At 36.9% G+C, this 144,179-nt stretch overlaps 3 protein-coding genes and 1 pseudogene across 3 annotated transcripts; 3 read left to right on the top strand and 1 right to left on the bottom strand.

The window, feature by feature from the left end:
- Positions 1-34,461: 34,461 nt before the first annotated feature.
- LOC101426956 (olfactory receptor 7A17-like) lies at positions 34,462-35,430 on the top strand. The gene has a single exon (XM_004472100.2). The coding sequence runs from the start codon at positions 34,462-34,464 to the stop codon at positions 35,428-35,430; it is 969 nt and encodes a 322-aa protein (XP_004472157.2).
- A 37,347-nt stretch (positions 35,431-72,777) lies between these two features.
- On the top strand, positions 72,778-76,060 carry LOC131276633 (phosphatidylinositol transfer protein alpha isoform pseudogene; annotated as a pseudogene).
- A 201-nt stretch (positions 76,061-76,261) lies between these two features.
- Positions 76,262-95,119, top strand: LOC101432249 (olfactory receptor 7A10-like). The gene is made up of 4 exons (XM_071212726.1): positions 76,262-76,292; positions 76,938-77,065; positions 80,284-80,392; positions 94,176-95,119. The coding sequence occupies exons 1-4, from the start codon at positions 76,262-76,264 to the stop codon at positions 95,117-95,119; spliced, it is 1,212 nt and encodes a 403-aa protein (XP_071068827.1).
- A 30,213-nt stretch (positions 95,120-125,332) lies between these two features.
- LOC139437858 (olfactory receptor 7A17-like) lies at positions 125,333-126,274 on the bottom strand. Its single transcript, XM_071212725.1, has one exon. It carries the CDS (start codon positions 126,272-126,274, stop codon positions 125,333-125,335), a length of 942 nt encoding a protein of 313 aa, XP_071068826.1.
- Positions 126,275-144,179: the final 17,905 nt, after the last annotated feature.

The following is a 144,179-nucleotide window of genomic DNA, read 5'->3' as shown; positions in this document are numbered from 1 at the left end:
TATCCTAATTGCATTATTGGAAAGTGTATTAATTATTTTATTGACATTTTTAAAAGATACATAGATCACACAAGATGTTACATTACCCATATACCTCACTCCCCAACCCCCAATCCTTCCACTTCAGTAACCTCTTTCATCAGAAAGGCACATTCATTTTATTTGAAGAATACATTTTCGAGTAATGCTGCACCTCATGGATTATTGCTTACATTGTAATTTACACTCACCCCAGTCCATGTAATGGCTTATGATGAGATATATAATATCCTTCATCTCTCTCTGCAATATCATTAAGGACAATGCAAAGTTCTGAAAATACCCCCAATAGCCCAACTCTTCTTCATTCTCTCTGCCCGTAGTGATTACCGTGGCCTGTAGGGTGGCACCGTGTGGGAGTGCGGCGACAGCAAGGGTCGGCTTGTCTCCAGGCACCGGTGCGAGTCGGACCCGGGTGGCGGGAACGAGTGTTAAGGCCCTCCGCTTGGGGTTCGGGCGTACTTCCCGCCCCTCTGCCCAGCTGCGCCTGCTTCCCCCTCGGTGGCCTAACCCCGCCTCTCCCACGAGGGCCACCACCATGCCATGACAGCCCTGCCTCGCTGCTGCCGAGAACCCTGGCTACCCCGTCTTCTGCTGGCAACCAGTGATGCACCCCTGCACGAACCTATCAGCCATCTGCCGCCCCCCGGCCACGCCCCCTGTCCCTCCCCCGTCTTCGCTCTATATTAACCGCTGTACTTCCTGAATAAATCAAACTTGCGCACAGATCCTGGTCTCCTCGGTAGTCTTCTTCCTAGTGCGCGTCCTCTGCACCTTGCCGGCCCCGGGGCGCCTTCTTGGAAGGCCCCTTCGTGTGTTGCAGCCCTCCACCCGAGCCCACACTGCCCCTGCAGCGGCCCTCCGGGCGAGCCCACACTGCGACAGTGGCCAATATTTTCACATTAATGATACAATTTCTTCCATTGCTAGAGTCACAATATTTCTTTAGTAGAATACCAGGAAGTTCCTTTAACTCATATTTTAATCCTCCATCCTGTGTACCCTCGGATGGTGATGACCCTCCCACCTCTAAATTAAGAAGATGCTTAGAAACCACATGGGTGATGGATGGAATTCTCCTGCTTGCAGTTGTAGGCATGGAACCCTGTTGTGTTGCTTGACCATATTCACCTTCCTGGGACTGCTCTGGGTAAGCACAATGAACAAGAGAGTAGGTGTTGCAAGTCTGCTGAGGCTCAGATCCCAGATGGCACAAGGAGAGCCCAGAGATTGAAGTCTCCTAAGCATACAACAACCCCAGTACAAACCACAGTTTCAGTAAAAGTGACAGAAGAGACATGTGTAGTAGAGAAGTCACATCTAAGTCCAAAATCCATCATACTCAGGAGCACAAAATCCTAAGTAAGGTGCACTGGCAAGGCATCAAACTCCAGAGCCATTTGCCATGACTGACTGTAGGAATGGATGTCTCCATAGCCCTCAGTTGTACCACCACTTCTGTCTCCCACTCTTTCCCATAGTAACAACATCTTTCCTTATATGATACATTTGCTACAATTGATGAAAACATATTGAAGCAGTGCTACTAACTATGGACTATATTTTATATTATAGATTACAGTATGTCCTGCACAATTTTAGGTTATGATAAACCATATAATGGCCTGCACCCATCATTTCAATGTCATGGAGAACAATCCCAATGTCGTGACAATACCCCAATGTTACACCTATTCTTCCCTCTCCCTCCTCTTAGAATCTCTGGTGACCATGGCCTTTATATCAATGATAAACTTTCTTCCATTGCTAGAATAATCATGTCTATAACAGAAAAATAATAAGTCTGCTTTTAGTACACTGTTCATTCTCCTTTCTTGAGATTTTGTGATGGTAATGCCCACTCTGTTTCTAATTGAAAGGGGGCTTAGACCCTATGGAGGTAGATGGATGGAAGTATCTTACTTGCAGTTGCAGACACTCTGTTCCTTGGGGTGGGTATTGTCCATTATCATCTCCTTGTTAGTTGTCCTGGGTACGTCCAATGAAATGCAGAGTAGGAGCTGAAACTCTCCTTAGGTTCAGGGCTCAAGTGGAACATGAACAGACCAAAGATTAAAGGCTCTGGGACATTTATTTAAGAAGTATCGTGCTAACAGATGGCTCTTGTGTAAATAAAATATACAGAAGTGCCACATGTTTGGGATCTACAAATTAGTCTAACTCTTTTACACTGGAGAGCATAAATTACAAAGTAAAGTCCACTGACAGGGTGCCAGATTCCTGAGATTCTCTGCACCGCTTAGGGCTTAAATGTCTCCAGAGTCATCAGGAGCTCTGCTGTTTGGTGTACTGTTTACTGTAGTAGTCAGATCTGCTGGTATGTGCATTAGCAAAACCTTTGGAATGACATCCAAACTCACTTGTAAATCTCCTAGTCATAAAAACTCATTCGTGTTTAATATTCCCCCTTTTGATCAAGATCTTTGTCCAGATGCATAGCTAGTTGACACTTGTTAATAATACCTAGGTGCCAGGGATGTTGAGTTTCTTTTTTATGCCTATTTGGGAAAAGTATATCTTCTTACATTAGGATTCTGATCAGTTCTGTTTGCCCAGGTTTTATTTCAGCATTTGCTTTCTTATTTTGTGGTATTAACTGTAATATATATTTGTATACAAATCATTTATTCTTTTATGTTTTGTAAATAAATTTTCCAAATCTGTAATTTTTATTCACAACTCCTTATCATTGTCTTTTGCACAGTGGAAATTTTTCATTTGAATAAAAACTAATTTATAAATGTTAATCTCTCATAGATCATATTTTCATTGCTATATCAAAAAACTCATTACCATAATATGAGACCGTAGATTTTATTTAGGTTTTAGTGTTGCACTTTTGAAATGCATTTTACTTTAAAGTGGTATGATTCTATTTCATTTAATTTTTGTGAAATGAATGCAATCAGTGCCTAAGTTTCCCTTTTGTTTGACATGAGTGTATCCTATTCCAGCAACACTTCTTGAGAAAACCATACTTTCTGCAAAGAATTTCACTTGTTCTCTGTAAACCAAGTATGGGCCCATTTGTGTGGGTACATTTGTCCATTTGATCAATAGGACTTTAATTAGTGTGTCTTGATAGTAAGTGTTGTGACCAGGTAATATGGTTCCTGCAACTTTGTTCTTCTTTACTATTTTGTTACATGGTACAAAAAGACTTGCCATAAAGTTTGTTGTTTAAAATAAAATCTGAGAGAATTTATAATGGAAAATACTGCCTTGGCAAAGTGTTTTCTTTATGGACAAGAATTTCTACTTAGCAAAAGTATCAAGGAGAAACAGGAATATATGTTTTCCTGATATTTTCAGATAATGATACTAGATTTCCATAAAAATATTACCTTAATGCGTTTATAATAAGGCCATATCATTTATCATATTTTTTCTGATGATTGCTTGTGGATAAATTTGCATTTCTCTGGTATCTCTTCTAGGAAAATCATCACCTACTTGGAAATCAGAAGGCAAACTTATGTTTTAGAATTTATCTTCGTGGGGCTCTCAGAAGATACAGAGGTGAACTCCCTCCTCTTTGGGCTGCTCCTGTCCATGTAATTGGTCACCTTCATTGGAAACCTCCTCATCATCCGGGCCCTCATCACTGACTCCCACCTCCACACACCCATGTACTTCTTCCTCTCCAGCCTTCTTTTACAGATATCTGTTTTACTTCCATCACAGTACCCAAGATGATGCTGAACATCCAGACAGATAGCAGAACCATAACTTATGAAAACTGTCTCAGCCAGATGTATTTTTTCATGCTTTTTGGACTAGTAGATAATTCCTTCTTGACTGAGATGGCCTATGACTGCTTTATAGCCATTCATCACCCTCTGCACTATACGGTCATCATGAACACCCAGGTCTGTGATCCCCTGCTACTGGCATGCTAGTTGTTGAGTGTTTTGGTCTCCCTTTTGCATGACAATGGTTTGCGATTGTCTTTTTGTATAGGATTGGAAATGCCCCACTTTTCTATGAACTTAATCAGTTAGTCAGACATGCTTGTTCTGGCACCTTCCTCAATGACCTAGTGATATATTTTACAGCTGGACTTCTGGGTGTTATAACACTCACTGGGATCTTTTTCTCTTACTATAAGATTATGTTCTCTCTTTTGAGAATTTCAACAGCTGGAGGTAAATATAAAGCATTCTCTACTTGTGAGTCTCACCTCTCAGCTGTGATCTTGTTTTATGGTACAGGCCTTAGAGTATATCTTACATGAGCTGCTTCCAAAAACTCAAGGGCACTTGTAATAGACTAAGTGATGTACACAATGATCTCTTCTATGTTAAATCCCTTTATCTACAGTCTTAGAAAAAAGGACATAAAGTAGGCCTTTAAAAAGTTCAGAAACGTTTACTCTATGAAAGGATACATTGTCTCCAGTTTACATAAGTGCTCATGTTTAACAGAGGTCAAACTCTAGGAGACCTTAATCTAGATACTTTATAAGTTTATAATAGACATAATCTGTTATTTGCCTAATAAAATAATTCTATTTATTTAATTTTTGTATATCAAGGATACCTGTTTTTTGGTATTATTTACATAATTTGTCCTCTCAATGTATTCCCTGGAATCAGGATTGAAGGCAGTAACCGTTGCCAGGATTTTGAGCAGTATAATCTTTCATACTGGGTACTCTGTATATATAAAATTATAGCAGATGCTGGAAGGATGAAGATATGCTGCAGTCTCTGTCAGATCAAAGAAACTGCTTGTGTTTTATGGTTTTAGTGAAAAGTAAGCTCTGATACGAAAGGATGTGTAACAGCTACCAAGATTTTTGTTCATTGGTTCCTGAAGGGGGGCACATCCTTAACTGGAGGCATCATCTGACTGGTTTACAACAGTCCCTTCCATCTCCAATATGTGCCTTTCTCCAGCTATTTCCAAATCGTAAGTAAAGTGAGGTTGTAATCAACAATACAATCTTTGATTCTTCAAACATTGATGGTGTCAATAATTTCTTTCATTATTCTAGTGACATAAGGTTGTCCTTTAAGAATTATTTTCATAGTTAACAATATTTTCTGGGTAATTATCTCAGCACTTTCTGCAATAATAGTCCACATTTACAGATCATAAAAGCAATGTGAGTGTCTTCTGCATTTCCTACTATATTTATTCTACTACTAAACCCAGATGTTACGTCCTAATTTCATATTTCTATGTACATGTACAGTTTTATTTCTGATGTAGACTAAGGTGAATGCTTCACTCATCAACTGATTTCTGTGCCATCACTACAAATGGCAAACCAGAGTGGCATTTTGGAATTAATGATTACTCTGAGTTAATGGACATTTTTGAAAATATTAATAATGGGCTATGTATTTGTATTCACTTTGTAATCTTTGAGAAATCTGTGAATTCATTTTCAATTGTAATTTTTTCATGCATAGTTTCAGACTGGTGTGAGTCATACACACATCAGAGCTGCAATTTTCAGAGAAAGATATTTTATTTATGAGGTCTTTTAAAATGTCTGTCTTTTGATTGCAGTATAATCTGAGAATTAAAATATCCTTAGCTTGTCATTTCTTTCTGAAATTCTCTCCAGTGCAGTGTACTTCCCACCTTATTCAATATTACTTGAATTAGGATTCTCAGTAAAATCATTTCCCACATAAATCAGTTTGTTAAAATCTTTCCTAGGCACTGTCTTTAGATGTTATTGCAAACAATATATTTTTAAAAGATTTATTTATTTATTTATTTCTCTCCCCTTCCTCCCCACCCCTCCCCTCCCTGGTTGTCTGTTCTCTGTGTCTTCTTGCTACGTCTTCTTCTTTGTCCGCTTCTGTTGTTGTCAGCAGCTCGGGAATCTATGTTTATTTTGTTGCATCATCTTGTTGTGTCAGCTTTCTGTGTGGGCGGCACCATTCTTAGGCAGGCTGCACTTTCTTTTGGGTTGGGTGGCTCTCCTTATGGGGTGCACTTCTTGCGCGTGGGGCTCCCCTACCTGGGGGACACCCCTGCATGGCACAGCACTCCTTGTGTGCATTAGCACTGCACATGGGCCAGCTCCACATGGGTCAAGGAGGCCTGGGGTTTGAACCACAGACCTCCCATGTGGTAGACGGACGCCCTAACCACAGGACCAGTTTGCCTCCCCAAACAATATATGGTGAATCATTTTTTCCAAGGTATAATACAGAGTTGTGTATATTTCTCCAGTGGAAATAGTGTCATTGGTTTTCTCACTCCCAGCAATTTGATGTATCAATTCCCAGATTGCTACCCTGCAAAGCTATTCTTTTGCAGTCAGTTCTTGTACAAAATAGTTTATATCGAAGGATTACTTTCAGGCAGAAATCTCTTTCCAAATAAAAGCTTTTCAAGAATCTTGAACTTAGTCCATATTTCATTATAAATAAAGTAAGGTTAGTATTATTCTATTTTAGACTACTACTCCAGCAATGGAAGAAATTTAGCATTGATATAAATATGTGGCCACCTAGCATTCTGAATGGAAGGAGATGGGAGAATAGGATTAATATGAGGATATTTTATAGATATGGGAATTCTGAATTACATTGCAGTAATGGAAACAGGCCATTATACATTTTGTCATAGCATATAAAATTGTGTGAGACAGAGTGTAAACTATAAACTATATTCCATGGTTAGTAGAAATGATTCAATATGTGTTCAATTGTAACAAATATAACACACTAATGCAACATGTTGTTAATGTGGTAAAGTGCGGGAGGGTGAAGGGGTGGATCATGTGGGAAGCCCCTATATATTTTATTCCCTCCCTTTATTTTTTAAATATTATACCCAATAAATATAAGAGATCCCCATATAACCCCCACCTCCATCTCCCTACTCCTCCCACATCAACAACCTATTTCATCATCATGGGACATTCATTACATTTGGTGAATACATTTTGGAGCACTGCTGCACCCCATGGATAATGGTTTACATGTTAGTTTACACTCTCTCCCAGCGCACCCAGTGGGCCATGGCAGGACATACAATGTCAAGCATCTGTCCCTGCAGTAACACCCAGGACAACTCCAAGTCCTGAAAATGCCCCCACATCATATTACTTCTTCCCTCTCCCTATCCTCAGCAGCTACCTTGGCCACTTTCTCCAAATCAATATTACAATTTCTTCCATTACTAATCACAATAGTCCTATAGTAGAATATCAGTAAGTCCACTCTAATCTATACTCTATTCCTTGATCCTATGGACCCTGGAATGGTTATGTCAACTCCACCTCTATATCAAGAGGCAGCTTAGATTCCACTTGGGTGATGGATGCCATTTTCCAGCTTGCAGTTGTAGGCACTCTTGGCTTCCTGCTTGCTGGCAGGGTTAAGTGTAAAAAACCCGAGGGAAGGAGTTGCAAGTTTCCTGAGCCTAAAGGTCTCACTCTCACATGGAAAGTCCAGCGATTCACATCTCCTGAATATATACCAACATAACTACATGCCATCTGTGAGTGATGGAGACCTTTTCAACTCTGTTGAATTCTCTTAGAAGAGCCAACTCTGTTATATTCTCTTATGTTCTTACTTAGATCTTTTCTTACTTCCTCAATCCTGCATCTTCTATTTTTCTCTCAAAAAAAAAATTCCTAGTTTTGTCAGAAGACTTTACTTCTTCTCCAGGACCCTAAAAAAGGTGGAAATGATTCACCCTAAAGTGAGGTTTTATATTTGTTCTCATGGAAACCTAAATTAATTCTTTAAGAATCTATAAATTGTGACAAGAAAAAAAGAAAATACATTGTCTGTTATTGGTGAAATTTAAGTGCAGTTTAAGATTTTTTTTAAGGGAAATCTTGTAGGGAAGCTGTAATAGATTTCAGCAAAAGACCCTTCCATAAACTCAGTGAAGGATAAACACCAGGTTACAGAAGGAAATAATAGTTTGTTTTTTATCCTGGAGAAATGGGAGATTTAATTACTGCCTGTAAACCATGAAATGTATGTTATATGGAAGGAGTACATGACTTATTTTAAGTGAGCTCTCTTATGTTCACTTATATTATGTTGTGTGAGTAGAATAATTTTTTAGGACCATCTCATGAGAAATTCAGAAAAGATGAAACTGTCAACTGATGATTAACTGTCTGGAGTGGGGAAAGTGAGAATAAACACCCTCAGTTCCAAGGAACAACATTTAAACTAAGACTCAGTAGAAAATAATAACAGAGACCTTACCTGTTTTAAGACATCATAATAAAATAGCCACTGTCTACATATATTTCAAACATAGGAGCAATGATTACTTTCTCCACTTGGAAGAGCTGAGTTTCCAAAGAAAGCAAATTCTAGAGTAATAGTATTGAATAAGGAGGTCTTGGATTTCACCTCCTAGTGTCTTTCTCCAATATTACTCTTCCCATTTTTCCCCACTTCCAGATCACCCTTCTCAGAAGAATTAGAAGTACCCACATATAAATAGCTCTGAGATACATTATCCTAAGTGTGGCTCATACGTTTTTCATCTCCTGGAGTTTCCTGAATGAAAGTAGTTTGTTTGTTTGTTTTTTTAATTTAACCTCCAATGAGGAAACCACCAGTAGAACGATAAATCACTGATTTATTTTCTATTTTCTGTTTCAGGGTGTGTAGGCATTTTTTTCCTCATTGTACCTACATTTCTCCCAGTCTCACTACATGAGAACTTTTAAATTTTTCATCATTGTATATTTCAGCTTTAGAGGTTTAATTCATTTCATTATTGAAATGTTTGTGCATTTTATATAATTGAAATTTCCATTTAAATTTTCTAAAACTCATTAAAAAGTATTATCTGAATAATTTTGAAATCTGAAACACGTAAAGGCTTTTTTCCCACTGTCTAATTTTTTCTGGCTCTTAATCATGGTAACTTGTTACCTTAGTGTCTACAACGATTTTTTAAAATTTAAAAAGATACTTAGATTACACAAATGTCACATAAAAAAGGTAGGGGATTCCCTTATGCCCTACTCCCCACACCTCCCACATTTTCCCACATTAACAATAACTTTTATTAGTGAAGTAGATTCAAATGTTCCAACTGATTAACACATTTTGGAACATTGCTACTAAACATGGATTAAAGGTTTCATTGTATTTTACACTGTCTCCCATACAATTCTGTAGGCTATGGCAAGATATATAAACGCCTGCACCTGTCATTGCAATGTATTTCAGGACAATTCCCAATTCCTTAAAATGCCCACATATTACACCTGTTTCTGCCTCTTCCTGCCCTCCGAACTTCCAGTGACCACTACCTCCACATTCCCTACACATGACTTTTCTGTCCTTCTATTTGAACCTATAGTTGGTGTTGGAATTGGTAGGTTTATGTCCATGAGATTTAAATCTTTGGTTTGTCCATGTCCTACCTGTGCCTTGAGCCTCAATGGAGTTGCAACACCTACTCTACAGTTCATTGTTCTCACCTAGGAAAACTGTAAAGAGGTGATGTTGGATAACTATGATACCAAGGAACTGAGAGAGTCTACACTGCAAGTAAGAGAGTCCCATTCATCAACCCCATGGGATCACAGGCCCTTTTCAATTAAAAGTGGACTAGACATCACCATTCTAAAATCCCCGTTATTGGTGAATGAACTATTGACTAAAGCACACATACTGGTATTCTATTATAGAATGATTGTGATTGTAGCAATGGAAGAAGTTATAGCATTATTATTTGATTTTTAAAATTGTGCTCTGTTTAATTTGTTGAGTCCATATTTGTGTGAATTCATGGAGGTCTTGGTAAAAAACAGAGGATTCACATTTGACATTATTTTGTAATTAGCAAGCTAAAAAAAATTAAGTTTAAGTTGTGTGCTTGGAGCCTTTCAGGCAACACAGTGGCTGTGATTTCAGACTGCAAACTTGATCCTTATTCAGAGGACTTTCCTTCCTGCAGGACGGTTAACAAGAGAAGTGTGTCTTTAATATCCATAATTGATTAATGTATTTATACATTGTTAACCTTTACAATGCAACTATAATTCCAATGATCCATCTTTTATAAAGGAACCTCTTACCACTTTCCACTTAGGAGAATTGTTGACTACATTTTCATATGAAACCTACGCAGAAATATAGAATCTCAAGTTCTTCAGTGAGGACAGTCTCTCAAAACTACAGCTGACATTTGAACTCTACTACAAATCACAGTTCATTTTATTATTTATTTTGTGGCTTAATTAATTCATCCTGTTAGTCCAGATTAGGGATAAATTTTAAAGATTCAGGGAAATTTATAGGTATGAATCCACATATTTTGAAAAATAACATCAACAGCCTATCTACAGATTTGTGGGAAATAGTAAAAGAAGGGCAGACTGGACCTAAATCTAGTAGAAGGAAAGAAATAATATAGATTTAATGAAGGGAAATGGGATAGAGTGTAAAAAACAAAAAACAATTTAGTGAACCAATGAAATTGTTTCTTGGGAAAGATCAATAAAAGAGCAAAGGTTCAATTAAATTAAAAAAGAAAGATAAAAGAGAATGCAAATTATCAAAATCAAAAATGAAATGGGTGATGTTGCTAGATATTGCTGACATTTTTAAGGGATAATGAATGAAAAATATTCAAAATTGCCTGCCAACAATCTAGAAAATGTAGAAGAAATTGACCAATTCCTAAAAAAAAGCAATTTATCTAAATTGGCTGAAAAGAAATAGATCTCAACAAATATATAACAAGTAAAGTGATTCAATTAGTCATGAAAAACTTCCCAAAACTATAAGTCTAGTATCAGACAGCTTCCATAATGAAACATAATAAATATTCAAAGATGAATTAATTACAATATTTCTCAAAATCTTCCAACTTGAAGTCAAGTTATATATACCTTCCAGTCTCATTCTATGAGACTAAAATTATTGTGATGCCAAAACTACATAAAGACATAACAAATAAAGTAAAGTAAGGACCAATTTCTCTCATAAATATAAGTGCAAACACCCTCAACAAAAGCTACCATGTCAAATCCAAGAGAATATTAAAAGAATTACCCACCAAGACAAAATGGAAACAAGGGAATTGAACCTAAGAAAATCAGTGGGAATACACCCCATTAAACCAATGAAGAAGGAAACCAAATGAAAATCTCAATTGATGCAGAAAATGTGAGTGATAATTTCCAGCACATTTTCATGATAAAAATGCTTAGAAAATTAAGAATAAAAATCACTTCCTAAACAGGATAAGCAAAATAAATGTAAAAACCTTATCCTCAAGGCTTAAAGAGAGAAAGTCATCCCATTGAGGTCTGGAACAAGACAAGGATCACTTCTTTCAATATTGGTCCTCAGTATTGTACTGGAAGTTAAGAAATTAGGTCATTAAACTAAATAAAATGCACCCAAATTTGAAAGGAAGTAATAAAATAATCTGTTTTAAGAGATGCAATGATCCTTTATGTAGGACATGACAAAACTTCCCCAAGAAAACTCTGGAGTTCATAAATGAATCAGGCTAAATGAAAACCATGAGATTAACATGCAAAAATTAGTCATGTTTTATAAAGCAGAAAGGATCTTCTTAATTGGGCAATTAAAAAATCCATTCACCATATCATCTCAAAGAACAAAATAAATAGGAATAATTTTAACTAAATAGGTTGCACAATGAAAACTTCAAAAAATGCTGCAGGAAATTAGAAAAAAAGTAAAAGATTTATTTGATCTGAAGAAAAATGCCTTGCCAGTGGGTCCTGCTTTGGAATTTGTGCTCCTGAGTGTGATCGAGTTGGACTCAAATGTGACCTCTCTATGCATGTCTCTTCTGTTTTGTACTAAACTGTGGTTGGTGCTTGGATTTGTGTATGCCCAGTCTCTGAATCTCTGGATTGTCTATATTCCAGCTGGTCCATGATTCTCAGCAGAGTTGCAAAACCTACCCTGCGGTTGGTTGGATTTACCCAGCTAGAGTAACAGAGACTTGAGCATGGTCAATCACCACACCAGGGAACTGAGAAAGTCTAGAGCTGCAAGTAGGAGAATCCCATCCTTTAGCCATGTGGGATCTAAGCCCTTCTCAACTTAGAGGAGGAATGGATATCACCATCCCAGGTTCCACAGAATAGAGGAATAAAATATAGATTAGAGTCAACTTACTGGTATTCTGCTATAGAATTATTGTGACTCTAGCAATGGAAGAAATTATATTATTGATGTGGAGACAGTGGTCATGGGATTTGATGAAGGAAGGGAGAGGGAAGAAGAGGTGTGGTGTGGGGGCATTTTCAGGACTTGGATTTGTCCTGAATGATTTTGAAGAGACAGATACAGGACATTATATATCCAGCCATAACCCACTGAAATCACTGGGAGAAAGTGTTAACTACAACAGAAACTATAATCCTTGCTGTGCAGCAATGCTCCAAAATGTAGTCATCAAATTCTATGAATGTACTACAATAATGAAAGAAGGTATTGATGTGGGAAGAGTGGGGGATGTTGGTAGTGGGGTATATGTGAGCCCCTTATATTTTTTAATGTACTATTTTGCATGATAAAAAAAGAAATTAGAAAAGAGCTAAGTAAATAGCAAGGAATTTTGCATTAATGAATAGGAAGAATTAATATTATTAAGATGTCAGTACTACCCAACGTTACCTGTAGCTTCAATGTATTTCCCATTGAAGTGCTAAGAGCCTTTTTAGCATAAATGTTAAAGCTGGTCTAGATTTATATGGAAATACATTACAGGAGGACTCCAGTACCATCTTATGTTGTTGCATTTATTTATTTGCTTGTCGCTTGCCTTATAAAGACTGTGAGATGTTTGAGCAGAAGCTCAATATCTTATTCTTCTAGTCATTCCCAGAATATAGTTTAATATTTTCCTTACAGTATTGCTAAATAAATATTTGTTGAATGGCTCAGAAATAAATGATTTAGTGAGTTGAACATATATTGCTAAGTTTTTGGGAGAATGGAGAAACAGAGAGAGAAAAGGAAATCCTGTTAAGAGAGTGAAGTTCCAAGTAGTAGAGTCAACTCCAGAGAAGAGAGATTAGGAAGAGAAGATATTTCAGTGCACCCAGAATCTCTTTCCAGAATCAGTGATAGAAACACCATTTTGGGAAACCTTGCAATATTAGAGTTCACATCTAGAGAGAGGTAACTTCCTCCTGGAAGAAAGGAGCTCACTGGCTGTCTCCCAAGGCCCAAAACTGACACAAGTGTGCATTGTGTTTTTCTTTCTTACCCAAGAAAAGTAAATATCTTATGGAGAGGAGAGAAAAAAGAATACTTCCCTAATGAGGCTCATGGGAATGAAATCCCTAAAGGCCTGTGTAGCAGTTTGATACTATTTATGAATTCCAAAAAGAGTTAGATTATTTTTGTAAACTGGTCTGCTCCTATGCATATGATATCCTTTGATTGATTCAAATCTAAAGTTTTTACTTTACTTGATTAAATCAAAATTAGGGCTTTGATTTGAGCACATCATCAGGGTGACCCAGGGTTAAGTCCTGCCCCCTTGGTGTCCTATTTAAAAGACACTCACTCAAGAAGATACACAGGAGAAGATGAACAGAGGAATCCAGAGAACTTCATAGATATAGAGGAGGAGAAAACCTCATCATTTCAGTTCAGCCATGTGCTAGAAAGGGGAAGAGTCAGAGAGCTAAAGCCCAGGGAAGAGAAGTGAGCCCTGTGCCTGTCTACAACTAAGATCAAAAGATGCTAGAACTATGTAGCCTTAAGATGAAGCAGGAAGGCTGTACCCTCGCAGAGATCAACAATCATATTTGGTGAGAAAGAACCTCTTATAGCACAGTGAGTTAGACTCTTTAAGTCCATGTAGCTGTAAGCTCTTACTCCAAAAACTCTCCTTGATAGATGCCAACAGACTTCTGGTACTTTGCATCAGCACCCCTTTGACTGACTAATACAGCATGAAAACTCTAAATGCTTCTCCTATAATTCTCAAGTCTACATTAGTAATCCTTGGTGAAGAGAAAACAGGAAACATGATTTCTCGAGACCTCCTGGGTGGTCCCATCTTCATTTACTTCCTGGAAGTTGAACTTTCACTTCATCCATCATTCAGCAAATAGCCTACAATGGTGAACTCTGCTTCGATAATTTCTTGGTGAGTCACAAATGGGTCACAGGTGCTGGGGAAATGTGATATGACCCCATCAACCCCTTTTATTGGTGGTATCTTTAGAGGTTTATCAGGGAAAACACATAAGGAGTAAAAATTACAAAGTCTTATTCATTAAAAAGCTTTAGTGGAGGGAGATAACATATACACTAAAATATCATCTTTCTCTGGTTTTCTTCTCTGGACTTATTTTTCACTCTTGTGACTTCAATTTCTCAGCAAGATTTTTATTTATTTCATTGCTTCTTCTATCTCAACAATTTTTTGAAAAATCTGGTTCAATAGAATCATCCATTTTTCCTTTTCTTTCAGTAATTCAACCAACATTTAGTTATCAAATACTGAATATTAAGAACTGAATAATAATCTGGGAATGAAGAAATGAGTAACACATTGTTCCATTTATAAAGAGATTATATCTAAACAAGTTAAGAGACAAAGAAATGAGTACCTGCAAGATCCTGAGCTGGCCCTGAAATCCTGGTGAAGAGGATGTAGAACTTTGGACTCTTCCTGTGGAGGTTAGTGAAGGCTTCATATGGGAGCTGATGACTGACCTGAACTTTGAAGGAGGGAATGGAATAATCCCATGAGGATGTGGAGGTAAAAACACACCAAAAAGAGAAAACAAGGGAACAAATGTGAGTTCAGGATAATCATAAGATCTGGTGAGGTTTTAAAAATAGTTCTTAATATCTGATGAATAATGAGGGGCAGGCATGAAAAGTGGAAAATAAGCCTGTCCAGGTGGTAGCAGCCAGATCAAAGAGAGCCTTGTATTCTTTCCACAATATATGTTTGAGGTTATTAGAGAATTGGTGCAGGATTTAGAGACAGAGATGTTCATGAAAATCCTTGCCCAGTACAAAGATATCTCTGGGCTGTTGTCAAAAATTTGGAGATTTGATGAGGGATGAAAAGAGAACAGAAGATTGGGAAGGGGGTGTGGTGGGTGTGTTTTTCTGGGGTTGAATCATAATGTATAAAGTATTCACTATTAACACTAGTCATAATGCCAGACATTTCATATTTATCATTTTATTTATTTCAATCACTCTATGAAATTGAGTAATTTTCCAATGCATGTAATATTGTCTGGATTGAATCTTGGAGTTTGATGTTCCTAGGAATTTGCATTGTACTAATAATTTTACTTCTTAATAAACAATATTTTAGAACTGCGTTAGATTTGCAAAAAGCCTGGAAGGATGTTATAGGTAGTTTCCAAGAACCTCTCACACCCTTTCCCCTGTTCTTAACATCTGCCATGCAAAATAACACCTTATATTTATTTGTGACAGTGGCCGCTTCTCAGGCTCTCCGTGTTTTGATAACAAAAACACTTTTGAGGAGTGGAGGTGTGGTGTATTGTAAAGTCTCCCTTAATTAGAATTTTTTGTGTTCTTTCCATGAATAGATTGGATTTATGGTTTTTTGGAGGAAGACACCGGAGATAAAGTGTCATTTTCATCACATCATAACCAGGGTGCATTCAATCAACATGAGTTGCACTGTTGATTTGATTTCTTTCAGGAGTTTTGAGGTGCCCATTATAAAGTTCCTAGTTTCTCTGCCCCTCCTTATGTCATATTTGAGAAGAAGTTACTAAGTGAAACCCGTACATCAAGAGTGGGAGTTTTACTACATGGCTTTGAAAGAGAATTATCTACATGAATTATTGACTCTTGTTAATTTAATCAGTAATTTATTATTAGAAAGATGGACTCATGACATTTATTTCATACTTTGAGTTATGATGCATCACTAATTTTCATGTTTAATTTGATCCACTTTTGGAAATGGGAGCACTATCAGCTCTACTCTGTATCTCTTTATTAAAACCCCACCTTTTTTCTTTTTGGTTCTACAAATTGTGCCGGGCACTTTGTGCGTGTTTCTTTCCTAGAGTCAGTAGTTTCTCCAAGAAGACATTTAGTGGAGAATGGTAATAAATTCCAAGTTCTGAGCTCCACGCTCTTGCACCTTGAAGGACCATTCTGCAAGGAGTGTCTGGACATGTATTTGTGTATATACACATGTTTAGGTATATGTCTACATACCACTCCGTCTATAGTCACCTGCACATGAGTTCATAAATCTAAACAAATATCCTATAGAACATTCTAGCCTCCTTCTCTTGCTTATCTCTAAGCTCCCACTTCACAGTGTTAAAAATATGCCCTCATCTTTCAAATATCTTTGAAACTGACTCCAGTGTAAGTGCTTAGAAGTATTAGAATTGTTAATCCATACATGATGGAAAGCTGCATTATTAGAGTACTGTATTTTTGCAGTTTTTTTACTTCATTTTAAAGACTCCATTCATATCCACTATTACTTCCTTCAGCACATTTACTACAATCCTCTTCTATAATGGCATCTTATACATTTGTAATATATTAGATATTTATATAGATTTGAAACATTTTCATTCTATCTGGGGTTCCCTGTACTTGTAAAAGATTTTTTTTACTTGCATATATAAGGTTTATTCTTTGTGTCATCAAGTTCAATGAGTTTTAACAAATGCATAATATCATGTCTAAAATTAGAGTATTATACAAAATTGATTCATCTGAGTAAAAATTCCCCTGTCCTTCATCTATTCATTCCTCCTTCCCTCTCCCCTGTCCTCTGGTGAATAGTGAACATTCTGGTGTCTCACTGTTTTACTTTATCAAGAAGGACATATAATTGATATTGTACACATGGAGAATTTTAAGTAGAAACAATCATTTAAGTTTCATCCATATCTTTTGTAACTGGGTGGCATATTTCTTTTTATCTCAGTAATATTCTGTTTTATAGATATGGCATAGTGTGTTTACCTATTCACTATTGTATATCTTGGTTGCATTTAGATTTTGGAAATCACAAATACACATATTCATAAGTGGATTTCTCTAATTTTTTCTTTAATTAATTATTTATTTTCAAAGGTGCTTTAGACTGCATAAATGGTACATTAAAATATAAGGAGTCCCATATGCCCAATTCCCTCCCCCTCCCACATTTTTCCCAATTAACATCATCCTTCATTAGTGTGGTGCAATTGTTTTAATTGATGAACACAGTTTGAAGCATTCCTACTAAACATGGACCATCTTTTACATTATAGTTTACACTCTGTCTCACACAATTTTGTAGGTTTAAACAAAGTATATAATGCCCTGTACATCATTGAAATTTCATGCAGGAAAAATACAGTGTCCCAAAAATGTTACAATATTACACCTATTCTTCTCTTTCCCATCCCTCAGAAACTCTGGTGGCCACTGCCTTTACATCAATGATAAAAATTCTTCCATTGCTAGAAAAATAATGTTTATAGTACTGTAATAATAAATCTACTGAGTCCATTGTTCATTCTTCACTTTTGAGGATTTGAAGATGGTGATGTCTATTTTGTTTCTAATTGAGAGAGAACTTAGATCCCATGAGGTAAATGAATGTAACTATCTTGCTTGCAGTTGCAGACATACTCTGTCCTTTGGGATGGGTTTTGTCCATCATTATTTCCTTTTTGGTTGTCAAGGGTGAATCCAATGAACTGAAAAGTAGGTTTTGCAACTGAAATTCTTGGCTCAACTGGCACATTGAAGGACCAAAGATTTAGTTCTCTGGAACATATATTTTTCAATTATTTCATGAAGGCCCACAGCTAACATCCCACTTTAGGAAAGACTTACATATTTCACTCTAAAATTGAAAGAGAGAGAGATTCCCATTATCACCACTGTTATTCAACTGGAATTTCTTGCCAAAGCAATAAGGTAAGGAAAAAATAAAAAGCATGCAAATGTGAAATAAATAAGGAAAATTATCCCTATTTGGAAATGATATAATCTGTTATACAGAAAAATCCTGAAAACTCCAAAAGAAAATCCTTGATCTAATTAATGAATTCAGCAAAATGTGAGGATAAAAAACCACATCAGAAATCAGTACTGTTTCTATATAAACCAATGAAAATCTAAAGAAGAATTCAAGAAAATAATTCTATTCACAATAGAAACTAAAATTATCAGATGTCTAGGAATGCATCTAACAAAGATATAGAAGACTTCTACAGAGAAAAATATAAAACATTGTTTAAAAAAATAAATAAGACCTAAATAAATGGAAGGAAATTTCATATTCATGGATTGGAAGATTATGTATTGTTAAGCTATGAGTCCTAACAAAAGCAAATTGTAGACTTAATACATCCCCAATTCCAACAACCTTCTTTTCAGAAATGGAAAATCAATTATCAGATTTATATATAAATGTAAATGGCTTCAAATAGCTAAAGCAACATTAATAAATGTGGCAGTTTGGGATGATTTTAAGAATCTCATAAAGAGAAAGATCATATCTGTAAACTAATCTATTCCTGTGGGTTGGATACCTTTGCATTAAATTCAGATGAAGCTTTGATTAGATTATTTGATAACACTTCTTCAGGCCTTTGGATTGTATTACCTCGATGAGGTTGAACTCAGATTGAGACACCCTCTTTTTCTGTGTCTGATGTAAATGGATTCACAGGGATAGATACAAAATAAAGGGAGCTGGTATATTTTATTCTGCTATGTGTGAGAGAGGATTGTTTAAGCATGAAGCCTCTAAGAGGCTGTGACCTTGGAGCAGTGCAAGCGTAGAACAGCCCTGCCATGTGCCTGATGGCTTACAGCTGAACTTGGGAAGAGAGTGGGACAGCCGAGCCTGATATATGAAGCCTGGAAAGAGACAAGCTCTATCTCTTATTGCTCTAGGCTGAATTTTAAGAGACAGTAGATTCTTGAGGGGAAGGCAGAAAGTTCCACAGAGATTTGTGGGCATCTTGCTTCACCTTGTGGCAAAATCTGGATCAACAGTAGCTGCATTTGGTGAGAAAGTATCTCTGATGATGCCTTGATTTGGACATTTCATGGCCTTGGAACTTTAATCTTTAACCAAAAATATTTACATTTTATTAAAGCCAACAGATTTCTGGGAATTTGCATCCACATCCCTTTAGCAAGGTAAATTAATAACAAAGAATGTATTGGGACTACTCACACTTACAGAACTTAAAACTTATTACATAACCATAGTAATGAAAACAGCATGATATATTGGTGTGAGAGAAGATGCATAGAAAAAGAAAACCCAATTGATAGCTTAGGATCAACCCTCAAAGGTCACACAAATGATGTTTGAAATGGGAAAAAGTCCTCTCCATTGGAAAGAATATACTTTTCATCAAATTGTGCTGCAAAAACTGGGTTTTCTGGAAAAAAAAATTGGATGCCTGCATCTCACCATATAAAAAACACTAAAAATGGATCAATGTCCTTAATATAAGAGATAGAAATCTCAAACTGCAAGAAGAAAGAGAAAATAAGCATCTCTAGAAACTTGTGTTATGCAATGGAGTCTTAGAATTTATACCTTAAGCACAAGCAACAAAACAAACAACAGATTAAGGGAAACTCATCAAAATTAAAGCTTTTGTGCATCAAAGTACTTTGCCCTTAAATAAGATCATAACACACACAGTGAGGGAAAATTTGAAAACCATATATGCAATGAATTTTATATCCAGCATATTTAAAGAAATCTTTTAAATTATTAACAAAAAGACAGCCCACTTATAAATGGGCAAAAGATTGTAAGACACTTCTTTCCCAAGAAGATATACTAATGAACAGAAAGTGCATGAAGAAATGCTTAGCTTCATTAGCCATGAGGAAAGTATAAATCAAAATCACAGTGAGATGACATATCACACCTAATAGAATGGCTACTATTAAAAATGTAAAATAACAGGTGTTGGAGAAGATGTGCAGATATAGGAACAACCATTGATTGCTGGTGGCAATGTAAAATGTTGCAGCCACTGTGAGAGAGAGTTGGGCAGTTCCTGAGAAAGCTAAGTGTGGAAGTGCCTAATCTTGGCAATCCTGCGATATGTATATAACCTACAGGATTGAAATCAAGGACTCAAACTTATATTTGCACATCAATTATTTCTGTGGCATTATTCACAATTGGCAAAAGATGGAAAAAACCCAAGTTTCCATCAGTCAAAGAATGGATAAATAAAAGGTGTTATATATACACAATGGAATATTATTCAGCCTTAAAAAGAAATTAAGTCCTGATAAAGGAAACAGCATGGATATACATTGAAGACACAATGTTGAGTGCAATAAGCCATTCATTAAGGGAAAAAAATATTGTATGATGTCAACAATAACAGTAAGTGAAATAAGAAAATCAGGAGAAATAATAAAAGTTAGCAGGGAAAGGGTGAAGATAGTGAATGGGTAGTTAAGGCTTAGAATATACAGGGTTCCTATTTGGAATGATGGAAATAATTTGGTAAGGGATTGTGAAGATCATATCACAACGTTCTGAATGTAATTAATAGCATTGAAATTTATATCTCAATATGATCAAATGGGGAGTGTTAGATGTATTTATGGTAGGAGAATATAATTTTAAAAAAACATGGAAAATACTACCCAAATAGTGAAACTTCAGGTAAACCAATGACTTTATTTATTAATACAATTATAAAAATTTGCTGTCTTCAATTCTAACAAATGTTCCACACATTTGTAAGGTGTTTATTGTAGGGTAGTATATGGGAATCTTGTATTTAATGTATGATTGTTATGTGAACACAGTTTCTCTAATAAAAGGAAATATTTTAAAAAGCTAAGTAATATAAATATCCATAGAAAGACCAGGCATTGAAAATACTAGACAAGAGTGTAAATAAACTATTTTAATAATCTCTAAGACTTAAGGGAAAATATGTGCAAAAATATAAAAGAAATCATGAGAACAATGTATGAAACATAGATATTATCAATAAAGAAATGGAAAGCAAAAAATCCAACCAGTGGAAATTCAGGTGCTGGAAAGTGCAGTAAAGTTATGCTGCTGGGGGTAGGGAGTGGGAGGAAGAGATGTGATATGGGGGCATTTTTGGGGGTTGGAGTTGTCCTGGGTGGTGCTGCAGGGACAGTTACTGGACATTGTATGTTCTCCCATGGCCCATGGGTGGACTGTGGGAGAGTGTGGGCTATGATGTGGACCATTGACCATGAGGTGCAGGGGTGCTCAGAGATGTATTCACCAAATGCAATGAATGTCTCATGATGATGGAGGAGGTTGTTGTTATGGGGGGAGGAGTGGGGTGAGGGGGGTAGGGATATATGGGGACCTCATATTTTTTTAATTTAACATTTAAAAAAATAAAGGAAAAAAAAGCACTAAAGGAGTTCATCAGCTTAAACTAAAGTTAGGATAGGGAATAAATAATGAAGTTTAGAGTGGAATGAAATGAAAAAGAGAAGGGAAAAATAATTTAGAGAACCAATGAAACTAAAGGTGAGTTCTTGGAAGAGATCAATGAAATTGCAAACGTTTAGTTGAAGTTTTTAAAAAAGTGAGAATGTCAATTATTAAATCTAAAATATCACTGGGATATTACTAGATAATGCAGATATTAAAGTGATTATAAGTGAATTCTATGAGTAATCATATGCAAACAATCTACATAATCTAGAAGAAGTAGAGAAATTCCTAGAAACACACACGTTATCTCAATTGACTCAAGAAAGAACAGAAAATCTCAACAAACCTATAAAAAAAGTAAGAGATTCAATCAATCATAAAAAACTTCCCAACAAAGAGAATTTCTTGATAAGAGAGCCTCAAAGAGAATCCTACCAAATATTCATGTAAGAATTAATCCCAAATCACAAACTCTTCCAAATTGGAGAAGGAATTTTCCTAACACCTTCCATGAGACTAACATTATTTTGATACCAAATATATATGAATATATATCAAGGAAAGAATATCTAGGACCAATTTCCCTTGTAAAATATTGTTGAAAATTCCTGAACAAAATACTAGAAAATAAAATATAATTTATTCAAAGAATTACCCACCAAGTAGCATTTATATCACAAATGAAAGGTTATTCAACATAAAATCAATGAATGTAATATGCCACATTAACCAAAGGAAGGGGACAATTACATCATAATCTTTTTTGCCAAGATTTAAAAAAAAATTATTTCTCTCTCCTCTAACCCAGTGTCTGCTCTCTGTGTTCATTCACTGTGTGTTCATCTGTGTCTGCTTGTATTCTTGTCAGAGACACCAGGAATCTGTGTCTCTTCTTGTTACATCATCTTGCTGCATCAGCTCTCTGCATGTGCAGTTCCACTCCTGGGCATGCTGCACTTTTTTCACGTGGGGCAGCTCTTTTGACAGGGCATACTCCCTGCATGTGGGGCTCCCCTCCATGGGGGACTTCCCTTAGTGGCATGACACTCCTTGCATTAATCAGCACTGCACATGGGCCAGCTTACCACATGGGTCAGTAGGCCTGGGGTTTGAACCCTGGACCTCCCATTTTGAATCATACTGTTTTATCAGTTTTGACAAAAAATATGACCTATATTTATCATTGAAATATCATGCAGAACAATTCCAATGACCTAAAAATGTCCTATGTTTGAACTCTTCTTCCATACTCCTCCCCTAAGAACCACTGGTAACCATTATCTTTATATCAATGTTACAAAGTCTTCCATTAATACAATAATATCGTCTACTTCAGTCCATGGTCGCATTCTCCCCTTGTATTTGTTCATTCCTAAATCTTGAGGTTTTGGGGATGGTGATGGCCAATATGCTTCAGGTTAAGAGGGGATTTATATATTATGGGGTATGTGGAAAGAAGTGTTTTGATTTGAGTTGTAGGCAGTCTTTTATGGAGCAATGAGGATTGCCCATATTCATCCTGTTGTTCCTTACCCTGGGAATCTCTGCTGAGATTCAGGGTTCAATTGACATGTGAACAGAATGAATACTTAAGTCTCTGATACATATATTTAATGGGTATACTGCAAATTGCAGGTGCAAATAAAATGGGTAGAAGAATCATGTATAGGGAAATTATAAATGAGTCTAACTCTGTTATAATGAGACAACAGGTTATCATATATTCCATATTAAAGCTCACCAATGGAGTGCTGATTTCAAGTTGTTATGTGCCTTGCCTAAAGTCCATATGTTTCTAGAACCCTAGGGATCATCCCTTTTAAGTCTTTGTTTACTGCAGCACTTAGTGAGATCTACCTGAGACATGCATAAGTTTAACCTGTGGAATAAATTATATATTCTCTGAAATCTCTCAGCTGTAAAAACTTTTTTTGTATTTAATGTGTTCCCCTCCTTGGTCAAGGTCTTTTTCCAAATATGTCTCTGGTTGACACTTGCTACTAGTCCTTTGTTGTCCGGGAGGCCTATCCCCTGTATACCTATACCATGGCTGTGGGAAGGTATTGAGGAGATTGTTTTAGTTTGGTGTAGAGAGTCCATATTTAAGTAACAAGAAGGTTTTAGGAGTTAACGACTAGGCCATAGGCTTTTTCAATTTTACAAGAATGAGGCCGTAAGAATAATACAGAGGGCTTTGCATATTGGTCTGTTTTCTCTTACTAGGCATGGACTTCATACTCTAGAGATTCTTTCTACTCTATTTGAGAATGTAGCAGTACTCCCCAGAATGGTAATGCACTATTTTTCTTGTTATTGTGTTTTTTCCACCTAGGTAGGTAACAACATATGACCTCATGAACACATTCATCTTGGAGAAAGTCATGTCCCAAATGTATGCTTCCCACATATCCCCCTCTATCACCAATAACCAACACCAGTGATTCACCTCTGTAAGAGCTGCCCAAATCACACTACTCCACTTGTATACTGAACCACTGCCCTCAAACTTCCCAAGGTTCACTTGGTCCTTCTCCAGCCCTCCTTCTAGCTTCCTAGTTAGCCCAAACCACCCCCCACATCTTCTCACACTCATACTCCACCACCATCAGCACCACTCACAACACTGCATCATTGTCACACCATCCACTGCCAAATCAACACCATCCACTTTACCTTAGGTTCTGCCCACATTATGCACTTGCTCACCACTCTCTACACCCTTTCTATGACTTGGTAGCCTATATTCCAGACTCTACTTCTGTGAATCTGTTCAATATCCTTAGTTCATATCAGAGAGATCTTGCAATATGTGTTCTTTAGTGACTGGTTTATTTTATTGAACTATAGATCTTCAAGATCCTTGTTGTCACATGTGTCAGCAGTTCATTCCTGCTTACAGCTAAGTAATAATCCATCATATTTATATACCATATTTAGTTTACCAATTTATCCATTGATGGCCACTTGGATTATGTCTAACTTTTGTGAATAAGGCCGTGATGAAAGTTGCTGTACATATGACAGAACTTCTTCCACTATGGGTGCCGTACTCTACATTCTCACCATAATTGGATGAGTGTTCCTATTCCACTAAATACTCTCCAACACCTGTAGTGTTCTTTTATTTTTATAGCAGCAAGTCTAATAGGTGTAAGATTATATACCATTGTAGTTTTAATTTGCAAGTGATGTTGGACATCTCTTCATGTGTTTATTAGCCACTTGTATTTTCTTTTTGGAAAAGTGTCTATTTAAATCTCTTGCCAATTTTTAAATGCTTTGTTTGCCTTTTTGTTTATATGATGTAAGAGCTCCTAATATATGATGGATATTAGACTCTTATCAGCTACATTATTTCTATATATTTTCTCCCATTGAATAGGGTGCCCTTTCACTTTCGTAACAAACTACATTTAAGCTCAAAAGTTTAGATTTTCAGGTGGTTCCATTAATCTATTTTTTGAGCAATGTGTGAAAAGTATATGAAACCATTTCTCACTACAGGATTTCACAGATGCATCCCTACATTACCTTCTAAAGGCATTATGGTCTTATCTTTTATATTTAGGACTTTGATCCATCTTGAGCTAATTATTTTATAGGATATGAAATGACAATCCTCTTTCATTCTTTTGGATGTAGATACCCCATTCCCAAGCACCATTTTTTGAAGAGATGGTTCTTTCCCAGTTGAGTGGCTTGGTGGCCTTGACAAGTATCAGTGGACTCTGTATATGCTGGTCTATATCTGAACTCTCAATGCAGTTCCATTGGCAGTATTTCTATCCTTGTGTGCATACCATGAAGTTTTGACCACTGTAGCTTTGTATTGTGCTTTAAAGTCAAGTAGCATGATCCCTCCAGTTTCATTTTTCTTTTTCGATACTGATGACTATGCTTAAGAGTGTGTGTGCCTTAAATTTCAACTAGGCCTAGAGCTGCAGAGTGCCTAAGAGTTACCTCCTGAGAGCCTCCATGTTGCTCAAATGTGGTCACTATCTAAGCCAAAGTCAGCATGTAAATGCACTACCTTCCCCACAGCATGAGGCATGACTCCCAGGGATGAGCCTCCCTGGCCCTGAGGTATTACTACTAATCACTAACTGGTGGTGCAACTACATAAACTTTGAATAAAATGAGGAAATGGTAAAGACGAATGAGTTTATATGGCTAAGAGTCTTCAAAAAGGAGGTGTGAGGTTATCAGGGGGATCACACTTATGCACGCCTTCACAGGATCTTAAAGAAAACCAACGTAGATACAACCCCAGTTAATGGTGCTTCTGAGAGCTATGGAGACCCACTGGTTCTATGATCATGGCACCTGGCTCTGGAGTTCAGTGCCTTGTCAGTGGGCCCTACTTTGGATTTTGTGTTTCTAAGTGGGATGGATTTGGGCTCAGATGTGACCTCACTACACATGCCTCTTCTGTCACTTTTACTGAACATGTGGATGGCATTGGGGTTGGTGTACAATCAGGAGACTTGAATCTCTGGACTGGCCATGTGCCAGCTGGGCCCTGACCTTCAGTAGAGTTGCAACTTCTACTTTCCAGTTCATTGGACTCACCCAGGACAGCTAACAGGGAGGTGAAGATGATCAACCACCACACCATGGAACCAAGAGTGCCCACAACTGCAAGCAGGAGAATCTCATCCATTAACCATGTGTGATCTAAGCCCCCTCTCAATACAGATGTGGAGTGGACATCACCAGCCCAGGTTCCACAGGATGGAGGAATAAAATATGGATTAGAGTGGACTTACTGATATTCTATTATTGTACTATTGTGACTAGTAATGGAAGAAATTGTAGCATTGATGTAGAAACAGTAGCCAAGGTAGTTGCTGAGGGCAGGGAACGGGAAGAAAAACAGTGATGTGGGAGCATTTTTGGGACTTGGAATTGCCCTAAATGATATAGCAGGGACAGATGCTCAGCATTATATATCCTGCCATAACCCACTGAATGTACCTGGGGATAGTGTAAACTATAACGTAAACTGCTATCCCTGTGATGCAACAGTGCTCCAAAATGTATTCACCAAATGAAATGAATGTGCCACAGTGATGAAAGAGGTTGTTAGTGTGGGAGGAGAGGAGTGGGTTGGGTTGTGGGGTATATGGGAACATCTTATATTTTTAAATGTAAATATTTTTATCTATGTATCTCCAAAAATACAATTTAAAAATGAAATAAAACATTTTAACATAAATAACACAAACAATAAACAAAGTTATTTGTTCCTAACTATTAAAAAGCTAGACCAGGGGTTCTTTAACAATGGCTCCTGAGTTTGAATTGATAGTCAAAAAAATAAACTTTTTTTTGTGGGGATGTGTTGATGTGCATGTCATATATTTATTAAATAATGCAGAGTTTAGTGTGGACTTAGTTATATTAGGTCTTCCAATCCATCAATATGGAATATGCCTCCATTTATTTAGGTTTTATTTGAATAAAGGTTTCAGCAATGTTGTGTCATTCTCTGTCTACAAGTCCTTTACATACTTAAGTTTATTCCTAGACATTCGATTCTTTTAGTTGCAATTGTAAATAGAATTTTTTCTTGATTTCATCTTCAGAATGGTCATTACTGGAGTACAGAAATGCTGATAATTTTTCCCTGTTAATTTTATATCCTGCCACTTTACTAAACTGCTTTGTTATCTCTAGATGCTATGCTGTAGGTTTTTTTTTTTTTTTTTAATTCTACATATAGAATCATGCCATCTGCAATTAGTGAAATTTTGTCCTTTCCAATCTGGATTCTGTGTATTTGTTATTCTTTCCTGTGTGCTCAAGGAAGTACTTGTAATACAATGGTAACCAAGAGCGGGGACAGTGGGCATTCTTGTATTGTTTCAAATCTTTGAGAGGAAGACCATAGCCTTTCACTATTGAGAGTGATAATAGATGTGGGGTTTACATATATGCCCTTTTTAAAATAAATTTTCTCAAAGTATCAGCTTTGGTTTTGTTCTTTCTAATTTTTCTTATTCCCAATTTCATTTAATTCTGCTCTATTCATTGTTATTTCCTTCTGTCTGCTTGCTTTGTGATTGTTGTTGTTTTTTAATTCCTTCATGTGTGCAGTTAAGGTATTGATTTTAGCTCTTTTTTTTTTCTTTTCTAATGTAGGTATTTCAGGTTATGAAATTCCTTGTTTACACTAATTAAAGTGTATCCCATAAATTTTATGATGATTTTTTCCTCATTTTCATTTGTTTCAAGGTAGTTACAATTTATCTAGCAATTTCCTCCATGACAACATGATTGTTTAAGGGTTTGTTTAACTTACATATATTTTTCTGAGTATTGTTTTCCAACCTTTATTGATTTCCAGCTTCATTTCACCATGGTCAGAGAAAGTGTTTTACATAATTTCAATATATCTAAATTAATCAAGACTCATTGTATGAGCTTGCATGTGGTCTATCCAGGACATTGATCCATGAGTACTCATGAAGACTTTTTATCCTGCTGTTTTGGGATGTAATGTTCTGGATAAATCTATTTATAGATTTAGGTTCTATAACACATAATTCAAGGTCTCTTGATTCTTTCTGGAACTTCTGTCAAGATGCTCTGACTGATCCTGATAATGGTGAATTGAACTACCCCACTCTAATTTTAGAAACATTTACTGCTCCCTTTACTCTTGGCAGTATTTAGCTCATGTATTTTGGGGCACATTCTTTCATCTTGGAATATTTCCCCTTTATTATTATATAGTGTCCTTCTTTGTCTCTTAGAACACATTTGCTTTTAAAGTCTATTTTGTTAAATATTAGTATAGCAAGTCATGCAAATTTTTGATCATTGCATGTAAAATTGTTTAAAAATTTTTCACTTGCAACCTGTTCTTTTTCCTTGGGTCTAAGGTGAGTTTATTGAAAACAGCATATAGATGGGTTATATTTCTTTATCCATTCTGAAATCTGTGTCTTTTGATGGGAGAGTTTAATCCACTAACATTCTATTTTATTTCTATCAAAGCAGTACTTATATTAAATATTTTTGTTTAGCTTTATATATGTCATATTTTCTTCTTATTTCTCTTTTTATTTTTTTAGTTATTCTTACTAAATAAACTTACTTTCAAAACTTCTCTCTCCTTTTTGCTTTCAACCCATAGAATTCCTTTTAATACTTCTTGAAGGTAAGATTCTTGTTGACAAATTATCTAAATTCTGTATATCTATGTATATTATGAACACAAATTCATTTTAGAATGCCAGTCATACTACCCAAAATGGTCTATAGCTTCAACACAACCCCTATAACTATCCCAGGTGACTTTTTAGAATCAATGGAAAAGATGATCCTCAATCTTATGTTATTATATTTCACCAGGACTATAATAGCACCTTCTGGTGTTGTATAAATTTATTTCATGATTTTTGGCCTGTTTATAGTGTGAGCTGTTTGAAAGGAGGCACAATATGGAACTCTGTCTCTACATCCCAGTACATATTTTAGTGCTTACCATCTAGTATTGCTAAATAAATAAATACAAATTGCCAATGGTTGATTGAGCAAAACAGATGGTGCTAACTGTGGGAGGAAAAGGAGAATGAGTGATACCAGAGGAAATCCAGTTTAGAGAGGGCAACCCCATGTATAAACGCCAACGCCAGAGGGTACAGAGAATTTTTAGCATATCCAGAATTTGTATCTATAATCAGAGATAGGGCAATCATTTTGGGAATCCTTGCTATACTAAAGCCCACACCTAATGAGGCATGATCTCCTTATGAGAGGAAGGTATCCACTGGGATAAGAGATGGATATGGATCTTCAAAGCTCTCTCCCAAGGATCTAAATCAGCACAAGTTTGCATTGTGATTTTCTCTCTTTTCTCCATAGAACTAAATACTCAGGGAATAGAGCAATAAAAGAATTCTTCATTAATGATGCTCTTGAGAATCAAATTCCTAAAGGTATGACAACTCTAAATGCTTCTGCTATAATAATTCTAGCCTCCTTTACTAATATCTGGTGATGAGAAAACGCATTTGTGTCTTCTAGAGATCTCATGAGTTGTTAGAAATCTCTGTTGTTCCTGAGAACAGTGTTTTCAACTTCATCCATCATTGGAGGAAAACATCTGTGTCGGTGAACTAAGACACTTTCTCTTATAATTTCAATCTTCACAGGTGCTGGGGGAATGTATCTGACTCCATGGACATCTGTTATTGGTAATACTTTTAGGACAACAGAAGTTATATAGGTAAATAAAGCTTAATCATGCAAAGTCCTCCCTATTTAAAAAGCCAGATTGTGGAGGGGGATAATGGCTACTAAAATAACTTCTTTTTCCTATCTGTTTTGTCCAGTGTTCCCTCTCATTCACGAGGTTTCCTTCTGTCAGCAGTGTTTTCCTTGTTTCACTACGTCTTCTTATTCTACAATTATAGGAAGTATGTCTACAACCACATTCATTCAATTGTTCTTTTACATATTCAACAAACATTTAGTCATCAAATACTTCAAGGCAGGCGCTAAGTATCATCTAGGAACAAAGAAATGATGTGACATTTTTCTTTGTATTGAGAAAATTACATGTAAAATGGATAAGAGACATTGAACTGAGTAGATGCAATATTCTGAGATGTACTGAAATCTCAGTGATGTGGATCCAAAACTTTGGCTGTACCCCATGGAGCTTCACAAGGGAGCTTATAATTGTACTGAGATTTGAAGGAGGAACTGGAGTAAGTCCAGGAGGACAATTTTGTAGGGCCAGAACAAGAAGAGATGACAGGGACAACAATGTGTGATCAATCAACCTTTAGGTGTGACGAGGATTTAAAAGTACTTCGTATTACTTGATGAACAAAGAAGTACAGAGCAGGGAAAAGTGCAACTTGAGCTGAACAAGGCTGTCCAAAGCCAGATAACAGAGAGCTTTGCCTTTTGTCCCAATGACTGATTTCATGCTTGAAATTCTTGGAGAGATAGTGCAGAGAGTTTACCAGATGATGTTTATGAAAATCTAACCCTGTTGAAAACTCTTTCTGCGTGTTGTCTAAACACAAGAGAGAAGGTGGACCCTGGAAATTGTACAGCAGACATGGAGAAGGACGTTTGGGGATGATTCTGTGTGGGGTTAAATCAAAATTTTAAAATATTCACTATTAATTCTAGGCACAGTGCCAGACATTTTATATTCATTATTTTATTCAATTACATTATGAAGTGGCTTCACAATTCTGTTTTAATTGACAAAGAATGGGAGACTCGCAGCAGTGTGATATTCTTGTCCAAGGCATGGAATTGTGTTGGGATTTACTTGGGGTTTGGTATTCCAAGAATTTTCACCTATAATTTTATTTCTTAATAACCTATCTTTTAGAACAATGTTAAATTTTTTTAAAAAATCGTGAATAGCAGAGAAACTTTCCGAGAATCTCTCATCCTCTTTCCCTATTATTGCTATCTCCCATACAAAATAAAATTATATTTATGTGTCTTAAATTCTTAGTTCCTTTGTGATGGGAACAGCTTCTCAGACTCTCCTTGTTTTTCATGACTGGATAGTTTTGAGGTGTCTGTGAAAGGTTTTTTTTTAAGTGTCCTTCATTTGGAATTTGTATGCTGTTTATCTCATATCTAGACTAGAATAATTGTTGGAAGGAAGACACCAGAAATAAAGTGCCATTTTCATCACATCTTATCTAGGTTTCATCTCATCAACACTTTTCATTACCTTTGATGATGACTTAGATGAACAGTGCTTCCAGGTTCCCTGACCAAAAAGTTCCTCAGTTCTCTGCCTTTCCCTACCTTACCCGTGAAAATAATTCACTATGTGAAGCCCACATTCAGGAGTGAATTTATGCACCACCTCCTTGAGCATGCAATGTCTATATAAATTATTACAATTCTGCATGGGTATTTGTCTCTTATTTATTTAATCAACTATTTGTTTTTATCAGTATTGACTCATGACATTTATTTTCTACTTTGGATTGTAATATGATGCTACATTTTTGTTGTTCAGCTCCTTCCAGTTTTGGCCATGGGGGCTCTTTCTTCTGTGCCCTGGGTACATTTAATATTTTCCCCATCATTGGGGGTTTTATTTTAGCACCTATTTAATTTCTAGTATTACAAGTTGCTCCAGGCCCTTATTGTTTAGTTCTTGTCCCAATCCTGCAGTTAGATATTTCTCCAAGAGGAATCTGAGTCTTCTGGGAGAATTGTGCTAAAATCTAATGTGTGTGCTTTATATGCACCTTGCCAGTGGTCCCTCCCCATGGAGATTGTAAGGGAATATATGGGTGTACACTATCCTGTGTATATACACACATGTCTGTAAATATTTCTATGTGTAAGCCTCTATATCTATATTCACTTTCATACGAGATCATAGTGATGTATAAAACTCCAAACCATTACCACAAAGAACTGTCCAGCTTCCTCCCCTTGTTTATCTGTAAACTCCCACTCCACAGGGAGAAATAACTGTCATTCATTTACTTCACTGCTTGATACCAGTGAACATATATAGAATTAAAAGATAATTAAACTATACCCTGGTGGGATATGACTTTGTAAACTAGAGTACAATATCCACACACAGTGTCCATTCACGTAATCTTACAGACTCCATTCTTATCCAGTATTCTTCTTTCAGCAGCTTTTCCCTGCCTATCCTTCAGAGATGGTATATCATACATAGTAATACAGTTAGGTTGCTTCTGAACATTTTGCATTCCATCATGTAATTCTCTTGAACTGTTAAATGTTTGTTTTTCATACATTAATGTTCACTCTCCTTGTTGACATGTTCAATTGGTTTTTAAAATTGCACAATATCTTTGTTCTACAATTATAGTATTATACAGAATAGTTTCACTTGTCTAACAATTCTGATGTGCCTCACCTTTACAACCCTTGTCCTCTCTCCCTAAGTCCCTGGCAACCAGTGATCATTCTATTTTCTGGTTTTTTGCCTTATCCAGATTATATAATGGAAATTATATATATGATGCATTATTGGAGTGGTTTCTTTAACATAAATCATTTGAGATTCAACCTTTCTTTTGTGGAAAGATAGATGATTTATTTTTAATCATTGACTAATATTCTATTGTAGAGATACAGCTCAGTGTGTTTATCTATTTATGTTTTGACGGACATTTTATTTTCTTTCAGATGTTGGAGAGGATTAATACTACTCATATATACACATTCATATGTGGTTTTTGTGGAGATTTGTTTTCAAATCAGCTGTATATATAACTAAGAAGACAATTGCTGGGTTGTATGGTAAAACTATGTTTAGTTTTACAAGAAATTGATAAACTGCCTTCTGTCTATCCCATTTTGTACTCTCACTAGCAAGGAATGAGACTAGTATCGCTTCATATCCTCATGAACAATTTGAATTGTCAGTGGTTAGGTGTTTAGCTATTCTAATAAGCATGTGAGGATATACCATTGAGTTTTAATTTTGCATTTTACAAATGACAAATAATTTTGAGCATCTTTTTGTGTACGCTTATTTGACAACTATAAATATTCTTGGTTAAGAGTCTGTTCAGGTATTTTGCCCATTTTTTTAAATAGCTTGTCTGCATTCATATTGTTGTGTGTTAAGAGTTCTATGTGTTTTTGAATACAAATTATTGATATGTGTTTTGCAAATACTTTCCCCATGTCTGTTGATTCTCTTTTTGTTCCCTTATCAATGACTTTCACAGACAGATGTTCTCCAATTTAACAATGTATAACTTGTACATTGTCTTCTATCATGAGTAGTGCTTTGGGTGCTATATCTAAACACTCATCGACAAAACACTGACCCTTGATTTTCTTTCATGTTTTCTTCTAGAAGTTTCATACTACACATTTTATAGGTAATTGTATTGTTCATGTTGAGTTAATATAGTGAAATAGACACAATCTGCATCTAATATTTCTGGACATTTTTATGCCATTTTTCCAGCAACATTTGCTAAAAAGTCCCCACTTTCTCCCTTGAATTGACCTTTCCTCTTGTCACAAATCTCGTGACTGCAATTGTGTGGATCTATTTCTGGGTTCTTTAACATCAGTTCATGTCTTTATTTCAACAAGACAACAATGTTTGATTACTTTATTATAGTAAATCTTGGTACCAGTTAATGTGGTCCTACAACTTTGTTCTTCTTCAGTATTGTTCAGGCTAGCTAGGTAATATCAGGCACAAGAGTTCCTAAAACTTTCATTTTATTCTTCAGTATTATATTAACTTTCTAGGTAGTCTGTGTTTCTAGATAAATTTTAGAATTAGTTTGTAAATTCCCTAAAATTATTTGCTGGCATTTAGTGATGGGCTGAGTTAAATATATGGTCATGTTGGAAAGAAACTACATCCTTAATATTTAGTCTAGTGTAACTTAAACCAAAGTATCTCTAATTAATTAAATATTTGCTTTCATTTTTTAGTGTAGTAAGTTACACATAAATTAATATTATCTTTTTTATCCATTTTCATGCATTCAGTTTCATAATATCAATCCCATTCAGAATATTTTGCAACCATAACTAACATCCATTACTGAAGTTTTTCATCACAAGTTACAAAATTCCCAGTCAAATTATTTGTTGATTGAAATCAATTCTAAGAGGATTTTTAATAGAAATTATTACTGTGAGAAAATGTTTACAATTATGGACAAGGATGGCAAGTTAGAAACAACATCAAGGAGATGCAGGAAGATTTGGTTTCCCTGTTATTGTCAGATAAATGGCTCTGTCTGTCTATCTACCTATCTAATCTAGCTAACTATCAATCTCTCTCTCTCTCTCTCTCTCTCTCTCTCTCTCTCTCTCTCTCTCTCTCTCTCTCTCTCTCTCTCCCCCCCCCTCTCTCTCCATCTATCTATCATCCTTCTATCTATCCATTAATAAGAAATCATTAACTTATTGAGTTGCAAACATAGACTTTATGTTATTTCCTGCTATACACTTGTAATTAAGTCTGCATTTCTCTTCTCTCTTTTCAGTAGTATCATCAGCTACATGGAACCAGAAAACCAAACACGTGTTTCAGAATTTATCCTTCTGGGGCTGTCAGAAGATACAGAGGTGCAATCCCTCCTCTTTGGGCTGTTTCTGTCCATGTACCTGGTCACCTTCACTGGAAACCTGCTCATCATCCTGGCCATCATCTTGGACTCCCACCTCCACACACCCATGTATTTCTTCCTCTCTAACTTATCTTTTACAGATATCTGTTTCATCTCCACCACTGTCCCAAAGATGCTGCTGAACTTACAGACAGAAAGCAAAATTATAACTTATGAAAGCTGCATCATCCAGATGTATTTTTTCCCACTTTTTGGACAATTAGATAACTCCATCTTGACTGTGATGGCCTTTGATCGCTTTGTGGCCATCTGTCGCCCCCTGCACTACACAGTCATCATGAACCCCCAGCTCTGTGGCACTCTGCTACTGGCATCCTGGTTATTGAGTGTTTTAGTCTCTCTTCTACATGGCTTAATGGTTTTGCGATTGTCTTTTTGTACAGATTTGGAAATCCCCCACTTTTTCTGTGAAATTAATCAGGTGGTCCGACTTGCTTGTTCTGACACCTTCCTCAATGATATAGTTGTGTATTTTGAAACTGGACTTCTGGGTGTTATTCCAATCACTGGGATTCTTTTCTCTTACTCTAAGATTGCATCCTCCATTTTGAGAATTTCAACAGCTGGGGGAAAGCAAAAAGCTTTTTCTACATGTGGGTCTCACCTCTCAGTAGTATTCTTGTTTTATGGTACAAGTCTTGGCGTGTATCTTACTTCAGCTACTACCCAAAACTCAAGGGCAAATGCAATAGCCTCAGTGATTTACACAGTGGTCACTCCCATGTTGAACCCCTTTATCTATAGTTTTAGAAATAAGGACATAAAGCAGGCCTTTAAAAGGTTGAGAAACATTATTTCTATAAAAGTATCATTTGTCTCAAATTTAGAAAAATTCCCATGATTAACAGAAGTCAAACACTGGGAGATCTAAATTGAGAAACTTTAATAAGTGTATAGAATCATAATTTGTTATTTGCCTAATTATCAAAAATTCTACTTCTTTAATTTTTATATATCAACTACAATAGTTTCTTCTATATTTTATTTTACATCATGTCATCTTTCTTATTATATTCCCTAGAATCAGTATTAAAACAATAACAGTTTCCTGATTTTTCAGCAGCAAAATATTTAATATAGGTAATTTGGTATTTATAAAATTATCAGAGATACTGTAGGGATGAAGGTGTACTGCAGGTGCTGCCAGAGAAATGCAACTACATAAAACAATTTTTTTCAGATCAATTTTGTTGCTACATATTAATAAACACACAATTCATCCAAAGGGTACAGCCAATGATAATTGCTATAACCACATTGTTCATTTATCATTTCAATCGTTATTGGCACATTTCATTGCTTCAATAATTCTAATTAAAAAACAGACAAACAAAATTCCTCAACTCTCCATCTCTCCATGTTTCCTCCACTGTACATAACTGCTATTTCTGGTTCTTCTATCCAATGTGTATAATCAATGATTTTCAGTATAATCACATTATTGTATATTCATCATCTCAAAAATATTAGTACTATTACATTACTCCAAAAAGAAGACTCCACACCACTTAGCATTCCTTCCTCAGACCTTCTTAACCACTAATTTTCTTTCATTTTTATAGATAGATTTATAATTACTTTTTATATAAATCGTATTATACCATATGTAGAATATGTAGCACTCTGTTTGATCTCCACTTAGAATAATGTTTCAGTTTTTTTGTCTGATATTAACATTTTGTACTCGTAATGGTCACTTGTTCAGCTTCAAAAAAAGTCTTATGTACACAATTCTACTCATATTCATATTTAACGTAATATATTTACCTTTCATGTAATACATTTAGTTCATAATAGGGCAATCATAGAGTTGTTGTCTTTTTGTGTTAAGCTTGTGTCACTCAACATAAGGTCCCCCAGGTTCATCCATGTTGTCATACGTTTCACAAATTCATTTTTTCTTATTTGTGCATAATATTCTACCATTTCTATAACCTACAAAGTTTCTATCCATTCATCAGTTGGTGGTCACCTGGGTTGTATACAAATTTTGGTTATTGTGTATAACATAGCTATGAACATTGGTGTGCAGATATCAGTTCATGTCACAGTGCTCGGTTCTTTTAGGTATATACCTAGCAATGGTATTTCCAGGTACCTTGGCAAGGGAATTTTCGTATTCTGTAGAAACTCTCAAACAGTCCTCTACAGTGACTGTACCATTTCACTTTCCCACCAACAGTGAATAATCATTCCTATTTCTCCACATCCTCCCCAACATTAACAGTTTTCTGACTTTTTAATAGCCGCCAGTCTAACAGACGTGAAATGGTATCTCATTGTAACTTTAATTTGCATATCTCTAATCACTAGTGATATCAAACTTCTTCATATGTTTCTTCACTATTTTGTATGTCTTCTTTGGAAAGTTGTCTTTTCAATTCTTTGGTCCATTTTTAAAACAGATACTTTGTCTTTTTACGTGTTGTGTTGTATGATCTCTTTACATGTCATGGATATTGATATGTGATTGTGAAATAGTTTGTCCCATTGAGTCGACTGTCTTTTCACCCTTTGGACCAAGTCCTTTGAGGTACAAAAGTGTTGACGTTTGATGGGGTCCCATTTAACTGTATTTCTTTTGTTGCCCATGCTTTGGTTGTAAGGTTTAAGAAACTACATCCTAACACAAGGTCTTGAAGATAATTTCCTGCATTTTCTTTGAGGAATTTTATGGTTGTTGGTTTCATATTTACGTTCTTGCTCCACTTTGAGTTAATTTATGTATAAAGTATGAGATAGGGATCTTCTATCTTTCTTTTGGTAATGGCTATCCAGTTCTTCCAAGATCATTTCTTTTTTTTCCAAATTCTACTCAATTTATTCATTTTTTAAAAGATATCACATTCAAACAATATGAGGTACCCATGTACCCCCACCGCCCCCACCCCACCACTCCCCCACAGTAAAACTCTCCCCTATCATCATGACACATCCATTGCGTCTGGTGAGTACTTCTCCAGGCATCGCTGCACCCCATGTCCCATGTTCCACACCATAGCCCACACTCTCCCACGTTCCATCCAGTGGGCCATGGGAGGACATATAGTTTTCGGTAACTGTCCCTGCAGCATCATCCAGGACAACCCCAAGTCCTGAAAATGCCTCCACAACTCACCTCTTCCTCCCGTTTCCCAAACTAAGCAGCCACCATGGCCACTTTCTCCACAGCAATGCCACATTTTCTCTGATTACTAATCACAATAGTTCATGAATAGAATATCAGTAAGTTTACTCTCATCCACATTTTATTCCTCCATCCTGTGGACCTTGGAATGGTTCTGTCCACTCCACATTTATATCAAGAGGGGGCTTAGATTCCACATGGATGCTGGATGCAATCCTCCTGCTTTCAGTTGTAGGCACTCTTGGCTCCCTCATGTGGTGGTTGACCTTCTTCACCTCCATGTTAACTGAGTGGGGTAAGTCCAACAAACCAGAGAGTAGGAGCTGAAGTCTGTTGAGCCTCAGGGCCTGGCTATCATATGGTCAGTCCAGAGATTCAGATCCCCTGGGTATATATAAACCCCAGCAACAACTAGAGTTCTAGTAAAAGTAACCGGAGAGGCTTGTGAAAAAAGATCACATATGAGTCCAGCTCCATCACACAGAAACACAAACTCCAAAGAAGGGCCAACTGACATGGCACTGAACTCCATCTGCCATGTCCATAGAACCTGTGGGTCTCTGTAGTACTCAGAAGAACAAATACCCGGGGTTGTATCTACTTTATCTGTCTCCGGGATTGTGCTGAGGTGTGCATATAGGGCAACCCCTCTGATAACCTCCTGGCACTTTTTGCAGACTCATAGCCATATAAACTCACTTGTCCTTTCCATTTCCCCCTTGATTCAGGTCAAAAAGCATTTTTAACTCCTGGTATTATATGTAGATTGAGATATTCTGCTGGTCCGAGTTCACCCTTCAACTCAAGGTTATTTTCTAGTTGCATCATCGGCTACTACTTGGTAGTAATCCCTCGACACCAGGGAGGCTTTTCCCCAGCAGTTATGTCCCAAACTGGGGGAAAGGCAATGCATTTACATGCTGAGTTTGGGCTTTGAGCCTGGCCACTTTTAAAGAAGTTTTGGAGCACAGAAAGGTTCAAATATGTCAGGAGAGGAACACTGGTGTGGGTTGTTATTGATAAGGGACACAAGTTTGGGAGGGAGCACTACAGGGCATACATACAGGGAACATAAAAATGACAACTGAGGGAGTCCTGAGTTCCTAGCCAGGGGAGCTCTACTACATTCCCTAATGGGACACCAACAATTCCCCAAGAGCAATGGCAAAGACCAACAAAGAAGGATGTTCCAACAATAAGCCTTTGATACTGATGACTTTGCTTATTAGCCCGTGCTCCTGAAATAAGAACAAAGCCTAGAGCTGTAGGGTGCCCAAAGGTTACCTCCTGAGAGCCTCCATTTTGCTAAATGTGGCCACTCTCTAAGCCAAACTCAGCATGTAAATGCATTGCCTTCCCCCCAGCATGAGACATGACTCCTAGGGATGACCCTCCCTGGCACAGAGGAATTACTACCAAGCACCAGCTGATGACATACATAGAAAAAGGCCTTGCATAAAATGGTCAACTCAGAGTAGCAGAATATCTCAGCCTACATGTAAGATCAGGTGCTAAAAACTGCTTTATGACTTTGGATAAAAGGGCGAAATGGAAAGGACAAATGTGTTTATATGACTATGAGTAGCAAAAAAAGATTCAGGAGGTCATCAAAGTGGTCACACTTATGCATGCCTCAGAAGGGTACCAGAGACAGCCAAAGTAGATACAACCCCAGGTACTGGTTCTTCTGAGGGCTACAGGGACCCACTGGGTCTATGGTCATGGCAGATGGCTCTGGAGTTCAGGGTCATGGTAATTGGTCCTACTTTGGAGTTTGTTTTCTTAAGTGTGAGGCAGTTGGACTCAGATGTGAACTTTCTACACATGCCTCTTCTGTCACTTTTACTGAACCTGTGGTTGACCCTGTGGTTGGTGTATATTCAGGAGACTTGACTCTCTGGACTGTCCATTGGACAGCCAGGCCATAAGCCTCAGCAGACCTGCAACTCCTACCCTCTGGTTCATTGGACTTACCCCAGCCAGCTAACAGTTAGATGAAGAAATTTAACCACCACACCAGGGAGTCCAGAGTGCCTACAACTTTAAGCAGGAGAATTGAATCCATTATCCATGTGGAATCTAAGCCCCCTCTCAATATCGATGTGGAGTGGACATAAAGATCCCAGGATCCACAGGACAGAGGAATAGGGTATGGATTAGAGTGGACTTACAGATATTCTACTACAGAACTATTGAAATTAGTAATGGAAGAAATTGTGGCAGTGATGTGGAGAAAGTCGCCACGGTAGCTTCTGAGTGTAGGGACAAGGAAGAAGATATATAAGTAGGGGCATTTTCAGGACTTGGAGTTGTCCTGGGTGGTACTGAAAGGACAGATGCTGGACCTTGTGTGTCCTGCCATGGTCCACTGGGTGGACTGTAGAAGAGTGTAAACTACCATGTAAACCATTATCCATGTGGTATAGCAGTACTCCATAATGTATTCAACAAATGCAATGAATATACCACGATGATGCAAGAGATTGTTGATGAGGGAGGAGTGGGTTGGGGAGGTGGGGGTAAATGGAGACCTCATATATTTTTTAATGTAACATTTAAAAAAAAACAGAGAGAAAAATTGAATGATAGGCATATGGCTCCACACTCTCACCACTAATTGGTATTGTCTTTATTTATGCTTTTGTCTATTCCAATAAGCATATGATGGTATATCATTGTGATTTTAATTTTGCAATCCCCTAAGGACAAATGATGGTGTGCTTCTTTTGGTATGCTTATTGTGAAGTCTATATCTTCTTAAGCTTTGAATTCTGCTCAGATCCTTCGCACAATTTAAAATTAGGTGTTTGCTCTCTTATTTTGGGATGTAAAGAATTCTTTGTATATTTGGAAAAAATCATTTCTCACATGTGTTTTGCAAGTGCTTTCCCAAAATATGTGGATTTTCTTTCAATCCTTTGTCAACATCTTTAACAAGACAGAAGTTTTACATTTGAAGAAATCCAACTGATATGTTTTCTTCTATCATGGATCATGTTATATATAAAAACTTATCATCAAGTCATCAGCCCCGATATTTTTGTATAGATTTCCCTGAAATTTTATTTTGCATTTCACTTTTATTTGGTATTAATTCATTTTCATGTAATTTGTGTAAATTATGTAGAATCTATGCCTAAGTTCCTGTTTTGTTTGGGATGTTTATATCGCATTATTCCACCACCTTTTTGAAAAGGTGACACTTTCCCCAACAAATTGCACTGACTATTTTTTAAAAATCAGTTGACTGCTTTTGTATTGTTCTATTTCTGAGATTTCTAACATTACTTTCCTTGTCTATTATGCCAAAAATATTCTTTGATTATTGTATTTTCATAGTAAATTTTGAAATCAGCGTGTATGGTTCCCAAATTTTGTAGTTCTTCTTTTTTTTTTTTTTTTATTGACTTTGTAATAATATTACATCAAAAATATATATGTGAGGTCCCATTCAACCCCACTCCCCCACCCCCCCTCTCACCCCCAAAACACTCGTTCCCATCATCATGACACATCCATTGGATTTGGTAAGTACATCTTTGGGCACCTCTGCACCTCATAGTTAATGGTCCACATCATGGCCCATACTCTCCTCCATTCCATCCAGTGGGCCCTGTGAGGATTTACAATGTCCGGTGATTGCCTCTGAAGCACCATCCAGGGCAGCTCCATGTCCCAAAGACACCTCCACCTCTCATCTCTTCCTGCCTTTCCCCATACCCATCGTCCACCATGTCCACTTTTCTCAATCCAATACCACCTCTTCTATGTGGACATTGGATTGGTTGTGTCCATTGCACCTCTATGTCAAGAGGAGGCTCAGATTCCACATGGATGCTGGATGCAATCCTCCCATTTTCAGTTGTAATCACTCTAGGCTCCATGGTGTGGTGATTGTCCTTCTTCAACTCCATCTTAGCTGAGTGTGGTAAGTCCAATAAATCAGATTGTAGGTGCTGGAGTCTGTTGAGGCTCAGGACCTGGCTATCACATTGTCAGTCCAGAGATTCAAATCCCCTAAATATATCTTAAATCCCAACGTTAACTGCACCTCCAGCACATTAGCATGAAAGTCTTATGAAGGGAGATCCCATCTGAGGCCAGATTCATCACTCATAAACACCATTTCCAATGAGGGGCCATCTGCCCTGGTAGTTAACCCCATCGGCCATGGCCATAACTCTCATGGGTCTCTTTAGCCTTCAAAGGAACCAATATCTGGGGGTTGGATCTGCTTTATCTGTCTCTATGACTCTGCTCAGTTGTGCATGAGGGCAATCCTTCTGCCAGCCTCCAGACTCTTTTTTAGAAACTCGTAGCCATATAAACTCATTTCTCCTTTCCATTTCCCCCTTACTTTAGGTCAAACAGCATTTTAAAGTCATGTTATTTTATGTAGACATGGATATTCTGCTGATCCGCATTGAACCTTCCATATAAGGTCCTTTTCCAGTTGCATCATCAGTTAGTATTTGATAGTGGTCCCTCGTTGCCAGGGAGGCTCGTCCCCAGGTGTCATGTCCCACGCTGGAGGGAAGGCATTGCATTTACATGCTGAGTTTGGCTTCGAGACTGGCCACATTTGAGTAACATGAAGGCTGACAGGAGGAAATTCCCAGGCACAATGTTGCTCTAGGCCTTGTACTTATTTTAGGTTTATCAGCTCACAAGCATAGTCATTAGCATCAGGGGCTCACTGTTGAACCCTCACACCCTCCAGGTCCCCGCCGCTGTACCTGGGAGACTGTCGCTGCTCCCCTAGGGAGCGCGACAGAGCACCACTGGCCAGGAACCCAGTACCCCCCCTGCTGTGATTTTTAATTGTTGCCACTATGAGTATATCCAATCATTACGATGCCCCCTGGATATATGTTCTGTACAGCTCCCTGTCAGCCATATATCACCTGTCATTGGTATCCCATACCAGTATCCCTCCATTGCCATTGTTGAGACACTCTGTGGTCCAGAGCTCCCCGAAATTTGAAGCCCAATATTATGTCATGGTCCCTTACTAGGGAATGGCATATAGGGATGGGTTTAAAGGATAGATAAAGAACTTGGATAAAGTTAGATAAAGAACTTAGATAAAGAATGTTGACTTAAAAAAATTCCACATCCTATCCTTTTTTTCCCCCCCCCCCCCCCTAATTATTCAGCATTTCTTCACAGGAGTCCTAGAGCACAGCAATGCATATATATAATATACAGCACTCCCATACATCCACCACAAAACCTTTTTCCTTCCACAGCAATACTCTTACACCCTATTCACATCATATTTACTTAAGGTGATGTACAGAGTCTGAGATATTAGCTTTCTAACAAGGTAATATCTGTGCTTACATTATGGTGCATACTTTAGGATACACAGTTCTTTACATTTTTAGTTATCCTATGTTTTACATTATGGTTTACATTATCAGTCTGTCATCTCCTATATGTTATGGTGTAATATTACATGTTTTATATCCATCCTTGTGTACTCTCAAAAAACTCCTCTCTTGCCCCCCTTTTACTTTGGTTCCACACATTTAACGTCCATTTTCCCTTCCACTTTGGTGCCCACAGTGACAGCCAACCTCCGTTTCCTGAGGAGCCACTTCCAGAAATAGATGGAATAGTGTTCAGGGTGTAACTTGCTCAACTGCCCCAATGCCCTGGGAGCCACCCTTTCTCTTGAGGGATACAGTTCCCTCTATTTGGTGGCATTAGTCCTCCCCAGGATGTGGGTCCACTCCCACTCTCACTACTTGGGATTCTACCCCATGGTGTCACCCACTCTGGCAGAATGAGCATTTAGGCATTCCCCAGGAGCCCGTCCTGCATCAGACCCTCCCCTCCGAGCATTCTAAACAGGTAACCCTCTTTATTATATTTTGATATGATTTTCTCGGCATTTTACTCTCCACCACCTCCTGACCCTCTCCTGTGTTAGTATGCTCCCCCTCCCTCCCCCCACTTTTGGGCAACGTTACCCAACCATCCCTCCCCAGCCACCCTCAAACCCGTAAAGCCCCAACCAAAGGCAACCCCTTGCCCCCATTTTATCTCTTCTTTGTGTTCATACTTACCACCATCTCGTCTTAAATTCCACCCCTGCAGACATCGGCTCATATCCTTCCTCCACCCTCCGGTTTCCTGTAAGCCTATCGTTCAGTCTCTTGCTATCTAGGGCAGCTTGTTTATTTCATATCATTGAGGTCATGTAGTATTTGTCCTTCAATGTCTGGGTTGCTTCACTCAACATAAGGTTCTCAAGATTCATCCATGTTATCACATGTGTTTGTAGTGTGTTTGTTCTTACAGCCGAGTAGTATTCCATTGTGTGTATATACCACATTTTATTGATCCACTCATCTGTTGATGGGCATTTGGGTTGATTCCAACTTTTGGCAATAGTGAAAAATGCTGCTATGAACATTGGTGTACATATATCGGTTTGTGTCCTTGTTTTCAGTTCTGCTGGGTATATACCCAGCAGTGGTATTGCTGGGTCATATGGCAAATCTATGGCTAGTTTTTTGAGAAACTGACATACTGTCCTCCAGAATGGTTGGATCCTTCTGCATTCCCAACAGCAGTGGATGAGTGTTCCCCTTCCTTCACATCCTCTCCAGCACTTGTATTCTTCTGTTTTTTTCATAGCTGCCAATCTTATGGGTGTAAGATGGTATCTCATTGTAGTTTTGATTTGCATTTCCCTGATAGCTAGAGATTTGGAACATTTTTTCATGTGCTTTCTTGCCATTTGTATTTCTTCTTCAGAGAAGTGTCTGTTTAATTCTTTTTCCCATTTTTTAAATGGGTTGTTTATCTTTTTATTTTCAAGATATAGGAGTTCTTTATATATGCTAGTTATAAGTTTCTTATCAGATATATGATTGCCAAATATTTTCTCCCACTGTGTGGGCTCCCTTTTTACTTTGATGACAAACTCCTTTAAGGTGCAGAAGGCTTTAATTTTGAGGAAGTCCCATTTATCTATTACTTCTTTTGCTGCTCGTGCTTTTGGTGAGATATTCATAAATCCATTTCCTATTACAAGTCCTGTAGATGTTTCCCTACACTGCTTTCTAAGGTTTTTATGGTCTTGGCTCTTATATTTAGGTCTTTGATCCATCTTGAGTTGATCTTTGTATAAGGTGTGAGATGGTAATCTTCTTTCATTCTTCTACATATGGCTATCCAGTTCTCCAGACACCATTTGTTGAATAGGCCACTCTCTCCCAATTGAGAGGGTTTGGTGGCTTTATCGAATATTATGTGGCTGTATATGTGAGGTTCTATATCAGAGCTTTCAATTCGATTCCATTGGTCTATGTGTCTCTCCTTATGCCAATACCATGCTGTTTTCACCACCGTAGCTTTATAGTATGTTTTGAAGTCAGGTAGTGTGATTCCTCCAATTTCGTTTTTCTTTTTCAGTATGTCTTTGGCTATTCGGGGTCTCTTTCCTTTCCAAATAAATTTCATAGTTAGTTTTTCTAGTTCCTTAAAGAAGGCTGCGTTGATTTTTATTGGGATTGCATTGAATGTGTAGATCAGTTTTGGTAGGATAGACATCTTAATAATGTTCAGTCTTCCTATCCATGAACAAGGAATAGTCTTCCATTTATTTAGGTCTTCTTTGATTTCCTTGAACAATCTTGTATAATACTCATTGTATAAATTCTTTACCTCTTTAGTTAAATTTATTCCTAAGTATTTGATTTTTTTAATTTACTATTGTGAATGGTATTTGTTTCTTGATTTCCTTCTGATCTTGCTTATTATTGGTGTACAGAAATGCTACTGATTTTTGCGCATTGATCTTATAACCTGCGACTTTACTAAACTCATTTATGAGTTCTAGAATCTTCGTTGTAGATCTCTCAGGGTTTTCTATGTATAGGATCATGTCATCTGCAAATAATGAAATTTTGACTTCTTCCTTTCCAATTTGAATGCTTTTATTTCTGGTTCTTGCCTCAGTGCTCGTGCAAGTACTTCTAAGACAATGTTAAATAGGAGCGGAGACAGTGGGCATCCTTGTCTTGTTCCTGAGTTTAGAGGGAAGGAGTCTAGGATTTCTCCATTGTAAACAATATTGGCTTTAGGTTTTTCATATATACTCTTTATCATGTTCAAAAAATTCCCTTGTATTCCAATCTTTTGGAGTGTTTTTATCAAGCAAGGGTGCTGTATTTTGTCAAATGCTTTTTCTGCATCAATAGATATAATCATGTGATTTTTTTCCTTCAATCTGTTTATATGGTGTATTACGTTGATTGATTTTCTATGTTGAACCATCCTTGCATACCTGGGATGAATCCCACTTGGTCGTGGTGTATAATATGTTTAATGTGTTGTTGAATACGATTAGCAAGTATTTTGTTAAGTATTTTTGCATCTAGGTTCATTAGAGAAATTGGTCTGTAATTTTCCTTTCTTGTGATGTCTATGTTTGGCTTTGGTACTAGGGTAATGTTGGCATCATAGAAGGAGTTGGGTAATGTTCTTTCCATTTCGATGTTTTGGAATAGTTTCAGCAGGATTGGTGTCAGTTCTTTCCGGAATGTTTTGTAGAATTCACCTGTGAAGCCATCTGGCCCTGGGCTCTTCTTAGTTGGGAGATTTTTGATAACCAATTCTATCTCTCTGCTTGTGATTGGTTTGTTAAGATCATCAATTTCTTCTTTCATCAATATGGGCTGCTTATGTGTTTCTAGGAATTTGTCCATTTCCTCTAGATTGTCATTTTTGTTGGAATATAGTTTTTCAAAATATCCTCTTATGATAGTCTTTATTTCTGTGGGGTCAGTGGTGATATCGCCTTTCTCATTTCTTATTTTGTGTATTTGCATCTTCTCTCTTTTTTTCTTTGTTAGTGTTGCTAAACGTTTTCAATTTTGTTAATCTTCTCAAAAAACCAGCTCTTGGTCTTGTTTATCTGTTCAAGTGCTTTCTTATTTTCTATTTCATTTAGTTCTGCTCTTATCTTTGTTATTTCCTTCCTTCTTCTTCCTGTTGGGCTACTTTGTTGTTGTTTTTCTAATTCCTTCAAATGTGCAGTTAGTTCTTCAATTTTTGCTCTTTCTTCTTTTTTGATATATGAATTTATGGCTATAAACTTCCCTCTCAGTACTGCTTTTGCTGCATCCCATAAATTTTGGTATGTTGTGTTATCATTATCATTTGTTTCAAGGTAGTCATTGATTTCTTTTGAGATTTCCTCTTTGACCCACTGTTTTTCTAAGAGTGTGCTGTTTAATTTCCAAATCGTGGTGTGAAATCTGGGCTTCTGTCCCTTGCAAATCTCCAGCTTGACTCCACTGTGGTCAGAGATAATGTTTTGTATTATTTCAATCTTTCTGAATTTGTTCAGCCTTTCTTTGTGGCCTAGCATATGATCTATCTTGGAGAATGATCCATGTGCGCTTGAGAAAAATGTATATCCTGCTGTGTTTGGGTGTAGCGATCTATATATGTCTATTAGATCGAGCTCCTCTAATATACTATTCAGATGTTTTGTTTCTTTGGTGATTCTCTTTTGAGATGTTCTGTCCAGAGTTGATAGTGGTGTATTAAAATCCCCCACTATAAGTGTAGATGTATCTATTCTTTCACTTAGTTTTTCCAGCGTTTGCCTGACGTATTTAGAGGCACCCTTGTTAGGGGCATAGATATTTATGATTGTTCGATCTTCTTGACAGATTTTCCCTTTCACTAAAATGTAGTATCCTTCTTTGTCTCTCACAATTGTTTCACATTTAAAGTCTATTTTGTCTGATATTAATATAGCTACTCCTGCCTTTTTTTGTTATTGTTAGCTTGTATGATTGTTTTCCAGCCATTCACTTTCAATCTCCATGCGTCTCTGGGTCTAAGATGTATCTCTTGTAGACAGCATATGGATGGGTCATATTTCCTTATCCAATGTCCCAGTCTGAATCTTTTGATAGGTGAGTTTAATCCATTGACATTCAGTGTTATTACTATCAAGGAATTATTTGTGTTAGCCATATTTTGATTGGATTTGTGTTTGTCATATTTTGTTTGTATATATTTTTTTTGTCTTTTTTGTTGTTGTTGTTGGGCTTATACTCTCCTCCAACTTTGCCTTTCCTGTTTTTTCCTTTCTTCCTGCAGAACTCCCTTTAGAATTTCTTGAAGGGGAGGTTTCTTGTTGGTATACTCTTTCAGTTTCTGTTTGTCTGTGAATATTTTGAACTCTCCTTCATGTTTGAATGCTAGTTTAGCTGGATAGAGTATTCTTGGTTGGAAGTTTTTTTCCTTTAGTACCTTGACTATATCATACCACTGTCTTCTTGCCTCCATGGTTTCAGAAGAGAAATCAGCACTTAATCTAATTGAGCTTCCCTTGTATGTGATGGTTTTCTTTTCTCTTGCTGCTTTTAGGATTTTCTCTTTGTCTTGAGCTTTGGATAATTTGATAAGTATATGTCTTGGGGTGGGCCTGTTGGGGTTTATGACTTGTGGAGTGTGCTGTGCTTCTTGGATATGTACCTCTGTCTCTTTCAGTAGATTTGGGAAGTTTTCAGCCATTATTTCCTGCAACACTCCTTCTGACCCCTTTCCCTTCTCTTCACCTTCTGGAATGCCTATAATACGTATGTTTGAGCGTTTTGCATTGTCATTCAGGTCCCTAAATCCTAATTGGATTTTTTCTATCTTCTTATTGACCCCTTCTACTATCTGTTTGATTTCTGATGTACTGTCTTCCACATCACTAATTCTCTGCTCTGTCTCTTCTAGTCTGCTGATATTTGCTGCAAGTGTATTTTTGATTTCTTGAACTGTGGTGTTCATTCCCATCATATCTGTTATGTTTTTGCGTATGTCTGCAATTTCCCCTCCAAGTGATGTCTTCATGTTGTTAACCTCTTTCATTACTGCATCAAATTTGTCGGTGATAAATGTTCTGAGTTCTTTCATTGCTTGTGCCAAGTTTTGCTCCCCTTAGTGATTATTGGTTTGTTGATTGGATTCAGTCATGTTTTCCTGATTATTGGTTTGGTTTGTAGATTTTTGTTGCTTTCTGGTCATCTCTTTATTTTGACGAATTTAATCAGTTCCTTAGCTTCTTTGTCTGCTTTTGGAGGTTAATTAGTTGTTATTTTTGCATAGGTGTTATACATTCTTTTTGTCACTTTTTTCTTCTCATTCAAGTTACTTGTTGTTGGCTAAGTTCACTTTAGAAGAAAGTATTAGTGTTGGGGAAAGGCATTTGTGTCAGCAAGGGAAAAGTATAAAGTAGTATTAGTAATGTATGTTAACAAAGCAAGAATATGAGATCTGGGAGGATGGAGGTTAGATTCATGTAGATTGTATAGAGTTATAGCTGTAGGTAGAGTACCTTTTATGAAGTAGATGACTGAATATGGGCGGAATATGGTATGAACTACAAAGCTATTGTTTTCATGAGAGAGGGAAAAAGAAAAGAAAGGTAATAGTTTCAAGAGTGGATAACAGACAGAAAACAGAACAAAGGTATTAGAAATTAAGAGTTAGACACTTTGTGGATCAAAGAATGGGAGGTGGGGGGTGGAATATAGTAGAGACAGTAGATGATAGTGGATATCAAGATGCAGGGGAAGGGGGATAGTGTAGGTAACCTAAATCAGTTCACACAAAAATGAGGCAGTGGAGGATGGGAAAACCCAGCAAATGTGAGGTGTTCCCTGTAGCACCTATTGTGTACTTGAATTAAAATAAAATAAGTGGAAAATGAGGGATAAGAGGGAAAGAGAAAACCGAAAAAAAAAACTAATTATAATAAAAAAAAAAGAAAGACAAGAAGAAAGGAAGAAAGAAAAAGAGGATAAGCAAACGGTGGGGAACAGATAGGGGGAAGAGTGATACAGGTATACACGTGTCACAATTGCAACACTATCTAAAACAACAACCAAAAAAACCCCTAAATAACTGTATAAAAAAAAAAAAGGACTTTGGGGGACACGCTAGGAGAAAAGACTAGGGGATAATGCAATATTAGCAATCAGGGCGTCAAACAGAGTAAAAAATAAGATAAAGTGAAAATAAAAACAAAACAATATGAACCAATATAGATAAAACACAAAGGTTAAGGTCCAGAGCACTCAAGGATCCCAGGTAGACCCCAGAGCGTGATGGATTCAGGGGTGGAAAGTCTGAGACACTGAAGACTCAAGAGGTGTGAGTCTGGGGTGTGGACCGCCAGAGTCCAGGGGACCCGGACCTGGCAACCTCAAATCTGGTCCACGGAAAGCTTAGGAGCCCCGCAGTGCAACACAGCCCTCAGGGATCCCTGTAGCTGGGTGCCAGCCCCGTGGGGGAAGCCAGATCCGCGAATTCTATATTGAATGTCTGATCCCTGAAATTCACCTACACCTCAGGGTATCAGCCTTTGGACAGCTCGCTCCCTGTGCTCCCACGCAACGGCCACTTGAGGGCGCCTCTACACCACGGCCAGTTCAATGACCCAGATCCCAAGCCTCACCGGGTGGGGTGGGCTTCAGCTGGAAACTCCGAAAACAGACTCTAAGATCTGAAATCCCAAACTTCGCAAAATATTCCCCAATCAGCTTCCAGACGTGTCCTCCTCCCTCACTGCACCCTACAACAGTCTCCCAATTGTGTCCCCTTATTGCTCAAAATCCAATTCCATTGCAGATCTGCAGCCGGACCTGTGGGGATGGGGCTATGGCGGAAGCGCTTCCCCCCCTGTCCGGCGACCAAAATGTCCCCCACTTCACAAGAAAACACCGTCTGTCTCCCCAAATCAATCTGCTAAGGAGTCTTGTCCCAACAATCCCTCACCAGCCAGCCCAGTATCCGCGAATTTCTCAGCACCGCAAAGCCTCCAGAAAGAGGGAAAAAAAAACCCAAAAACCCCTGGCCGCCGCGGCTCCGGAGCTGCAAGAGCGCCCGCTACCGCGGCTCCGCCCACCCAAGGAGCGAATGTCCCGCGCCCAGCTGGGACCTCCGTTTATATATTATAGACGTATCCTCTCTGTTACCTTCCCATTGAATTGACGTCCAGACACCTTCCAACCAGCAAAAATCCCCGAAACAGCGCGGTCCTAAAGAGCCTTCAACGCTGCCCAGCCGCCCCCTGCAGAGACACTACCAGGCAAGCTCACGCAGCCACCATCTTGCCTCTCCTTCTCTGTAGTTCTTCTTCATTATTATTTATGCTATCTAGATCTTTTTCATATCCATAGAAATTTTAGAATTAGATGATCAGTATCTATAAGTTGATATCTTGCCATGTAGAATTAGATTAATTTGAATGTATTCATCAGGTTGGGAAGAAATGGCAACTTTAAAAAATTTTTTTCTCTTTCTTGTTTTTTAAATGTTACATTAAAAAAAAATATGAGGTCCTCATATACCCCCACCCCCTCACCCTACTCCTCCCACATCAACAACCTCTTTCATAATCACAGGGCATTCAATGCATTCAGTGAATATGACATCTTAACAACTTTGCATCATCCCATCCAGAGTTGTAATTTATTTATTTGTTTGTTTGTTTAATTTTATTGTAGTAGCGATGATGACCCAGATGATTCAAAATTTTCAATTTTTTCATTTTCCAAGGAACAGTTTTGTAATATAATTTTATTCAAAATATTGTGCTACCACCACCAAAACACATACATGCCAATTTTTCATCACAACATCCAAAATGACAGATCATAATCATAGTAGATTAAAATAAATCTCAAGGAATTTGTAATGTCAAATATTGTTTGAAAAAAGTTTTCAATTATGGACTCGGATGTCTAGTCTGTAAAAGCTTCAAGGAGAAGCACAAACATTTGTTTTGTCTGACAATTTCAGTCCATATATAATTAATTTATAGTAACATTTGTGATAATAGTCCCTGATAGTGGCTAAATTTGCATTGCCATTTTCTACTGTCCAACAGTTTCATTGATACATGGAATCAGAAAACCAAATACATGTTTCAAAATGTGTCCTCCTGGGTATTTCAGAAGATAAAAGAATCACAGTCTTTCCTTTTTGGGATGTTCCTTATTCTGTACCAAGTCACCTTCATGGGGAACCTGCTTATTATATTGGCAATCATCTCAGACCTTCACCTCCACTCACTCTTGTACTTCTTCCTCTCTAACCTGACTTTTAGAGATATTTATATCTTCCCCAGTACTGATGCAAAAATGCTGTTGAGCATAAGGACAAAAATCAAAATCATGACTTATGAAAACAGTCTGAGTCAGATGTAGTTTTACGTGTTTTTTTTTGTTTTTGTTTTTGTTTTTTTAATTTTAGACAACTTACACTTGACTGTGATGGCCTATAGCTGCTTCTTGGCCATTTGTCACTCCCTGCACTACACAGTCACCATGAACCCCAGTTGTGCCCTCCTCCTGCTGGCATTCTAGGTAATGAGTGATCTTGAATCTCTTTTACACTAATTAATGGTTCTGCATTGATTTTTCATTTATGTATTTTTTATTCTTTTAAAAAATCACAAATAAATTTTATTGATATGTATTAATAAAGCATATAATTCATCCAAGTGTAAAATCAATGGTATATGGTAAAATCAAATAGTGGTGCATTCATTACTTTAATCATCATCACAGCATTTTCATTATTTCAATAATAATAATAACCCAAAAAGAGAAAAAAAAATTCTTCACTTCTCTGTCTCTCTATACTTCCCCTGCTTTACATAATTGCTATTTCTGGGTATTTTTGCACATTTATTGGTTTATTTGTAGCAATTTTTTAAGATATATTCACATGCAATACAATCTATCCAAAATGTATAATCAATGGATTTTACTATAATTAAAATATAGTGTGTTCATCACCATGAAAAATTTTGAACAATTACTCCAAAATGAAAAAATCCACACCCCTTAGCAGTAACCTCTCCATCTCTCTACCCTTCCCCAGCTTTAAATAACACTAATTTCATCTTTATACCTACATTTCTATTTACATTTTAAATAAATGGAATCATGCAATACATAATACCTTGTATCTGGTTTCTTTCACTTAGCATAATGAGTTTTTTGTTTGAAATTAACATCTTGAAGTATTAACATATAATAGTTCATTTTCAAAGAAAAAGTCATATATGCAATTTTACTCATATTCATATTTCACTTGCAGTTTTATTATGCTATATAATCCCATGTTACATTTTTTAGCTTACCTTTCAGTAATATACATAAGACACATTCTTAAGCATAGCTCTTCACCCTGAATTTGTCTTAGAGTGCATCTTAGTTCCTCTTTTACACAAAACTCAAGGGTAAATGCAATGCAATCATGTAGATTTAATAGTGTATGCCATATGTACTTATATTTTTAGTGTATTTTTTGCAGAGAGTGATATTCGACCTCTTTCAAAATTCCCAAAGAAATTTCCCATTTCCTTTTGAATATACCTAGTTGGTATAATGGTTATTAAGAAAAGATGTTTCGTTGACCATGTCACCAGTGAGTGATGGCGAATGTTGCAACTCTGCCATGTATTCCTAGGCTTCTAATTACTTCAAAGTTCATCCTCCTCCTATTTTTCTCTCAAGAAAATGATCTTTGACTTAATCAGTGAAATTTTAATCCTTTTCAAATCTTAAAATAAGCGGTAACAAAATTGATCCATGCTGAACTGAGAGTTTAAATATGTTCTCATGGAAAACAAATTTTATTCTTGAAAAATCTATAAATGACTAAATAAAAAGTCATGCAAATGTCCTTTATTTGTGAAACTTAAGTGCAGTTTTGGGCTTTGCTTAAATGTAATACTTAAAGAGAGTCATTAAAATATATATTATAACAAAAGACACATCCGTGAATTAAGTGACAGACAAACACTGGGTTACCGAAAAAAATAAGAGACATGATTGCTGGCTTCAAAATTTAAAATGTTTCTTATATAGAAAGAGGAGAAGATTCATTTTGTGTAAGTTCTGTTCTGTTCTACTATGTTGTATCTTGTAAATTCAATATTAATTTACTGGGGCTCTACAATGTGAAATTTAGAAAAGATGAATGCTTTCAGTTGATGAATAATGGTAAAGAGTGGGGAAGTCAGAATAAAATCACACAGGTTCAGGGAACACTACTGAAAAAAGTCACAGAGGAAAGCAGTAACAGAGTCCTTTCCTCATATAACATATCATAATAACATAGCCAGGGTCAACGTGTGTATACATCAAACACAGGTGCAGAGATTCTCCCACTGCTAAGACATGAGGTTCCGAGGGAAGCAAATGGATAGAATATGAATATTGCGTGAGAAGTTCTGGGATTTCATCCCCTAATGTCTTCCAACTGTCTCAACATTCTATTTTCCCCTCACTTCCAGATCCCCCTTCTCTGAACAATTGGAAGCACTCAGGTAGCTGTGAGATGCATCAACCAAACTATGTCTACATATCTGTTTCATCTCATTGAGTTTCCAGAATGCACGAAATTTGTATTTATCTATTATACAAGGAGGAAAGAGCCAGTGGAACAAAAATATTACTGGAAAGAACCAAAGTTCTCTTGTGCTGTTGGTAAGAAATATCATGGAAGGGAATGCTTTACTGAAACAGAGAAATAGTCGGATGTAGTAAAAGTCTACAGATATAAATTTATTTTATTTTCTAATTTCTTTTTTAGGATGGAGGTTTTGGTTTCTATTGTACCTAAATTTCTCTGAGTTACCCTACATAATTTAATTTTCATCATTTTATACTTCAAACTTAGAGGTTCTATTTAATTCATTATTATAATATGTATGCCATTTAAGATACTTACAGAATTCTTTTTAATTTTCTAAAACTCATTAAAAGTAGTTGTTTCATGATATTTGTCTGAATAACCTCAATGTCTGCAACTTTAATGACTTTTTACTACCATCTGGTTTTCTTCTAGCTCTTAGAGATGGTATCTTATTTTCTTAAACCCTGTGGTAAATTTTTAAATTGTGCTCCTTTTCACTAGTTGACCCTACAGTTGTCAGAATTTTTGGCTGTCTAGGTTGAAGAGAGGGGATTTACATTTGATTTCATTTTGCCATGAGCGAGCCTGAAACATCTACTGTTTACTTTTCCACCTTGGGCTGTTAAGCACATAGTGGTGCTGTGGTTTGAGAGTAAATTCTGGCTTGTTATTCAGAGGCAATTCCCAGCAGTTAACACTAGGGTCAGGGCAAGTGTGCGGTTTGATACCAGTTTTCGATTAGTGTGTTTACACATCGTTAACATTTAGAATGCATTTAAAATTCTAAGAATGCCACTTTTAGCCAGGCATCTTACCAGAGTTTCCACTTTAGAAAGGTTTGGACTTTGTGTTCATATGGAATCCACTTCACTGACATAGAATCTCAAGCTTTTCTGTGTGGACAGTCTGTCAAACTTCAGCTGGCATTTGAACTCATCTACCCAACAAAGTTCCTATTATCATTTACTTTGTTAATAAATTAACTCATTAAGTCAGACCTGATTAGTGATGAATTTCAAACATATATGAACATTTGCAGCTATGGGTGCATATATTAAAAAACAAGAAATGTCACAAATCAATAGCCTATATTCAGATCTGGAGAACTAGGAAAAATTGGCAAAAAGATCCTAAAGCTAACAGAAGGAAGCAAATAATCAAGATTAAGAGCGGGGGGCAAATGAAATAGAGAAATAGAAAAACATTTGAGAGAACCAATGAAACTAAGAGTTGGTTCTTGGAAAAAAATCAATAAAATTGCCAACATTTAGTTAGAAGAAGAAAGCAAAAGAGAAGATACAAATTACTGAAATCCAAAATGAAATTGAGGGCATTGTTAGATACTGCAGCTATTAAATGGATTATAAATGAATTATCTGAATAATTGTATGCCAGTAATTGAGATAATGTAGAAGAAACTGATGAATTTCTAGGAACGGGTAATTTACCTAAATAAACAAGAGCTTCAATAATCAATCAAAACTTTCCAAACAGAGATGTTCAGGAAGACAGCATCGTCTATTCTACTAAACATTCAAAGGATTAATTCCAATACTTCTCAAATTCCTTCAAATTGAAGATTAGGGATCTCTTCCTAATTCATTCTATGAAGCTAAAATTACTGTGATTCCAAATTTACGTAAGAATTAAGGAGGAGAGAAAATGAAGGACCAATTCCCTTATGATTATTGTTGCAAAAATCCTCAACAAAACCTAGCCTATCAGATCCAGCAGAATATTATAAGAATTATCCACCATAAACAAGTGAGATTTTCCCCAATTTTCCAGGATATGGAACAAAAGAAATTAATCAATGTAATAGCACACATTAATAAATGAAGGGGTAAATCATATGAAAATCTTCTTTGATTCAGAAAATACATTTGAAAGAAACAAACGCCCTTTCACAATAAAACTTCTCAGAAAAATAAGAAAACAAGGTAACTTCCTCAAGATGAAAAAGGTAATATATATATAAAAAAAAGAGCTAATCATATACTCAATGCTGGAAGTTTGAAAACTCTCATTTTGAGGTCTGGAACAAGACAAGAATGACTGCTTTTACTATTGCTACACAGCATTGTACTCAAGGTACTTGACAAAGGAATTAGGCAATAAAACTAAATGTGAGGTTTAGAATTAGAAAGGAGGAAGTGAAACTACATTCAGCAATGGCATTATCTTTTATATGGAAAATAACAAATCTTGTACAAGAAAACTTCTAGAGCTCATAAATTAACCCAGCCAAACATGTTCTGAGATTAAAATGCAAAAATGTTTGTTTCATAAACTACCAAAAAATATTCTAAATGAAATATTTTAAAAGATCATTCACAATGGCATCTAATGGAATAAAGTACCTATGAATAATTTTAAATGAAGATATGAATGACTTGTATATTGAAAAATAAAAAACACAGTTGCAAGAAATTAGAGAAGGCCTAAGTAAATGGGGAAACACCCAGTATTCACGGATAGGAAGAAATAAATTCTTAAGTTATCATTACTATCCAAAGTGGTCTATTATTTCATCCTAATCCCTACCCATGTCCTGGGAGTGATTTTGGCAGAAATAGAAAAGCCAATCCTAGGTCATATGGCATTACAGTTCACCAGGACTGCAGTACACTTCAGGGTATTGCCTTTATTTTCATTTCTCTTGCATTTCATAACCAGTTTGGATAGTGAACAGTTTGAAAGGATGGAAAGCATGTTAACTTTTCTTCATCTCCAGAACATATTTGAAAACTTACCATACAGTATTGCTGATTAAATATTTGTTAAATGCCTGATAAAGCAAATGGTTGTGTGAGTTGAAGAGATATTGCTAACTACAGGAAAGGAGAAGCAGTGAGGCAAGGGGAAGTTCTCTTGAGAGAGGGCAGCCCCACCTATGAGCACCAAATCCAGAGGAGACAGATCAGAGACAGAAGTATTTTAGTATACCCAGAATCTCTCTCCACAAAGTCATAGAGAAATCATTGTGGGAAACTGCAATATTAGAGGTGAATTCTAAAGAGAGGTGATCCTCTGTGAGGAAGAATTTCTTAGCATAAAAGGTAATCAAGAAGCCCTCTAGAAGTCTCCCAAGGGTCAAAACACATGCTAGTTCGCTTTTTTCCCTCTTTCCTTGAGAGAACTAAATATCTCAGGGAGTAAAGAGACAAAAGAATACTTCATTAATGTGACTTATTCGAGTGAAATACTAAAGGTACAGAAACTATAAATACTTCCTCTACACCCTCTCAAGTGTACTTTACTAATTCCTGCTTATGAGAAATCACAAGTGTGTCTACTAGACACCTCGTGAGTGGTTTCATTTACCTTCTCTTCCTGAGAGCAGAGCTTCCAACCTCATCCCTTATTCAAGTAAGTTTCTACATTAGTGAACTCAGATCCTGCCTTGATAATTTCTGGTGAGTCATAAAATCTTCACAGGTGCCAGGGGAATGTATTTGGGGCATCAACAGGTTATGCACATAAAGAATACTTATAATACAAAGTTTTGCCTTAAAAAGCCTAAATATGGAGGGATTCAACGGATACAACTATCTTCATTCTACATTCTGTCTCCTCTGGCATTGGCTCTCACTCATGGAGCTTCCTTCTCTCAGCAGTTTCTTTCTTTCGCACTGCTTCTTTGTATACGATTGTTGCAAGCATTTATTTAAACACATTCATCCTTTTTGAATTTTAGTCATTCAACAAATATTTAGTCATGACATATTTAATATTAGGCATGAAATATTATTTTGGGAATAAAGAAATGAGTAAGACTTTTTTTCCTTATCTCAGAGCGATCACATGCAAGAGAAGTAGAATTGAGTACATGCACTATCCTGTGGTGTCACTGACATCCTGGTAAAGTGGATACAAACATTAGGACTCCTCTTGTGGAGGATGGAGTGAAGGCTTGACAAGGGACCTGGTAATTATATTGAATTGAAAAGGAGGATTTGGAGTCATTCCAGTAGGAGAAAGGGGTAGAAGCATGCCAAGAAGAGTTGACAGGTACACAAATGTGGGATCAATATAACCATGATGCTTAGTGAGTTTTGAATAATAGTTCTTGATATCTGATTAACAATGAAGATCAGGGAAAGAAAAGTGTTCCATGGGCCTGGCAGATTTGGCAGAAGCCAGATTACAGGGAACAAGGGGTTTTGCCCACAAGATGGATATTTATGTTTGAAGTATTGAGAGTCAGTGTGGGGTTTATGACAAGTGAGGTTCATGAAAATTCTTTCCCTGAGGAAAGCTCACTCTGGGTTTATGTAACTATTGCTGTTGCCAGAACCATTCAGAGAATATGAAAGTTGGAAATAGCACAGTGGAATTGGGAAGGAGGTGTTGGGAATGAATTTGTATGGGGCAATACCACAATGAAAAAAATATTCATTATTGTACTAGACACAATGTCAGACTTTTTATATTCGTTATTTTATTTATTCTTTAAAATACACTGTGAAATCATTTTTCACATTCTGATTTATTGGAGGAAGAATGGACAGCTTACAGAAATGTGATATTCTTGTAAAGGCATGCAATTGTTTCTGGACTGAATCTTGGAGTTAGATAATTTAGGATTTTACACATCACTAATAATTTATTTTGTAATAAACTTAATATTTTTGAACAGTGTTATATTTATGGAATAATTGCAAGGGGAGTAAAGAGGGTTTCTAAGAATCTCTTACCCACTTTCCCCTATTCTTAATAGCTCCCATCCAATATAACACATTATATTTATTTGTCATAAAAAAAAATTCTTAGGTCCTTCCTGGCAGTAACAGCTTCTCAGAATCTCCTCAATTTTGGTGACCTGGATATTTTTAGGCAAGCCGTTTGGGTATTTTTTTTTATTTGTTTATTTTTTGAAGATATATAGATCACACAAAAAAATGTTATATTAAAAATTAAAGAAATTCCCACAAAACCCACACCCACACCCCCACTGCTGTCACATCAACAACCTCTTTCATCATTGTGGCACAGTCATTTCATTTGGTGAATAAATTTTGGAACACTACTGCACTGCATGTCCTATAGTTACCTTGTTATTTACACTCTAACCCAGTACGGTCTTTGGGTTATGGCAATACATATAAAGTCCAGCATCTGTCCCTGCAATATCACTTAGGACAACTCCAAATCCTGAAAATGACCCCCATCACCATGGCCACTTTCTCCACATAAATACTACAGTTTCTTCCATTACTATTCACAATATTTCTGTAGTAGAATATCAGTAAGTCCACTCTAATGCTTATTTTATTCCTCCATCCTGTGGACCTTGGGATGGTGATGTCCAGTCCAGCTCTAAATCGAGAGGGGGCTTAGATCCCTCATGGCTGACGGATGCGATTCTCCTCCTTGTAGTTGTAGGCCCTCTCGTGTCCCTGGTGTGGTGGTTGGCCATCTTCACCTCTTTGTTAGCTGCCAGTTGAGTATTTTGTAAAGAGTCCATTAGTCCAAATTTATCTGATACACTTATCATGACTAGACTGGGTTTATGGGATTTGGAAGGAGACACGAGACATAAAATGCCACGTTCACCACATCATATCCAGGGTGCATCCTGTCAATGTGACTTATCACTGTTGATGCTGACCTGATCAACAGTGTTTTGAGGTTCCTCCCTTATAAAGTTCCTCATTTCTCTGCCTTCCATTCATAACTTTGGAAAGTAGTCACTATGTGAAGCCCACATTCAGGAGTGGGATTTTTCCACCATGCACTTGAGACAGCAAATCTGCATAATTTTTGGAATTCTTCTAGGAGATAGAGCTCTTTTTTAAATCAAAAATTTTTTTATATCAATATTGACTCATGACATTTAATTTATATTTTGGGTTGTGATACAGTAATTTTTTATTTTGTTGTTTAGTTTATTCCAATTTGGTCATGGGACCTCTTTCAACTGTGCCCTGTGTCTATTTGATGTTATCCCCATCACTGAGGATTTGATTTTATCACCCACATACTTTCTGTACCTACAAGATGCTCCAGGCTCTTTTTGCTTATTTCTTGCCAAAAGTCCTGCAGTAAACTATTTCTCCAAGAAGATTCATACTTGAGAATGGCATTCAAATTCAAACTCTGGACACTGTAAGGTCCTTGCTACTGGGCCCTATCCAGGGAGTTCTTGAGGAAATATATGTGTGTACACTATCCTGTATATATACACATTCCTCTAAATATTTCTACATGCAACCCATGTGTACCTATATTTACCTATACAGCAGTTAATACTGATGTTTCTAACTCTAAACCAGTAACACAGAACAGTTCCAGTAACTTCCTTTTGTTTATCTGTAACCTCCCATGCTACAGTGAGAAGCATGTTCCCATATCTGCCACCCATTTTCCTCATTGCTTGATACCAGTGTACATGTGTAGAAGTAAAAGTATTGTTAACCCATACCCTAGTGGGATACAACTTGATCAACTAGAGTAGTGTTCATATGTACAGTGTCCATTGACTTCACCTTACAAACTCCATTTATATACAAAATTAATATTTCAGCAACTTTCCTCCATACCCTTCAGAGAGGGCATTTCATACATTTATTACACAGTTGTTTTTTTGAACATTTTGCATACCTTGAAAATGAATTTTATTTTCATACATTAATGTTGCCTCTTCGTGTTGTCAAGGTAAGTGAGTTTTGACAAATGCGTAATGTCATGTAACTGCAATTAATAATACAGAATAGTTTCGCTACTCTAAAAATTCCCCTCTACTTCAATTATTCAGCCCACCTGCTCCCTCCCAAAAGCCCAAACAACCCGTGATCATTATAATGCCCCTGTTGTTTCATCTTATCCAGAATTTCATAAAATAATTTGATATACTTACATTGATTTTAGACTGGGTTCTTTAGCAACAACCTTTTGAGAATCACTCTTGTCATTTTAGTATATTTTTGTGTATGCTTGTTTGCAGTCTGTTTGTCATCTTGTTAGATTCTCTTCAGATCCTTTGCCCATTTATAAATTGGGCATTTACTTTCTCATTGTTGGCTTTCAAAATTATTTGAATTTTTGAATACAAATATTTTATCAGATATGTGTTTTGCAAGTATTTCCCCCAATTCTCTTAACTTCCTTTTCATTTCCTTATCCATTTCTTTCACAGAGCAGTTATATTATATTATCATAAAGAACAACTTATAAATTTTATTCTGTCACGGGTTATGCTTTGGGTGCTATATCAAAACACTAAACACCAAACCCCTGATCCCTTGATTTTCTTCTGTGTTTTATTCTAGAAGTCTTATGCTATGCATTTAACATGTAAGTGCATAATTCATATTGGGTTAACTTTTTTGAAATGTATACAGTCTGAAATGTATACAGTCTGTGCCTAAATTACATTTTTGTTTGGCATGTGTGCATCCCATTTTTCCAGAACTATTTGCTGTAAAGACCACATTTTCCCCATTGAATTTTCCTTTCTCTTTTGTCAGAAATCACTGGACTACATTTGTGTAGATCTATTTCTGGATTATCTAACAAGAGTTTATGTGTCTTCTTCAATAATTCAACACTCTTGATTGTTGTGCTTTTTAGTAACTCTTGAAATCAGTGCGGCCCCACAACTTTGTTCTTCGTCCTCAGTATTGTTTAGGCTGTCTAGGTAGTATCAGGTGGAATAAGACCTACTACTTTGATCTTCTTCTATAGTATTATATTGGCTTTCTAGGTTTTTTGCCTTTCCATGTAAGCTTTAGAATTAGTGTATCAGTATCCTCAAAATAACATGGTTGTATTTAGAAGTGGATTGAGTTGAATGTAAAGATCAAGTTTAAAGGAAGTACCATTTTAGTAACATTCTGTCTTACATACTTTATAACAGAATACATCTAATCAATTAATTGTTTTAAACTTCTTATAGTAACTTATATATAAACCCAAAATTCCCATTTTATCTACTTTCAAGTCTACAATTTGGTAATATTTAGTACATTCAGAATATTGTGCTACAATCACCAATGTCCTTTACATCAACATTTCATCACAAGGTAATAAAATGACAATTCAAAATAAAATAAATTCTAAAAAAATTGTAGGAGAAAGTATTGCCATGAGGAAATCTTTACAGTTATGGACAGGTGTGGCTAGTGAGAAACAAGCATCAAAGGGATGCAGAACATTTCGTCTTCCCTGGTATTTTTAGAAAAAGAACATTAGATCCATCCATATATAATAAGAAATAATTAATTTAGTGTATTTACAAACTGTTAGGCCCAGGGCTGCTGTCCTATACTTCACTTTCCCTTAACAACCAGTCATTTTATCTCAAGACAAAATTACCTTCTTCGTGCTTAAACAATAAAAACACATAAATAAATACGCTCTAAAATTGTTTTTATAAAATACACTCTACATACAAAAGTTATCAAAAAGTTTTTGGAAATTGTCTCCAAGTAAAATTTTTATAACATACAATTATTGGTAACATTAAACAAACTTGTCAGGATAATGGTTCAGTTTTGTTATATGCAAATACAGTTTTTCTTTATTTCAAATACTACTTAGTAGCATGAAATGCTAAAAACAGGTTTTTTTTTTGATTATTGTTTTTATTTTGGAAGCTACTTTGCAGGGAGACTGGCTTCTATCAGAACTAAGCCATTAGTTTATCAGGACTAAGCCATTTAAGTGCAGGCTTACAAAGCAGTTAGCATTTTTCTACTTTGTTATCATAGAGTTGTCCTGTTCAAAAGTTATAAAACTTTAACAGCACTAATTTTAACAATGCAGCTATTTAGACCCAAATAGAATTAGCATGGGAACAAAACTGAGCATTACTGTCGTAAAGCTTTTTAACTTCTCCAGTATCTACACTAATTCTATCAGCTCCACACCATCTAGGTGGCATGGGGGTTACAGAGTTCCTGGAATATTTTTTGTTTTTTGTTTTTGTTTGTTTTGTTTTAATTTCAGCAAGCTCTTTAGCAGAATATTTTTTCACAAGCATGGTTTCACTGGCAAGCACGCTATTTAGCACATCTCTTTGTGTGGGATATTGTGTCTGAGATTTAGTTTTTTTCAAGTTTCTGTGCTTTTGCTTCAGTTGGAACTGTTTATGTGTGTTTTCTAAATTCTGATAGAAACAAAATGTGAATAAAGCTTAAAATATTGTTAAAATAGCATTTCTTTTTGAGTTGAACTGTGATTGGTTTTGTGGTGGGCAGCAACGATAAGAATTTTAGTATTTTGGATTTTTAGTTTGACGTAGTTTGGTGGAAAAAAGGAGAATAGAGGAGGAGGGTGGGGATAGGTCTGTTAGAGAAAGGGTGCCATGTGTGCTTTGAGGAGAAGGAACAAGAATTTGTGATCTGAGCCTGATTAAAATGTTTCTTTTAAGGATTGAGTCATGCAGTGGGGGAGCATTAAAAAAGAGAATGGGTGAACAGGTGGCTTTTTAAATGAGTAAAGTAAAAGAAAGTTTATAAAACTATTTCATTCACCTCCATATTGAGACTGAGGAGTGAGTTAAGGGCCCAGGTAATTTGGGAAGGGCAGAGTAAGTGGTTTCCATATTAATAAGAAAGGAAATTGGCTTACCTGCCACCATCAGAGTTACCTGAGGTTCTGCTTTGGAGTGGACATGGAGACATGCATGCTGCCTGGGGATCTTCAGTCATCCACTGCTACTCCCAGAAAGTCTAGAAGTTTGAATCTGGAGTTGGGTCTGTCTTTGTAACCAGTGCCCTCTTGCCTTGAGATGACTGGGGACAATCAGACTTCCAGTGTATCCCCTGCTTGCACAGTGGACACAGCTCTGGAGGAGCTTGTGCATTTGGGCACTGCTTGTCCCAGTGCCCAGCCTTTTTACATTTGATGCATTGCCCCAGTCTGTTCTTGTTCACCTGGCTGGAGTAGCATGGCTGCTGGGAATTCTGGAGAGTGGAGGATTTAAGACTTGGCTTTTTTGGGGGAAATTCCATGGCTCTCACAGGGCTGTTGGCAGCATTTAATTGATTTAGGGTATTTGCATGGGTCTGGGCTTCAAGCCAAACACATTCTTTTCCTTCTGGGGATAACAGCTGTAAAGAATGATACTTTTTCTAAGTAAGGTCACAAAAGAATGTTACATATGGAAATTGTTAGATAAAATGAGAAGGATGAGAGTAATAAGATCTGAAATGGTGTTTAACCTGGAAGAGATCAGAGAAGGAGAAGGGAAAATGGGCACATATGGGGTTAGGTGAATCTGACTTGGAAGTGGAGTCAGGAGCTCAGGGAGTTTCTGAATGAGGGAAAAAAGCAGGAAGGGCAGAGGGGACTGGAGCAGCAGGCAGAGTGGGCACATAGGCAGAGGAATACATTTGTTCCCTAGATCAGAGGATGTATTTGATGAGATATTCATGGTGCAAGGAATGTTTCAGAGAGGAGAGTGAAGGAGGAGAATTGTAAAAAAATAAAAAATAAAATAAAATAATAAAATAATAAATAATAAATTATTTGTATTCAAAAATAGATAGAACTCAATACGCAACAAGAATGAAGACAACCTATTAAAAATATCTAAGCAGAATCTTAACCAAGTATATGTAGTTGTCAAATAGTGTTCAAAATTTTCTGTCATTAATGAAGTGCAAACTTAAAACTGCAATGATCTATCATCACGTGCTCATTAGAATAGCTAAACACCTAAACACTGACAATACCAATTGCTCATGAGTATATGAATACTTTTCTCGTTCATTGCTAGTAAGAGTATAAAATGTACAAAATGTTATAGACAGAAGGTAGTTTAGCAATTTCTTGTAAAACTCAACATAGTTTTACCATACAACCCAGAAATTTCCTCTTAGGCATATATGTAGCTGATTTGAAAGCACAAGTCTGTGCAAAAAAAACCAAACATGAATGTTTATAAGAGTTGTGTTTATACTCTCCAAAATCTGAAAGCTACCAAGATGAACGTCAATAGGTAAATAGATAAATACACTGTGCTATATTTCTACAGTGGAATATCAGTCAGTGATAAAAATGAAATGGTCCATCCAGTCACAAAAGGAAGGTTGAATCTCAAATGATTTATGTTAAAGAAACCATTCTAAAAATACATCATATATCATTTCATATATATGAACTGGATAAGGCAAAACAACTGAAAGTAGAATGATCACTGGTTGCCAGGGATTTAGGGAGAGAGGAGCAAGGTTGAAAAGGTGCAGCACACAGGAATTGTTATATTCTGCAGTGATCAAAATTGCATGGTATTGGCAAAACGATAGACAAAATGACCAGTGTAACTGAATTGAGAGTTCTAACATAGATCTTGCATGTACAAGTCATCTCATATTCAACAAGGCCACCAAGAAAATACAATTAGGAGAGAATGAACTCTTCAACAAATGGTGCTTGGAGAACTGGATATCTTTACCAAAAAGAGTGAGAGAGTGACACCATCTCATGCCTTATACAAGAATTAACTCAAGATGGATCAAATATCTAAATATAAAAACCAAGACCATAAAGTTCTTGGAAGATAATTTAGGGAAGCATCTACAATATCTTGTAAATGAAATGGGTTCATGATATTCATACCCAAAGCATGAAGATTAAAATAAAAATAAAATAGATAAATGCGACCTCCGTACAGTTAAAAACACAACCAATCCAATGTCCACAGGATGGAGGAATAGAATATGGATTAGAGTGGACTTACTGTTATTCTATTCATGAACTATTGTGATTAGTAATCGAAGAAAATGTGGCATTGGTGTGGAGAAAGTGGCCATGGTGGCTGCTGGGTGTGGGGAATGGGAGGAAGAGATGAGATGTGGAGGCGTTTTCGGGACTTGGAGTTGTCCTGGGTGGTGCTGGAGGGACAATTACCAGACATTGTATGTCCTCCCATGGCCCACTGGATGAAATGTGAGAGAGTGTGGGCTATGATGTGGACCATTGACCATGAGGTGCCTCGGTGCTCAGAGATGTATTCAATAAATGCAATGAATGTCTCATGATGATGGAGGAGATTGTTGTTATGGGGGGAGGAGTGGGGTGAGGGGGGTGGGGGTATATGGTGACCTCATATTTTCTGAATGTAATAAAAAAATTTTAAAAATTTACAAAGGAAACTAAAAAAAAAACCCTTTGTATCTGAATGCAGTCTGTCAAAAATTGAAAAGACAGCTTATCCAACTGGTGAAATTATATTGTAAATTTATATTGTATAGGTGCATAATATCTATCGTATATAAAAAAATCCTATATCTCAAGAATAAAAAGACAAACAACCAATTTAAAAAATGGGCAAGTGATTTCAATAGATATTTCTGCAAACAAGAAATACAAAAGCCTAAAAAGCACATGAAAATATGCTCAGGATAACTAACTATTAGGAAAATGCAAATGAAAACTATAATTTGGTATCTTCTTACACCATTAGACTATGGTTATTTAAAAGAAACAGAGGACTACAAGTGTTGGAGAGGATATGGAAGACAGAATCCTCATCCACTCCTGCTGGGAATTTAGAATTTTACAGCCATCGTGGAGGATAGTTAGTCAGTTCCTCAACTAACTTTAGATCTGCCATATGATCTAGCCATTTTCATTGCTGGCCATATAACCAGAAGAACTGAAAGCAAAGACACAAACAGATATATGCACCTGAGTGTTCATAGTGGCATTATTCACTAATTCAAAAAGTTAGAATCAATCCAAGTACCCTTCAACAGAGAAATAGCTAAGCAAAATGCAGTATGTACATTCACTGGAATATTACTCAGCTACAGCTACAGTTACACGGCAATAACACATTAAATAACATGGATGAATCTTGAAGACCTCAGATTGAGTGAATCAAGTCAGGAATTGAAGGACACATATTACATGACCTCACTGATATGAATTAAGCAAATTGAGTAGACACGGAGAGCTAGACTCTGGAAGATAGGTTTACAGGATAGAAACAGTGAAGGTTTTGAGTCGATGCCCATACAGGTGAAATCTACAATAAGTTGTAAGTGTGTAGTTGTGTAGGAAGGGATTTGACAGGTGTGTAGTGATATTATTGTGTTGGTTCACTGCAGGTTTGACAGGGGTTTAGGGTGGTGAGGGTGGATTGGACAGTCCATGGAACTTGGGGGAGGGTTGGAGGAGAGAACACATGGATAGTGGGCATTGGTGGGTATGTGGCTGAAACTACAATTTTGGGAAAGCTCTTTTGTCGTTAAGACAGGGTAGACATTACTGGTTTAAGGTGTTTTCTGGAGGACATTCAAGACAGAGCACATCTAGGGTAGGCTTAGGGAAAATAAGGGAGTGTGTGAGTGATCACTTTGTGGTAGTTTCTTGTATTGGTGAGTGGTTACCCACATAAAGAGCAGGAAGGCATTGGACTAACTCCTGGCAAGGCCTGCTACAGTCTTAAAAGAGAGGTGGGAGTCGCTTGAGAGAAGGGGGGCTACCTAATAGGGGAAGACAGACCAGTGTGTTAAGCCCTCAGTTCTGTTGTTATTTATTATGAATCTTGTCCTTCAAGTAGTGGAGTCTGGTTGTCTCATTGACCTCAAGGGGGAGAGAAATGGAGGAATAGAACAGATGAAACAGGGGGTATTTGGGGTGGTGGTGGAAGTGTCCTACCTGATCTTGCAGTGATGGACACAATCCATGTTAAATTTCATCAAAATTTAAAAGTGTACAAACAAAAAGGTAAACCATAATGTAAACCATTGCTGTTGATTAGTAGCTATGTTTAAATAATTGTACATCAGTTGTAACAAATGCATCAACCACATATAAAAATGTTATTATGAAAAGGGGGGGATATCGGGTAAATGGAAGTCCACTGTATTCTTTATGTGACTTACTGTAACATAAAACTTCTCTGAAGACCAATTGAAAAAAGTAAGACACTGTGGGAGTAAATAGAATAAATGTCACTGTACATATAATACAACAAATCTGACAGAAATGAAAAACACAATGTCAAAAAATTCAAAATTCTCATTATTTTTAATATCTTGATTTATTTTATTTTTTGAAAATTTTTCTGTATTTTATTTCTTACATTTAAAACTATCATTATAATTTCACTTTCTTATTAATTGTATTTTGCTATTTTATTGGCTTCACTTTTGAAGTTTTAGATCACAGAAGTGTTACAATTATGGCAGGAGGGTCACTGGTTTAGGGTATAAGTGATGAGGGATACATGGGTGTGTGTTTATATATATATATGGCATACAAATGTGTTCAAATATTCATGGGGCATTGTCTTAGTGGGTGCAGATTCACACAATAACCAATAGAAAATCAAATTCTCATTCTGGGGACCTCTTCTATGTTCTCTACTGGAACAGCAACAATCCCCCAAGTGCAGGAGCAATAACTAGTAAAGGAGGATGGTCCATTGATGGACCCTTGATATTGATAACTATGCTTATGAGCCCTTGCTCTTGAAATTGAAACTTAGTCTAGGGTTGTAGGGTTCCTAATAATCACCTACTCGGATTCTCTTTGTAGTTCAAATATGACCTCTAGCTTAACCAAACTCAGCATATAAATGCAAAACTTTCCCCCAGTATGGGAAATGACTCCCAGGGATGAGCTTCCCTGGCTCTGATTGCAACCAAGTATCAACAATTAACGTAACTGGAAAAATAAAATATCTTGAAAAAATGGGGCAATTTTAAATACATATGAGTTTATATGCCTAAGAGGCTTCAAAGTGATTTTGGACGTCATTTCAGAGGTAACATTTTTGCACATCTCAGGAGGATTTCATAGACAGTCAAAGTAGTTACTAACCCCAAATAGCAGGTCTCTTGAAAGCTCTGGAGACATCCAGATACTATATTTGGCCCCTTGCCAGTGGGTCCTACTTTGCATTTTATTCTCTCCAGTGCACCAGAGTAGGACTCAGTTGTGGTTTTGAAATATGGTTCTTCTATTCTTGTATTTGAACTTATATTTAGTTCTAAAGGTGATAGGTGTACATCCAAGAGATTTAAATCTTTGGGCCGTCCATGTGTCAGCTAGGTCCTGTATCTCAATGAACTTGCAATACCTACTCTCCAGTTCATTGGATGCATCCAGGACAACTAAAAAGGAGAAGATGTTGGACAAAACATACCAAGGAACCGAGGGTGTCTACAACTGCTACAAAAGAGTCCCATCCATCAGCCTTATGGGATCAAAGCCCCCAGTCAATTAAAGTTGGATTGGACACTACTATCCCTGAATCCTCATGATTGGGGAATATGTTATGAATGAAAGTAGAATTACTAGTAGTCTAATATCAAATTGTGATTCTAGCAATGGAAGAAATATTATTGATGTGTAGGTAGTGGTCACTGGAGGTTCTGAGGGTAGGGAAAGGGACATACAGGTGCAATATGTGGTCATTTTTGGGACTTGGGAATCTTCCTGAATCACAATTCAATGACAGATACAGGCCACTATGTATTTTGCCATAACCTACAGAACTGAGTAGAAAAGAGGGTAAACTTCAATGTATACTATTATCCATGATTAGTGGCCATGCTACAGTATGTGTTTATCAATTGCAACAAATATACCACATTAATGAAAGATGTTGCTAATGTTGGAAAATGTAAGAGTTGTGGGAAGTGGGGCATACTGAATCCCCTGTATAATATCTAATATTTATGTAATCTAAGTATTTTAATTAATTAAGGAAAGGAAAATGAAAAAAGAAAGGATATTGTGTTTTGTTAAATTATTCTCTGTGTCAATTGAGATGCTCATATGGTTTTTCTTCTTTGATTTATTAATGTGGTAAACTACACTGATTCATTTTCTTATGTTGAAACACTTGTATACCTGGAATGAACTTCTTTGGATATGCTGCATGATTTACTTACTGCTGTTAGACTGAATTTGCATGTATTTTGTTGAGGATCTCATTGCTATATTCATTAGAGATTGGTCTTTAATTTTCTTTATTTGTAATATATTTATCTGGCTTTAGAATTAGGGTGATACTGGCTTCTTATCATGGGATTGCTGATGTCTAGGCATCTTAATATTTGGCTGAGAAATGGTGAATTTCTATCTCTTGGTAGAAGTTTTATTTACTGTCTCCTCTTTGATTTTGGGTTCAACTTATTCTAAATATTAAATTTTGACCTTTTAAAGTTATCATACAAGGTCTTGGTCCCATGAGTGGGGTCCAGACCAGATCCAAGTGGGTGGAGGAATAAGTGAGGAGAGACTCCAAGAAGCCTTTTTCCTACACTTCCCAGGCTGGCCAGCAGATGGAGCACTGTCATGACTGTTTTTGTGAAATTTGACTTTTCCAACCACAGCAAAATAACACTATTTTTGGTTTCTCCATTTCTCTCTTCCCACTCTCTTTTGGAAGATACATTCACATGGGACTACCTTGTGAATAGCAGCTTCTTTGGACAGCTTATGTCCTCTCCCCCTGTTTTTGGAAGAGAATTGAACCCTGCTGCCCCACTCAGATGTCATATTCTGGGAACCCCTTATGGTGGCTGTCATTGCAAGACATTATATAAATCTCCTAGACAGCCAAAGTACTTGGCTGAGAAATGGTCAAAATTAATATATCAAACTATTGGGAGTGAAAACACCAATAACACTATTTCCAGGAGATAAATGTACAATGCTAATAAATGCAGAGTTTGAAAAAATGATTCAGAATGAATTGTTTACATTAACTTCTAAAAACAATGCCTAGGAATGTATTCACCAAACTGGTGTACGTGAAAAATTATTTGAAGGGAATCATAATTCAAGGAGTGCGGCATGAAGTAGGGCTTTTATTTGCACAAGAGAAACCTCCAGAAAGAATTAATAAGCTGAGGATTTTACATCTCAGATTATGGTGCAATCATTACAGAAATTTTATAAGACTTCATAAATGAAATATTCTCTGAAAATTATAGGTTTGATGTTGGTGTATCTCAAAAACAGTTTCTTAATATGTGGGTTAATAAATTGCAAAGTGAGAATGAATTCATAGCTTTCTCAAAGAAAATGGAGTAAATACGAATAAACATTTGTTTTTTAAAAACTGGCAATTGGTGCAAGGCAAACACTGATCCCTATGGGGCACTCTGATTTCCCAGTCATAATGGTGGTCCTTGGATCAGGTAATGAATGAAGAAGGCAGCTTAGTCTATCTCACAAAGAACAAAGTTGGACTACATAAAAACCTGAAATTATGTGCAAATATCTGGGTTGAATAGTTTAAAAAGACATATTTGGAAATGGGGAAACAAACACACATTATTTTTGTAATCTGTAAACACAGACTATTATAGAAAATTCTGAGAGAAATTTCCTGAAAATGTCAAAACTATGGATATACTTTTAAAGGACAAATTTATGTCGCTGGAAAAATCACAAAAATTAATGAGACCATCGAAGTTTGAAGAATCAGAGATTGTGTTGTAAATTACAACTTCACTAAACTTATAATTAGGAACACACAAGAGAAAGGAGAAGATCAGAGATGGAATGGGAATATTGTAAACCAAATCAGACTACATCTCCATTTCAGGATGCTACTTATTTAAGGAGACAGTGAATCTTAGCCATGTTGTCTGGTACACAGCATTTGAAATAAGAGAATATTTTCACCAAAACTTATAACATAAGCAGTTGCTTTCATCTGGCAGGGACTGCAGCACACCTTTATCCCTGCAGCATCTTCTATAATTATACATACAGAATTATGTGTATTAAATATTTTACCACTGAAAAATCAAGATAGTAGCTTCTGCCTTCAATACTCTTACTCGGGAATACAATAAGAGATAGCACATGATGTAAAAGAATACAAAAGAAATTTGTGTCCTCGATATATAAAAAGTAATGAAATAGAATTCTGAAAATTATGTAGGTTATTTTTGATACACTTATGAAGTATGTATATTTAGATCTCCCAGTATTTGACCTCTTTTCATCATGAGTACCTTTCTAAACTTGAGAAAACAATCCATTTATAGGGAGAATATTTCTCAGCATTTTTAAAACTTGCTTTATGTCCTTGTTTCTAAGACTATAGATTAAAGGGTTTAGCATGGGTGTGACCACCATGTACATCACTGAGGCTATTGTGTCTGTTCCTGAATTTTATGTAGCAGCAGAACTAAAATACACTCCAAGAACTGTACCATAAAACATGGTCACTACTGAGGGGTGATACCCACAAGCAGAAAATGCTTTATACTTTCTCTCAGCTGTTGCAATTCTTAAAATGGAAGAGTCAATCTTGAAGTGAGAGAAAAAGATCCCAGTGAGTGGAATAGCACCCTAAGCCCAGATGTGACATTCATCACCACGTCATTGACAAAGTTTTCAGAGCAAGCAATTTGGACTAGCTGATTAAGTTCACAGGAAAAGTCGGGCATTTCCAACTTTGTACAAAAAAGACAATCATAAACCATTAAGCTATGTAAAAGAACAAAACACTTAATAACCAGGATGACAGCAACAGGAAGCCACAGACCCAGGGGTTCATGATGACCATGTAGTGAAGGGGATTACAGATGACCTTGAAGAGGTCATGTCATCACTGTGAAGAGGGAGTTTTCTAATTGTCAAAAAAGCATCAGAGGCGCGGCGTCGGCAGCGGCGCGGGAGGCGGCGAGGCCGGGGCGACGGGAGTCAGCCGGCGACCGCAGCGAGAGCGTCGAGGACAGAGCAGACCACGACGAAGGCGCACGGCAGCCGGGCCGGGCCGGGCCACGCGGAGAACGGCCGCCGGGAGGCGGGCTGGAGGCCGCGCGGGCAGCGAGCAGCCGCCGAGACGCGAAGCGACATGGTGCTGCTCAAGGAGTATCGAGTCATCCTGCCTGTGTCTGTAGATGAGTATCAAGTGGGGCAGCTGTATTCTGTGGCTGAGGCCAGTAAAAATGAAACGGGTGGTGGTGAAGGTGTGGAGGTCCTGGTGAATGAACCCTACGAGAAGGATGGTGAGAAAGGCCAGTACACACACAAGATCTACCACCTACAGAGGTGCATAAACTGGAGCCTGAGACATGGAAACATGTGGAAGCAATATATATAGACATTGCAGATCCGAGCCAGGATTACAAGGCAGAGGAAGATCCAGGAAGATTTAAATCTATCAAAACAGGACGAGGACCCTTGGGCCCCAACTGGAAGCAAGAACTTGTAAATCAGAAAGACTGCCCATACATGTGTGCGTACAAACTGGTTACCGTCAAGTTCAAGTGGTGGGGCCTACAGAACAAAGTAGAAAACTTTATACATAAGCAAGAGAGGCGTCTGTTTACAAACTTCCACAGGCAGCTGTTCTGTTGGCTTGATAAGTGGGTTGACCTGACAATGGACGACATTCGAAGAATGGAAGAAGAGACAAAGAGACAGCTGGATGAGATGAGACAAAAGGACCCAGTGAAAGGAATGACAGCTGATGACTAAAGCCACCCCTTCCCCTTCTGCACTTTTTGCAAGACATTGGTCAACAGGAAGGCCCAGCAGCTCCACCCTCCCGAATGACAGGCCATCTTTGGACGCAGCCTTTCTGTGCCCATTCTTCAAGCAACTTTCAGTCCCTTACTGTAGCAAATTCTAGATGCCCTTTAATATTGTGAACAAGTAGACCTGGTATTATGAAGCTGTGTGTGCGGGAGCCTGCTCCTCGGAGATGTGTGGCATGGAGGCCACTGGATTTACAGCTCCTGCCTCTCTCTCCATTATGTTCTGACCCACTTCTGTGTGTGCTCCATGCCCAACTTTATTTCCAAGTGACATTTTTAGTCGTTCGAAATAGCTGCCTTTTGTGATGTGGTGATTTCAATTTGTTTTCAACCTTGGGATAAATTGAGTGTTTTGCCTCCTGGGCAGATCTTCATAATTTTGAGTGTTGACCTGGGGAGAGGGGATGAGTTAGAAATGCAGTTATTTCCGCCATTTTCACGGAATAGCAGTGTGGCTTCATAACTCTTGACCTCTGTTCCTGGTAATCCATTGTTAGGAGGTTCTTGAAACCAGGGAGGCACTCAAGGCCCAGCCAGTCTCTTAAGAAAATTTAACATGAATAATCCCAGCCCTGACAATGTATCTCTGGTCACTATTCTTAGAAACACCTAAGGCTTCTCAGCCCTCCTGCCCACGCTGTCTCAGTCTCTCAGCAGAGCCCCATACAGTTCCCCATTTGGAGGGACTGGTCCAGCATGGCCCTTAGAATTGAGTCTGTCACATATATACTTACCAGCCTGATCCCCTGAGGAGCTCGGTATGTCCCTGCTCCTGGTCCCTTTTGGGTTGGTGCTGCCACTCAGCAATAATCCTTTTCTCTCTGCTTTCTTAGATCCTTGTCCTCTGTCTTTGAGGCTGGTTAGGTATGAAGAGCCCTTATCTTCTCATGCCGCACACATGAGCATGCAAAAAGCTTCCTTCCCAGCAGAACATGTTCCCTCTTGTCTTCAGGGGTGCTGGAAAGGAATTTGGGGATCAAGGACTCGATGTATCCTGTCCCCACACGGAGTTCTGTCCTGGACAATCAAGTGCAAGTAGTGATTGTACTACACCAGAGTAGGCTGGTGAGAAAGTCCAGGTTCAGGCAAATGGAAACTGCTGAGGGGTCCATAACTTCCTACAACTTGGCAGAACCTGAGTATGCCCTATAATGCAACCTGACATTTCTCTCCCAAGCCTCGGGAAGTGTGTTGATCTGAGTATGCATTGATCCAAGCCAGTGCTAGCCTAATGAGAGAGACCGAATCTCTGTTAGGGGAGCAAGAAGTAGAATGGGATGATTTATCCTTATGCTTTTGTAGTTTTCTTTGCCTTACTCATTTCTAAGTGCAATAAGGGAGTGTCTGACAGGATCACACTTGTGACACCCTGATGGATGCTTTCCTGTGGCCCTCCCAGAGCAAGCGTTGACAGGCTCAGACCTCTCAAGCTGGTCAGCTTTGACCTTCATTGAAGTCCCTTTGGGACCAGGATATGTCCTTTTACAGACACCTTCCTTTCTATTGGTCTCCTCACCTTGTGGGGTCTATAAGTTATTGCATTTCAGTTGGTTATTAGTATTTATTTGACTGGAAAAGTTGAAGAAGAGGCATTCCTACTGGAGAAAAATGTAAATGTGTTCCTGTTTTGACTCTTACATTTGTGCTTAAAGATTTCCCTTCTTCATTCATCAACTAAACAAAGTCTAGAAGTGGGTTATCCTGGGAAAAACAAACTGATATTCAAAGCAGACAGTTGTTTATGCGGTTTGAGGGTTAGCAGATGTTAGTGCCCTTCCTTCAGCTCTGCTTAAGATCCAGGAATATTCCTTCAGCTGGTGGTGGGGGGCAGGGGACATTTTCTTTATCTGACTTTTCTCTGGCTTCTCCCACCTCCACATATTGCCCCAGTTTGACCTGAAATAAAAGTATCATCGTGAGCTGAACTCATAAAGATAGAGGAAGGAGGACCCCGGTCCATTTCACCCCCATGGATGGTGTTGCTGCTGGGCAACAGTGTTGGCTTCTTTTAAATACCCCCTTCCCTCCTCACCTGCCTCCCAAACTGACTAGGACTCAGGGGGGGTTGGCTCTGAGGATGTGCCATGCCCTTTCTCCAACCAGCTGCTTCCATTAGATTTCCCAAGACATGGTCCCAACTGGAAGCAGCAGTGCCTCTGTAGGAGGGATACTGGGCTCAGTCTTCGCATGCAGGTCAGGGACAGGGTCAGTATTGGGGGCATGTGTGTATCTTCCCAAGTTCTCTCAGTCCCTGCTGGGACTCCCTGACTTTTTTGGTTGGTTCCTAGTGGCACTTCTTTTACAAAATACACTTTGTAGAACTGATTAGAATACCTTGTTTATTTAATGTGAGTTTGTGCCTTTTTGTCTGAATCTTCCAATACAGGTATATTGGGGTAAAAAGTCTAATAAAATCTTAGACAGCTTTCTGGAAAAAAAAAAAAAAAAAAACATTAGAAAAAACATCTGTCCGAGAGAGTTTTCAGAAGTTATGGTTTTACTCTCTGTCTGGATAAATCAGCAGCATCTTTGGGACAGTGGTGGAGATAAAACTGATATCTGTAAAAGACAATTTTAAAGAAAGAAGTGCATGGGTGTGGAAGCAAGAGTCTGAGATGATAGCCAAGATGACGAGCAGGTTCCCAGTTAGGCGACCAGGTACACAGACAGGAAACGCCCAAAGAGGAGGAGCTGCATTCTCATATCTTCAGAGACGCCCAGGAAGACAAACTCTAAATCATGTGTTTGGTTTTCCATGTAGCTTATTAAACTCCTAGAAAAGAAGCCAGAACAACGAGAATTTAGACACATGTAGTGACCTGCAAATTATAGTCAAAGCTGTGTTTTGTAACCACACTAAATTAATGCTCCTGCCTTTCCTTGACACTTTTACTGACTAGCCATCCATGTCCTTAATTGGAAAGGATTTCTCACTTCAATATATTCCACTACAAATTCTCATAGAAGTTATTTTATTCAACAAGTAGATTGACCCATCATTTTTTACTCAGTAATGAAAAGTTGGGGTAATGTCTATTGGTGATGATAGCACAATACTCTGAATGTACTTAAAACTACCAAGTCATACACTTTTCAATAAATAAAATGTGAAATTTTGTGATGTATACAGGTTAGTACAATTAATTTTTTAAAATAATTAATGAGGTATACTTTTTAACAATATCAAAGACTTGCTATTGTTACGATGCCATTTCTTTCCAATCTGGTCTATACATTCAACTAATTCAGTTTTCTAAAATGCCAGCAGGTTATTTTGAGTATATTGGCAAATTACTTCTAAAGTTTATATGGGAAGCCGTGGACTGGCGGGACCTTTCCCACTGGGGCTGGCGGCCGCAGTGTTTGCTGAGAACTGTCGGTTCTGTGGTGGTGTTCCTGGGCCCTGTGGTCCCCGGATGCGTGGTCCCCAGGTCAGTGTCCCCTGAGCCCCCATAGCCTGTGTTCCACGGACCTACATGCCCTGGGTCTGCAGAGTCCCAGACTGCCCTTTCCCAAGTCCAGCACTCCCGGAGTTCCGGGATTGCCTTAGCCCTACGGTTTTGGACTGACTCCACGGGTGGGAGGGATTTGTTGGGGGGTGCAGTAGGGGGGCCTGGCTAGTGTGGGTTCAATTTTCTGGTTTCCCCGCCCCCCCCCCCCGTTTTATTTTCTTTTTTGCACTTGGAGGAGCATACCGGCTTTCTTGGGGAGAGTCTGGAAGAGAGGAGTGGCGAATCTGCTGAGAAAGCCCAATTCACCTAAACACTCTGAGTTAGGAAACTTGGCCTGGGAGAAGGTGGAGTCAGAAAACCAACAAGTCCTCTCATAGCACACCTAAAGGAGAGGGACTATAGGAGTTGCTTTCTAAGCCTCCAATAGCATACTTGGGGTTCCTAGTGAGGTGTGGGTGCTCTCTTTCTGGAGATTGAGTCATTGTTTTCTGTGTGTAGCTGATTCAACAAGGACCCACTTGAATCTCCTACTGGACCTCTCAGGCAGCTTCCTGCTGCCTGGGAGAGAGGGAAGTGAGGAAGGGAGAAATGGGGGAATGTCAGATCCCTAAGCATTTTATTTAACTACAAACAGGATTCCTTGCTTGAAACTTTCCCTAGTATTTGGTTGGTTTTTCCTTGTATTTCCTTCCTCTTTATCCCCCAAAGGCCCTTTTTTCTTTCTTTTTTCTTTCTTTCTCTTTTTCTTTTTCCTGCTTACTTCCCACTCCCTTTTGTCACCTTTCCCCCCCTTCCTTCCTTCCTTCCTTCCTTCCTTCCTTCCTTCCTTCCTTCCTTCCTTCCTTCCTTCCTTCCTTCCTTCCTCTGCTTTCTTATTCTTCTTACATTGGGTGCTGCAGGGAGAGCTTCACATTTGTTGTATTTCCTCATCCTCCATTTACTCTTTTCTGTGTGTATTGATTTTGGCCACCAACACAATTCCCTTTTCTCTACATCTTTCTATCCTTCATCATTAATTGTTTCTCTTACATTACACCTCACTTTGTTTGCCCCCCTATTTTTTGACTTTTTATTACTAATACCTTTTTCTGTTTTTTGCCTTATATTCACTCTTTACATTATTGTCCTCTCTTTTCTCTTTCCCTCTCTCCTAAAAATCATGGTTCCACCAACTCCTAGCAGTTTTGAGAAATATTTCTATAAACTATCAAAATACTACTGCTAACTATAGTCCATATCTTACATGTTATTTTCTCCCAACCCAAGCTATTGTTTTTAATATATTCTTATTACAGAGGTTGTGAACTTGCAAAACAATCATGCACATGTGTAGAATTCCCATTCAAACACAATCAACTAATACATTCTAATATCGTGGAATATTTATTACAGATTATGTGATAATACCATCAGACTATACTACAACCATTGTCCATAACAAACATTTGGTTCACTTTTTCCATAATTTCCTATTATCATCAGAGAACATCATTGGCATTGATGCAAGAATATTACAGTACTGCTCTTAATCACAGTCCATAGCTCACATCAACTGTATTTTTCCCATGCATCTCCACATTCCCACCACGTGCAGCAGTGATGTACGTCTGTTCCAGCTCACAGAAGGACACTCTTGCATCTGTATCATTAAGCACAATTTCATACACCTCTGGGTTCAATGTATTACTCAGTCCCTAGATTATTCTCTAGCTTTCTTTCAATTGATATTTACATCCCTGGACTATCTTTTTCGTCCAGATTACCATTTATAAACCAGCTGCTTCTCACTATGTTACCATCAAATCTATGCATTTCCAAACTTTTACAGTCAGGTTAATTAAAACGCCTACATATACTAAGCATTAGTAGTTCTTCTCAACTCTTATCTCCTAATAATATATACTTTAGGTTCTAACTCCATGCATTTATTCTTTGTATTTGATTCTTATTAATGAGACCATACAATATTTGCCTTTTTGTTTCTGATTTATTTCACTTAGCATATTGTTTTCAAGATTCATCTATGTTAACACATGTGGCCCAAATTCATTTTTTCTTATTGTAGAATAGTATTCCATTTTATATATAAATACACACACACACATATATATACATATATATGCAACTTTTTTTATTCCATTGATTGGTTGATGGACACTTGGATTGTTTTCAACTTTTGGCAATTGTGATTATAGCTGCAATGAACATCAGTGTGCAGAAGTGGGTTCGTGTCAGTTTTCAGTTTTCGATATATTCCTAGTAGAGGAATTGCTGGATCATATAGCAGTTCTGTATTTAGCTTCCTGAGGAACTGCCAAACTGCCTTCCACTGGGACTGCACTGTTTTACAATCTCATCAACCATGAAGTTGTTTATTTATTTTTCCACATCCTGTCCAGCACTCCTTTTTTTTTTAAATAATGGCCATTCATTGTGGTGCAAGATGATATATCATTGTCATTTTGATTTGCATTTCCCTATTATCTAGTGATATGAAATATATTTTCATTTGTTTTTTGGCCATTTGTGTTTCTTCTTTGGGGAAATGTTTTTTTTTTTAATCTTTTGCCAATTTTTAAATTGGTATTGCTTGCTCTTTTAGTCTTTAGCCGTATGATCTCTTTGTATAGAATGGAAATCACATTCTTATCAGATACGTGGTTTCCAAATATTTTCTCCCATTGAGTTAGCTGCCTTTTCACCTTTTTGACGAAGTTCTTTGAATCACAAAAGTGTTAAGTTTGAGGAGTTTCCTTTTATCCATGCTTAATTTAATTGTTTATGCTTTCTGTGTGAGGTTAAAGAATGCATCACCTACTAACAGGACTTGATGGTTTCCCACAAATTTTTTCCTGGAGATTTATGGTTCTTGCTTTTATATTTATTTCTTTTATCCATGTTGAGTTAATTGTTTATACGGTGTGGGATTGGGGTCCTCTTTCTTTTTTGACAATGGATATCCAGGTAGGCAGATTTGACATTCAGCCATATATATTTTTCATGCCTTTCTGAGGAGAAGATACATTCTTCCTGTCTTTTATAGCTTGTGACTGCTTCAAGGCCATCTGTCATCCCCTGCATTATGTCTTCATCATGAACTTCCAATTTTGTCTTCCTGTTACTGGTAACATGATTATTCAGTGCTCCAGACTCGCTTTTACATGGCGTAATGATTTTGCAATTGTCTTTTAGTACAGATTTGGAAATCCCCCATTTTTTTCTGCGAATATAATCAGGTGGTCCAACTTGCATATTCTGACACTTACCTCAATGATCTAGTGCTGTATTTTGCAACTGAGCTTGTGGGTATTATTACTCACACTGGGATCATTTTCTCTTACTCTAAGATTGTATCCTCCATTTTGAGAAATTTAACATCTGGGCACAAGTATAAAGCATTTTCTACCTGTGGTCTCACGTCTCAGTAGTATCCTTGTTTTATGAATCTTCTGCGGCTACCCCAAATTCAAGGAGAAATGCCATAGCCTCAGTGATGTACACGGTGGTCACTCCCCTGCTGAAATACTTTATCTACAGTCTTAGAAACAGGGACATAAAGCAGGTCTTAAAAAAAACAAACTCTCCAGAAGATAATATTCTCCCTATGAAGATATCATTTTTCTCAAGTTTAGAGACGTGTTTAAGATGAACTAAGGTCAAACAATGTGAGATCTAAGTATAGTTGCTTTTATCATTATCTTATGATTATCTGGTAATTGCCTGATTTCCTGAATTCTTTCTTTTTAGTTTTGTATACATCAAAAACACTGTTTCTCCTATTGTTGTTTTTTTTAATCATTTGACTTCCCTGTTTGTATCCCCTGTTTTCAGTGTTGAAGACAGCATAATGTTTAATATTGGGCATTGGGTATGCACTATATAATTATAGGAGGTGCTGGAGTCAAGAAGCTGTGCTCAGTCCCTGCCGAAAGAAAGCAGCTGCACTTGTGTTATATGCTTCTGGTGAAAATCCTTTATGTGATCAAGGGCTGTGACCCCATTGCCAGGGTTTATGTAAACTGGTTCCAGAAAGAGGTTACATACTGCACTGGATACACTATCTGATTAAGTTTACAGAAATTCACATTCTTCCTTCTCTGATACGTGATTTTCTCCTGCACTTGCCCCAACATAAGATAGGTGAGGGTGTAATAGACTTTAGAATCTCTGATTCTTCCAATGTTGACAATCCCAGCAATCTGTAGTTCTTCCAGGGATGTAATGGGGCTCTTTAAATATTATTGTGAGAGGCAGAAGCATTTTCAGGAAATTTTCCTTTGCAATTTCTGCAATAATGGTCCTTCTTTATAGACCATATATATTAACATGGGTTTTCACCAATTGCAGACTCTTGTTGAACTATTATTTACAAATACTAGGAAATAATTTTGGGGATTTTATTCAGACCATAAGTGTTCTTTGTGAGGTAGACTAAAGTGGATGCTACCTTCATCACCTCACCTCAGAATCCTCATTTTGATTGGCAAAGAAGAGTGGCATTTTGGAATAGAATCATTCTGCTAATGCTAATTTTTTAGTAAATCTTTTCTTTTTATTTCTTTCCCCTTCCTCCCCATCCCAGTTGTCTGTTCTCTGTGTCCATTTGCTGCATGTTCTTCTTTGTCCACTTCTGTGGTTGTCAGCGGCACAAGAATCTGTGTCTCTTTTTGTTGCGCCATCTTGTTGTGTCATCTGTCAGTGTGTGCAGCACTATTCCTGAGGAGGCTGCACTTTTCTTTTGCGCTGGGCAGCTCTCTTTACGGGGCACACTTCTTGTGCATGCGGTTCCCCTATGTAGTGGGCTCCCCTGTGTGGCATGGCACTCCTTGTGTGCATCAGCACTGCGCATGGGTCAGCTCCACACGGGTCAAGGTGGCCGGGGGTTTGAACCGTGGACCTCCCATGTGGTAGACCGATGCCCTATCCACTGGGCCAAGTCCGCTTACTGAGCAAGTCATTTTTATTTTATACATATTAATAAACATCCAATCCATCCAAAGTGTACAATCAATGGTATTTGCTAAAAATCACATACTTGTGTGTTCATCACTTTAATCATTATCAGAGCATTTTCATTTCAATATTAATAATAAACAAAAAACAGACAAAAGAACAAGAAAATTCCTTTCCTCTCATTCCCTCTGTGCTTCTCCCACTGTACATAGCTGCAGTTTCTGGCTATTATATCCAAAGAATATAAACAATGACTTTTAGTATAATCACAATGTTGTACCTTCAAATTTCAAAAATTTTAGAACAATTTCAGTACTCCAAAAAGATAGATTCTACACCCCTTAACATTATTTCCTCAGACCTACATAACCATTAATCTACTTTCATCTTTATGAATTGACTTATAGTTACATTTTATACAAATGGAGTTATACAAGACATAGTTCTCTATATCTGGTCTCCTTTACATAGTATAATGTATTTCCCTGATATTAACATATTGTACTATTATCCCTTATATTTGTTTAGCTTCAAAGAAAAATGGTTGTACATATGCAATTCTACCCATATTCAAATTTCACTTAAAATATTTATATTTCATATAATATATTTAGTTCATAATAGGGCAATCATATAGTATTTGTCATTTTGTGTCCTACTTGCTTCATTCAAGATAATATCCTCTAGATTCATCCATGTTGTTATATATTTCATGACTTCATTTCTTCTTACTGCTGCATTATATTCCATTGTGTTTATTCTCCACAATTTGTTGGTCTATTCATCATTTGATGAACACATGGGTTTTTCACAACTTTTGGCTATCATGAATAATGTTGCTATGAACATCAGTATGCAGATATCTGTTCACATCACTACTATCTGTTCTTCAGGATATACCTAACAATGGTTTTGCTGGGTTCCAGAACAAGTCTATATTCAACTTCCACAGTGGCTGCACCATTCTACATTCCCACCAATAGTGAATAAGCATTCTTATCTCTCCACATCCTCTCCAACAGTTTTTTGACTTTTTAATAGCAGCCAGTGTACTAGGTATGGAATGGTGTCTCATTGTGTTTTTATTTGAATTTTCCTAATCACTAGTGATGATGCACACTTTTTTCAAGTATTTCTACATCATTTTATTTCTTCTTTGGACAATTTTCTTTTCAATTCTTTTGTCCATTTTAATATCAGATACTTTTTCTTCTTATTGTTGAGTTGTATGATCTCCTTATATATCATGGATATTAAACCTTTATCAGATATGTGATTACCAAATATTTTCTCCCCTTCAGTCAGTTGCCTTTTCACACTTTTGACCAAGTCTTTTGAGGTGCAAAAGTTTTGAAGTTTGAAGAGGTTCCTTTTATCTATAAATCTTTTGCTGCTCATGCTTTGAGTATAAAGTTTAAGGATATACATCCTACCACAAGTTCCTGAAGATGTTTTCCTACATTTTCTTCTAGTAGTTTTATGGTTGCTGTTTTTATATTTTAGTTCTTGATCCACTTTGTGTTAATTTTTGTGAGAGAGGGGTCTTCTTTCTTTTGAATATAGCTATCTATTTACCCCAGCACCATTTGTTGAATAGACTGTACTGGCCCAGTTAGGTGGGCTTAAGGGCTTTGCAAAAAGCCACTTGACTGTCGATGCAAAGGTCAATTTCTGAGATTATGATTCAGTTCAATGGGTCAATCTATCTGTTCTTACACCAGTACAATGCTACTTTTTACCACAGTAGCTAAGTAATATGCTTTAGTAAGGAAGTGAGTGTCCTCCAACTTCTTTCTTCTTTTTCAAGACACTATTTGCTATTCAGGGCCTGTAGCAGTTTGATGTAGTTATGAATTCCAAAAAATAGATATTGGATTATGTTTATGAACTGGTCTGTATGTGGGCTTGATTACATTATGACTAGGACTTTGAATGGGATATGTCAGTAAGGTGTTGAGTGCCAATCCCTTGGTGGATGAAGATTCACAGATAAAAGACATGGAAAAGTACAGAGGTGGAAGTTTTGGATATTGTTCTGATGTTGGACTTTGATGCTGAAGCCTTAAGCTGGAGCCCCAGCAAGTGAGCACTTAGAAGAAAGAGAAGTAAGCCTCAGGAAGAGAGGACATGAGCCAGGAAAAAAATGTAGAGAGATAGAGACAGCTCTTTAGACATGGCAGAAACCCTGGGGAGAGAGACAGAGTTGGCCACCTGATAAGTCTTGCTGCAGAACGTGGCAAAAGACTTTGGTGTGGGAAATAACTTCCGCTTTATGACCTGGGAACTGAAAACTCCTACCCCAAATAAATAACCTTTATAAAAAACAACCAATTTCTGGTATTTTGCATCACCACCCCTTTGGCTGTCTAATACAGGGCACCTAACACTTCCACATAAATTTGATTATGGCTTTTTGATTTCTGCAAAAAAGACTACAGGGATTTTGGGGATTATATTGAATCTGTCAATAAGTTTGGATACAATTGACATCTTAATGATATTTCATCTTCCAATCCATGAAAACGGAATGTCCTTCCATTTACTTAAGTTTTCTTCAGTTTCTTTTAGCAATGTTTTGTTATTTTCTGAATAAAGGACTTTTATGTCCTTTGTTAAATTTATTCCTAAATATTTGATAGTTTTAGGTTCTATTATAAGTGAAATTATTTTTTTCAGATTTCCTCCTCAGGTTGCACATTAGTAATGCTTAGAAATGCTTTTGATTTTTCCATATTAACCATGTATCTCCCCACTTTCCTGAACTTGTCTATTAATTCTAGAAGATTTGTTGTGTATTTTTTAGAAATTTCTTTTTATTTTATTTTTAAATTATAGTTACTGATGATATGTAGATTATGAAACATGTTACATTAAAAAATATAAAAGTTCCCAAATAGACCCCTCACCCCCACTCCTCCCGCATCAACCACCTCTTTCATCATTGTGGCATATTCACTGCATTTGGTGAATACATTTTGGTGCACTGCTGCACTGCACGGATTACAGTTTACATTGTAGTTCATGTTCTCCCCCAGTACATTCAATGGTTATGGCAGGATCATTTCATTAGTGAATAGTGAAAGCTTTACTTTTTCTCTTCCTATTTTGGTCCCTTTTATTTATTTGTCTAGCCTAAATGCTCTAGCTAGAAATTCTAGCAAAATACTGAATAATAATGGTGAGAGTAGGCATCCTTGTCTTATTCCTGATCTCAGTGGGAAAAGTTTCAGTCTTTGACCAAGGAGTGCAATGCTAACTGTAGGTTTTTCATTTATGCATTTCACCATACTGAGAAAGCTTCCTTATATTCCTATTTTTGGTGACATTTTATTAGGAAAGGGTGCTGTATTTTGTCAAATACCTTTACTGCGTCAATTGATAAGCTCATGTGGTTTTTCTTCTTAAATTTATCGATGTGCTTTATTGCACTAATTTATTTATTTTTTGTTAAGCCATCCTTGTATACCTGGGTTAAAACCCACTTGATTTTGGTATATAATTCTTTTAATGTGCTTTTGGATGCTGTTTCCATTTATTTTGTTGAGGATTTTAGCATCTATATTCTAGAGTTAATGATTTGTAATGTTTCTAATAATGCCTTTATCTGGTTTGGTATTAGTGTGATGTTGGCTTCTAAAAATGAGTTGGGTAGCATTCTTTTTTGTTCAACGTTTTGGGAAGACCTTGAGCAAGTTTAATATTAGTGCAACTTGATTGATTGGTAGAATTCACCTGTGAAGCCCACTGATTCTGGACTTTTCATTTTTGGGAAGTTGTTATGACCGTTTCATTGTCTTCATTTGTGATTGGTTTGTTGAGGGCTTCTATTTATTCTAATGTCCAATTTATTCTAATGTCCAGAAATATAAGGGTATTTCTTTTTTTCTCATTTCACTTATTTGGCAAACAATGAATTTATTGTATTTTGTAATATATGAATCCACAGAATTAGTCTCTGCTATAGAGTCATACCCATAACAGAATGGTACTTTCAGAGAAATGAGTTTCCATTCATGCTGTCCTGAAAATTTCTGATTTTTCATTTTGTGATAATTTGAAAAATAAAACTCCTCAACTTGACATTTTCTTTCAGAAACCTCTTCAATACAAGTAAAAGAATTAGATCACTGCACATTCTCTGAATTATGATTGCCAAAAAAAAAATCATTTATCACATAAACCAATCAGTTCACCAAAATAAACTCTAGGTACAATTCTTAGCAGTAACTGCAAAGAAAATATTGTAAGTAAGTATTTCCAATGCTATACATACACTAGTGTTGTAACTTTATCCAATGGAAAGGGTGTCATTGGTGTTCTCACACTGAACATATTGATACATCATTTCCCATATTCTTATCCTGCAAGACTGTATTTTTGCAATCAATTTTTGTATCAAATAGTTTATCTGTGTGTCTTATTTTCTTTGTGAAGAAAATCTATGAATGTTGTGAAGAAATCTAATAATCATGTACTCTAGATATTCTTAAAGAAGCTAGAGGTATGCCTTTTTAATAGATGGAATTAAAAAACATTGATAAACAGGCAAACCAAAATGATACTTCTGCTATCATTATGAATAGTGTATAAAGACCAAGACTACATTGAAATACTTGGCTCCAAATATGCTGCATTTTCTGCAATCCTGGTAGTAAGAAGCTCTTGCTATAAATGTTGATAAAATAGGCAGTGTGCCTGCTAGGTAACCATCTTCTGTGTACAAGAATGCAAACCAGAATGGGGAGAAAGGGATGCTAAGGGCCAGATCATACCTACTTCAAAGCATAGCATGTACACTCAATGACAGATGCCAGTCATACTTGTACTTTGAGTGTATTTTTGGAGAAAGGGATATTTTATCTCTTTCAAAATTCCCAAGGAGTTTTCCCATTTCCTTTCTAATACAACTACTAGCTACATTAGTTCTTAAGAAAACATGTTTTATAGCACATGACATGTGTGATGGTGGAGACTGTTTCAAATCTGCCATGCACTTCTAGGTCCTCCTCTTCCTATTTTTATCTCAGAAAAAGAATTCCTGGACTTTAGCAGTGAAATGTTTTCCTCTCTAAAACTCTTAAAATAAGTATTAACAATAATATTCACATTGAATTGAAAGTATAAATTTTTCCCACAGAAAACTGAATTTTATTCTTGAAGAATCTATAAATGACTTAAAGAAAAGTCATTTAAATATCTGTTATTGGTAAAACTTTGGGTTTTGGGTTTTATTAAAGGAGAAAATTGAAGAGAGTCATTAAAATATTAAAGACTAAAGACACTAAAGACACCTCCAAGAATTGAGTGAGAAATAAATACCAGGTTACAGAGGGAAAGAGTATTATTTTCCCTGGAGAAATGAGGAACTAGATTGCTGTATTCAAACCATAAATACATGTTAAATAAAAGGAGGAAAAGACTCATTTTGAGTGAGTACATTTCTGTTCAATAGTATTAATTTGCATAATTAGAAGAATTACTTTTGGGGGCTCAACCAAGTGAAATTTTGAAAATATAAACAGTTGTCCAGAGTGGGGAAGTCAGAATAAAGACACAGAAGTTCAGAGAACACCATTTAAAGTAAGACACAGACAAAAGCATTAAAAGAGCCCCTTAACTTTTATAGCATGCCCTAAAAATGTAGAAGTTTCAAAGTGTGTATATGTCAAACACAGAGGCAATGACTCCATCTTCCACTGCCAGTTTCCAAGGGAAGCAAATGTTTAGGGGTAAGTATTAACTGAGAAGGTCTTGGATTTCATTTCCTAGTGTCTTCTAGTAATTGTAACCTTCCATTGTCCTCTCACTTCCATATCAACCTGCTCAGAGGAATTGGAAGTGCTCACATATTTTTAAGATATGTCGTCTAAAAGGTAGTTCATATCAGTTTTATTCCCTGAGTTTCCAGAATTCACACATATTGTATTTATCTATTATCTAAGGAGGAAATAGCCAGTGGTACAAAACGCCACTGGAATCAACTAGAGTGGTTCTGCTTTTGCTGTGGAAAAGAAATATCATAGGAGGGAATGCATAACAGAAAGTAACTATATAACTACAGGAATACAGAGAAATTGATGTAGAGAAAATCCACAGATATAAATTTGTTTTATTTTCTAATTTTTGCAACACAGTGGGAGGAGCTTTGCTTTTCATTACACTTAATTTATCTCAGTTCCTTTACATGGATATTTTTAATTTTCATCATTTTATATTTTCAACATAAATGTTCTGATTATTTAAACGTTCATATATTTTAGATATTTACAATATTCTTTTAATTTTCTAATACTTATTAAAAAGAGTTGTCTCAAGATCTCTGTCTGAATAATTTCAACATCTGTAGAGTTACAAACCTTTTTCCCCACTGTCTACTTTCCTTCTGGTTCTCAGCCATGGCATTTTATTTCCTTAGTGTCTATGGTGAATTTTTAAATGTGTTTTCTGCTTAATTTGCTGGGCCCATCTTTGGGATAACTCTTTGAGGAATAGATGGAAGAGAGAGGATGTAAATATGATTTCATTTTGCCATTAGCACATCAGAGGAATAGAATATTTATGTTTCCACCCTGAACGTTTAAGGCCATATAGCTGCTGTGATTTCAGAATTCTTGCTTGTCATTCAGAGAGCTTTTCTCACCAGGTAGTGCCAAGTTCAGAGAAAGTGTGTAACTTGATACCCATTTTTGATTAGTGTGTTTACATCATTAACCTTTAAATTTCAGCTATGTAATCAAGCTGCTATGTGTCAAGATGCTATGTATTCAAGAGAGCTAGAGACTGGATGATGGGATTTTAGGAAATAGGCAGGGGAAGTAGAAGGTTTTGAGCAAATACCTATATGGACAAAATCTATGATAAAATGTAGGTAAGTAGTTGTGCAGTTGTGGGATAAGACAGGTAAATAAGGTTCCTATTGTGTGGGGCTATGCAGGTTTGAGGGGGTCTAAGGTTGAGAAGATGGTCTATGGAATTGGGGGAGGTTTTTGGGTGAGTTGGTGAACATGGGAGATTGTCAGGTACATGGTTAAATCTGTAATGGTGAGAAAACTCTTTAGAAAATATAAGGAAGGGTTGCTTATTTGGGATGTTTGACGGGAGGCATCTGAGAGAGATTGCATGGGGTCAGGCTTCTAGGGAGTGTGTGATTGCTCATTTTATCATATTGTGTTGTTATCAGTGGGTGGAGACACATGCAATGAGTGGGAAAGTGGTGGACCTCCATCCTCTGATCATCAGATGTTTTCAAATAGAGAAGAGGGTATCTCTCGAGATGGTGGGTGATTCCCAATGGGAGAGGACAGACTAGCATGTCAAGCCCTCAGCATTGCTGTAAGTATCTATTAATGTTGTCCTTCAAGCAGTGAAGTTTGGTTGTCACTGTGGGCCCTGAGGGGAGTGGGAGAGGGGAATAAATGGAGGGAAGAGGGAGTAACAGGGGGCAATGGAAGTGTTCCACAAGTTCATGCAAAGATGGATATAAACCAGGTTAAATATCACCTAAAATTTAGAAAAGTGTACAGTCTAAAATATAAACCATAATATAACATGCTGGAAACATAGTTGGTAGCTTTGTTGCAATACCTGTACATCAGCTGTAGCAAATATAACATCCACATTTAAAAAGATCGTTTATGGGAAAGTGGGAAATGGGTTTAATGTTGGGTATATGGGAGTACCCTATATTGTACATGTGGCTTTACTGTTTTCTAAAACTTTTTAAAAGACAAAATAATAATTTAAAAAAAGGATGTCTACACTGAGACAGGAATGGAGGAGATTACCTTGTCACTGTACATGCAGGGCAACACCTATCACTACGATGAAAGGCAAAACATCAAAAAAAAGTTTTAAGATATTGTTCATTTCTTTGTTGTGGTGCTGTCCAGCGACTCTGCTCCAAAAGAGGTAAGGACGAACAGAGCAAGACAACACACAGCAACCGCTCTGGAGATGCAGGCTGGTGGTGCAGGTCTGATTGATTAAGTGTAGTAGCTTTTATAGACAATGAGGCAACGTGCAAGCAGCTTACTGGCTATGCTAATTTAGTGAGGCTGATTGGTTCATGTGCTCTAGTTGCTGGGGGGAAGGCAGATTTCGGAGGGACATGCCCAGGCGTGCCTGCCACATGCCTCGGCGCCATCTTTTGAGTGGAACCCTGAAGGCCTTATAGTTAGAGAGTTTTCCTATGTCTAACAAGGCATCAGCAGCTTGCCCACATTTCTTAATACCCAAATTTATATTTTACTGTATTTAACTTTTCCTATATAATTTTGTATTCTATTTCTAATCTTTAAACCTGTCAATACTATTTCATTGTCCTAATAATTAAATTTGGCAATATATTAAACTTCGTTTTTTAAGAAATTTTGGATCACAGAAGTGTTTGACTATGGCAAGGGAGGACCACGTTGTGAGGTGTCATTAATGGGGGATACATGGGTGGGAGGGAGTTCTCCAGGGTATGCATATCTCATATATAGATATAGTTGGATGTTCTTTGGTTACTGTTATAGTGGTTAGAGTTATACATAACAACTGAGGGAGTGTTAAGTTAAAAGTTGAGGAGCTCTGTCATATTTCCCAGTGGAACAGCAGCAATCCCCCAAGTGCAAAGACAAAGATCTGTAAAGAAGGAAGGTCCAATGATAGGCACTTGATACTGATGACTATGCTTATGAACCTGTGTGCTTGAAATTTCAACTAGGCCTACAGCTACCGGGTGCCTAAGGGTTACCTCCTGAGAGCATCCATGGTGCTCAAATGTGGCCACTCTCTAAGCCAAATTTAGCATGTAAATGAATTACCTTCCCCACAGTGCAGGACATAACTCATGGGGATGAGCCTCCCTGGTGCTAAGGGATTACTACCATTAACAGCTTGTGATGCAACTAGGAAAAGACCTTGAAAAAAGGGGGGGAAATGGTAAAGACATATGAGTTTATATGGCTAACACACTTCAGATTGAGTTGGTAGGTCATCAAAGGGGTCGCAATTACGCATGTCTTAGCAGGATCCCAGAGACAGCCAAATTAGATACCACCCTAGTTACTGGTGCTCCTTAGGGCTATGGAGACACAAATGCTCTATGGTCATGACAGATGACTCTGGAGTTCATTGCCTTGCCTACTTTGGAATTTCTGCTTCTTGTAATTTACAAGAAGCAGAAAAACAAAAAGAATGGAGTTGCACTCAGATGTGACCTCTCTACACATGCCCCTTCTGTCATGTTTACTGATTGTGTGTGTGTGTGTGTGATTGGCACTAGGGTTTGTGTATGCTCAGGAGACTTGAATTTCTATACTGTCCATGTTCCAGCTGGGCCCGGGGCCTCAGCAGAGTTGCATCACCTACTCTCTGGTTCAATCAATGTACCCATGTCAGCTGACTGGGATGTAAGAATGGTCAATCAACACAACAGGGAACCCAGAGTGTCTACAACTGCAAGCAAGAGAATGACATCCATCAGTCATGTGAGATCTAAGCCCCCTCTCAATGTAAAGGTGTTGTGGACATCACCATCCTAGTGTCCACAAGACGGAGGTATATAAAATGGATTGGAGAGGACTCACTGGTATTCTACTATAGAACTGTTGTGACTCTTTTAATAGAAGAAATTTTATCATTGACTGTTGTGACTCTAGCAATGGAAGAAATTTTATCATTTATTTAGAGGTGAAGGCCACGGGAGATGCTCAGGGCAGGGATAGAGAGAAGAGATGTGATATGGGACATTTTTGGTACTTGGAGATGTCCTGAATGATATTTCTGGGACAGATGCAGGGCATTATTTATCCTGCCATAATCCACTGGATGGACTGCAGGAAAGTGTGAACTACAATGTAAACTATGGTCCATGTGGTTTGGCAGTCTCCAGGGTGTATTCGACAAATTCAGTGAATGTGCCTTACTGATGGAAAGGAACATTGATGTGGGAGGAATGAGCTGAAGTTGGGAATGGTGTATATGAGAATCTCCTATGTTTTTTAAAGTATCATTTTGTGTGATCTATTTATTCTTTTTAAAAAGAAAGACAATACAAAAAAATCCATATTCAGCAGGAAAAAAGATGCAGCTATATTTCCTAGGACCCCATATTACCCAGGAATCTTTTTACCAGTATTTCCACTTAGGAGAGTCTTGGACTTTTTCATATGGAACCCTTCCACTAATATAGAATGCAAAGCCCTTCAGAGTTAACAGTCTTCCAAACCTGCAGCTGGCATTTGAATTGCTCTACCCAATGAGATTCGTTTTAATTTTTCATTTTTTATCTTAATCAAGTCCTTTCAATAGATGGTATTAGGGATTAATTTAAAAGAATCAGAGTCATTTATAGCTATGAGTATATTAAAGAAGAAGTAAGATCACAAATCAATAGCTCTCTACAGATCTCATGGAAGTAGAAAATGAAGGGCAAACTGATCCTAAACTACCACACATTATTGCTGAATATGGGGGAGAAAGGAGAAGCAGTGAGAAAAGGGGAAATACTCTTGAGAGATGGTGGCACCATGTATGAAAGTCAACTCCAGAGGAGATAGATTTGAGGCAGAAGATGTCTTGGTATATCCTGATTCCCTCTCCAAATCAGAGATATGGAAATCATTTGGGGAAATCTTGCAATATTAGAGCACTCATCTAAAGAGAGGTGACCTCCTCTTGGGAGAAAGGAGTCCACTGCAATAGCAGATGAACATGTAGCTCCATAGCTGTCTCCCATGGGTCAAAACTGGAACAAGTGTATTTTTTCTTTCTTACCTCCAGAGAAGTAAATTATAAGAAGTAGAAAATCAAAAAGAATAAATCATTAATGAGACTTATGGGAATGAAATCCCTAAATGAACGGAATCTCTAAATGCTTCCTCTACATCCTCTCAAGTCTACTTTACTCATCTCTGGTCCTGAGAAAACACAATTGTGTCCTCTCCATGCCCTTCCTGGAGCAGAGATTCCAATTTCATCCCTCATTCAAAGAATAGCCTGCACTGGTGATTTCAGGCACCACCTTGATAATTTTAGGTGAATCACAGAATCTTCATAAGTGCTGGGGGAAGGTATCATGGCTGCAGGGCTCTCTTTTTGGTAGAAACTTTAGGGGCAACAAAAGATTATACGCATAAAGAATGCTTAAAATACAGAGTCCTGCCTTCTTAAAAGGACTGGTTGTGCGGGGAAAAATGCATGTAACAAATGATCTTCTTTCTCCACCTGATTCCTTTGCATTAGCTTTCACTCATTTGGCTTCACTATCTAAGCAGCATTTTTCCTTGTTTCACTGCTTTTTCTTAGTCTACAATTGTTGCCATCATTTGCTTAGCCACATTCATTCATTTTTTAAAGATTTATTTTATTTATTTATTTATCCCCCCTGCCAACCCCGTTGTCTGCTCTCAATTTCCCCTTCATTGTATGTTGTCTTTTGTGTCTGTTGGTATTCTCATTAGGTGACTTTGGGAAACAATTCTGGGAATTTCCAGAGTGGGAAAGGGGTGATCTTTCTCTTAGCACCACCTCATCTCCCTCTTCTGCTACATCTTCTCATTGTTTCTCCTCTGTGTGTCTTGTTGCATCTTCTTGCTGTGTCATCTTCTCTGTATCAGCTGGCACTCCTGCATGGGGCAGCATTCCTCCACACGGTGAAACTCCCACATGGGGCAGCACTCCTGCTTTGGCCAGCCCTCTGTATGATTGAACACTAGTAAAAAAACAGCACCTCCATAAAACTGTCTCCATTTATCCAGCTTTTATTTTTCTCCTTAAATGTTGTGACATCTGGTATATTCTATGACTACTTTAAGTTACATTCTTTCTGTATTATAAAAATGTGTTATCCTCATTTCTCAGCACTGTATTCCAATTGTCTAGACATTGCATGGCATATTAAGACTAAATATACATACCTCAAGGAATGAAAGGATATTTCATAGAAACTATGGATTTCATGACTGCTTAAATTAAAGGATGATAGTGGGAAAGGAAAACTTTAACAGGGATGGCACTAGAAGTCCCCCAGGACCAGGGGGTTAATCAAAGTATACAAATTATCTTGGCTTTAAAACAGAAATCTCAGCATTTCAGCTAGAATAGTAGTGCTTGTTTACATGAAAATTATTGATTTTTTTTTTCCTTATAGGTAGTCACATCTACCACATTATGCAAAGAAATGATACCAGAATCTCAGAATTTCTACTCCTGGGATTATCAGAGGAACCAGAATTGCAGCCCCTCCTCTTTGGGCTGTTCCTGTCCATGTACCTGGTCACCTGCACTGGGAACCTGCTTATCATCCTGGCCATCATCTCAGACACCAACCTCCATACACCCATGTACTTCTTCCTCTGCAACCTGTCCCTTTGTGACATTTGTTTCTCCTCCACTACTGTCCCAAACATGCTGGTGAGTATACAGACAGAAAGTAGAGTAATAACCTATGGTGGATGCATCACACAGATATATTTTGTCTTGCTCTTTGCAGCATTGGAGGACTTCCTCCTGGCTGCAATGGCCTATGACCGCTTTGTGGCCATCTGTCATCCCCTGCACTACTCTGTCATCATGAACCGCCGGATCTGTGTCCTGCTGGTTCTGGGGTCATGGATCATGACTGTCCTGAATTCCTTGTTACAGAGCTCACTGGTTTTGCAGTTGTCCTTTTGTACACACATGGAAATCCCCCACTTTTTCTGTGAAATTAATCAGATGGTCCAACTTGCCTGTTCTGACACATTCATCATTGTCATAGTGATGTATTTTGTAGCTGGAGTGCTGGGAGGGGGTCCGGTTGCTGGGATCCTTTTCTCTTATTCTAAGATTGTTTCCTCCATATGTGCAATCTCAAAAGGTGGGAAGTATAAAGCATTTTCCACCTGTGCATCTCACCTCTTGGTGGTCTCCTTATTTTATTGTATGGGCATAGGGGTATACCTTAGTTCTGCCGCTTCACACAATACAAAATCAGTTGCTCCGGCTTCAGTGATGTACACTGTTGTCACACCCATGCTGAACCCCTTCATCTATAGTCTGAGGAATAAAGACATAAAGGGTGCTTTGAAAAAATTCTTTGGATGGAAAATATAAAGGTGTCATTATTCCTTGGTTTGAGGAAGTGCCTGTGAATGCAGCACTCAATGAAAAATCCAGATATTGTAATTCTTTAATTAGAATATGGAAGTAAAAACTGTCTCTTTCTATTCATTTCAGAGTTTCAGAGCTTTGGATTTTAAGCTGAATACTTTATTAAACTTTATCTGTCTCTTAGATTTCCAACACTTTTTCCATTTGTTCACTTTTCCAATTTCCCAATGCTATTCTCATTCTTGCAAGAGAAACAATTTGCAAATTCCAACATAATGCAAACATGGATTTCAAGGACAAATATTTTTGTGAAGTCATCAAAAACAATATATTTTTGTTTTAATGAAAGATTTATGTGTTGTCTGGTTTCTATTGAAGAAACGAGACATTGCTTTTAAACCCATTATTATAATTTACAGGAACTTCTGCCATTGCCACATTGTGGTTCTGTGTACATCCTGCTTTCTATATCTCAAATTATATACAGTTTCTGATAATATCAACTCTCACACAACTCTCCTTCTTAAATCTGATCACTTCATTTTATTTCTTCTGTAGGATCTTGTTTCTTCTTCAGGTTACAGTCCACAGTGAATTTCATGTTTCTGGCACAGGGTAAAATTGTTTACTAAATGCACATCTTTAGGTGGAATCTAGAGGAAGACAAATTTGTAAGAATATTTGACATGGCATGGCCATTGTATCACAGATATCACAGATGTGAAAGAAAATTTAAATAATGCATTATTTTACAATAAAAGATTGATTTTTGGTGATGTGCCCATATTCTTTGATGTAAGAAACCTTGGTGAGTATATGTGAGGTGGTATTTTAATTTGTGTACAGAGCAATGTTCCATGTTCTATATTATTTTGTTGGAACATATTCCCATTTTTTTCTTGTAAACTTCCTCTGATGCCTACAAGTATGACTCCTTAATATCTCTAAGAAATGTGTCTGCTCTTTTAAAATATGTAAACAGGAAATATCAGGTGAGAGAGCAAACTACGTACTTACTAAGATACTATTTATCATACTTTCTTCAAAATTCTCTTCAATCCTCATGATCAAAGATTGGCTCACATAAGAGTTTGGATTCCTGCCCTCAAAATTCCCCTGGTACTGGAGACTTCTGATTCAGGTTCACTAATTGTGCAGACAGAAATTTGAAGGTCTTTTCAAATTCTCCTAGTTATCTGGAAGCTCAACTTATTTGTGGTTATTTTTAAGTGCAGGTATATAAGAAAACTTGAAAAACCAGAGGAACATCAGTGACATTCAAATGTCTGAAATAATGCAAATACTTTGAAGAATGAGGCTTATCTGAATATATCAAAGTCTAAATAACATTCAGAGTGATCTCAATGTTCATTATTATGTACATAACCATTACAGCATAACCTGAGTCATAAAGTAAATGGTTAAAGATATTGATTTTATTATTCTCTGGGAACCAAAGGTTTGTAATTCTTCGAATCTATTCCATTTTCTTATGTGTCTGTGATCACATGTGAGTCAACTCGGGATGCCTTGAAATTCTTGGTTGTGCTCTCACATAATTTTGGCCTCATAGTCTTTAGATTGGTCTAGAGTGGCCGTAACTGGGATGCTGGCCTTCCCTACACTTGTCCTCCCATCTTCTAGCAGACCAGACTCGAATTGTTTTCATGGCTGAGTTAGGAATATAAGCGTGAAATGCAGAAACACTCAAGAGATCTCTTGAGGTCCGCTGTCAATAACACCATATTCTACTGGCCAAATCAAATAAAAGATCATCATTTCCACCTTTATTCAACGTGGGAAAAGGGACTTCTCCTCTTGGATGGAGCTGCACTGTCCTATTGCAAAAGGTATTGATAAGAGAAAGTTGGAGTAATGTGACCATCTATTCAGTGAGTCTACGACAGGTACTCATTTCAGTTCAATTAAGTTTTATTGGGATATTCTATTCCAGAAGGACATAGCACTCTGAGATGTAAATATTCCCAACATACTCCTATTGTGTTCTTTGCCATTTCTAGGATAAGTGAAAATATCAGCTTTTTTTCCTTCCTCGAGATTCCCCATTGTATCCTAGTAACTCGTGTTTGGTTCACTGATTGCCAGAGCTTTGTATTTATTGTTTCACTGATACCAATCTGTTCTCATGCATATATTGTCACATTTGACTGAGCTATTCATATATATATATATATACAAAGTTTTCCATTCTAGTAGTGATAACCGGGGATGATACATTCTGATGGGAGTAGGTCATATCTCAAATGGAAATAGACAAAAAAGAATTAGGAATTGAATAAATGAAACAGTTTTGAAACATTTGGTACATTCTTCTGGCAGGATTTGGCCTTTTCCTACATGCAAGTGTTAAAGAGAAATGGGGGTTGAGTAGAGACTGGGCAGGCAATGGACAATCCAATGTTACGAGGAGAGGTGATTTGAAGTGAAGTTGCAGTACCTCTAGCAAATTTTCTTGCAGTTAAACCTAAATTTCATGACCATTCTTCTCTTATGCAAGTAATGTTTCTTTGACTTTGGGATGTTTTTCTATGCCATGTGTTTGGATTTTCTTTTATACTATACTGTCTTCTGCAGAAATATTATGATTTTCAAGGAATTACTTAGTGTGGAACAAAAATCAAAGGATAATATTCAGTAAACGCATTTATTATCATACATTTTGTAAGGAATAAATATTTTGATCCTTTTTCAATTCTTTTATGGGTTATAAAAGTTAAAAACCTTCTATAATGTATCATTATTAATGAATTTAGTTAGGGATGAAATTCAGCTACAAGGTAAAGAATGTCCAAACATAATAAGGTTTTTTTGAAATTAAGGCTTTATTAACCCACAATTCACAAAACTAGAGTTAGGAAACCCAGAACTAGGACGACGCCTCAGGGAAAGGACTAGGGTCTCAGTATTCATTAACTTATTGTGTGGTTTTTATTCTCATGATCACAGAATGTTGGCTAAACCTCTAGGCACTGATCCATATCCCATTCAGAAAGATGGAGGGTAGAATCATTGGCATAGTCATATATATTGAAAGGTGAATTTTGGGGGAAGTGAAACATTATTTTCCATAGTGCCTACACCACTTTACATTGCCATTAACAATCCACCAGAGTTCCAATTTTTTTTCATAATCCACAACACTTGTTATTTTTCCTGAATTTATTAATATAGCCCTTCTTGTGGGCTTGAAGTTGATTCATTATAACTTTAACTTGCATTTCCCAAATGTCTGATGATGTTGAGCAGCTTTTCATATATTTATTACCAATTTACATAACTTTTGCTGAGAAATATTCCTTCACTGACATAGTTTTAATGGGACTGTTTTCTTTTTGTTATGGCAATGTACATGATATTTATATATTCTGTATATTATGTCCTCAACTGCTATATTTTTTATTTTAAATATTTATTTTGTATTTATTTCTTACCCTGGTTCCCCCATTGTCTGCTCTTTGTACCCATTCACTGTGGGTTCTTTTGTGTCTACTTGTATTCTCATAGGTGGCTCTGGGATCTGATCCTGGGACCTTCTGGAATGTGAGACAAGCAGTTACTCTTTTGAACCACCTCAACTCCAAGTTCTGCTCTTTCTTCTTATTTTCTCTCCTCTGTGTCTCTTGTTGTGTAATCTTTCAGTACCAGCTGTCAGCATGGGCCAGCACCCCTGCATGGAGTGGTTTCCCTACATGGGGTGGCATTCCAGCATGGGCGAGCACTCCATGAGAGTTAGCTTTCCTCAACAGGAGACCATGGGCATTGAATCCTAGAAATTCTATAGGGTAGAGAGAAGCCAATTGGTTGGGCTTCATCCGTTTCCATCCCACATCTTTTGAATCTATTTTCTCCTATTCTGTTGGTTGTCTTTTCATTCTCTTTATGATTTAATTTGATGAATACTTTTGAGAAAATAATATTAATATATTATTTCTTTCATTACCTGTGCTTTTGGAATCATATCCAAGAATATATTGCCAAATCTCAGTTAATGAAGAGTTGTCCCTATATCATCCTCAAAGAATTTTATAACTTTAGCTCATATATTTAAGTACTTGATCCAATTTGAATTTATTTTGCATATGTGGTGTTAGGTAGGTGATTAATCTCATTCATCTTCATTTATATATCCAGCTTTTGCAGGATCATTTGTTGAAAAGATTATATGTTGCCAATGCCAATGTATACACATGAAAATTTATCAAAAATAAATTGCAAGGCAGGATATATTATCCATGCAAAAATAGAAATGGTTAAAACATATCATACTCTTTGTTACTAGCAGAGGTATTATAGGAATATGACAGTGATTAAAAAGGCAAGTCTAAGGGCATATATATTACTAGAAGGAAAGATAAATTATAAAACAGAATTATATAACACAGTGAAACCACAGGTGAAATATGAATATGAATAATGTTGGACATTTTAGTCGGTTTATACAAAATATAAAAACAAATAAACTAGAGGAATAGGAACAGAATATTAGCATTATACAGCAGGGGAAGCATAGAAAGTTTTGGAGGTGATGAGTTCTTTGTCTGATTTTTGTTTATTATTATAATTATTGAAATAATAAAAATGCTCAAATAATAATTGAAGGAATGAATATACAAAAATTGTGATTATACCAAATCCATTAGAAGGAAATGGTTTTAGAAGTTTGTACCCAAGCCACAAGCAATGAAAGAAAAAAAAATAGATACATTGGTCCTCTTAAAAATTAAAGCATATTGGGCTTCAAAGAATTTTCTTAAGAAACAGTAAGGGTTAGAGTAGACTTACTGATATTCTATTCATGAACTATTGGGGTTAGTAATCGAAGATAATGTGGCATTGGTGTGGAAAAAGTGGCCATGGTGGCTGCTGGGTGCAGGGAATGGGAGGAAGAGATGAGATGTGGAGGTATTTTTGGGACTTGGAGTTGTCCTGGGTCGTGCTGCAGGGACAATTTCCGGACATTGTAGATCCTCTCATGGCCCACTGGATGGAACATGGGAGAGTGTGGGCTATGATGTGGACCATTGACCATGAGGTGCAGCGATGCCCAGAGATGTATTCACTGAATGCAGTGGATGTGTCATGATAATAGGGGAGAGTGTTGCTGTGGGGGAAGTGGTGAGGTAGGGAGGGGGGAGGGGGGTGAATGGGGACCTCATAATTTTTGAATGTAATATTTTTAAAAGATGAATTAAAAAAAGAAGTCCTGATTAAAAAAAAAACGAAATGGAAAGGGGAGTCAATGAAGGGTAGAAAATATTTATTAATCATTTCTCTGATAAAGCCCTAACATCTTGCATTTACAAAGAGATCTTACATCTCGAAAATGAAAAGACAATCAAACCATTAAAAAAGGGGGCAAGTGATTTGAGTAGAAACTTTTCCAAAGAGGAAACACAAATGCCTAAAAAAGCACATGAAATGATGCTCAACATCACTACCTAGACCTAAAAAGGAAAAATCAAACCAAAACTACAATGATATATCCTCTTACATGTATTAGACTGGAGGCCATTTGAAAAAAACAAACAAACAGAAAATTAAAAGCGTTGGAGAAGATGTGGAGGAAATGGTCCCCTCATCCACTGTTGGTGGCAATGTAGAATAGTTTCAGCCATTGAGGAGGATGGTTTGGCAGTTACTCAGGAAGCTAAGTATAAAACTGACATTTGTTCCAGCAATCCCACCTGGGTATATAGCCCGAAGAATTGAAAACAGGAATACAAGCAGATATAAACACAACGATGTTCATAACAGACTGATTCACTATTGCCAAAAGTTGGAAGCAACCCAATTGTCCATTAGCAGATGAATAATAAGCAAATTGTAGTATATACATAAAGGGAATATTACTTAGCTGTAAGAAGGAATGAAGTATTGACACATGCTACAACATGGATGAATCTTAAAGGTTCATTGACGTGAGCCAGGAACTCTAAGACATGTATTGCATGACCTCAAAGATAGAACTCCTCTCATTTGGTAGCAGAGTGGGCATCCCCATCCTAAAACTCTCAAGATTGTGGAATGCAAGTTGAACAGACTTACAGAGCTAGAGTCTGGCAGATATGCTATCACGTTACATAAAGGGAGTAGGCTGTGGGGAGATGGTGCTCAATATGGGCAAAATACATGATAGGGTGTAATGAATGGTTTGGCAGTGGATGGGGGTGATGGCTGTTCAAGGTCTTGCATGCAGTTGATGATTTTAGAGTGTGGGAATGATCAGGGTAGGGGTTTGGTTAAACTAACAATGGAAATGTGGTGAGGGCAGGAGGAAGGAACAGATGAACTCTGCAGATTTTAGATGTGTGGTTAAAACTACAAATTAGGGGGTGTTCTTTTGGCAAATATGGCAGGGGGATCACTGGTGCAAGGCATCAGTGGTGGGGGAATATGAAAAATGGTTTATTATTTGTATGCACTTTACATTCTTTGGGAAAGCTGTGAATTTATTCTCATTTTGTTATTTATTAACCACATGATCAGACTCTGTTTTTGAGTCATACCCACAACAGAACTGCAATTTTCAGGGAATGATAATTTACTCATGTAGTTTTATAAAATTCTTGTGATTTGATTTTACAATAAAATGAGAATTAAAAATCTTCAGCTTGTCATTTCTTTCTGGAGGTCTCTCCTGTTCAAGTAAAAACCCCATCTCACTCCACAGTACTTAAATTATTATTTTCAGCAAAATAATATGTCACATATACTACTGATTTTATCAACATTTTTCCCAGGCCTGTCTTTTGTTTACTGCAAACAACATAGGCTGATTAAGCTAAGCATCTTGCATTTTAATTTGTCCAAGGCAGACATGATGTGGGGAATATGCACCACCAGAATGACTCCCCTCTCACAGAGAAACCATGTTGCAAGACCATCTCAGGTGTCAGTTGCCTCCTGGCATTTTTTAAAATAGGTAATACAGTGGAAATATAGGTACCATCAATTTGGTGGCTAGGTGAGGGAGAAGAAAATCTTTCCCAGACCTTCAGGACAAAGTAAATGTTGTTTTTTTGTTTGTTTATTTTTTGTTTTTTTGTTTTTTTTTTAGTTTGTGAGAGTGTGGTTTCCTTCTTTTTTCCTTTATGGCTTTAACTTTGAAATGTTAAATTTTATACTGCAAATTGCAGGGTTGACAGGCAATAAGCAGGTGAAGAACAATGGAAAAGTGTCCAAAAACTCCTGTGTTAGTAAACAGGCCTCTGAATGCATCACTGTGATCCACAGAAAAGACTGGAGAAAGTATCAAGGAGATAAATAATCTGCCATTGCAACTTGAAATTGTAGATGCATGTTACTGTATATTTGTTAAAATGCATTGAACTTGACAACACAAAGAGTGACTCTTATGTATGCCAATTAAAAATCAATTATGACGTCAAAGGAATCCCAGATATAATAAACTTCTTGCAAATCTAACTATATCGACGATATATAACTTGTCCCAAGGGCAGGGACTGAGGGCAAAGGTACTGAAAAAGAAATATTGGTTATAAATGGAGCCTGTAAAATGAAGTCAAAAGAAATTGTGCTTTCGTACTGTACTCTAGTTGATAAAGTAGAATTCTACCACGTTTGGTCTAACAATACTAATATTTCTAAACATGTCCACTAAAATCAAGAAACCCATAGATAGATGATAGTTAAGGAAATATTTTTGTCACAATAAACTGGAAGCTTACAGATAAGCATGTGGAAGAGGACAGAATATTCTATATGATAATGGTTTAGAGGTAGACAAATCAGTATGAAATCAAGTGTAGGTAAATACAGATACAGAAAGTTGTATGTATACATATTACTATATATATGCATGTACACATCTTAGTATACATACATATATTTCCTTACACTCTGCAGAGAGAGGCTAGGGGATGTAGTAGGAAGGAGCACAGATATTGCCCAGACCTTGGAATTTAAACCATTCTCCAATAAATGTCTAGGCACAAAAAATTTTGTAGACTTTTCTTATATATCTTAATATGTTACATTAAAAAAATATGAGGTCCCATTATACCGTGCACCGCTGTCACCCTACTCGTCCAATATCAACAACCTCTTTCATCATCATGGCACATTCATTGCATTTGGTGAATGCACTTTGGAGCACTGCTACACCACATTTACAGTGGTTTACATAATAGTTTACACTCTCCCCTGGTCCACTCAGTGGGCCATGGCAGGACATACAATGTCCAGCATCTGTCCCTGCCATAAAAATTTATTTCTATGTAATATTACCCCTATTTGTCCAAGGTCTCTTTCATGGGGCATATAGGAATGCCCTAAGTTTTCTTCGTGACTTTTCTGTAATGTAAATTTTCTTTGAAGATAAAATGGAAAAAAATAATGCATTGGAGGAATATAAGGAAGAAATTGTTAGTGTACGTACAAGGAAATGAATCTTATCAAGATGAAAGAAACAGTGTCTAAAAATTATTTTGATTTTATTTATTTTTAAAATCAATATTTCATTCTCTTTTTAACTTTTTTTAATTTTTTTATTCATTTTTTAAAAAAATATTACATTCAAAAAATATGAAGTCGCATTCAGCCCCACTGCCCCCAACTCCACTCCCCCCAAAGCAACACTCTCTCCCATCATCATGACACATCCATTGCACCTGGTAAGTACATCTCTGGGCATTGCTGTACCCCATAGTCAATGGTCCACCTCATAGCCCACACTCTCTCACCTTCCATCCCGTGGGCCCTGGGGGAATCTACAATGTCTCGTAATTGTCCCTGAAGCACCACCCAGGACAACTCCAAGTCCCGAAAACGCCTCCACATCTCATCTCTTCCTCCCATTCCCTGCACCCGGCAGCCACCATGGCAACTTTTCCCACACCAATGCCACATTTTCTCTGTGGACCTTGGATTGGTTGTGTCCATTGCACATCTATGTCAAAAGGAGACTTAGATTCCACATGGATACTGGAGGCAATCCTCCTGCTTTCAGTTGTAGGCACTCGAGGCTTCATTGTGTGGTGGTTGACATTCTTCAATTCCATGTTAGCTGAGTGGGGTAAGTCCAATAAATTGGAGTGTAGGAGTTGAAGTTTGTTGAGGCTCAGGGCCTGGCTATCATATTGTCAGTCCAGAGATTCAAATCCCCTAGATATATCTTAAACCCCAGCACCAACTACAATTCCAGTAAAGTAGCATGAAAGTCTTGTGAAAAGAGATCCCATCTGTGTCCAGCTCCATCATGCACGAACACCAGCTCCAAAGAAGGGCCAACTGACCTGGCAGTGAACCCCATCTGCCCTGACCATAGAACCTGTGGGTCTCCTTAGCCCTCAAAAGAACCAATACCTGGGGTTGTATCTACTTTATATGTCTCTGAGACTCTGCTCAGGTATGCATAAGGGCAATCCTTCTGACAAACTCCAGACTATTTTTCAGAGGGTATGTGCTTCTTGATTTCTTTCAATGCTTGCTCATTATTGATGCACAGAAATGCTATTGATTTTTGTGCATTGATCTTATAACCTGTGACTTTACTAAACTCGTTTATGAGTTCTAGAAGCTTTGCTGTAGACCTCTCAGGGTTTTCTATGTATAGGATCATGTCATCTGCAAATAATGAAATTTTTACTTCTTCCTTTCCAATTTGGATGCCTTTTATATCTGGTTCTTGCCTCAGTGTTCAAGCAAGTACTTCTAAGACAATGTTAAATAGAAGAGATGATAGGGGGCATACTTGTCTTGTTCCTGATCTTAGAGGGAAAGATTTTAGGATTTCACCATCGTAAACGATGTTGTTTGTGGGTTTTTCATATATATTCTTTATCGTGTTTAGAAAATTTCCTTGTATTCCAATCTTTTGGAATGTTTTTATCAAGAAAGTGTGCTGCATTTTATCAAATGCTTTTTCTGCATCTATAGGTATAATAATGTGATTTTTTTCCTTTAATCTGTTTATATGGTGTATTACATTGATTGATTTTCTTATGTTGAACCATCCTTGCATACCAGGAATTAATCCCACTTGGTCAAGGTATGTAATTTGTTTAATGTTTTGTTGAATGCATTTAGCAAGTATTTTGTTGAGGATTTTTGTGTCTAGGTTCATTAGAGAAATTGGTCTGTAATTTTCCTTTCTTGTGGTGTCTTTGTTTGGCTTTGGTGTTAGGGTAATGTTGGCATCATAGAATGAGTTCGGTAATGTTCCTTTTGTTCCAATTTTTTGGAAGAGTTTCAGCAGGATTGGCATTAGTTCATTCCAGAATGTTTTGTAGAATTCACCTGTGAAGGCATCGGGCCCAGAGCTCTTCTTAGTTGGGAGGTTTTTAGTGACTGATTCTATCTCTTTACTTGTGAGTGGTTTGTTTAAATCATGAAATTCTTCTCATCAATAGAGGCTGCTTACATGTTTCTAAGAATTTGTGCATTTTCTCTGAATTGTCTTTTTTATTGGAATATAGTTTTTCAAAGTATCCTGTTAATGATAGTCTTTATTTCTGTGCGGTCAGTGGTGATATTTCCTTTCTCATTTCTTATTTTGTGTATTTGCATCTCCTCTCTTTTTTCCTTTGTTAATGTAGCTAAGCGTTTGTCAATATTATTGATCACCTCAAAGAAATAACTATTGGTTTTGTTTATCTTTTCAAGGGCTTTCTTATTTTCTATTTCATTTAGTTCTGCTCTTATCTTTGTTATTTCTTTCTTTCTTCTTCCTGTGGGGTTACTCTATTGTTTTTTTTTTTTTACTAATTCCTCCAAATCTGCAGTTAGTTCTTCAATTTTTGCTCTTTCTTCTTTTAGAAGTATGAATTTATGACTATAAATTTCCCTTTCTGTACTGCTTCAGCTGCATCCCATAAGTTTTGGGATGTTGTCTTATCATTTTCATTAGTTTCAAGGTAGTTATTAATGTCTTTTGAGATTTCCTCTTTGACCCATTGTTTTTCTGAGGGAAAACTCTGCCTCTCCTGTTTTTTCTTTCTTTCTGCAGAACTCCCTTTAGTATTTCTTGTGCTGTTTACTTTCCATACCTTGGTGTGAAATCTGGGCCTCTGACACTTGCAGATTTCCAGCTTCACTCCACTGTGGTCAGAGAAATTATTTTGTATGTTTTTGATCTTTCTGAATTCATTGACCCTTTCTTTGTGGCCTAACATATGGTCTATCTTGGAGAATGATCCTTGTGCACTTGAGAAAAATGTATATCCTGCTGTATTCAAGTGTAATGATCTGTATGTCTATTAGGTCCAGCTCCTCTAATATACTGTGGAAAGTTTATGTTTCTTTATTGATTCTCTGTTGAGATGTTCTGTCCAAGGTAGATAGTGGTTTATTAAAGTCCCCCACTATAATTGTAGAGGCATCTATTTTTCACTTAGTTTTTCCACTGTTTGCCTCACATATTTGGAGGTGCCCTTGTTAGGAGCATAAATATTTATGATTGTTCTTTCTTCTTGAAAGATTATCCCTTTCACTAACATTTAGGGTGTGTCTTTGTCTGTCATAATTGTATTGCATTTAAACTCTATTTTGTCTGATATTTATATTGCTACTCCTGCCTTTATTTTTGGTTATTGTTTTCTTGTAAGATTGTTTTCCAGCAATTCACTTTCAACCTCCTTGAATCACTGGGTCTAAGATGTGTTTCTTGTGGACATCATATAGATGGGTCATATTCTCTTACCCAATCTTCCTGTCTGAATCTTTTGCCAGGAGAATTTAATCCATTGATATTCAGTGTTATTACTTTAAAGGAATTATTTATGTTACCCATGTTTTCTTGGGCTTGTGTTTGTCAAATTTTTTTTTGTTCTGTTTTTGTATTTTTTGTTGCTCTTATACTCTTCTCCAACTCTGCCCCTCCTGTTTTTTTCTTTCTTTCTGCAGAACTCCCTTTAGTATTTCTTGAAGGGCAGGGTTCTTGTTGGCATACTCTTTCAATTTCTGTGTTTCTGTGAATATTTTGAACTATCCATTATTTTTGAATGCTAGTTTAGCTGGGTAGAGTATTCTTGGTTGGAAATTTTTTTTCTTTTAGTACCTTGACTATATCACACCACTGCCTTCTTGTCTTCATGGTTTCAGATGAGAAATCCGCACTTAATCTTATGGCTCCACCCTTGTATGTGCTGGTTCTCTTTTTCCTTGCAGCTTTTAGAATTTTCTCTTTGTCTTGAGCATTGGACAATTTGACAAGTATATGTCTTGGGATAGGCCTGTTGGGATTTATGGTGTTTGGGGTGTGTTGTGCTTCCTGGACATGCACATCCATCTCCCTCAGTAGATTTTGGAAGTCAGCCATTATTTTCTCCAACAGCCCTTCTGTCCCCCTTTCCCTTCTCTTCTCTTTCTGGGATGCCTATAATATGTATGTTTCTGTGTTTTGCATTGTCATTCAGGTCCCTAAGTCCCAGGTAGAATTTTTCTATCTTTTATTGCTTAGTTCTTCTATCTGTTTTGGTTTCAGATGTACTGACTTCCACATTGCTAATTTTTTCCTCTGCCTCTTCTAATCTGCTGCTCTTTGCTGAGAGTGTATTTTTGATTTCTTGAACTGTGGTGTTCATCACCATCATATCTGTAATTTTTTGTGTATGACTGCAATTTCTTCTGTATTCCCTCAATTTATTTTCTTCATTTTGTTAATCTCTTCCTTTACTTCATTAAATTGGTCTCTAATATATGTTTGAGGACTTTAATTATTTTCTGATGTCCTGTTCCTCTTCTGGGTTTTTAGTTTGTTCATTGGATTCGGCCATGTTTTCCTGATTATTGGTTTCGTTTGTAGTTTTTTGTTGCTGTCTGTTCATCATTTTATCTTGATGAGTTTAATCAGTTCCTTAGCTTCTTTCTTTAGTCTCGTGGATTAATTAGTTGCTGTTCTATCATAAGTGTTATGTCTTCTCTTTTTCACTTTGTTATTCTTACTCTGTTTTCTTGTTGCTGGCTAAGTTCGCTTTGAAGGAAAATATTAGGGCCAGGGAAAGCACAATGAGTAAGAAAAGATAATGTATGAAGTAATATTGGTAATAAATGTTTACAGAGCAACAATGTGAGATCTAGGAGAATGGATATTATTCTCATGTAAGTTGGGTAGAGTTATAGCTGTAAGTAGAGTACCTATAATGAAACAGTCAACTGAATATGGGGAGGAACATAGTATGAAGTAAAAGGCCAGTTTTATCATGAGAGAGGGAAAGAGAAAAGAAAGACAATAATATCAAGAGTGGATAAAAGAGAGAAAACAGAACAATGTATTAGAAATAAAAAATCAGAAAAGTTGGGGGCCAAAGAAAGTATGGTGGAATGTAGGAGAAACAGAAGATGATTGAAGGTAGGAAGATGTAGAGGAAAGGGGATAGTGTAGGTGGCCAAAATCAATACACACAGAAAAGAGGAAATGGTGAATCTGGAAACACAGCAAATGTGAAGCGTTCCCTGTAGCGCCTATTATATAAAGAAAATAAAATAGAAAAAGAAGGAAAAAAGGGAAAAGAGAAAAAAAAGGGAGACAAAGAAAGGGGGGGGGGACAAGCAAGAAAAAGAAAAAGAGAAAAAAACTAAATAAATGAAAAAGGACCTTGACGGATAAAGTGGGAGAAAAGACCATGAAACAATGCAACAGCAGCAACCACGCAAAAAAAAAAAAAAAAAAAAAAAAAATAGAACCGAAGTTTCAAGCTAGGATTTCCCTTTGCAGTTAAATAAAATGATTAGGGATCTGACATTCCCCCTTTCCCCCTTCCTCACTTATCTCTCTCCCAGGGCAGCAGGAAAGCTGTGTGAAATGTCCAGTAGGAGATTCAATTGGGTCCTTGTTGGACCAACTCAACACCGAAGACAATGCCTCTTTATTTCCAGCTTGAGAGCACCTACACCTCACCAGAAACCCCAAATATGCTATTGGAAGCTTGTATAGTATGTCCTACAGTCCCTCCCCGTTAGGCGTGCTAGGGGAGGTCTAATTTATTTTCTGACTCTACTTGCTCCCAGCCCAAGTTTCCTATCCCAGGACATTTAGGCAATTGGGCTTTCTCAGCAGAGTCATCTCTCCTTTCTTCCCAAACTCTCCCCAAGTCAGGTGGTACACTGCTCCAAACTCAAGGAGAGAAAAAAGAAAACAAAATAAACAAAAACGTGGGGGGCTAATGTAACCAAGGACCTCAGAAGGACCTCAGGGCCTGGTGGATTCAGGAATGGGAAGTCTGTGATATTGTAGACTCTAGGTATGTGAGTCTCTGGAGCGTGGGCTACCAGGGTTTATAGGATACAGACCTCGTAAGCATGCATCCAGTAAACACGGGGTATGGGAACACCACAGCGCAACAAAGTTTTCAGGGATTGCCGCAGCCAGGCCACCAGCCCTAGGGGGAGGGGTCCCACCCACAACTTCTGACCACCGAGTCAGAAACCCAAAATTCCACCTGTTGCAAAAATCTCTTCTGTCACTGTTTCACTAAATTGACGTCCAGTCACCTCCTGCTCTGCAAGCCCTGAAACAGCCCAGTCCAGCAGGAATCTGACCCTACACAGCTGCTACTTAGCAGGAGAGATTATGAGGTGCATTCACTCAGATGCCATCCTGCCCCACCTCTGCATTTCATTTTGAGTGCATACTTTCCCTCATTTACTCAACATATATGATATTTGTATCTTTAAAGTATTGTGTTTTGTGTGTGTATATATATAAGTGAACACAATAGATCCTCAAGCTGTCCTCATAAATCTAGTTGAAAAGATGATTTCATGGCTTTGTAATGTGAAGGGAATTTGAGGGTGCAATGAGAGAATGAAGGGGAATGTATACACCGGGTTATAGCAAGAAAGGAAAAGGAAAACCAAGAGAAGGTACCTGGAGAATGAGCAGGAGTAGCGCAGAAACTGGTGCTTAGGTGTAGGCAAGGGAAAGGGGAAGAGAAGTAGAAAAGATATTTACAAACATCAGGATATCCTAAGCAAAGGCCCTGAGGTTGCCAGGTATACGGTGGAAATAGAATCACTGGAAATTAATGAGGAGAGAGAAGATGTGAGATGAGATAGTCCCTGGCCAGATTGAACTGATGGTGTAGTTCATTTACAGCTTTGATCTTTATGCTAAGAACAAGAAGGGCCATTGGAAGATTGAAAAGAGCAGTCAGAGGTGTTTGTTAAAAAGTTCTGTCATTTTGGTAGAACATTATTTAGAGTATAATTTACAACAGTGAATTATATAGGTAAAAGGCAAAACTTTAGGTTGCATAGGTTATTAGAAAAAAACAAAGGTAAAAATAAAAGATTTTATGATAACATGAAACACAGTGAGCCTTTTTGTAGACAAAAGACTACAATTAATAGTGCAAGTATAAGAACGTTCTTTCATGAATTATAACTAATATGTGGCATGTTTAATAAAAGAGGTAATTATAGGCTGCTAATAAAAATAACCATAGTAAATATTTCACAGGCATCTTTTTATTGGGTGTTTTAAATGAAATAATTCATATAATTTGCTTCTTATGGTGTCTAGAACACAGATTTTCTCATTAAATTCTGTCTATAACTGTAAAGGTATAGGACATTGTACAATGGTGCTATCATCAGTTGTAATCAGTGTTTCACACCAATGGGAGAGGGTGGTGGTGGGGTGCTATAGGGAAGTCCTGTATTTTCTGGATGAATGTTCTGAAAAAACCACAATTCATTTAATTTAAAAATTCATCTTATATATTCCCCAAATGCAATGGATGTGCCACAATGATGAAAGAGATCGTTGATATGGGAGGGGTTGGAATGGTGGGGTGTGGGGTACGTTGGAACCTCTTACATTTTTTAATATAACTTTTTTTGTGGTTTATGTATTTTCAAAAAATAAAATAAAAATAAATGCATTTTTAAAATTTATCTTATTTGTTATATTTAGGTTTTCATAGAATGTGGTCATATAATGAAGAATTGGACATAAAATATCTCTTGAAATAAACCCTTGGTAACTCTTTAAAATTTTGTTGAAATATGATAATATGAAATGTTATTATTTACAAGTAGTACCATACACCAATCATTTTGCTAGACTTTTATGTACATATGCAAGGAATGAGTAAAAAACACTCCATCCAATTTTTCTAGATCCTTAATGCAGATTTAAATGAGAAACCACAAAAGTAAAAATGGTAAAACTGAACAAGAATTAAGTTCTCTGAATAAATTACATAAACAAACAAGTATATTTTGAAAACAGGTACGATCAAAAGCATTTAATAGTGACTCCAAATGTGTGAAAAGCCTAGAGCACAACTTTAAAAAAATGCAAGGCCAGGAAATGAGGTAGGGACACAACTGCACCTTTATGTAAAATAATTTTCATAGGTTTCGTTGAATTGCTTAGATAAACACTTTTATGTTTCCATTGTATGATTATATAAATATTTTCAGCCTCTTTTATTACTAAGAGGACATGTAGTTTAAATATTATAAAAAGTTCTTTTTTTTATAAAAATAATTATGAAATTAAGTCTTATTTAAGAAAAATCTACTCTGCCCTCCTCATAAGGGATGGAGAGGAAAAATACAAAGAAGAGCTTTTTATATAAATAGCTGATGAGAAATGCAAAGTGATACAAATTATATGCATTAGTGATATTCCAAGACCATAAATTCTTGACAGTTAAATTATATATTTAAATGCCAGAGGGAAGCTTGGAGCTGGCAGAAGAAAGCATAACAGAACTTAAAGAAATTTAAAATGAATTAGTTTGAGAAGTACAAAGGCATGAGAATTATTAAAAACTAAAATAACCTGACATCTCAGGGACACGGTCAAGCATACTTATATTCAAAATGTGGGAATCCCAGAAGGAGAAGAGGGGATCTTTAAAGAAATATGGAGAGAGAACTTCCTAAACTTAGAAAAAGTTGTGAATATGGACATCCAAGAAGACCAGAGAATATCAAACAGAATAAATACATTTAAGAATGTACCCCTTGATATAGTAATCATGAAATCAAATGCTTAGGACAAGGAGAGAGTACTGAAAGCTGCAAGAGAAAAGCAACATGTTATGTTCAAGGAAGTCCCAATTAGATGGAATGCCAATTTCTCTTCAGAAACCTTGGAGGCAAGAAGGGGGCAGGCTGAAATAGTTAATGTGCTTAAAGAAAACAACTGCTAGCCAAGAATTTTATTACCATAAAAAACAAGTCCCTTACATCACACTTTCTGCAAAAAACAGTCACGAATGCATCAAAGACCTAAATATAAGAGCTAGAATTATCAAACTTCTAGAAGGACAAATGGGGAAGTATCTTCAGGACCTTGTGTTAGGCAAAGATTTCTTAGACTTTCCACCCAAAGAACAAGGGACAAAAGAAAAAATATGTATCAGGACCACAGCAAAATTTAAAAATAAAACATTTGTGCCTCAAAGTATTTTTAGCATGTAAATCAAATGACAACTGAACACAATGGGTGAAAATATTTAGAAACCACATATCCATTAAGAGCTTAATAGCCAGAATATATAAAGAAATCCCTCAACTTACCAACGAAAAGGCAAATAGCTCAATTTAAAATGGGGCCACACACTTCTCCAAAGAATGTACGCAAAGGGCCAGAAAGCACCTGAAAAGATGCTCAACATCATCACTTGGTCACAAATGCAAATCAAAACGACAAAGAAATAATATTCACACGTATTGGAATGGCTGATTTGGGGGAAAAAACACAGAAAATAACAAGTGTTGGAGAGGATGTAGTGAAATAGGGATATTCCTTCATTGCTGGTGGGAATGTAAGATGGGGCAGCTGCTGTGGACGTCATAGTTTGGATGTCCTTGCAATCCCACTACTCTGCATATACTTAAAAGAATAAGAAAAAAAGGCACTTGAAAAGATGTTTACACACCACTGCAAGTTGTTGGCAGTGGAGTGGTGTATTTTTTTTTTTTTGCCCAATTCTTCTGGCTTAATTTTTTTAGTCTGAGGATAATGAATATGTGGAATGGAGAGTGGAGGTAATATTTTAATTTGAGGGAATCATGACATTTTGAATGAGGGTTTATGTCTGCTTATTAAATATATATTTGTATCTCATCTTCTTTATCAAGATCTCAACTTTGCTGTTAAGGTAGAAGTGGAAAGCTTGGGTCTTAAATGTTCTAACAGAGCTTTACTGAATTGTGGTTTTTATATGTGCTAGAAAGTGTGCAGAGACAGGCCCAATTTTCAAATATTCCCAGAATCCATTTTTTTCAATAGGATTATAGCTCTCCTACGAAAGTAGGAGCCAAGAGAATGTACAGTGAGTGTCAGCATGCTTCAAGATACCTTGAAGTATTTCCTCTGTTCTTTATGGAACTCTGACATTGCATTTAACAATTCCAGGCAGGTGATGATACAAGTGCAGCAGATGCCAGTTGTCCCAGTAGAGGTCCCTCTAACCTACCTCTAACGAGAAAAGCCACAAGAATGAAAATTATCCAGACAGAATCAGCAGGGCCTTACCTGCTGACACAGATGGATACAACACATGAGGAGCTCTGCAGAGATCAACACAAATCCAACCCATACATGGATGAAGCAATGAGAGCATTGTCTTAAACCATTTATATTTGAATGGCCTATTATACAGCAATAGCTCACTGATATCATCAAAAGAATCAGCAGCTTCTTATTTCTAGGATTTCTTCAGATATTTGCAGACAGCCTTCATGATCACACTGCTTTTACAGGTTATTTCAAGTAAATGTATTAAAAATTGATTATTTCTGAGTCTCCATTATGGGTAAGCAGTAGTTCTTGGATGGACATGTAGGTTTGTTTTTGAATAAATTGTAACATTCTTAGGAAAAAATTGGCAGGATTCCAAACTCTTTTTTAAGTCATCCTTTTGCCATGACATTTGAAAGTTCTTGTAAAAATTAAGTATAGAAATTTAATCATAGCATCAGTATACAAATTACCCATTAACAGTACCTTCAATGTTTAAGAAATTTAGAAAAAAAAAAGGCAGTCATTTTTTACAGGAATGGAGTCTTATTTATTTTCCATTAACATAATACAGAACATGCAACTCATTCCTGTACTCCATTGCATAAACTATCTTACAAATGGAAACCATTAATGGCAAATATAAGATATCAAAAGCAATTATGTTTTTTAGTAATGGAATGAATGTTTTAAAGTTTTCCTTCAACATATTTATTAGGGTCATATTTGACACTTCTAATGTTGGTCTTAGTACCAGAAATTTTAAAGAATCATGATTTCTATCTCTAAATGTCTGAGCCATGAAATCAAAGCATTTCTTCAGTGCAGGACCAAGAAAAAATTTTGGCTTTCTGCTAAGAAATATTTTCAAAGCCGCTTTATGTCTTTATTCATAAGATTGTAGATGACGGGGTTCAACATGTGTATGCACACAGCATACATCACTGAGCCTGGTGCACTTGCATGGGCTTTATGCAACACAAAAGTACTAAAATACACTCCTAGATCCGTACAGTAAAATAAGGAGATAATTCTGAGGTGACATGCACAGGTGAAAAATGCTTTATATTTCTGCAGAGCTGATGAGATTACACATATGGAGGGAGCAATCTTAGAATAGGAGTAAATGATGCCAATCAATGGTCCTCCACCCAGCAACTCAGCCTCAAAATGCATCACTACATCTTTGATGAAATTGTCAGATAGAGCAAGTTTGGCCATCTGATTATATACTCAGAAAAAGAGGCTAATTTTCAACTGTTTATAAAATGATAGTCACAAGACTGTTAAGCTTTCTATCAAGAAATGCAGGGCACTCACTATGCAGGAACCAGAATAAGGAGGACACAGAGCTGGGTATGAGTGATGACTATGTATTATAGGGGTTGACAGATGGCCACGGAGCTGTCATAGGCCATTGTGATAATGAGCATATTGTCCAACCCTCCACAGAAAATGAACAGGTACATCTTGGTGAGCAACCTTCATAGGTTATCACACTTCTGTGCTTCTTGATACTCACCAGCATCTTCGCGGTGGTGGAGGAATAAAACAAATGTCAGGAAAAGTCAGGTTAGAGAGGACGAAGTACATGGGTGTGTGGAGGTGGGAGACATTGACGGTGGCCAGGATGGTGAGCAGGGGCCCAAAGACAGTGGCAATAAACATGGACAAGACGAGGCTGAGGAAAAAGTCAAAGGACTGGAATTCTGGTTACTCTGAGAATCCCAAAAGAAGAAATTCTAGAATTCGTGTTACATTTCCTGGCTCCATCTGCTTGGTGTGACTATCCAGAAATAGAGAAAGGACATGACTAATATTCAAAAAATGTGGGGGGAGAGGGCAGCGGTGTAGTATATTGAAATCTCTTATATTTTTTAATGTAACATTTTTGTCATCTATGAATCTTCAAAAATACAATTAAAATAAATGAATTAATTTAAACAATAAAAAACAGGACTTACATATCCATAATTTATATTTTATAGAGAAGTAATTAAATTCTAGATTTTTGATAATGAAACTGATCCCCTTTTAGAGAATACTGTGAGCACTATTTAAATAAAGATCCCTGACCCACTTTTAGCCAATTTCCCAAAACGTTAAACATTGTATGGTATGTAAGTGAAATTCATCCATCTATTGGAGGAATGCATATTGAGTTCTGAATTGGTGCATTTCAATGTCTAGCAATGGGTATATAGTACAAAAACAAAAGTGTTTGCAATCTTTTATTGGATAAAGAATATAAGAAAGTAAAATAATAAAAATGGGAAGTGGACTTGGTTCAATGGAAAGGAAATCAGCCTACCACATGGGAGCTTTCCATTTCAAACCCAGGGCCTTCTTGACCCCTGTTGAGCTGGCCCATATGCAGTGCTGATGCACGCAAGGAGTGCTGTGCCACACAGGGCTGTTCCCTGCATAGGAGAGCCCAATGCGCAAGGAATGCACCCCGTTAGGAGAGTCACCCAGCACGAAAGAAAATGTAGCCTGCCCAAGAATGGTGCAGCACACACGGAAAGCTGACACAGCAAGATGATGCAACAAAAAGAAATACAGATTCTGGGTGCCGTCGATAAGAATAGAAGTGGTCCCAGAAGAACACACAGCGAATGGACACTGAGAGCAGACAAATGGGGGTGGGGAGTAGGGTAGAGAAATAAAAATAAATAGATAGATAGATAGATAAAGTAAATAAGTAAATAAATAAAATATCCTTTCATCCATCATTGCTACAATTGCTGCAAGGAATAGAAAGAAGGTAAAAAAAGAACATAATGATGTCATATTATTTATCACAATGTGTTCAGGCAAAATCATCATGCAAAGCCTTAATTTTACAGAGACGTCACATAAAAGAAAGTGTGATCACTGGTTGCTGGGGCATAGGGAGGGGGCAATAGGGTTGAATTGGTAAAGCACAGGGGAATTTTTAGAGCAGTGAAACTATTCTATATTATACTGTAATTGTAGGCATGTGACATGCATTTGTCAAAACCCACTGAACTTGACAACACAGAGAGGGAAGATTAATGTAGGCAAATAAAAATTCATTTACAAGATATGCACAATGTTCAAAAATGACCTGACTCTGAAAATGCTTGAAATACCCTCACTGAAGGTAATGGGGGGACATTTGCTGAAATAATAATATTGAATATGAACAGAGTCTGTAAAATGAAGACAATGGATACTGTACATAAATACAGTACTCTAGTTGATAAACTTGTCTCCCACTTGGCTATGAGTCAAGAATTCGCTTACTCCTGTACATGTACACTGGTATCAAGCAATGAAGTAAATGGAGGAAAGATGGGGGAATACGATTCTCACTGTGTTGTGGAAGTTTACAAATAAACAAGGGCAGGGCACTGGACTGTTTTGTGTTAATAGTTTTAGTTAGACACATCAGTATTTACCTGTGTGGAGGTGAATTTAGATACAAAAGTTTGCACATAGAAATATTTAAATGTATGTGCATATATACGTGGTAGTGAACACAAATATATTTCCTTACAATGCCCATGGAAAGGGCTCAGTAGAAAGACATATATCATATCCAGAATATATGTCTTACTCATTACATTATTCCTAAAATAATATTGTGACTACCATGAAGTATTTGATGACTAAATATTGGTTAACGACTGAAATTATAAAAGGAATGAATGTGGTTAAACAGATGTGTGCAACAACTGTAGCCAAAGAAGAAGCAGTCAAACAAGGTAAAGTGCTGCCAAGAGAGGAAAGCCCCATGAATGAGAGCTAACACCAGAGGAGTCACATTGGAGAATGAAGACAGTTTGTTGTATCTGTTATCTCCCTCCACTGCACTCTATTTAAAATGGCAAGACTTTGTATTTTAAGCTTTATTTATGTGCATAACCTGTTGGTGTCCCTAAAGTTTCTACCACTAAAAGGGGTCCCTGGAGTTTGAATACATGCCCCCAGCACCTGGGAAGATCCTGTGACTCACCCAGAAATTATCAAGGCATGGTCTAGTCCAGCAATGCAAATTATTCCTTGACTGATGGATGGAAATGGATGTTCTCCTTCCAGGAAGAAAAGTGAGTCTGAATCACTCATAATGTCTATAGAAGAAAAAATTGCCTTTTCTCTTCACCAGAGATTAGTAAAATAGATTTGAGACAGTGTCGGGGAACAATTGGGTTTCCATGACTTGAGGGATTCCATTCCCATAAGCATCATTAATCTGTATTCTTTTGTCTCTCTTATCACTGAGATATTTTCTTCAATGAAGATAGGAAAGAAAAACACAATGAAAACTTGTGCTGCATTTGACCCTTGGGGGACAGCTTTGGTGCTCTGTGTTCATCTCTTATCCCTGTGGACTCCTTCCTTCCTAGGAGGAGGTCACCTCTCTTTAGGTGAGAACTCTAAAATGTCAAGGTTTCCCAAAATGATTTCTCTATCACTCATTCTGGGAGACATTCAGAGTACACTAAAATATCTTACCTCCAATCTCTGTCCTCTGGAGTTTGCTCTCGTATATGGGGCTTCCTCCTCTCCACAGGATTCCTTCTTGTCTCACTGCACTACTCACCCATAGTTAGCAATATCTGTTCAGTTCACTTAAACATTTGTTTTCTGTCTTTTAACATGTTTCTATTCAGCAATACTGTATGGTAAACACTGAAATATGTGCTGTGAATGAAGAGTGGTGTAAGATATTTTGCTTCCTCTCAAATGTCTCACAGACATTGCAAGGCAACAGACAGGGAAATAAATAATTGCAAAACCCTAAGATGGTACTGGAGTCCTCCTGAAGTCTATTTCCATATAGATCAGGATCAGTTTTCCATTTCTGCTAAAAAGGCTCCTGGAACTTAGAGGGGGATTATATTGAAGCTATAGAACACTTTGTGTAGTACTGACACATACAATAATAATAAATCTTCCTATCCATTAACACAGAATGCCTTGCCCTTTACTTAGGTCTTTTCTAACTTCTTGCAGCATTTTTTTTGAAGTATTAACTGTTTAACCTCCTTAGTTATAATTATTCCTAGGCATTTTGCTCCTTCAGAGGCCATATTGTACAGATGTTTTTTAAATGTCCATTTAAGAATGTACTTTGTTGGTGTATAAAGCGTGCCAAATTTTTGCGTGTTAATCTTGTTTCCTGTATTTGACTGAATTCACTGATGAGCTCCAGAGTTTTCTTGTGAAAACTTTGGCATGTTCCATATAAATTATCATGTTATCACGGAAAACAGTTTTACTTCATCCACGTTAATTTGCAAGAATTTTATTTAATTCTGTGGCCTACTTTCCTAACATACAGTATAATAATGAATAGGAATAGTGAAAGCAGACATCCTTGTCTTTTTCTAGACATCAGGGGGAAGTCTTTCTCTCTTTCAGCACTGAGGTTAAGAATATCTGTGTTTTTATGGATCTGCTATTGATAATGTTGAGGAAGTTATTTGTCTTATTATTTTTCTGACTGTTTTTATTGTAAAACTGTGTTGGAATTTATCATTCTCATTACTGTGTCAATTGAGATATTCATATATTTTTCTCTTCATTTTGATAATGTGGTGTATTACATTGATTTTCTTATATTGAACACCCTTGAATCCTGAGATAAATTTCCCTGATAAAGGTGGATACTTTGTTTAATATTCTGATGCATTCAATATGCTAGTTTGTGTTGAGTGCTTTTAATCTATATCTATATGTAAGGGGATTTGGTGCTTCGTTTTCTTTCCTTTTTTATGAGTTTTTGTAGCTTTGGTATCATATAACTTTAGGCTCAGAGGATGATTTTTAATGAGATAGCATGGAATCAAATTGAAATATTTTGAAAAGTATTGCAATTAGTTCTTCTTTGAATGCTTCATAGATTTCATTATGAAAACTGATCTTATTTTTGGAAGCTGTTTGATAACTAACTGAATCTGTTTACTTGTTATAGTTTTGTTGAGATCTTCTATTTCTTTGATGGCAATTTAGGTAAATTTTGTGTTTCTAAGAATTGTTCCATTTCTTCTAATTTGTCTAGATTGTTGGCAGACAATTATTCATATTATTCATGCATAACCTTTTTAATGTTTGCAATATCTATTATCATCACCAAATTCATTTTGGATTTTGGTAATTTGCATCCTTTCTTTTTTTTTCTTTTTAAATATAAACAAACCTTTGTAATTTTATTGATCTTTCCCAAGGACCAATTTTATTAGTTCTCTCAATTGCTTTTCTATATACTATTTAAATTCTCTCCACTTAAATCTATGTTATTTCCTTCTTCTACTAACTTTAAGTTTACTTCACCCTTCTCTTTCTAGTTTCTGCATATCTGTAGAGAGGGTACTGATTTGTGAATTACTTTTTAATGTAAGTAATCACACTTACAAATTTCCCAGAATCTCTTAAATTCATCCCGAACCTGGCCTAACAAAATTACTTAATTTAGCCATAAATTAAGTAATAAAATAGACCATGATGGGTATCAGTGTTCAAGTGCCAGCTACAGTTTTGGCTCTGTTATCACTGAAGAACTTGGGATTCTATGTTAGAGAATAGGTTTTGTATGAAAACGACACTATTGAAAGAGACTCCTGTATAAAAGTGGATCATTCAAATAAAAAGAAATAGAAAATTGCTTATTGGAATTATAATGGCATTGTAAAGGAAAACAATTTACATACTCAATAATCAGATCTGGGTATTAAGATTCATGCTTGTATTGACCCTGGCTCTTTAAGGTGGGAAAGCCTCTGAATGAGGAGCCAGCATGCAGTCTGCAGGCATAGCTTCTTTTGGCCTTGAAAGCCCTAGGTGGAAACCTTAGCATTAAATAGGTTCTGGATGGCTAATGGGAAAATAGAGTCAAATGTGAACGCTCTCTTTCCCACCAAGTCCTCCAAGAATTCTCACAAGAATAGATTCAACAAATTAAACAGAACGCAATACTAAAAATTCCCCAAAGGCACTAAGAAAACAAATTACCCCTAATAAAAGCCAGAAGGAAAGCAGACATTGTGAAAAAGGCATTAAGTATTTCAGATTTTGAATAATTCAGATACAGAATATGAAACATTTTTAATGAATTTCCGTACATTAAAAAACGTATAAATATATAAAATGCAATACAAATATTTCAATAATAAATCACATAGAACCACTAAGTTTGAAATGTACAATGATAAAAATTTAAAATTTCCATGTAGTGGAATTGGGAGAAATTTACCTGCAGTGGAAACCAAATCTCCCACCACCACTCTGAAACAGAAATTAGAAAAAATTCAAATTTATACTTATGGACTTCCCAGCATTGACACTTTATGTTAGTAGATAATAGATAATAATAGATAATAAATAAATGTTTTAAAATCTGTATTCTAGAAACTCCAGGAAATGGAAAGCATATGTAACAGTATTTGGGATTATGTACACGAGATTTACGAGGGTGCTTCCAATTCTTCTGAGAAGGCTGTTCTGGAAGTTAGGGGAAATGTAGATGATGGCAATGAGGAAAAGACACAAGGAGAATAAATCTAGGATCTTCTCATTCAATACTGTTACTCCAGAATTTGCTTAAATTGGAAACTTAGCTCTTGTATGTGAAAGAAGAAATCATCACTCCTATGTTTGAAATGTACTCACTTAGACACTGGCTACATTGTTAAGGTACATTATAAGAGTTAAGGATTCTAATTGCCCTTTACTGTGGGCTAGTTTAAATGATGTTCTTTTGAACTGAAGGTATTTATTATCACTTCCACACTCTGGACAATTATAATACATTCAAAAAATACGAGGCCCCCAAATGCCCCCCACCCCCCTCACCTCACTCCTCACCCCATAACAACAACCTCCTCCATCATCATGAGAAAGTCATTGCATTTGGTGAATACATCTTTGAGTATCGCTGCACCTCATGGTCAATGGTCCACACCATAGCCCACACTCTCCCACAGTCCACTCAGTGCGCCATGGGAGGACATACAATGTCCACTAACGTTTCCTGCAGCACCTCCCAGGACAACTCCAATCCCCGAAAATGCCCCCACATCACATCTCTTCCTCCCACTCCCTACCCCCAGCAGCCGCCATGGCCACTTTCTTCACACCAATGCCACATTTTCTTCGATTACTAATTACAATAGTTCATGTATAGAATATAAAACATAATACAATTGAACAGAACAGAGATCACTCACAGTGAGTCTTCTCCTCCTTCTATCTAGCATACATTTCATGGCTCTCAATCAGCAATCAAGTCTCACACTTCTCCAGCAAAAATAAATTATTTCTTTCTGTAACCTGGTGTTTTTCCTTCACTCATTTTATAGAAGTTTCCTTAGCAGAAATCAATATTCAAGGCCTCTCTTCAAGTTTTCCCTTAAACAAAACACTAAACAGCATGTAAGTTTCACAGATAGAAGACAATTTGGTGATTGCTATTTCTTGTAGCCATTTATAGATTCTTCAGGTATAAATTTAGATTTTGATGGGATCAGATTTGTACTCTCAGCTCAGATTGAATCATTATTGTTTCCACATATTTTAGGGTCCTGGAGAAGAGCATCATTCTATTAAAAAAACTAGAAAATCTTTTTTTTTTCCTGAGAGAAAAGTAGGAGATGCAAGAATTTTGAAGTAATTAAGATCTAGGAGAACATAGCAGATGTGAAAAAGTCTCCATCACTCATTCATGACGTATGCTTAAAATTATTTTCTTATGGAACTATATACCAATGAGGTATATTATTAAGGAAACAGAAAAGATTCTTAGGAGATTTGAAAGAATACAATCACCCTCTCTCCTTAATTACACTCAAAGTATAAGTAAATTTGTCATCCACCTTTGTGATTACATGATATGTTGGGAGGTCAGTAGGATGGGTTGGCTCTTTTATTTTTTGTCTTTTCATTTTTTAATTTTTTTAAAAGACACTTCAATTACACAAAACATTATTGAGAATATATAGAGGATTCCCCTATGCTCTACTACCCACACCTCCCATTTTTTCCCATATTAGGAACATCTTTCATTAGTGTGGTACATTTATTGCAATTGACAATTGCATTTTGGATCATTGCCACTAAGCATGGATTAAAGTTTCCATTGTAGTTTACTCTCTCCCCCATTCAATTCTGTTAGGTTATGGCAAAATATTTTATGGCCTTTATCTGTTATTGTAATGTCATTCAGGACAATTCCCAAAGTCCCCAAAATGCTCCCTTGCTACACCTATTTTTCCTTCTCCTTGCACTCAGAAACTCCAGGGCCACTGCCTCCACATCCTTGGTATTCCTTCCATTCTCTCTCTTAGCGTGCTTTTCTCCCTCTTTCTGGCCTGTGATCCTGTACTCCAGAAGATGGGAAACTAGCATGCATCATGCCTATTAACTAGTACTTAAGGCAAGAGCCTCCTACTCACTGATTGCAGAAAGGGGGCATATTTGTGGAGCCAATAACTTCAGGGGAGTCTTCCTGAGCACACAGTGCTCCTGATGATAACAGAAGTATCAACTTTCTAAGATGGCATGTTTTTCAGTGTTTTCTATACTTCCAATTATTTGAAAGGCATAACTCTAACTTCTTCAATATGACGAGTGTGCAAGCTTACTATATTTTTCTCCTCAAAATTAAAAAAAAAAGATTTATATTTTTTAGGAGATTTCTGCTTAAAGAAAATAAATCATACAGGTCGACATTTCTACTTGAAGAAAATAAGCCACACAGGTAAACTTTTTGGTAAATGAACTGATTGCCAAAGAATATTTATAGGATAGGAATCTGGGAATTTATCAATTTGTTGGGAGTGAGAACATCAATGGCATTATTTACAGAGGATAAATATAAACCTCTAGTGTATGTATAACTTGGAAAAATATGATTTATAATATATTTAACCATGGGAAAATTCTCTTGTTTATATGATTAAATGAAAATAAATTAAACTGCATAGAAAAAATTTGCAAGTCCAAAGAGACATCAACTTTATATTAAAGCTGCAGTGGCAGGTAAAACATTTCCTTGCTACCTTCTCCTGCCTGTTCTGTGGCACACAGTGATGCATTGAGAAGCCTGTTTAGTAGCACAGGATTTATTTTTCAAACTATTTCCGTTGGTTCTTCACCTGCTTGCAGCCTGTCAAGTCTACAGCCTGCAGTGTAAAATTTAAAACTTCAAAGTAAAAGCCAAAAAGGAAATAAAAGGAAAGCTCACTCATTCCCCCCAAAAATCTATTTTTCCTAAATGTGAGGGAAATACTTTCACAGTACTCTCACTTTTCAACCAAATTGGTGGGACCCATGTTGAATCTGCATTACCTGCTTTAAAAAGGGTAGGAGTAAGCTAATACCAGACGGCCTTATAACATGGTTTCCCTGGTCAGAGGATTTATTCAGGTGGTGCATATTCCTCACATCATATCTGTCTTGGACATATTAAAAAGCAAGATGTCTAACTTAATCATTCTCTATTGTTTGCAGTGACCTCTAAAGACAGTGCCTAAGAAAGATTTTGAAAAACTGGTTTATATGATAGTTTATTTTCCTGGGACACATGATTCAAGAAATGTGGAGTGAGCTGGGTCTTTTACTTGCACAGGAGATACTTCCAGACAGAGATGACAAGTTGAAGATTTTTAATTCTCAGATTATGGTGAAATCAAAACAAAGAAATTTTATAAGCCTGCATGAATGAAATATCCTTTTTTGAATATTGCAGTTCTGATGTGGATATGACTTAAAAGCAGAGCCTGAACCTGTGAGCTAATAAATTACAAAAATGAGACTGAATTCATAGGCTTCCCAAATAATATGAAGTGAATACAAATTTTTTCCCCAAACATTGCCCCCAGCTCAGAGCAATCAAAAATCCCAAAATGGAATTCTGATTTGCCAGTCGTAGTGATGGTCCTTGAGTCAAGAGATGGATGAAGCATTGACCGTAGTCTTTCTCCCAAAGAACAAAGTAGATCTACATAAAAACCCGAAGTTATGTCTTACTATCTGGGTTAAATAATTGAAGAAAACAGAGTTGTAAATGGGGAAAGCTTGTATATTGCCTTTTATGATCCGTAAATGTGCACTGTTTTTATAGAAAGTGCCAAGAGAAATTTCCTGGAAATTTCCTCTACCTATGAAAATTATTTTAAAGGGCAATCCTAAATTCCTGGAAGAATCACAGAAATTATTGAGACCATCGATTTTGAAGAATCAGGGACTGTTAAATAGAGAACAATTTCACTTATTGTATCATTGGAAATGAGCAGAAGAAAGAAGCAAATTGGAGTTGGAATGTGATTATTGTAAACCAAATCAGATGATGTCCCCATTTCAGGATGGGATATCTCTCTGGGGTGAATGAATGAAAATTCTGGAAACTGCTCCACAGCCTGTGGTATAAGACTATTTTTCACAAAATCATATAATACAATGAGTTGCTTTCATCTTGTAGTGACTTCAGTACACCTTCATCCCTCCAGAACCTGCAATAATTGTATATGTATGAAAGTATCTTTGCTAAATATTTTACTGCTGAATGTCCAAGCAGCAGTTTCTGCCTTCAATACTGATTCCAGGGAAAACAATGAGAGATCTCAGGATGTAAAATAATTCAGAAGAAACAGGTGTCCTTGATATATAAAAATTAAAGAAATTGAATTCTGAAAATTAGGTAAATAACAGATTATCTCTCTGGTCACTTACAAAGTTTCTAGATTTAGACCTCCCAGTGCATGACCTCTGTGTTATGAACATTTTTGTAAACTTTACACAAAGAGTCCTTTTATAGAGAGAATGTTTCTCAGTTTTTTTAAGCCCTGCTTTATGTCCTTGTTTCTAAGACTGTAGATAAAGGGGTTCAGCATGGGACTGACCACCATGTACATCACTGAGGCTATTGCAATTGACCTTGAGTTTTGGGTAGCAGCAGAGCTAAGATATACTCCAAGCCCTGTACTATAAAACAAGGTAACTACTGAGAGGTGAGACCCACAAGTTGATAAAGCTTTATACTTGCCCTCCATTGTTGAAATTCTCAAAATGGAGGATGCAATCTTAGAATAAGAGAAAAGGATGCCAATGAGTGGAATAACAGTGAGAAACCCACTTTCAAAATACAGCACTAGTATATTGAGGAAAGTGTCAGAACAAGCAAGTTGGAAGACCTGATTAAGGTCACAGAAAAACTGTGGCATTTCCAACTCTGTACAAAAAGACAATCGCAAAACCATTAAGTCATGCAAAAGGGAGACGAAAACACTCAATAACCAGGATGTCAGCAGCAGGAGGCCACAGACCCGGGGTTTCATGATGACTGTGTAGTGCAGAGGGTGACAGATGGCCACAAAGCGGTCGTAAGCCATTGCAGTCAAGAGGGAGATTTCTAATTGCCCAAATAGCATGAAAAAAAACATCTGGCTGAGGCAGTTTTCATAAGTTATAGTTTTGTTCCTTGTCTGGATGTTCAGTAGCATCTTTGGGACAGTGGTAGAGGTAAAACAGATATCTGTAAAAGAGAGATTGGAGAGGAAGAAGTACATGGGTGTGTGAAGTTGGGAGTCAGTGATGATGGCCAAGATGATTAGCAGGTTCCCAACTATGATGAGCAGGTACATGGACAGGAACAATCCAAAGATGAGAAGTTGCAATTCAGTATCATCTGAGAGACCAAGGAGGACAAATTCTAAAACATGTGTTTGGTTTTCCATGTACCAGATGAAACTACTAAAAGAGACCAGAACAATGAGAATATAGCCACAAACAATGACCCACAAATGACCATAAATTCTATGGATCATATATATATTAAAATCATTAATTCTTCATATATATATATATAGAGAGAGAGAGGGGGAGATCTAGTGTACTTTAATGGAAAATGTCAGAGAAAACAAATTTTCCTACTTCTCCTTACTAATTTTGGCGACTAGCTATCCTTGTCCATAATTGGACATATATACTCATGGCAATATTTTCCACTACAAATTCTCTTAGAATTTATTTTAGTAAGCATATCTTTTAACCAATAATTTTGTACCCTTTGATGAAAAAGGTTAAAATAATGTTTATTGGTAATGGTACCACCACATTTACATGAAATTAATATTACCAAATTTTACTGAAAAAAATGTGGTCAATATCAATCATACATTTTTAAGTCAAATGAAAAGTATAAAATTTCTGGAATAAGATATACAAGAAAATCTAGGGACCAGGGTTTGGAGATGAGAGTTTTGATCCAATAGCCAAATCATGAAAATAGAGAAGAAAATGTGTAACTTTGGCTTTATTGAAATATAAAACTGCTACTCTCTAAAATAATTGATAAGGGAATAAAAAGAAAATCAACAGCATTGGGGAAAATACTGAAAGAACACATATCTGATAACTGCTTTGTATTTAAAAATATAAATACCTCTTATCACCCAACAACAAGAAAGCAAATACACAATTTAAAAATTGGCAAAAGTACTGAACAGAATCCTCACCAACAAGATATAATTTTGGCACATTAAGCATAAAAAAAAGAGGCCAACAACACTTGGCATTAGGAAATTGCAAATTTGAAACCACCATAATATTTCACCACATGCTTATTAGGATAGTTAAAAACCTGAACACTAAAAATAACAATTGCTGGTAAGGGTGTGGCACAATATAGTCTCTTGTTCATTATTAGTGAGAATACAAAATGGTAGAAGCAGAAGACAGTTGAACTGTTTCTTGTAATACTAAGTATCATCTTACCATACAATTCTGCAATTGTGCTCTTAGGTACAATTGTGCTCTTATGTGGCTTATGTGAAAACTTAAGTCCACACAAACACCCATCAGTGGATGTTTCTAGCAGACATATTCATAAACTCCAAAATCTGTTAGCAACCAAGAAGTCATTCTATAGGTGAATAAACAGTGTGCTATACCTATACAAGGCAATATATTCAGAGTTAAAAAAGAAATATTCCATCTATCCACAAACGGGAGGATGAATCCCAAATGACTGCAGCAAACTGAAGTAAACGAAGGTAAAAACATTACATAGATATGATATAAACCAAGATACAAATTCCCCTCTGGATAAGACAAAATAACCCAGACTAATCAATGATCACTTGTTGACAGGGTTTAATGAAAGGGGAGATGTGATGAATACATGAAGTACAGGTGGTTTTTTTAGAGCAGTGAAAGTATTGTGTATAACACTGTAATTTTAGACACATGACATTATGCATTTGTAACACAAAGAGTGAAAACCGATGAATACAAATTAAAAATTCATTTAGAAGTTTAAGGGAATCCCAAGATGGCATGCAAAATATTCAAAACCATCTAACTGTATTACAATGGATGACATGCCCTCTCTTCAGGGGATGTGAGAAAGGTGCTGAAAGAAGTAATACTGGATATGAATAGCATATGCAAAAGGAAGTCAATGCACACTGTACATAAGCCCTGCACTCTAGTTGATAAATTATATCCCACCGGAGTATGGGTTAACAGTTCTTTTACTTCTGTGTCTGTGTCAATCAAAGAAGCAAATGGGTTGCAGATGAGGGAATATGCTTCCAACTGTGGAGTGGAAGTTTACAGCTAAGCAAAGAAGGGAGGCTAGACTTTTCTCTGTAATAATGATTTAGAGGTAGATACATCAGTATGAATGCACGTGTAGGTCAATATAGATCAAGAGAATTGCATGTAGAAATATGTATTCATATGTGTAATTGCGCATGTATTTCCTGAGTATTTCAACAGAGAAGCCCTAGATGTCCCAGAATTAAAAAGCAAAATTTATTATTTGACTATGGACAATATTATTATAACAATGGAAGAACTCTTATCATTGATGTAAAGGCAGTGGCTGCCAGAGGTTATGAGGGATGCCGGAGGGAATAATAGGTATAATATAGGTATAATCAGGTCATTGGATTTGTCGTGCATGACACTGTAGTGACAGATACAGACCATTATATATTTTGTCATAACTTACAAAATTCCATGGGACAAAGTACGAACTAAAATGTAATCTGTAGTCCATCTTTAGTAGCAATGCTTCAGTATGTGTTCATCAATTTTAGTAAACATACTAAACATAATAACAAGCATAATTATTGGTGAAATGCAAAAGAAATAATAGTGAATTATTCTATACATTGTTATTCAACCCCACACAGTTTCACTCCCACACCTTTCTCACATCCACTGTGTTATTTCCACTGCTAATCATCTCTCCAGGGATTTGAGAAGAGGAATAGTCACAATGACCCAGAGTGAGCTTTGTAATGAGGAAGCCATTTCGTGAACTTCTCTAAACCCCACAATGACTCTCCAATAACTTTAAACATAAATATCCCTCTTGTGAACAAAACACAAGGATCTCTGTTATCTGGTTACTGCCAATCTACCAAGACTCATGTTCCACTTGTCATCTCCTGTCTCTCATTGTTCACAGATATTAACAACTATTGCTAAAACCTACCCACATCTTATGATTACTTTGATCCCAGCATCCTGTCCTTATCATTTGTTCTGGGTGTGCTTCTACACCTTTCACCTCTTGGAATTACTCCACTTCCTCCTTCAAGCCTCAGTACAGTTACCAGGTCCCTTGTGAAGCTTCACTATCCTCCACAGGATGAGTTCAAATTAACCACCTCAGGATACACCATGTACTCATTTCTACTTTTTTAAACCCATTTAGATATAATCTCTTTAATGTAAGGAACAAAGTGTTGTTCATCTCTTTGCTCCCAGAATAATATTTAGTGCATACCATGAAGTATTTGATGAATAAATGTTTGTTGAGTAACTAACAAAAAAATGGAAGAGATAACATCATCAGACTATTACCACTAATTATGGTCTATAGTGTACTTTGATTTATTTTTTTCCATAGCCCCTATTATTTAACACAATCTGTAACAGATGTTTTACAACAATGTAAGTTGATGCTATGGAAGTGCTGTAAGGGAATTCTTCATATTTGCATGCTTGCTTTATACTTTCACAACTTCTCTAATAAAAATACTGTATATATACGTATATATATACACACATATATATATGTACACATACGTATGTATATGTACATATATGGATGAAAGTGAAAAACCTGATTTCTCTAAAAATTATAGAGAAAGAAGTTGCAGGGAAAGAAGGGAAGATGTTGCCAGGACAGGGAAGCACCATGATTAAGTTCTAATATCAGAGGTGACAGATAGTAGAAAAAAGATATTTTACTGGACCACTATCTAATTCCACTCAGGCTTTTTAAATAGGCAAAGCTTTGTATGATCTTTCTTTCTTTATGTGTATATCTTGTTACACTTCTCAAGCTAACAACAACAAAAGGGATACTTTAAGCTATAACACATTACCCCAGTACCTGTGAATGACCTTGAAATGATCAAAGAAGGGTCAGATTTCTCCAATGCAGATTCTTTCTTGAATGACAGATGAAGTCAGAAGCTTTGCTCCCATAAAGGGCAGAGAGATGGAACCACTTACCAGGCGTCCAGAAGACACGGTTGTGTTATTTCATCACCAGAGATTAGTAAAGTAGACTTAGATAGTGTAGCGGAAGCATTTTGAGTTTCTGCGCCTTTAGGGATATCATTCCCATGAGCATGACTAATGAAGAATTCTTCTGTTTTTTTCTGCATGAGATATTTAGGTACCTGGAGGAAAGAAAGACAACCACAGTGCAAACTTGCATCAGTTTTGACCTTTCAGAGACAGATTTGAAGCTCTGTGTTCATCTTTTAGCCCAGTGGAAGCCTTCCTCCCAGGAGGAGGTCACCTATTTTTAGCTGTCTACTGTACTATTGCAACGTTTCCGATAGTGATTTCTCTATCACTGATCCTGGAGAGCGATTCTGGATACAATAAAATATTTTCTATCTCTGATCTGTCTCATCTGTCATTGTCTTTCATTAATGAGACTGTCCTCTCTAAGCATGATTTTCTCTTGTCTCATTGCTTCTGTTTTCTTCCCCATAGTTAGTAATATTCTTTTACTCACTCAACTCTTTGATTTCTCATTCATTCAACAAATACCTATTCACAATACTGTATGATAAGCACTAAACTATGTACTGTGGGAGAAGAGAGAAGTAAGATACTGTGCGTGGTCTCAAAAAACTCCCAGTCTAAACAGGGGGAAAGACGGAAATAAATAAATACAATGTGCTAATGTGGTATACTCAGTCCTGGTGAAATATAATTCCATATGAATGAGGATTTCCATTTATGCTTAAACAGTCTCCTGGGACTTTGAGTGGTATGATGTGAAGCTATAGTTTAATATGGGTAGTAGTGACATCTTAATAATTTGATTTCTTCCTATTCATGAACACAGGGTATCTTTAATTTGGGTGCTTATATTTAGTTTTATTGCCTAATTACTGTGGAGAGAACTTTCAATAGTATACTGAATAGCAATAATTAAATCAGGCATCCTTGTCTTTTTTGATACTGCAGGGTAAAGTTTAAACTCTTTCACCATTCAATAGAAGATTAGTAGGGTTTTTACATAAATGCCCTTTAGCATGTAGAGGAAATTAAGTTCTATTCTTTTTTTTCCTGAAGTTTTTTTTGTAAATAGGCATTGGATTGTGTCAAATGCATTTCCGCCTAAATTAAGTTTATCATATGATTTTCCATTTCACTGTGTTAAAGCAGTTTATTAAACTTATTATTTTCTGATATTGTACCTCTTTGCATCTTCAGATGAATCCCACTTGGGCATGATGGATACTTCTCTTAATGTTCTGGTGGAGTCTATTTTCTACTATATTTTGAGGGCTTTTTCTTCATATTCATAAGGGAAATTGGTCCTTGGTTTTCATTACTTGATAGATTTTTATATAGTTTTGGTATTACAATAACATTAACTTCATAGAAGTAGTTATGAAGAGATTACTCACCTTCAATTTGGAAATATTGGTTAGGTGTTCAAATTAATTCTTCTTTGAATGTTTCATGGAATTCACCTTTAAAGATGTCTGGCTGGGCTTCTCTTTTTTCAGAGGCCTTTGATTACTGATTGAATCTGATAACATGTCATACATTTGTGGGAAGCTTCTGTTTCTTCTTGGGTAATTAGGTAGTTGGGTGTTTCTATGAATTTATCCATTTTTTTCTAGCTTATCTAGACTGATGATACCCAATCGTTCATAGTATTCATTTAAAATACTTTAATATCTGCAAAATTTAGCAATGTCCCCAATTTCATATAGGATTTTAGCAATTTTCATCCTCTCCTTATTTTCTTTTTCAGAATTACTCAATCTTTGCAATTTTCTTGAACTTTTCCAGAATCTAATTTTAATTTTAATTTCTTTGGTTCCCTCAAGTAATTTCTATTCTTTATTTCATTTCTCTCCATCTCATCTTATTATATCCTTCCTTCTATTAGATTTAGGTTACCCTTCATTTTACTGTACCTCCAGATAAATAGTTATGCTCTTTATTTATAATCTTCCTCCTTTTTTAATATAAACATCCAGACCTACAAATTTCCCTTCCTATTAAAATTCCTCTCTAACCTAGCCAGACATATGGAATTAATTTAACCACAAACGTCTCTAAGTCAAACTCAACATAAAAATGCCTTACCTTCCCCCCAGCATTGCACATGAATCCTGGGGATTAACCTCCCTGGCACTGAGGGATTACCACCAAGTATGAGCTAGCAATGCAGCTGGAAAAGACCTTGACCAAAAGGAGAAAAGGGTAAAGATAAATGATATAATATGGCTAGAAGTCTTCAAAGTGGGTCAGGAGGTCATTCCCGAGATTAATCTTATGTACATCTCAGCAGGATATCATTAACTGCCATCGTACACATTGCCTAAAACAAGTGGGCAGAGCACTCTTAAGTGCTCTGGAGACATCTGAACAGTAGAGGCAGTGCAGACGGCTCAGAAGTTTGGTGCTCTGCCAATACAGCCTGCTTTGGAATTTATGCTCCCAGTATGAGATAGAGTCGAACTCAATCATGGTTTAAATATGCATAGCTCTTCTGCCATTTCTATTTGAACCTATAATTGTTACTAGAGTTGATAGGTGTTTGTCCAAGAGACTTAAATATTTGGGATATCCATGTGCCAGCTGGGCCCTAAATCTCAACAGTTTTGCAACACGTATACTCCAGTTCATTGGAATCACCCAGGACAACTAACAAGGAGATGATGATGAACAAGAGTCATCTCTAGCAATACAGACAGTCTGCAACTGCAAGCAAGATTTTTCCATCCATCTTCCCAATGGAATCTAAGCCCCCTCTCAATCAGAAGCAGATTAGGAATCCGAATCCTCAGGATAAGGGAATGAACAATGGACTAGTGTAGATTTACAGTTATTCTACTGTAGACTTATTGGGATTCCAGAAATGTAAAAAGTTTATTATTTCTGTGAAGGTAGTGGCCACTGGAGTTTCTTAGGGGACGGACAGGGAAAACGGATATAATACAGAACTTGGGAATTGTCCTGAATGACATTGCAATGAGAGACAGATAAAGGCCATTTTATATCCTGTAATAACTTACAAAAATGTATAGCAGAGAGTGTAAACTACAATGTAAATTTTAATCCATGCTTGGTGGCAATGCTTCAAAATGTGTTCATCAATTGTAACAAACATAGGATATGAATAAATGATGTTGTTAATGTGGTAAATGTGGGAGGGCTTGGAAGTAAAACATCTGGGAATTCCCTATATTTTCAGGTAACATTCATGTAAAGGAAGTATGTTTTTTACAAAATTAGAAAGTATATTAGAAAAATTTAGCCACAAAATAAACAATAATAGGAACTTTCTTAGTAAGAGTAGTTCAAATGCCAGCTGTAAGTTTAACCACTCTCAACCCAGAAGAGCCTGAGATTCTATATTAATGAAGAGAGTTTATATGAAGATGCATCCCAAAGCTCACCCAAGTGCAAACTCTGGTAAGACATTCCTGGTTAAAAGTGAGATTCTTAGGATTATAGTTGTATTCTAAAGCTTAAATAGGTATAAGCACACTAATGAAAAATTGGTATCAAGATACTTATTTGTACTCACGCTATTGCTACTAAATGAGAAAAGTCCCCTGAATGACAAGCAAGTGGACAGTTTGAAATTACAGCCCCCAAATAGCCATAAAAACTCTAGGTATAAACTTAATATGTTCTGGCTTGGTAATGGCAAAATAAAATCAAATTAGAACCTCTCTCTTCCACCAAGGCCTCCAAGAATTCTCATAAATATGGACCCAACAAATTTAATGGAACATTTAATTTAAAAAAAAAAAACAAAAAACAGAAAAACAGATAAACAAACCAAGATATAAACATTGTAGTAATTGGTCATTGCAGACAGGAGATAAGTGTCTAATCATGCAAAAAATCATGAAAAGTTTATCTGGCTTATACAGCTTCCATAAGTAATGTTTTTGCTTTCTGTCTGAATGTTCAGCAGAATATCTGGAACATTGCTGGAGGTGAAACAGATCTGTAAAAGACAGGGTAGAGACGAAGATTTACATGGTCAGGTGGAGTTGGAAGTCTGAAATGATGGTCAGGGTGGTGAGCAGATTCCCATTGGAGGTGACCAGGTACATGGACAGGAAAAGACGAAGAGGAAGGGATGCATTTCTGTATCTTCTGAGACGAGGGAAAATCCTAAAATTTGTATTTGGTTTTCTGATTCCATGTAGACAATGCAACTTCTGTAAAAGTGACCACAGCAAAGCAAAGTTAGCCAAGCAGGTACCACCAAATTAATATAAATGCAATGAAATAAACCAAAAACATGTTAATTTACTAACTTATTTATTTATTATATATAGATGTTCTGCTCTTTATCTGAAAATATCAGTGAAACCAAATGCCTCTCCTTCACCTCGATTCACTTGCTCTGGAGTCTTGTCAGTGAGCCCTACTTTAGTGTTTGTGGTTCCAAGTACAACAGAGTTTGATTCAAATATGACTTCTCTACACACATCTTTTCTGTCCCTTTGATTGAGCATATATTTGGTGCTGGAGTTGTTGGGTGTATACACAGGAGACTTGAATCTTTGGGCCAGCTTGGACCTGAGCCTCAGCAGAGCAGCAACATCTACTCCATAGTTCATTGCACTTACCTAGGACAACTAACAAGGAGATAAGGCTCAACAACCAATGTAACAAGGAACTGAGAGAGTGTACAGCCACAAGGATGAGAGTCTCATCCATCAGCCATATGGGATGAAAGTCCCCTCTCAGTTAGATGTGGACTGGGCATCACCATCCAAAATCCTCAGGATTTGGGAATAAAATACGGTTTGTAGTGCACTTTCTGGTATTATACTCTAAACTTACTGTGATTCTAGAAATGGAAAAAATTGTGTCACTGATGTGGAGACCTTGGCCACAGGAGTTGCTGAAGGCAGGAAATGAGAAAAAGGTGTAATATGAATGCCTTTTTGGGACTCGGAATTTCCAGCATGACATTGCAAAGACACATACCAAACATTATATATCTTGCCATAACCTGCTGAATAGAATGGGAGAGAGTATAAACTACAATGTAATTATTATCCATGCGGTGTGGCAATGCTACAACACGTGTTTATAAATTGCAATAAATGTACCACACTAATGAAAGAAGCAGTTAATGTGGGAAAATTTCAAGATATGTGGTGTGGGGAATACAGGAATCCTGTATATTTTTTAATGTAACATTTTATATAATCTATGTATTCAAAAAAGCACATGAAAAGATGTACAACATCACTAGCAACCAAGGAAAGTTAAATCTAAAGCAGAATGCTATATCACATTACTCCCACTGGTAAGGGTGCTATTGAAAAAAAAAATCGAGAACTTCAAGTGCTGGAGTGGGTGTGGGGGAATAGAAACACTCATCCACTGCTGGTGAGAATGTTGAATTGTGCAGTCACTGTGTAGGATGTTTTGATGGTACATTAGAAAGATAAGAAGAGAATTTCCATATGATCCAGGAATCCCACTATTAGGATAATATCTAGAAGAATTGAAAGCATGTGTGGGAACAGATATATGCACACCAATGTTCATGACAGCATTATTCATAATTGGAAAATGGGGGAAATTTAAATACAAAATAGTTTTTATGGCTAAGAAAATTCAGTGTGAGTCAGGAGGTCATTTTAAAGATAACACTTAATGCACATCTCAGGTGGATTTCACACATGTCATTGTGAACAAAGCCTCAAACAGGGGTGTAGCTGAGGGTCCCAGAGACATGTAAGCACTATAGGTAGAACAGACAACCCTATGAAATCAGCACCCTATCAATCGCTTTTACCTTGGAATATATGATAACCTGTTACCCCGATGTCGCAATGTAAAATAATTAGACTCATTTATCATTCCCCTACACATGATTCTTCTCCTTTTATTTGAACCTATAATTAGCATTGTACCCACTGAATATATGCCCCTGAGACTTAAACCTTTGGTCTGTTCACATGCTGGTTGACCCCTAAATCTCAGGAGACTTGCAACCAACACTTAAATCTCCAGGTCTTCAGACTTGCTAAGGATAACAAACAAAATGAGGATGATGGACAATGCCCATACCAAACAAAAGAGAGTATTTACAACTGCAAGCAAGACTGTTCCACCTAGGCACCCCATAAGAACTAAGCACCCTCTCATCCTGGAGCAAATCAGGTATCACATCCCCAGATCCTCAAGTTTAAGGAATGAATAAACGTAAGTGAAGTTTGCAACTATGGACCAAAGTAAACTTATTACAGTAGTAACAGAAGGAGTTTTAACATTGATATAGCAATAGTGGCTACTAGAGGTTCTGAGGGGAGGGAGAGGGAAACCTAGGAACAAAGGGCATTTTTAGGGCATTCTACTTGTTCTTCATAGTTTTGCAATAATGGATATAGACCACTATACTTTTTGTCAAAACCTTTAAAATTGTGTGGTACAAAGTATCACCCAAAATGTAAACTATAGACAAAGTTTAGGAACAATGTTTCTAGATGTGCTCATTAATTATAACAAATATGCCAAACATACGTAAGATGTTATTAATAAGGGAAAATATGAGATGGGGAAGGAATGGAGTACATGGAAATCCCCTATATTTTCAATGTAACTTTTCAGTCATCTAAAACTTCTTTAAAAACAAATTAAAAAAAAAAAAACTAAACTGTGGTATCCTTTCACACATATCAGAATGGCCACTATTAATAAATAAAAAACAAAAAAACAGAAGACTACAAGTGTTGGAGAGGATGGGGAGGAATAGGAGCACATATTCACGTTGGTGGGTATGTATAATGGAGCAACCACTGTAGAACACAGTTGGCAGCACCTCAGGAAGCTAAGTGTAGAACCGTCATATGATAATCCCACTACTAGGTATAGAGTCAGAAAACTGAAAGTAGGGAAGTAAACAGACAATTGGACACCAGTGTTCAAACCAACATTATTCACAATTGCCAAAAGATGGAAACATTCCAATTGCTTATCAAGAGATGACTAGATAAAACTTACTATAGATTATTATTCCACTGTAAGAAGAAATGAAGTCCAGATGCATGCAACCACATGAATTTGAGTGAAATGAGTCAGACAAAAAATGGCAAATATTGCATGATCTCACAAACAGAAAGTAAATGAAATAAAATTCATGAAGTCCACAGGCATCTTATAGGTCACACATATGATAGAATGAAGGTAGGAAAGGGAGAGCTGATGTCTGCTTTGTGCAGAATTTGTAATATCGTAGATTGTAAATAGAGTTGAAGGAAGCTCATTATCATGAGTGTAATTAACAGTGTTGATATGCGGGCATGATTGTGATTGAAAGGGAAATTTAGGGTCATGTATGTCAATAGAGGGAAAGCTGGAGAATGAAAGAGAACTGTAAAATGCAGTGACGTCTGTTGTGAACAGTGAGTGTGGTCAACAGTACAAATATAGAAATGTTTTCCATGAATTAAAACAAAGGTATGTTACCATTACAAGGTGTTAATAATAGTGTGATGTGTGGGCAAAAATATATCAAACACAACCTGTAGATTATAGTGAGTAAGAATATATTAATATTCTTCCATCAATTAAAAAATGTTTACTAAGTGAAAAAAGCAGACACAAATTACTGCACAGCATTTCACTTCATTTATTTAAAATGGAAGCATAAAAATTAAAGAGAAGCTATTAAGTTGTTATTGATCGGGTGGTATTTGTTAAAATACAAATAATGCAAGTTATGAACTATAGTTAACAGCAATATTTTAATATTCTTTCAGAATTTGTAACAAAGGAACTACACCAATGTTAAGAATGGTAAATATAAATTGCATAGGAATTTTTCTTTTTGGAGCAATGAAAATGTTCTAAAATTGATAGTGTTTTTTAATATACAACTCTGTGATTAGAGTGAGACCTATTATTTGTACAATTAGGATAGACTATTTGTTGGGCAACTATATCTCAATAACAGGGCTTTAAAAATGTAAATTACAAAGCATAAAACATCTTGAATAAAAGATACCAGAAAATGTAGGGGCCCATGGTTTGGAGATTAGTTTTAGATATATTACCTAAAGCACAATTTATATGCCATGAGAGAATAAACTTCTTAAGTTTGACCTTATTAAATATAAAACTTCTGCTCCGTAAAATACAATGTAAAGGGAAGAAAAGAAAATCCACAGATTTGGATAAAATATTTGTGAAAATAATATCTGATAAATGATTTGTATCCAAGTATACAAAGAACTCTTAACACCCAACAATAAGAAAGACAACATGCAATTAAGACTGGGCAAAAGATCTGAAAGTAAGTATGGAAATTAATGCTCAACATTATTTGTCATTAAATTGCAAAACAAAGCTGCAATGATCTTTAAATATAATGACATTACACTAATACAACTTGTAATGTGATAATGGAAAGTGTTGGGAAAGGAAACAAAGAAATTCATTGTGTGTACATACACAATCATACTCATAATGAGAAAGTTCCATGACTATTACAATCCTTGCGTCTGTAACTGGTCATATGTTCAAAGTTCATATTTATCATTACATTCTTCCACTACCTTTTCCATCTTCCAATTACCTTCAACAAGCACTTCACCTGGCCATGGTTCTTTGTGTTTTGGAGTGACCCAAACTTTCATTCCTGAAGATTCTGGGCCACTATCAGTCCTGTTTGGATTGGGTTGTTGTGATTTTCAATTGACTTTTATCACAGGACATGACATTACTAGAAGACACCTTAGAGGATCTCCTGTAGGTCAGGCAAACTCTTCTTTACTCTCATTATGTAGATGCAGTCTTATTTCCCCTTTATATTCAGGATCAATCACCTCAGCAAGTACAGTCATTTCCTCCTTTGCCTATTGATTCAGAGGTAAGAGGAGCCCAACGTGACCACGTTGCAATCTTACCTTCCAATTCAATGGAAATGTTGTGTCCCTGGTGGCAGCATTCCTCCTTTGGGGATTAAGATCTGTAAATAGTTATGTCCACTACCCCTATATATGAAGAGGCAGCTTAGATTCCACATGGAAAATGGATGCAATTCGCCTGCTTGCAGTTGCAGGCACTCATGGTTCGCTTTTGTGGTGGCTGACCTTATTCACCTCCCTGTTAGATGGCCAGGGTAAGTCCAGTAAAGCAGATGGTAGGGGCTGCAAGTCTGCTGAGGCTCAAGGCCTGGCTGTCACATGGACAGTCCAGAGATTCAGGGCCTGGCTGTCACATTGACAGTCCAGAGATTCAGGTTTCCTGAGTATATTCCAACCCCAGCACCAACCAAAAGTTACAGCTCCAAAAGGAACAGAAGAGGCATGCATAGAAAGGTCATATCTGAGTCCAACTCCATCACTCTCAGGAGCACAAACTCCAAAGTAGGGCCAGCTGACATGGAACTAAACTCCAGAAACATCCCAGGGTCCAGAGGATGGAGGAAACGAGTATGGATTAGAATGGACTTACTGATATTCAAATATGGAAATATTGTGCTTAGTAATGGAAGAAATTGTAGCATTGATGTAGATAAAGTGGCCATGGTAGCTGGTGAGGGTAGGGAAAGGGAAGAAGGGATATGATGTGGGGGCATTTTCAGGACTTGGAGTTTTCCTGGGTGATACAGCAGGGACAAATGCCAAACATTGTGTGTTCTGCCATGTCCACTGGGTGAACTGGGGGAGAGTGTAAACTTCAATGTAAACCATTAACCATGTGGTGCAACAGTGCTCCAAAATGTATTCACCAAATGCAACGAATGTGCCACAATGATGAAAGAAGTTGTTGATCTGGGAGGAGTGCGGTGAGGGGGGTAAGAGTATATGGAGAACTTATATTTTTTAAATGTAACAATTAAAAAATAAAGAAGGAAAAAAATATGAACCCCTTTACTCTGTCCTTTGCCATGTATTTTATCTGTGAGTGTCCACCCACCTAAGAGTGGGGACTCAATGTCCTACTGGCACAAGAGTATTATATGATTACTTAATCAGGCAAAGCTCTGAATCCAATAAAATCTAATGTGCCCAGTGAAAAAGGTAAATTTACAAACATAATCCAATATTTCTTTTTGAAATTCATCCATAATATCAAACTGCTGCACATCTCAATCAAAATATAAACAATTGCCTTCAGTCAGTCCTGATATAGATAAATTATTGACTAAATAAATAAAATGTGGCAAATATCCCATGTAGAATAATTCCAATAATTTGTGCAACTCTTGCTGTCTCAAGGTCATGGGGCAAATATCCCACTTCTGAATGTGGGCTTCACCTAGTGACTTCTTTCAGAAAGTGATAAATGGAACGCAGAGAAATGAGGAAATTTATACTGGGTGAACCTCAAAACAATGTTGATCATGTCAACAACAAAAATGATAAATTAAGTAGACAGGATGTACTCTGCATAGGATGTAACAAAAATTAAAGTGGCACTTTATCTCTGAAGTCTTCCTCAGAAAAACACAAATCCAGTCTAATCATGAATAAAATATCAGGTAAATTGCAAATGAAGGACACTTTATAGCGTATCTCACTTGCATTCATCCAACTATTCTGACCCTCAAAAACAAGGAGAGTCTGAGTACGTCATCATATAAAAGGACTGAGAATTATCACAAATAAATGTAACCTGGTATTCTGGTTTGGGGGTGTTTAAACAGGGGAAAGTGAGGGCATGACTATCGAACCTCTCTACCAGCCTTGCAATTATACTGTAAATCTAACACTTGTAAAAAATTAAGTTGACAAAAATTAAAAGTCTTAGTGAAATGCAAAAGCCTAGGAGAAATGAACTCTTAGCTACATTCCAGATGGGATTACAATGATCACACTGAGGTAAATCACACAATCTTCATCCATTAAATGAGAATAGCCAAACTAATTTTATATAATAATTGATAGAATTAAATAAAATAAGGAATATATAATTCCTGCATTTTGCTTAGTATTGATAGTGAATATTTTACTAGTTATGATTCAAAATAAACAGATTCACTCCCAACATCTCCTCCATCCCTCATCGTCTCCACAGTATTGTGATTATAGTTAATAGCCAGATTGACCCAGAGTGAGCTTTCCAAAGGGTGAGAATTTTCAAGAACATCACCCTCCACAAACTTGCACTGACCCTCCAATAACTTCAAACATAAATATCCATCTTGTGGACACAAGGCTCTCCATTATCTGGATGATGCCGTCAGTCCAGGTTCATGCCCCACTTTTCACATCTTACCTCTCATTGTTCATCAGATATTAAGACTATTTTTAGGGAAACGGACTTGGCCCAGTGGTTAGGGTGTCCGTCTACCACATGGGAGGTCCGCGGTTCAAACCCCGGGCCTCCTTGACCCGTGTGGAGCGGGCCCACGCGCAGTCTGATGCACGCAAGTAGTGCCCTGCCACGCAGGGGTGTCCCGCACGTAGGGGAGCCCCACACGCAAGGAGTGTGCCCGTAAGGAGAGCCGCCCAGCGCCAAAGAAAGTGCAGCCTGCCCAGGAATGGCGCCGCCCACACTTCCCATGCCACTGACGACAACAGAAGCGGACAAAGAAACAAGATGTGGCAAATAGACACAGAGAACAGACAACCGGGGGACGGGGGGCGGGGGAGAATTAAATAAATAATTAAATCTTTTTTTAAAAAAAGACTTTTTAAAACCTCACTATACCTTACAGTTACAGTGTTCCCACAAATATGTTTCTGTCATCTCTTTTTGGGGTACTTCTACCCACTGCTCCTGAAATTACACCAATTTCTGTTCAGGGTTCATTAACCATGGTCAGCTCTCTTGCAAAGACTTCACTAACCCCCACAGGATGTGTCCATATGTCTGGATCCAATTCATCAGGATTTCAGAATGACCACAGAAAATTGCTTGTACTCATTGCTATGACTGCTGCCTTTTTGATGTAATGTCTTTGAAATGAGAAGCAATGTCTTACACATTTCATTATTTCCCAAATAATATTGAGTGCCTTTTGAAGTAATTAATGAATAAATGTTTGTTGAATGACTGAAAGAGAAATTAATGAAAGTGAATAATCAGATACTTCAAATAATCACAGAGATAGTGGCAAGAGTGAGGTAAGGAAAAATGCTCTTGAGAGAAACAAGCCTCATAATTAAGTGTTAATGCCAGAAGAGGCAGATTGGAGAAAGACAGTTTAGTGTACTCATTATCCACCTTTACTCAGGCTAGTCATATATGCAGGACTTTGCATTTTTAAGCAATCTCTATGTCTATATCTTCTTACTGGACCAAAAGTAACAAGCAATTAATGCAGTCCATGGAGCATTAGCACATTCCCCCAGCTCCCATTAAGATTCTGTGACTAACCCTGAAATTATAAAGTCAGGTTCTGCTTTCACTAATGCAGATTATTCTTTTGATGATGGGTGAAGTTGGAACCTCTGCTACAAAGAAGAGCAGGGAGATGGAACCATTCACCATATCCCCAGAAGACACAATTTTGTTGTCTCTTCAGGAAAGTTTAGTGAATTAGTCCTCAGAGCCTGTAGGGGAAGCATTTAGAATTATCATGCCCATAGGGATTAATGAGCCTCATTAAAGCAGTATTCTTTTGTCTCTATATGCCATGAGATATTTAGTTCCCTTTGGAAAAAATGCAATGCACATTTGTAAACTTGTGCCAGTTTTGACCCTTGGGAGAGAGCTTTGGAACTCCTTGTTCATCTTTTACCCAAGGGGACTTCTTCCTCCCAGCATGAGGTCACCTGCTTTAGGCGTGGGCTCTGGTGATACAGGGTTTCCAATATGATTTCCCTGTTGCTAATTCTGGGGAGTGATTCTGCATACACTAAGATATCTTCTGTATCCAATCTGTGTCTCCTCTAGAGTTGGCTCTTATTAATGGGGCCACTCTCTATATATAGGATTTCCACTTTTCTCACTGATTCTTCTCTCCCACCATGAGTTAACAATATCCATTCTACTCACTCAACCATCGTTGATCAATTATTCAACGAATAATCTGCCATATTGACTATTAAGCACTAAACTGTGAATGAATGGTAAGATATTGTCTTACTCATTTGGAACTGACAGGCTAAACAGGTCAAGAGTCGAGGACATAAAAAGTCCATTACCCAAAGTGTACAGCAGTCCTGTTAAATTGTTATTTCATATGAATAAAAGTTGCCTTTTCTATTTCTTCCCATAGGCTCCTGGCATTTTAGTAGTGATTACATTGAACGTATAGGACACTCTGGGTGCTACTGACATCTTAATAATTTTTATTCTTGCTATACATGAACAAAAGATAACTTCCCATTTACTTCAACCATCTCTAATTTCTTTCAGCAAGTTTTGTTGTTTTCAGTGGGTGACTCCTTCATCTCTTTAGAAAAAAATTTAGTTATTTTATTCTTATAGAAGCTATTGTGAATGAGATCTTTTCAATTTCCAGTGGACAATGTTCTTTGCTACTGTACAAACACCAGCTAGTTTTGCATGTAAATCTTGTAACTTCTATTTGTCTAGATTCATTTATGAGCTATAAATGTTTTCTTGTGAAAGATTTGGTAAGCTTCTTATATAAAGCATCATGTCACTACTTAATACAGATTCTTTTACAACTTCCTTTCCTATTTGGATATCTTTTATGGAGTTTTTGCATAATTTCTATTGTAAGCACATCCAGCAAAATACAATTCAGCAGTAGTGAAATCAGGTATCCTTGTCTTGTTCCAGACCTCAGTTTGAAGGTGTTTATTCTGAAAGCATTAGCATTGAGTATTTGGATTCCTGTGGTTTTATATACACATATATACGTACAAGGTGACTTACACAACATGATAAAAATATTATGTATATACATATATATGTAAATATAATATATAATATTTTTATCATGTTGTGTAAGTCACCTTGCATTCATATTTATTTACAGATTCTAAAGAAGCAAAGGCATTGGATTTTGTCAAATGCATTTTCTGCATTAATAGAGATTTTCATGTGATTTTCTCCTTCAGTTAGTTAATGTGGTCTATACACTGATTTAATTTATTATGTTGAACACACTGGTAAACTTGATAAATACCACTTGGCCATGGTGGGTAATTCTTTTAGTATTCCCTTGGATTTTATTGGCTA

The sequence above is a fragment of the Dasypus novemcinctus genome, chromosome 30, assembly GCF_030445035.2.
Source record: "Dasypus novemcinctus isolate mDasNov1 chromosome 30, mDasNov1.1.hap2, whole genome shotgun sequence".
Classification (NCBI taxonomy): Eukaryota; Metazoa; Chordata; class Mammalia; order Cingulata; family Dasypodidae; genus Dasypus; species Dasypus novemcinctus.
This window is presented reverse-complemented; position numbering and strand designations above follow the sequence as displayed.

What these genes read in the sequence shown, in the direction of transcription:
- LOC101426956 (XM_004472100.2), top strand. Translation starts at nt 34,462, where the DNA reads ATGGAACCAGAAAACCAAACACGTGTTTCAGAATTTATCCTTCTGGGG.
- LOC101432249 (XM_071212726.1), top strand. Translation starts at nt 76,262, where the DNA reads ATGACGAGCAGGTTCCCAGTTAGGCGACCAG. An exon ending in GTTCCCAGTTAGGCGACCAG is followed by an intron (nt 76,293 to 76,937) that starts GTACACAGACAG and finishes TTACTTCTAAAG; the next exon opens with TTTATATGGGAAGCCGTGGA. An exon ending in CCCGGATGCGTGGTCCCCAG is followed by an intron (nt 77,066 to 80,283) that starts GTCAGTGTCCCC and finishes CTTTTAGTACAG; the next exon opens with ATTTGGAAATCCCCCATTTT.
- LOC139437858 (XM_071212725.1), bottom strand. Translation starts at nt 126,274, where the DNA reads ATGGAAAACCAAACACATGTTTTAGAATTTGTCCTCCTTGGTCTCTCA.